Below are 106,585 nucleotides of genomic sequence, written 5' to 3' on the forward strand. Positions count from 1 at the left end.
GGAATAAACTCAAAATGAACTAAAGACTTAAATGTATGACTGAAACAATAAAACTCCTAGAGGAAAATATAAGGGAATTAAAGTCTAGGACATTACCATTAGTTATATATATATCTCCATCCATCCTTGGGCAAGAGAAACTAAAGAGAAAATAAATGAATGGAACTACACCAAACTAAAAGTTCTGTCACAGTGAAGAAACTATCAGCAAAATGAAAAGACAGCCCACTGATGGGAGAATATACACACCATATTCTGATAAGAGCTTAATATCCAAAATTTATAAAGAAATCATCCTACCCCCCCAAAAAAAAACTATCTAATTAAAAAATAGGTAAAGGACCTGAATAGATGCTTCTCCAAAGAGGACATATAGAGGGCCAATCAACATATGAAAAGATGCTCAATGGCACTAATCATCAGAGAGATTCAAATTAAAACCACAATGAAATATCACCTGACCAGTCAGAATGGCTGTCATAAATAAATCAGCAAACAATAAATGTTGGTGAGGACTTGGAGAAAAGGGAACCCTCATGCACTATTGGTGGGAATGCAGACTGGTGCAGCAAGTGTGGGAAACAGCATAGAGTTTCCTCAAAAAATGAAAAATGAAACCACTGTATGACCCAGCAACTTTACTTCTGGGTACATATTTGAAGAAACCCAAAACACTAATTCAAAAAATTGTAATTCAAAATTATAATTATAGTTCAAAAACTAATTCAAAATACACCCTTTTGTTCATTACAGCATTATTTAAAATAGCCAAGATTTGGAAGTAGCCCAAGTGTACATTAGTAGATAATTGGATAAAAAAGCTGTGGTACATATATACAATGGAGTATTACACAGCCATATGAAACCATTTGTGACAGCATGAATGAACCTAGAGCAGGGACGTGAAACTCATTTTAACCGGGGAGCCACATCAGTCTCACGGTTGCCTTCAAAGGGCCAAATGTAATTTTAAAGCTGTATAAATGTAACTACTCCTTAAGAGTTAAGTGAGAGCTCAGCGATGCCGCCAGGTAGAAACAAGGTGCCGGGCTGGATAAAGGAAGATGGAGGGCTGGATTTGGCCCGTGGGCCTTGTGTTTGCCACCTCTGACCTAGAGAGTCAAATACCATGTAATTTTACTTATATATGGACTGGAAAAAATATAAATAAACAAACAAAACAATAACAGACACACAGATACACAGAATAGACTGATGGTTGCCAGGAGGCAAGGGGTAGGAAACTGGGTGAAAAAGGTGAAAGTCTTAAGATGTACAATTGGCAGTTACAAAATAGTCATGGGTTATAAAGTACAGCCTAGGATATATAGTTGATAATATTGTAATGATTATGTATAATGCCAGGTTGCTACTGAAAGTATTGAAGGAAAGTATATGATTGTCTAACCACTAAGCTGTACATTTGAAACTAATACAAATAATATTGAATGTTAACTCCCATTGAAAAGATAAAAAATTGAAAAATAACAGCCCTGGCTGGTGTGGCTCAGTGGATTGAGAACCAGCCTGCGGACCAAAGGGTCATCAGTTTGATTTCCAATCTGGACACATGCAGACTTCCGGCAAGATGGAGGAATAGGTGGACGCAGCGTACCTCCTCGCACAACCAAGATTAGAACAACAATAATTTACAGACAGAATAACGCCCAGAACCGGCAGAGGATTTATCTGAATGGAAGTCAGGCAGCCAAGAAGTTGAAGTAGACGCATTCATCTGGACTGGTAGGAGAAGACGAGTCGGGCGGGCGTGGGGCTGGCGTGGGTCGGCGGCACGCGGAGGTTGGGGAAAGTTTGGCGCGAAATCGGTGTGACAGCAATCCGGGGCTCCAGAACTTAGCGGTGATCCCTGAGTACGCAAGCTGCGGCTGGCAGACCCAGAGGGGTAGCGATTGTGGACCAGGGCAGAACTCGCAGCCCGGGAGCCCAGAGAAGGGTCTGAGCCCAGGAGAATGGAACTACCACCATTGTTCCCTCCCATCCCTGCTCCCACCCCCGCCCCCACATATAATGTCACAATCTAGCCACTGGGGTGCCCAGCCCCAGTGAACACCTAAGGCTCCGCCCCCCACTGTAACAAGAGCAACCAGACCCGGGGGGAAAAAAAAAAGGAGACACAGGGAAAAATATGTTTTCAACAGAGCAGATCAGTCCCCCAGGAATCATCCTTTTGAGCGACTAAGAAATAGCCAATCTATCAGATGCGCAGTTCAAAACACTGGTGATCAGAAAGCTCACGGAATTGGTTGACTTTTGGGCACAATTTAGATGAAAGGATGCAGGTTACCATAAAAGAGATGCAGGAAGATATGCGGAGGAGAGCCAATAGTGAAAGGAAGGAATCTGAGTCTCAAAACAAAACAGTGGACCAGAAGGAAGATAGAATCAACCAAGCAGGAAAGCATGATGAAATAAGAATTCAAAAAATTGAGGAAAAGCTTAAGAGCATCCAAGACACCTTTAAACATTCCAATATCTGAATTATAGGGGTACCCAAATTGGAAGGGTAAAAGCAACAAATTGAGCACGTATTTGAACAAATAATAAAGGAGAACTTCCCCAATCTGGCAAAGGGAACAGTCTTCCAAGAAATCCAAGGAGCTCAGAGAGCCCCAAAGAAGTTGGACCCAAGAAGAAACACACCAAGGCACATCATAATTACATTAGCCAAGGTAAAAATGAAGGAGAGAATCCTAGAAGCAGCAAGAGATAAGGGGACAGTCACCTACAAAGGAGTTCCCATCAGACTGTCAGCTGATTTCTCCAAAGAGACCTTACAGGCAAGAAGGGGCTGGAAAGAAGTATTCCAAGTCATGAAAGACAAGGACCTACATCCCAGATTGCTCTATCCAGCAAAGCTCTCATTTAGAATGGAAGGGCAGATAAAGTGCTTCTCAGATAAGGTCAAGTTAAAGGAGTTCATCATCAACAAGCCCTTATTTTATGAAATGCTAAAGGGACTTATCTAAGAAAAGAAGATAAAGAAAAGACATGTATAGTAAAAGGAGAGCCAACTCACAAATATTAACAACCACACCTAAAGCAAAACCAAAAGAAACTAAGTAAATAACTAGAACAGGAACAGAACCACAGAAATGGAGGAATGGAGGACACATGGAGGGTTAGCAGCAGGGGGGTGGGAGGAGGAGAGAGGGGGAAAAGGTATAGAGAATAAGTAGCATAGAATGTAGGTTGAAAATAGATAGGGGGAGGGCAAGAATAGTATGGGAAATGTAGAAGCTAAAGAACTCATAAGTATGACACATGGACATGAACTAAAGGGGGGAAACGTGGGTGGGAGGGGGGTACAGGGTGGAGGGGAGAGAAGGGGGGGAAATGGGACAACTGTAATAGCATAATCAATAAAATGTATTTAAAAAAAAAAAGGACACATGCCTGGGCTACGGGCCAGGTCCCCTGTAGGGGGTACTCAAAAGGCAACCTCACATTGATGTTTCACTCTCTTTCTCTCCCCCTTCCCCTCTGTCTAAAAATAAACAAAATTTTTAAAAAATTAAAAATAACAATAAAAAGAATTTCTTAAAAAGAAGTTTTAGGACAAAACTTCCATGTTTTATTCTAAGAGTTTTATTGTTTTAGGTCTTACATTTATGTCTTTGGTCCATTTTAAGTAAATTTTTGTAAATAGTGCTAGAAAACATCCAACTTTTTGCATATGGATATTCATTTTTTTCAGTATCATTTGTTGAAAAGATTGTGTTTTCCCCTTTAAATGGTTTAGCACTCTGTCAAAATTCATTTGACCATATTTGTGAGGGTTTATTTGGGGGCTCTATTGTATTTTATTGGTCGATATATCTGCTTTATGCCAATACCACATTGTTTTGATTACTGTAGCTTTATAGTAAGTTTTGATATCAGGATGTGGGGCACTCCAATTTTATTCCTTTTTAAAAAAGAGATTGTGGCCCTGGCTGGCGTAGCTCAGTGGACTGAGCATGGGCTGAGAACCAAACTGTCGCAGGTTCAATTCCCAGTCAGGGCCACGGCCCCCAGCAACCGCACATTGATGTTTCTCTCGCTCTCTCTTTCTCTCTTCCTTCCCTCTCTATAAAATTAATAAATAAAATCTTGAAAAAAGAGATTGTTTTGGTTATGTGGAGTCCCTTGAGATTTCATGTGAAATTTTTTTATTGTTGTTCAAGTACAATTGTCTCCATTTTTATCTCACCATGTCACCTGCCTCAACCATCTCCTCTCTCACCCTTGAACCCACCCCACTTTGGCTTTGTCCATGTGTCCTTTATACATGCTCCTTGATGGCCCTCCTCATTATCTTTCTCCCCTTCCTCCTCTGGTAACTGTCAGTTTGTTCTTTATTTCAATGTCTCTGGTTGTATTTTTCTTGCCACAATGAGATACCACTTCACAGAAGTGAGAATTGCCATCATTAACAAATCAACAAACAAGTGTTGGAGAGGATGTGGAGAAAAGAGAACCTTAATGCACTGTTGGTGAGAATGCAGACTGGTGTAGCCACTGTGGAAAACAGTATGGAATTTCCTTAGAAAACTAAAAATGGAACTGACTTTTGACGTGGCAATTCCACTGCAGGGATTATATCCTAAGAACTCTGAAACACCAATCCAAAAGAATCTATGCACCCCAGTGTTCATAGCAGCACAATAGCCAAGTGCTGGAAGCAACCTCAGTGCCCATCAGTAAATGAATGGATCAAAAAACAATGGTGAATTTACACAATGGAATACTACACAGCAGAGAGAAAGGAAGGGCTCCTACCCTTTGAGACAGCATGGATGCAACTGGAAAGCATTATGGTAAGTGACACAAGCCAGGTGGTGAAAGACAAATACCATATGATGTCACCTATAAGTGGAACCTAATCAACAAAACAAACAAAGATTTCATGTGAATTTAAGGATGGATTCTTCCACTTCTGAGAAAAAGTCATTGGGATTTTGGTAGGGATTGCATGTGTTGATTCTGTGGGTAGCTTTGTGTAATGTTGCACTTTACCAATATTGTTTTCAATGCATGAACAGGGATGTGTTTTTATTTATATCTTTAATTTCTTTTAGGAATGTTTTATAGTTTTTATATTTTTAAGATTTTATTTACTTTTAGAGAGAGGGGAAGGGAAGGAGAAAGAGCGGGAGAAACATCAATGTCTGGTTGCCTCTCCCACACCCTCTCCTGGGCATCTGGGTTGCACATGTAACCCAGGCATGTGCCCTGACTGGGAACTGAACAGTGACGCTTTGGCTTGCAGGCTGGCACTCAAGCCACTGAGCCACACCAGCCAGGGCTGTTTTATAGCTTTTATTATGCAAGTCTTCACCTTCTTGACTAAATTAATTCTTCATTATTTTATTCTTTTTTAATGCTGTTGTGAATAGAATCATTTTTGTAATTCTTTTAAGATTGTGTTAGAAATGCAACTTTTTTTTGCCTGTTGACTTTGTATCCTACTAATTTGCTCAATCCACTTATTAGCTCTAAGAGATTTATTTTTTGTAGAGTCTTTATGACTTTCTATGTATAAGAGCATATTATCTGCAAACAAATAATTTTACTGTGCCTTTTCTCATTTGGATACCTTTTATTTCTTTTTCCTGCCTGACTGCTCTGATTAGAAGGTCCAATACTGTGTTGAATGGAAGGTGAGGTGGGCACCCTTGCCTTGTTTTTTTTAAGTCTCAAATGAAAAACTTTCAGTGTTTCACCGCTATTAGATTTGCTGTATTATGGCTCTTATGTGGATGTACTTGTCTTCTCTTCCTATTTTGTTGAGTATTTCTTTTTTTTTACCATGAAAAGGTATTGAATTTTGTCAAGTGCTTTTTCTGCATCAATTAAGATGGTCATGTGGGTTTTTTTCCTTCATTCTGTTGATGTGGCATATTACAATGATATATTTTGTATAGAATCACCTTGTATTCCAGAAATAAATCCCACTTAGTCATGGTGTACAGTTCTTTTAACATGCTACTGAATTCTGTTTGCTTGTATTTTGTTGAGAATTTTTGCATCAATGTTCAAAAGGGATATTAGCCTGTAGTTTTCTTTGCTTGTGGTATCTTTTCTGGCTTTAGTTGGGGTTATGCTGCCTCATAAAATGAATTAGGAAGTGTTCCCTCCTCTTCAGGTTTTGGGAAAAGTTTGGGAAGGATTGGCATTAGTTCTTTGTTTGGTAGAATTCACCAGTGAAGTCATCAACTCCAGGGCCTTTCTTTCTTGGAAGATACTTGATCACTGATTCCATCTCCTTACTACTTATAGGTCTATTTAGATTTTTTCATTTCTTCATGATTTAATCTTAGTAGGTTTTATGTATTTAGGAATTTGTTCCTTTCATCTAGGTTATCCAATTTGTTAGTGTGTAACTGTTCACAGTACTCTCTTATAATCCTCTTTAATTTCTGTAGAATAGGTAGTACTGTCCCCTCAACTTTAATTTGTGATTTTAGTAATTTTAGTCTTCTTTTGTTTAGTCCACCTAGCTAAAGGTTTTTCAATGTTGTTCATATTTTTGAAGAACCAACTTTGGGTTTGATTTTTGTTCTTTGTGTTTATATTCTGTATTTTGTTTATCTCTGCTCTAATAGTTTTAAATCTGTGGGCCTGAGCGAAGGAAAAATTACAGGGAAGAAATAGCTTGCTCTTTCCGTCACTCATGTTTCAGCTTCCCTGTGAGAGGAGTTGCCTTCCCTCACCCTCCAATCCAATATTGCACCGCTCTTGCTTACCACTCTGTCTTGGTTTATTCATAGTAAATATTTTCACTTAAGTTGTTTATTTTTTTCATTTCTTCATAAGATGGTAAGTTTCAAGAGGTCAGAGAACTGTATTTCTAACTACTAGAATAATACCTTACATACCATAGGCTCTTGATAATATTGTTGAGTGGAGAAATTAAATCATCAAGAAACAAGAAAGGAGAGAAGCAAGACATAAAGAGTGGTCCACAGAAGAAAACAGAGATACAGAATAAAGCATTGTTTCAATGTCACCCATGGTACCAACCCCTCTGCTGTCCCAGGAATTATTCCCTACCAGGAAGTTCAAAAAGAACATTTAGGAAGGATTATGCCACCACATATTGTACATATTGCAAAAGCATGACAGATTAAAAGCCAGACTATCTGTTGCATTTTACATGTATTGGTGTTTCAACTGAAAAGTAAAAAACAAAAAAAAATTCATGCATAATATTTATTGAGAGCTTATTCAAACAATGGCTTTCAACCTAAGATGTTAGTCTTTTCATCTGCTGTAATTTTTATTTTCTTTATTATGCTAGCTTTGAGTCTGCTTTGTTATTTGTTTTCTAGTTCCTTAGGTTGCAAAATTAGATTGTTGGTTTGAGATTTTTAATTTTAATATTTTATTTTTAGAGAGAGGAGAAGAGAGGGAGAAAGAGGGAAACATCAATGTATGGTTGCCTCTCGAGCACCGCCTGCTCTGACCTGGCCTGAAACCCAGGCATGTGCCCTGACTGGGAATAGAACTGGCGACCCTTCAGTTCACAGGCCGGCACTCAATCTGAGTTACACCAGCCAGGGCAAGATTTTTTTTTTGATGTAAGCATATATATATAAACTTCCCTTCAGCACTGCTTGCACTGTGTCCCATAGTTTTGGTTTGTTATGTTTTCATTCTCAGTTATCTCTTAAGTATTTTTTCATTTCCCTTATTTCTTTTTTTTTCCATAAAAAATAGCTATGTAATTTTTACAATTTTGTGAATTTTCCAACTTTTTGTCAGAGAAGGTACTTTGTGTATCTGTTTTTGAAGCTATTCAGATTTAGTTTGAGGCCTTAATACATGGTCTAACCTGAAGTGTCTCATGTGTACTTGTGAAGAATGTGTGTTCTGCTGCTGTTGGCTGGAGTGCTCTGTATCTGTTCAATCTGTTTCATTTGTGTTGAGCCCCCTATTTCCTTACTTAACTTCTCTCTGCCTGTTCTACCCTTTGTTGTGAGTGGAGCATTGGCGTCTTCAACTATTATTGTAGAACTATTTCTCCTTCAATTCTGTCAGTTTTTGCTTCATATATTATGATGGTCTGTCATTAGGTGCATACATGTTCATAACTGCTGTATCTTGTTGCTGTATTGGGTCCTTCTCCCTTGTAACCTTTTTTAATTTAAAGTCTATTTAATCTGATATTAGTACAGCCACTCCTGCCCTCTTTTGGTGACTATTCATACGGACCTTTGTCCATCATTTCACTTTCAACCTGCTTGTGCCTTTGGATACCAAGTCAGTCTCTCATAGATGACATCTTGTTGGATCTTGTGTTTTATCCATTATGCCAGTTCCTGTCTTTTGACTAAAGAGTTTAATCCATTTACATTTAAAGTAATTATTGATAAAGAGGGACTAACTTCTGTCATTGAGTTTTGATTTCTATATGCCATATAGCTTTTTGGTCACTCATTTTATGCACTTCTCTGTCCATTTTCTATAGTAAAATGTTTTAACTTCTTTCCTTTTGTCTATATTCTATAGCTACTTTATGATTACATAAAAATTACATTTAATGTCCTAAGTTTATAGTATCTAATTTCAATTTATAGCAGCTTAACTTCAGGAACAAGAACACTGCAGCTCCATCCCCACACTTTTTGGTTGATATCACCAAATTACATCTTCCTAGCATATAAACTAATTCTTCTAAATGCATTAGTCTCCTAAATTACATCGAAAACAAGATTTGTAGTTACAAATCAAAGTTATAGTAATACAAGCTTTTACATTATTTTTCTTTACATTTTTTTTAAATTATAAGAAACCAAAGGTAGTTACAAACTATTGTCACAATACTAGCTTACATAATGGCTCACACATTTACCTTTACTGAGATCTTTGTATGTCAGTGTGGCTTCGAGGCACTGTCTGGTGTCGTTTTATTTCATCTTGCAGAACCCCCTTGAGCATTTCTTGCAGGGCAGCTCTACCGGTCATGAACGGTATATCTAGCTTTTATCTGGCAATGTCTTAACTTCTCCCTCACTTTTAAGGATAGTTTTTCTGGATATAGATTCTTGGTTTACTTTTGTTGTTGTTGTTTTGTTTTTTAGCACTTTGAACTAGTCCAGTCTTCTGATTTCCAACGTTTCTGATGAGAAACCTGAAGATAATCTTATTGAGGATTCCTTGCATATGATGATTCACCTCTTGTTGCTTTCTCTTTTGAAAGTTTGATTATAATGTTCTTGGTGTTTTTAAATCTTACTTGGGAGTTTGTTGAGCCTCTTTTATGTTTATATTTACATCTTTCATCAAATTTTAGAAGCTTTCAGCCATTTCTTTAAATATTCCCTTCCCCTTTCCCTCTCCTCTTTCTGGGACTCTCATGATATTTATATTGGTCCATTTGATGGTGTTCCATAGGACTTTTAGCCTCTGTTCACTTTTCTTCAGTCTTTTTTCTTTCTGTTCCTTAGTCTCAAACATTTCTATTATGTTATCTTCGAGTTCTGTGATTCTTTCTTATGACTGCTCAAATATGCCTTTAACTCCCTATAGTAAGTTTTTTTTCATTTTAGTTTTCTGATTTGGAATTTCTTCTTGGTTTATTTTTAGGTTTCTGTCTTTTGATATTTTCATGTGGTGGACTCCAGCCAGCAGAGTCCACCTGTTGTGGCTGGAGATGAGAATAAATGCACGGATGACAGCAATCTTGTGGAGAAAAAAGGAAATGGCACAGCTACTCTCTCAAGGGGAGAGTGTCTATGAATGCCTCGGCCACGCTCTCAAAAGGAGAGTGCCCTGACCCTTGCCTAGACAGGCTTTTATTGTTTTTCTTGGGTCTTACATCAGAGAAAGATTTATTATCTATTACATAGGATATTATTGTCTACATTTTAGGTACAATCAAGGAAATAAAAATAACATGCAGAAGGGAATGGAGATGAACTGATTAGCTCTGTCCTTGGGAGAATTCACACAGGCTTTGGAAATTACCTTGAAGATAAACAATACACATTTGTTGTTTTAGACCAGGGTGATGGAGTTTTAGCAAAAGCAAGCCATAGCAGTCATAATGCATTTTCTAGGCCTGATTCCCATGGGAAAACTCGGTTTGAAGGTCTGGCTTCTGTCCACCACTTCACTTCTATAGGTTTTCTATACAGAGCTGAGTCACATTTGCCAGACTGAAACAAACCAGTTCCCTACAATTCCCCATTTTTTTTCTTTTTGTTAAGGCTGTTGTGGTGATGCATGCCCCAAGACTTGCTACTTGCTGGTCTCTTTTGCAACCCTGGGCAAATAATTTGTAAATGCATCATAATATATAAAGCATTATTAAAATCAGTAAACAAGTGGCTCCAATGAACCACTGTCTTAGGTTGAGTCCATCAAACCAGTGTTTTGGGTTTAACAAGTCAAGATTATCATTAAGGGTTTGAAGAATCTCCTACTTAGTTAAGTGTTGAATGTCCTGCAACTTTTGGTGTAATCCCAGTTGCAATTTATTAATTTGTCCCTTTAAATTAGTAGAAAAAGCTCCTCTTAGGTAATGTTGAATATCACTCCAGGAGTATTGGCTGGAGTTCCATTGTAGTGGGGTGACACACAGTTTGGAGAAACCAGGATCACAGGTCAGCTGTTGATGGGTCACTAGCATGTCCTGGCATTCACCGATCCAGCTGAGGACTGATTTGACTGCAGAAAGGTGAGTCAGGATTTCTTGATCAATCTGGGCCTGTTGAAGCATTTCTGTGTGTGACACCGTGGGTAGTTGTGTTCCTTCTGGCTGTTCAGTGTCAGCTGGGCCATCTGGTCTGTCAGCTGATTGGCTTTCATCTCCAGGAAGTGGAGCTTAATGTCTGTTTTGTTCATGATAAGGCTTCACCCTTTTAACTGGAAGGCAGGCAGGACCTGTAGGGATGGAAACACACACATACCCTCTTCCCCAAGTTAAGAGGTCCACAGGGCCCAGCTGAATGCCATCTCTAAGTGGATCTCTGTATAGAACCTGAGGATAAGATGACTTTGTTTCTTTCTTCTGAAAATGTTTCTTAATTGGAGTACAGAGTGATTCATCACAATTTAGAAAATCATAGGTGAACATAGTTAACATAATCAAATTTGGGGGGGGTAGACTCTTGACTCCCTGTTTTTTATTTTTTTTTAAGAAGGTTTTTAAGGGTATGGTGCACCCATTCAACAATTGCCCACCCGACCGGTCGGATTGTAAGGATATTCCAACACTGAAGGGAGGCTTGAGTAGAACGGGAAAGATATCCTGGGCCATTATCAGTTTTAATTTGCTCAGGCTGTCCTAAATAACTAAAGGCCTAAAGCCAATGGGCTTGTATATTCTTTAGCAGATTCTCCTGTCAAAGCAGATGCATGTAGGGCATCAGAATAAATATCAATAGAAATATGAATGTATTTGAGTTTTCCAAAGGGAGAGTAATGAGTGACATCTGTTTGCCAAATCATTTGGGAACTTAGTCCTTGAGGGTTAACTCCTGTGGATGGAGGTACCTTAGTAAGGGCTTGACAGTCATGGCATTCTTTAATAATTTGCTGAGCTTGGGAATGATAAAGAAACAGTCTTTTAACTTTTTCTATTATGTTTTTTGTTTAGCTTTGGGGGTCTGATTTTTGCCCTTCTGGAAGGGCTCTTTTAAGCCTTTAACTCTTGGCCTTCCAGTTTGCAACAGGTAGGGAGCAGTTTTTCAAAAATTAGATGCTTAATTTTCCTTCTTCTTCTTGTTTTTTTCTACTTCTACTTCCCTTCTTCAGTCACTCACTCTAATGTCTTTCCTTCCCATGCTACACAGGAATGTGGCACATATCCTTTTCCTTTATTTCTTCTTACCCTTCTCTTTCATAATCGTTCACTTTCTTAATCCCTTCTTTCTCTTTCTTTTCTTCACTTTCTTATCCTCCTTTTTTCTTTTTCCCTAATACAATCCTCCTTCAACTTACACAGACCATCTTCGACTTACACAATCCTTCTTCAACTTTTCTAGCCCATTTTAGTTTGCCCTTTTAACTCATTCAGACATAACCGACTTTAGAATAACCCACATTCAATCCTATTTTTTTCAAGACTAAATGTCATAATTTATACCTTTCATTACCAAAACCATATATTTTCCCAATTTAATTAAAATTCTCAACTTATAGTGACAACTAAAAGTAAGTAATTAGCATGCTTTAGATGGACAAATTTATGAGGACATTTCACAACTTTCAGAAACAGTTTTTTCTCCCACTGGCAAATACATTTATGTTTTTTTGGTTTTGGTGATTACTGAGTTGCTTGAGTGTGCTCAAAAGTGAGCTGTCTCATTACCTAGTGCCCCTGAAATTTTTAGGGAGACTTGAGAAGAGGCAGGGGAAATACTAAGTTTGGCACAGCTTGTTTCCAGGACCAAAGCAGTGTCTAGGTCTCCAGGAGGAAGATTTTGAGTATTTAAAAGACACACTTTCTCATTGTTTTTCTCCTTGAGCTTTTTACTGTCTGAGAGAAGTGAGATATTTTCCTTTTCTTTTTTTTTATTTTATTGATTATGCTATTACACTTGTCCCATTACCCCCCTTCATTCCCCTCCACCCTGCACACCCTCTCCCACCCACATTCTCCTACTTTAGTTCATGTCCATGTGTCATAAGTTCTTTAGTTTCTACATTTCCCATACTATTCTTGCCCCCCCCCGTCTATTTTCTACCTACCATCTATGCTACTTATTCTCTGATCTTTTCCCCCTCTCTCCTCCTCCCACTCCCCTGTTGCTAACCCTCCATGTGATCTGCATTTCTGTGGTTCTGTTCCTGTTCTACTTGTTTGCTTAGTTTGTTTTTTTGTTTTTGTTTTAGGTGTGGTTGTTAATAATTGTGTTTGCTGTCATTTTACTATATGTGTTTTTTATCTTCTTTTTCTTAGAAAGGTCCCTTTAATATTTCATAAAATAAGGGCTTGGTGATGATGAACTCCTTTAACTTGACCTTATCTGAGAAGCACTTTATCTGCCCTTCCATTCTAAATGAGAGCTTTGCTAGATAGAGCAATCTTGGATGTAGGTCTTTGCCTTTCATGACTTGGAATACTTCTTTCCAGCCCCTTCTTGCCTGTAAGGTCTCTTTTGAGGAATCAGTTGACAGTCTGATGGGCACTCCTTTGTAGGTTACTGTCCCCTTATCTCTTGCTGCTTCTAGGATTCTCTCCTTCATTTTTACCTTGGCTAATGTAATTATGATGCACCTTGGTGTGTTCCTCCTTGGGTCCAACTTCTTTGGGACTCTCTGAGCTTCCTGGACTTCCTGGAAGTCTATTTCCTTTGCCACATTGGGGAAGTTCTCCTCTATTATTTGTTCAAATAAGTTTTCTACTTGTTGCTCTTCCTCTTCTGGTACCCCTATAATTCGGATGTTGGAATGTTTAAAGATGTCCTGGAGGTTCCTAAGCCTCTCCTCATTGTTTTGAATTCTTATGTCTTCATTCTTTTCTGATTGTATGTTGTTTTCTTCCTTCTGGTCCACTCCATTGATGTGAGACCCAGCTTTCTTTCCATCACTATTGGTTCCCTGTGCATTTTCCTTCATTTCACTTATTCTAGCCTTCATTTGTTCATCTAATTTGCAACCAGAGTCAACCAATCCTGTGAGCATCCTGATCATCAGTGTTTTGAACTGTGCATCTGATAGGTTGGCTATCTCTCAGTCACTTAAAGGTATTGGTTCTGGGGCTTTCAGTTGTTCTTCTGTTTGAGCCACTTTTATTTTGTCTAGTCACGTCTGTTATGTTGAGGGGCGGAGCCTTAGGTGTTCACCAGTGTGGGTCAACGCAGTTGCTGAGTTGTGATGCTATATGTGGGGGTGGGGTCCGAGAGGGAACAATGGCACTTGCTCCGCTCTCCGTCGGACTTCAGTGCCTTTTGTCACTTCCCCTGAGCAAACTGGGCCTTTCTGGTGCTGATTCCCGTGTGGGTGGGCTTGTCCACCCTGTGGGTCTCTCCAACGAACTCTCCTGTGAGTCTGGGAGTCTCTCCCAGTGCCTCAACCCCCACAGGTGTTTTCAGTCAGTGCCCTGAGGCTATTTCCGAGCACTGGGACCCTGGGACTGCCAGGTCAACCAGCCACTTTGCATGCAGTGTCTCACTTCACAATCGCTGCCTCACTGGGTCTGCCGGTTGCTGCCCCTCAGTAGGGGTCTGCCGCTGCGGTCTTGCACTCCTGGAAGGCCTTACACACCCGATCCCAATGCTCTTTGTTCTGAGACCCCTCTCAGCCCTGCTGCCTGACACCGCCCCTCCTACTGGTCTGGATGAACGTGTCTATTTTAACTCCTTGGTTGTCCGACTTTCATACAGTTCAATTTTCTGTCAGTTCTGGTTGTTATTCTGTTTCTAAATTGTTGTTGTGCAAGGAGGCACAGTGTGTCTACCTATGCCTCCATCTTGGCCGGAAGTTTTTTTTAAATTATCAACTTAAATTCTTTCTGAGTAGAATTCTTATGATGTAACAACGTTAGAGATCTCATTCTATTTCCTAAAACATTTTGAGACTGAGACGTTACTTTTCAAACAGAAATAAAAATAAAATTCAAGCAAACCAGTATTTTCAAATTAAATCCTCTAAAGGAGGGAGTGAGACACTAGCCTTTATCTCACACCACCTGATGCTGTTTCAACTTCTGTCCAACTTTTTCTTAAATAACTAAGTCTACAGGTCCCTTATCAGAGAGATATTTAACAGCTTTAAAATATGGCTGAATTAGCATAAAACATTGCTTTTGTTCTTGAGAAAGCCCATTTGTGTTGTTAAAAGGTTTCTTTTTTACTTTCGATTTCTGCCCTCTCAGACTCCACAGCCTGTACTAAACCCTAGCTAATTAGCTATTGGGGAGTACAGTGTGGTAGGTCAAAAATGTACTGTTGGTGGGAGACAGTCGAGGAGGGCTGCTTGGTATGCAGGGTACCCTAACCCAGCTTATGGGTTTCAGGTTTTTCCCACGCATCTAAGACTGTGAGGGGGGCTCGAAGTGCCAGGTGACCAACCTTTATATCGCGCTCCCTGACCGAGCCAAGGTAAATTACTGACTGGCATTCCCTGTGAGGCCCCTGCATGTCTCGGGGATTGACCACAGACACCTCCGCAAGGCCCCTACTCACATAGGAACACTTGAGATCTCAAGCCAGAGGGAGGAATGCCTCTTATCTTCGGTGCTTCAACAAGAAGCTGAAACACTCATAAACAACCTTGTTAACTAACTCTTGAGTTCTCAAAGCAATCTTTGGAGTCTGGTTGAAACCGAAACACTCATTTATATCTGCTTTTCTGTTTACGGATGGGTGGAGGGAAAAGGCAGAATCAAAAGGGCTGCAAAAGGCAGCTTTTAAAGAAAGAATATGTAGAGGCGCTTGTAAGAAAAAAAAGCTAACTGAAAGGAAAATTCATTGCTCTCTCCCCAAGCCTAAAACCTGAATGGGGATTGTGCTGCGGGGATGAGCTTGTGTTTTTTACAGTGTGCCTCTCGTTGTGTGGGCATTTGCTTGCAGTTGGCAGAAAACCTACTATTCTTTCCAGGCCCACATCCAACTCATCCTGTCACAGGAGGCTTTGTTGCAGCGAGTGCCCTTGTGGCTTTTAAATGCTGGACCAGTGCCCGCGGGGTGTGGCAATTGCTGGATAGAGAGAGCAAAGCTTCTGCTTACTAATGAGAGTGCAGTCACAGGAGAGGGCAACCTTGGAAAAATATCCCTTTTTCCCTGAAATATAACACACCCTACGACCTTGCCAAAGAGCACTGGGGGCCATGGGCCCTTACTTGTGCTGTTGCGCGCGTTCCAACCACATTGGTGTTGGTCACAACAATGGCTGGTAGCCTTTACGATGGCTGATGGCCTCTGCGTCCCTGTTCCTCCTGGGCGCCAGGTGTGGCGGACTCCAGACAGCATTTTCATTTTGTTCACACATCATTTTCTTTTAGTACTCCACATTTTCCTTTAGTACTTGGAGCTTAAGACAGTTGCTTTAGTCTTTACTAATATATTTGCCATTAAAACCTCTTTAGGGACAGATCCTGTTGAATTATTTTTTTTCATATTTTTTTTAAATATTATTTATTTTTGAATTGACCATGTTCCTATTTCTTTGCATGCCTTGAGTTTTTTTTTAACATTGGATATTTAAATCTAATAATGTGTTAACTCCAAAAATCAGATACTGCTCCCCACCCCCCCAGCTTTGTTCTTATTTTTACTTATTTATTTTTATAGTTGTTGGCCACAGTCTTTGCCACAAACAAGCCTCAATGTGAACATGTTCCCTCAATGGGAACCTTTTCCTCAGGTCTTTTCTTAGCTTTTCCATGGGTGTGCAGCCACTTTCTAATTTTTCCCACACATGCAGTTGTTTTTGAATGTTGGTCTGTCATACCTGGCTCCTGAAAGGAGAAAACAAAACAATGAAATGGGTGGGAGAGAGCACCAGTCTGTTAAGGCTTCTGGCAACCACGTCAGCTAGAGGAGGGGCTTGCAGTAAGGGAAGAGGTGCCACATGGCTCCCAACCTCTTTGCATCTTTGTGATCACAAGTAGCATCAGTGATTGGTACAGACCCATAACAGTTAGGACAGGGTCCTTTTTACCCACCCTAACACTCATATGCTGTGTGCAAGCTGCTGCAGGAACAGGCGAACGTGGCTGGGGACTGGGTGGCTGTTGCTGTGCCATGGGCTGAAATTAACCAAAATTAACCAGTTTACCAGTCTTTATTTATATCATTACTGGTGTTATTTTATCCATATTTTCTGATTGGTCCCAAGAAAACTTTAGTTACCAAACCAATGAAATCCAGTAGTTAACATTTTATAAAAATACAGCTTTATTGTTTTGGTGTTCTTGCATGATACAGACACCGAGTCATATAAATTCAGTCTTCATGTTAACTATATATTAAACAAAAAACTAAAGAAATCAGCAAAACTGCTGCAACATCCCTCTAAACCATGAACTCTTATCAAAAATGCACACTGAGATGATAGAACTATTTTAAATCATTATGCTCTGAAAATTAACTGCTGGCAAGTGTGAATGTTTAAAAAAGCAACAAAGAAAAATGTGTTGTGGAACAAAACTATGGCGGGGGGGGGGGGGGTTCTAAACTGCATACACAGTGCGCCAGGCCAGCCAAACAGCCCCACTGAACATTTCAGCAAAGTATCATCTTTGTCTGACAAAGATGAGGGGCTTGTCCAACTGCAGTGTGATTTTTTATTTTTAAAAATAAAAATAAATTTTTATTTTTTATTTTTATTTTAATCGTTGTTCAATTACATTTTTTCTGTCCTTTATTCTCATCCCGGCTCACCCACCCATCCCTCCCCACCTCCCTCCCATTTCCACCATGCAGTGTGCAATTTTAAAGCAACCTCAGGAAAGCATGGCCAGAAGCCTTGGTGGTCACAAGACTTCAGAACACGCATTCCAGAGGGTGTAACTATAAGAAACACATCCATCCTCTTCACTCCAAAAGCCTTTCCCAGAGCCCTAACTCAACATCAGGTTAGTAAAGTGACTAAGATAAGGGTCAGCATGTGTCTTGGAAACCCACAACTGTAGCAATACATATATTCATGCATATAAAGCCTGGAAAACTCTTGCTGAATTTCAGAATAGAAAGTTTTGAATGTTAACCTCGAGACAGGGTATGATATTGTAACTAAAATTTTCCTTATAAATTTTGATATCTAAGTGCACAAGAGACTGGAGACACACAATTTCCTTCATCTTGTCTCACAGGGGTGCACCAATGCAGGGACTGGTCCCTTGCACAAGTCTCCCAGTGTCCTCTTCAGGCTGGGGCAATTGGAGCAGCTTGTGGGATGGCCCCAAGAACTACACCAGGCTCAAACACCCCCCACAGGCACAATTCAGCCCCAACAATTTCCATTCCTTGCTCAGAAACGGCTCCACACCAGCAGTTCGGAAATGGGAGCACAATGGTGAGGGTGGCCATCCCCATGTCCCAGAAGCACATCATGCTGATGTCCACAGCGGGGTCAATTCCGAGGCTCTGAGGTCATAGGGCTACGGACTGTGGACATGAGGTGTGACTTGTAGGTTTTGCTCAGGCCTGTCATCCAGAATTTGAGCAGCTTGACATTGTCCTCCTCGGATGCTCCAAGGATACTCAGGAGCTTCTGGGTGTCCTCTTTGGGTCGACTGTCCACCTTAGTGAATTTAAAAAGGACCTTCACTTTGCTGTGGAAAACCAAACACAACACTCAGACACCACAGCACGGTCACCAGAGTTCTGGTCCTGGGGCCCCAGTGGCTTCAAAGTCAACCTCAGCCCCACAAGTGGGACTGGAATGCAAGCACTGAGAAGAGACAGCGCATCAGGCAGTGGCCCACTCCTGCACACCTAGCAGTCTCTAATCATCAGCAGTTACTGCCCTGGGTAATGTGGCTGGTGCATCAAAACAGGGAAAATAGACAAAAGAAGAAAATTTTCCTTAAATTCATAAAAGGACTTGGTTGATCCTAAGCTTCTCTGTACTACTGGAAATCAGGACTATGTTTTGACTAATTAAACTACTAAAAATTACCCCCCAAAAAACTACTTAAGAAGGCAGGAGGAAATAAAGTAACTTGCTTTAGTAAAACAAGAACATCTATGATCTGACTTTCAAATTTTAAAGTTAATTAAGCAGCTTCCCTTGGAAACACATGTCACCCCCATCTCACAGGTGAGCAGCCTGAGGCTTGGGGGCACTAGGTCATTTGCTCAGAGGCACTCAGCTAATATATTAAGTGGTGGAGTGGGTATTTGAACTCACGCTCTTAACCTCTACTCTGGACTACCTCTCTTGGCAGCCATGACCTCACCTCTTTCCCTGGAAACAGCTCTGGTTTTCCTCAGCAGACCCACTGCCGGTGGTAGTCCAGCCCTCCCCAGGAACAGACATCAAAGACTCTAGGGACCCAGGTGGGGTGCACTTACTTCATCCACTCTTCCTTGAGGCAAATGAGGCACTGGTCAACCACATCCACAGACAGATTCTGGTTAGTCAAAGCAGCTTCTATCTTATTCAAAATGGTCGGGCCAACTAGGGACAGGGTGGGAGGAAGCGGGACGCTCAGCACAGGGGGAGTACCCTCCTTCCCACTCTCATTCTGGGGGAAGGCAGCCCACTCAGCAGCACCCACCTCTGTCTACAGCTACAGGACTCCCACTGGTCACTGAGAACTCGTACTTGCTGAGAGGCTGATCGTCCTCACAGCCGGCAGGGTGGAGGCTGGAGCGAGCGGCTGCGTGGACTTCCACCACAACAGCAAACTCTGCAGCAACACAAAGCACACCGCTCTGCAAATGCACCTCTCAGTTCTGTAACAGCCCCAACTCTGCTGCTCCCAGTTATCTCAGATTAACCAGGGAGTCACTCCGGTCTCCTGAGATTAGTGCTTTGCATTTCAAACTCTCTGTGGTGTATTTGTGAATAATTAAGGTTTAACTTTTGCCTTAGTTAAACTAGCAATATATTGTTTTATAATAATTACTATTTTATATACCTCAATTCGCTTAATACTAAACAGCCCTGTGACTGCTAGAGAAGCCCTGCTCTTACCCCCATTTTATAGACAGGGAAACAGACCCAGCGGCTCAGGGACTTGCCCGAAGTTACACAGCTGGAAGTGGTAAGAATTTCAAGCCTGTATCTGAAACCAGGGCCCATGTTCTGAACACCACCCAGAAAAAAGGAGCTGCCTCTCAGGCACCCGAGACCCAGTCTGGTGCTGAACAGAGAGGAAGCTAGGGGCTGCTAAGTGCCAAATGCTCTGCCAACAGACTTCCCAACTGCCTGGGAGCACAGTGACTGCCCCTGACAAGCACGCTCAGAGAAGCCCTGACTACTCTGGGAGGCTGGGGTGTGCACCCAGGTTGACTCCTGAACTTCCTAAACCAAAGGACAGCGATGCTGATTAGCTTCTTGGTTGTCTGCCTAGAGGAGAAAGCTTGTTAGCACTGAGGGTGCAGCCAGGCTGATCAAGCCCTACTCTACTCACGGATGTGAAGGATGTATTTAAGGCATAAAAATACATTTGAGATCATGCTCCCAGCATATGTCATCAGTTTTGCCTCAAATAAACTCTTATTTACAAAAGGTATATCAAAGGAAGAAAACACTTGGAGAGGGCCAGGAAGTAGGGCCAGACAGTGAAAGAGCAAGGGAAGACCACGAGACTTCTCAAAGGACAATGAAGGCACGCTGTCACTACCCAGCACACGACTCACTCCCACCAGGATAGCACTGCGACTGTCTGACATCCACTGGGGCTGTTCCCACTGCCAGGGTGGTGACAGTGGTCTGCCCTCAACAGAGAACCAGGCCCTGGGTTGGCTAGCCCCACCCTCAGCCGTATTAAAGACAGGAAACAGAGGCCCAATGGTGTTGGGAAAGCTGGTCCTACAACATGGGCCCTCTTGCTTCTGAGGCTGGCAGGCAACACCCTGGAATGCACGCGAAGATCCAGTCCCACCTCCAAGTCTGGAGGCGCAGGGACGAGACCAGACAGGACAGGCACGCACCTGAGGCAAGCACATGGGCAGGCACCTGCACATGTGGGCCGAGCCCCAGGAAGTTGCACCGGTAGGCCTCCTCGTACTGGCTGCTGTAAGGGACGGCACGGACACAGCCCACTGGTAGCATGGTCTAGAAAGGACAGAGTGACTCAGGACCGACACTGGTTAGGGCACCCCCCACCCTGCCTGTCTCCATCATTCACACGCCACAGACCCTGTACAGCTCAACCCAAATCCTCCCCCTTCCCAGAAAGCGTTCCTGGTCACTCTGCCCTCTAACGGTGTGTGCTGGCCACTAGTCATACGTGACTCGCACTGCCCTTCACTTTATGGTATTAATTCTTATGCAGTTCTTTTGTTTCTCAGATGTTTATGTGTTTCCTCATTTGACAAAGAGATTATAAGTTTTCTGAGAGACTGTGTCATAGCCATTTTGTGCCCTCAAAGTCCTAGGCAGGTGGAAGGTCCTCCCATGCCTTCTGATGACTTAAGTATGTCAGAGCCAAACTCAGGCCCTGGCACCTGGCACCCCTCTGGGACAGACAGCAGGCTATGTCCACACCCCACACAACCCATGCAGATTGCTCTCTGTTGAGGCAGACCTGCTTCTGGCAGCCATGAGCCACTCCTGTGGCTCTGAGAGGGGTTCAGGGATTGGGAGTGGGGGACAGGATAATTAGTTGTCAACCTGTCAGGACAGTACAGATTCTTCCACTGGAGATAAAACCCATAAAGCAGGGTGTCAAACTCTTTTTCACTGGGGGCCACATAAGCCACGAGGTTGCCTTCAAGGGGCCGAATGTAACTTCAACTCCTTAATAGTACAGGAGTAAGCGAGAGCTTGGTGCTGCCGCTGGGTAGAAACAAGGTGCTCGGCCGGATAACACAAGGTGGAGGGCCGGATTTGGCCTGCAGGCCTTGTGTTTGCCACCTGTGCCATAAAGGATTGTCACTGCTGATAGTGGGGAGGCACACAGACCTCAGATGCAGGAATGCCGCTCTCACTGAGCCATTGATGCCCCCAGGGCCACACCCCAAGTCAGGTTAGTTTTAAAGCCCACTATGGACAATAAGGCCCTGCGGTGCAGCACATGGGAACAGGGACCCTCCTACCTGAAGCACTTCAAAAGCTGACAGCACCAGGTCGGGGTCTCTGCTTTTCCAGATGACCTGGTTCCCCATCAGAACGTGCCAGGCCAGCATGCGGAAAGACTGGGCACCCAGGACCTGAGGGACAGAGTTCAGTGCTTTCTGCTCACCGGTGTTACCTGTGTGCTCATCAGAAACCGTCCCTTCGCAGTAAAGGGCAGCGGGTCAGGAGAAAACCACTCCTCATCTCAGGGAGTCTTGGTGGAGGGCTGGAGGTTGGAGGGAGGCAGGTAGAAACCCCGGATTCATACCTGAAAAACCTGATCTTGCACATTTTATAAGATCTTTTCCCAATTTTATTTTCAAAACCTTGAAGCAGAAAAAGTATTAGCTTTTTGCAACAGTGACCTTCCTTCTGCACACACAGCTCATTTTGCTGAACCACTTCAAAGTCAGTGGCAGGCATCATGAGACTTCAGGACCTATGCAGAGCAAGGGCTTCTACACAAGCCCAACACACACCCCACCCAGAAAGGCCACACTGACGTGCTCAACCCAACAGCCAGTGCCCTTTAGAGCTAGTACACTTTCAACCTGGGAGTCATCGAAGAGTCACAACCACCTCGTTTGCCTATCCTTACTCTGCTTCAACCTAGACCAGCCTCTGTCTGGAGCCCCCCTTTCACCGACCCCCCCGACATCAACATTTATGAGTCCAGTCATTGTCTCATGGCTCGTGAACATGACCACACACACATAAAGGGACTACGACACTGCCTTTCAATGTACCCCAAGCTCTTCGAAATGCTCCCACCTCCGGGGAAATTCAAGAGTCCTCCTGATTTTCATCCATGCAAGCACACAAGGGGGATTTCAGGCAAACCCATGACCTGGGTGGGTGACCATTTTTCATCCAGAAGTCCCACAGAGCACTGGCCATGAAATCAGTTCTTACTCCATTTGCCAAAACAGAAATAACTATCTTTTGACAAAATTCATGCTTATTGTAAAAATAAATACAGAAGAGGGTTACACAAACAGACAACCTGCTCTTGTATTCTAGCAATGCCTTCCTTCTGCTGTGGCTGAGACTTCTGTCTTTGGTGCACAGACAGTCCTGTACTGCCTACCGACTTTTTAGTCAATGACAGACCACTCACCCCATGGCAGTGGTCCCATAAAATTGTAACGGAGCTGAAAGCGTCTTACTACCTAGTGATGTCACAGCCATTGAGAAGTAACAGCATTACTCAGGTGTCAGCTGTGATGCTGGTAAACAAACCTACCGCACTGCTAGCTGCACAAAAGCGCAGCACGTACACCCACAGTAGCAGCCACACCACACCATCTAGGTCTGCGTAAGCATACTCTGTGATGTTCACACGACTATGAAGTCACCTGACAACCCATTTCTCAGAACGTATTCCCATTGCTAAGCAGTACTGTATGACTGTAAATATTTATGTACCACCCTACACAATGTATCGCATTTCTTTCTTGTGTTTAATGATAGTCCATTGTTTGAACGCATTTACTAGGGTTGAACATTCAAGTTGTTTCCAATTTCTTATAGCAGCCATCATTCTAGATTTGCAAAGCATCTAGGCTGCATGCAAAAAAAAAAAAAAAAAAAGCTATTCAGTTCCTTTAAAAGGTTCTAGAATGACAAGATTAGCAAACCATCAGAAGCCTACCCTCCAGGCCTTTCTTTTAAGAAAACACCTATGTCATCAAAGAAAAGGCAGCACCAACCCTGCAGCTAAGACACTCCAGATGCCTACTGGTGGCTTCATCCCCCACCAAGGAGGTTCCTGGTTACCCCTGGCCAGCCAATCCCTGCTGGGTCTTGAACACAATGGGCCCAAAGGACAAAGTGTGCTGGACACAGATGAGCTGGCAGGTGAGGACTGGACTCTCCTCCCAAGTTTCTGATCGGGGCTCTACCCCTCTACCACCTACCTGCCTCATGTGCCGAAGAGACTTAAAGACAGACAGCTTCCGGGGCTGCCAGCTATCACAGTCTGAGAGCAAGGAAGAGTCTGTGGGGCACTTGGTCAGCTCCGGCCCCTCTGCGCCCTCTGGCAAGACAGGGGCTCTTTCTTCTTCAGCCTCAGAGTTGTCCCAGCCTTCTGATTCCTCTTCCAAATCTGCAAGACAGACAATAAAATGGTTATAAAACATGCTGTCCCCTGGATTCCTTCATTTCCTGGATGCAACAGTCTCCTTACATGACCACTTCAGCACAAAACATCTCATGGTTCAACCACCAGATGTCACTGATTCCTGGTTTTGGCCAGTTGGCTATGCCACCTTGCTCTCGGAGCCCTCGGAAGGGCTGGACGGTCCAGTCACTGTGTGCCTAGCCTGGAGCCTTACCCTGCACTGTCAAGCACACCACTGCAAGACTGCTGGCTATGCGCTGTGGGTGGGAAACTCCAAGCAAATGGTAGGAACGGCAAAAGCTTGTATTTACCAAGCTTCTCCGCAGACAGGCACTATTCTAAGGGCTTCCACACACAAGGTCAATACTATTCTCCCCACTTCAAAGATAAGGAAATATCTATTATTTCAATTAATCTTCCTGACAATCTCCACAAATGGTAAGACCCACAAGGATGGGGCTATGCCCGTGCACACAGGATGCAGAGTAGCGGAGCAGGATCAAAAGGCAGGTGTGTCTGACTCCCAAGTATGTACTTGGAACCTCTCTGACCAGAACACAAACCAAGATGTGACAGTAAGCCCTGCATTTCCATCTCTGCTAAAAGTGTTTGTCCTGATATGCTTGGCTCTCTGTAGGAGAGAATCTCACCCACAGACTATGCTTACCATCTTCCCTACAATAATAAACTATTCTAGGGACAACCAATGCACAGTGACAAGGTTTTCTCTTCTCTGAACACATTCTGCTCTCACCGAAACTCGACTCCCTCTTCCCTGCTCAGGAGAGCATGTTTGAATGCAAGTGTGTGTAAGTCACCTGGCTACAGGAGTAACCTGGAAACAGCTCCAACTTATTAAGAAGGTCAGTTGCTTACAAACTGAAGCAGATCAGGCATTATTAGTAACAAAGTACACACAACACGCACCAGGAGTTGAGACTGAGAACCTGAATCAACAAACACTGAATCATCTCTAAAGGAGAAACACAGCAGGACCAGGACCAGAGGTTCCTGGCTGCTGGGCTCCACACCAGAAGCCCCTGCGGGGTGATGTAAACGCACAGGCCCCCGAGTCCAGACACGAAGGTCTGACCACATGCCTGTCAAGGCTGCCCAGGTCCCAGTGAGGTTTGGGAACCATTGCCCTTGATGGAAGCCTTGGGTCCAACTGAAAGAAGTAGAACATTTTATTGTTAAAGGGCAAAAAATAAGAGACTGTCTAGCACTTGGTTAATGATAAAATAGGGATAAGAAAACCTTCGCTAAGTCAATATTCTATACAGCCTGACAGCCCTAATGATGGATTTTCCCAACCGGCCTGGGATCAGAGACTCATGGGATTGTCCAGGAAAATGAGATAGGAAATCACAGTACAAACACCAAGACTAAAGGACAAGCTTTCTGCAGCTGCTGCTCCCAGGCCCCGCCATCAGCTCCCCTGGGCTGGCATGGAGCAGGCCACGGGGCTGGGACAACCCCAAGCAGCCACTGCAGACAGAGGGCTTCCAGCCCAGCCCCTCCCCTCTCACCCGCGAGCTTCTCCATCTGGACCAAGGTGTCCTCCGTGGGTGCACCCTCTAGGAGCTTCTCGGTCAGCCGGCTGCCGCACGCTTTCAGGAGCCTGAAGAACAAAGCTGTGATGTGTTCTTGCCAAAATGAAAACTACACCTAAAGCCCTTCAAGCCTCTTGATCTAACTACTAGTTTATAGAAAACAGGGTAAAGAAACGTGCGGAGCAACACCACAATATGATGGCTAAGTCCAAAACAAATGGCCCAGGTCTTCCCACAAAAGGTGCAGAAAACCAGGGCTTGGGGTGTGGGAGGAACTATCCCAGACTGAGAGCTTTAGAACAGCCTACGCACTGAGTTCTGATCCAATTCAAAAGTCAATTCTGAGGCAGAACAGGAAAAGTGAACTGGGACTGGGCTGGATGACACGTGTTGGATATGAGAATGGTTTTATGGTTGGAATGATACAATTAACATTTACTTTAAAAATTCCCTTGGAGAACGTGAGAGGGCAGAAGAAAAAACAGTGAAATGTTGGTAATGCTAAAGCTAGATGATGGGGGTGTATATTTCATTGTACTATTTATTCTACTTGGGGCTGTTTTAAAATTTCCCTAAGAAAATTGATTTTTAAAGGACAGCAGGAATGCGTATCAGATGGGTGGGGACACAGACCCTTCTCTTTAGTTTGCAGGTGCTGGGGAGCTGCCCTTGAGGATGCACCCCCGAGGACCCTCATTCACCAGAACCTTAAACGACAAGACACCAACTTTGGGCTAACACCGCTCAGGGTCGAGAATCCGCGGGAGCCTTTGGAAGGAGTCTCTCCAGCAACGGAGGAACAAAAACAGCTCTGGCCATAAGGCAAACTGTGGTCATTTCAAACATGCCCATAAGTTCGCTGACACTCCTCCCTCTAAAAGGTGAAGACTAACCCTTCCCTCCTATTGAGGCTGGTCCCAGGGACCAGCAAGCCTCTCACCAGCAGCAGGCACTGGAAATAATGTGTGCCTGTCCAGGCTGAGCAAGGAGACCTTGCAGGTCCCACCTCAGCCTTTCTTCCCTCAATCACTCCAAGGGAAGTCAGCTCAGACGCCTATATGGGGAGGAGCCTCTGCCCAGAGCCAGCACCAACTTGCCGGCCATAAGGGAGCTGAACCTTCAGGTAGCACAGCCCCAGCTGATGCAGAACTCCTCAGAAACAGAGCCAGGAGTGGCCAGCCACACCACCCTCAGCTTCCTGACCCATGGAAGCTGTGTGAGACAAATGTGTACAAAGAAGGGAGGGGGTCACTGGTTTCAGAATAGAGATGTCATTTTTAAAACATCGCCGGGGAGTGAGTTCTATATAAGAATGCCTGCCACCTACTTGGAGGACAACGGCACCCAGTTCAGTGCTCACTAAACAAGCACACACCATGGAGGTACTGATGGCTCTTCTCCCCAGTCTCGGGCACAATCCAAACAGCCTCCGGTAACTGCTCTCATTCTAACAGTTGCTGAAAGAGCTGAGAATCTCATTACCAAGCAAAGGAGGTGTGCAAGCACGCCCACAAGTTGTCATCGCTTGTCAAGGAGGTCAGTGAGCGGGCGGCATTACCGTTCCTCTGGTGCAGGAACGGTGTGAAAGCTGTGTTCATCCTCTGGGCTCGCTGTGGGCACCCAAACTGCTCGGCTTCAAACACCTGAAATGCACAGGACACGGTAGTCCTTGAACAAATCAGCCAAGCAGCCCAGCTTGTTCACAGCCACCTTCAAGATGCCACTCCTGAAGACTGCCCCGCTCTGCTTCCTTGATGCAGAGTACAAAAAATGCCACCAGTCTTGTACCTGCACACAGAATGGTTTGTTTCCCTAGCTGCCTTAGAAGATACCTGAGGAGAAGACCTGGATGAGAGGTTCTCCTGTATCCCCTACCACAGACTCACTGAGCACTTGATAGATGTTGAGGTAGTATATGTGTTCAAGGTAGCCATTACTGTTACTCTCCAAGTATTTCCAGTCCTCCCCCTTCTGCGCACATGGAGGCATTCACGACTCAGAGCTTGGGGGTGCAGGGGTATGTGACCAGCACCCCCTACTCCCTCTAGCAGGCGAATGAGCACCATTCAACATGGCTGGCGCTGCACTTACCGGGACCCTACAATGAGCAGATTCCCCACGTCCCAGCAACAAACAAGAAACATGAACAAGAAACAACTGGGGCTTGAGGGCACACGCTGTCTGTGGGAAGTGTGCTGGGTCACTAAGGCTAGCCTCTGTGGGACGTCTGCTGCCTGTCCTGAGATGCCACACAGAAGGTGGAGGGGGGAGCCCACAGCACGATCAGTAAGTGAGCTTTCAGAATGGAGGTCAGAGGAAGCAAAGACAGTGGGGATGAAACCATGGTGTCTGACTGCAGCAAAGACACGAGGGCTGAACAACACTCAAGAAAGACCAGTAAAGCAGCAGGATGGGCTGGCGGACCACTAGGTATATGGCCACTCCCCTGACCCTGAAGCCAGGAGTTGACAGCGTAGACAGAGCAGCAGCCACAGGGCCGCCGGCTTGCATGCTGCTCCAGCCCACTGCCACCCGCTGCCCCAGTCGTGGGCGTCACCTTGAGAGCCTTGCCCTGGAGCTCATCGATGATCCCTCGGATCTTCCCAAGCAGGAAGGGCCAGGAGTTGATGAGGTAGATCCGGTCCATCATGATGGCAATGATGCTGTACCAGCGCTGGAAGCCCCGGGCCAGGCTGTCTTTGATGAAGAAGGTGTGGCTGAACACGAACCCATGCTGCTCGTCCCCAAAGAAGATAGGGCCTTCGCGACCAGGGCAAACCTGGGACAGAAGCACAGCCCCTCCAGGACACTGTCCTCTCCTTGCTTTAATGGTACACAATCAAACCCTCCTGCTTGGAGCATCCTTTCTGCCCTTATGAGCCACTGTTAATTATAGGGTGAGTAGAAGGGCAGGGTTGAGAGGGGAAAATTTTGCTTTCATCAGCTCCTGGGATCGAACTTCTAAAGATAACATTTGTTATCATGAAATGCAAGGACCGTTAAAGTAGGTTCATTCCTTTTTTCTACCTTGAGCCACAGTAACTCCTACACATATGACCAGTCCATCCCAGACTCCAGTTTGGCGGCATCGCTCGCCTGCAGTACCCTGGAACACTGGCAGGTAAGAAGGGCCACTGCAGAGTCCATGTAACACGACCTTGCTCTTTATTTGCAGGAGAGAGTCCAGGGCTCTCTCAGGACAGTCACCTCCACTTGACACACAATTCTGTCAGACATGACTGCCTGCTGCTAGCAGATTAGTGGCAGGACATCGAGAGCAGGGGACAGCTGAAGATGAGTGCACAGCAACCATGTCAGCGAGACCCAGGAGTGAGGGAGCTCAGGATGTCTGACCAAGTGGGTGTGGTGAAAGAAGTTTCAGTAACTGGATTATGAATTCTTTGTGACAGATAAAAATACAGAAACTAAGTCTCAAACTCAACAACAGCAGCCATGTGGTATAGAAAGAAATGGATTCCCTCCTCAGTAGAGTCTGAGGACACATGACGACTGAGAAAATAAAAATGGTGATGTTTGATAGGGTAAACTACATATCCTAGAAATAGTTCATGTTTCAGAAATATATCCATGAAGAACCAACAAATAAAAGTTTCATGATTAAGATGATAAGCTAGCAACCATGTAGAACACCTGCATGCAGGATGACACCTTTTGGAGCTCTGAGGACAGAGGCTGCCCCATGCCCACCTCCCAGACCTGCCCATTCCCTGCCCGACAGGGCTGCCTTCTGCCTCCTCTCCGCAGCCAGCACCAAGACTGGTCAGGGAGCCCTGGCAAGTAGGAGGTCCCCAAGGAGACAGCTGCCTCCCTTCCCACATCACAGGTGCTCACCTCACAGCTCAGGCTCCGCACGCAAGCCTGGCGGACGATGCTGAAGAGCTGGGGGTGGCTGGGGTGCTGGTGACTGACATATTTAATCGAAGTCTCTTTATCATGGCTGATATACCCAGGGTGCCCCACAGCAAGTGATCGGCAGCCCTGCCCATGACGAGAAGAAAACCAGTTAGTCAGGAAGCAGGCAACATACTTTCTAACTTGCAAACCACCATCTGTTTTCCTATAATAACTGGCATATAGAGTTATACTTACCTGAGGGTTTCCTGACTAGGAGAAGCAGGAGGCAAAGGCCACATGTTTCCACAGGGTGTGAATAACAGACCTAAGCAACTGAGCACCTGTGTAGCAGGTGTTATAAAAAACTCTGCACACATTATCTCATTTAATCCAAAGCACAGCCTTGAGATAATTAGTGAGAATCCCCATCATACAGAAGGCAAAACTGAGGCTGAAAGCTGCCAAGGGGCCCACACAGAGCTCTGGGGTCTCAGGAGGAGGCCACAGACATCAGCGTGGTGTGAACACAGATCCAACACTACCTCTGACTTCAAGCTCCAACCCAGGTCCCTCACACAAGGAAGTGGCCTGGTAAGGGAACTCAGACCCCGTTTCCCCAGAGCTGACAAAGCAGCACAGGGGAATGCCCCTGGACCCCACAAGGAGGAAGCACCTGAGAACACCAGGTGGAGGGAAGCGAGCCTGGGATGGGCTGCTGCATGAACACGAGTGTGTACAGGGCAGGGCTGAAAGGTACCTGTCACAGTGGCAGCAGCAGTGTGCTGCTGGCACAGAGTGGCCTGGAAAAGCAAAAGCTGGGAAGAAGGGAAAGAACTAAGGGGATGTAGACAGAAGCAAAGTCACTCCATGAAGAATGGTCTGCACAGATGCCCTGAAAACCACACCTCTGTCAGGTCCCACCCCCTACACCCTGGGACCTGTTCACTGCCAGGAGGTCCCTCACACAGCACAAGTACAAGCCCCTGTAAAGAAATGACCGCAACACTCCGAGACACTTGCCTCGCACATGTCCGACTTTTTGGGTCCTGGGCTGCTGGACTCTGCGCCAGCCCCTTCAGCTGGGCTGTGAGTGCAGGTCCCACTGCTCATCTGAATGCCGCCCTCCTCTTCTTCCGCCTGTTCACCCTGGCCATGGCTGTCCCCCGCCCCTTTCGGAAGTGGGGCATGCAGAACCTCAGTGCAGAAGAGAGTGCGGGGGCCATGGAGCTCACAGAAGTGACAGAGAGCGACAATGGCATTCATGGTGCTGCAGAGACAACAGGAGCCTGTTTTGGGGGAGAAGGGGAAACACCATCAGCTGGCCTGTATGTGTCCCCACCCAGCACTGTGGCAGCTCTGGAGCACAGGGCCCGGGTGGCTACTCTGCCACACTGCAATGGGTGCAGGGGAACCCAGACAGACAGGCAGGTCCCTGCCCACGAGTTACAGCAAACAGAGCAAGAAACATGTCACTCCACGATCACAGAGAAAGCCCTTCAGTTCAAACAGTGGGCAGGCTCCAGGGTACACAGAGAACAACCCTCTCGGACGGCAGCACTGGGAATGGAAGGGCAGAATCCCTGGAGAGGAGGGGTGTGGTTTCAGACAGGTTTCTCAGACAGGAACTGAAGGGGCTGAGGGCAGGGAGCCTTGGGGGGCTGCAGAGCACAGCTCAGGGTCTGAATGTCAGCACAACTCGGGGAACAAGGGTAGAAAACTAGGAGGGAGGGGATGTCAGGGATCCTTCTAGGCCTTGTTAAGACCCTGAATTTTTTTTTTTCAGGGACTGGAGAGCCTTTGATGGGTTCTCATGAGAAACATAAATAGAATCTTATTTTAAAAGGGTTATTTTGGCTGCTGTGCAGAAAACAGACTTCTGGAGCCAGGGGGGATCCAAGAAAACCAGCTGCCACCTCCTACTCGTTCACAGAGAAGAGGTGGTGGCCCAGGCCAGGGTGAGCAGTGAGGCGGAAAGGAGCAGTCTGACCATGACTGTACCCCCACTGACAGCTCATGGGCGGGCTGCAGACCGTGAAGAAGGGAGCAAAGTCACCTAGACCAATAAAAAAGGAAGAGAGAGGACTGGAGGAGTGGGCAAGGAGGAGGCCCAGAGTTGACACCTGGTGAGCATTCGAGTGCAGAGCTGGAGGGACAGCGGGAACACGGGGGCAGAGCCCAGCAGGGCAGTCAGTGCTGGGTGAGGACAGGAGCGCCGCACTGGAGCAGGGGCCCTCCAGAGCTAAGAGGTGAAGGGGAGGAAGAGCTGCACAGGGTGACAGGTAATGGCAGGCAGTGAGGTGAACTCCAGAGTTACCCCAGAGACCAAGTGAGCAAAGTGGGGATGATGAGAGAAGTAGAGTCCTGGCGGCGGACATGGGGGTGGCACCCAGCACAGCAGCTGAGGGCAAGGGAGGGAGAGCAGTTGGTGCACGTACAGACACAAGTGCCCTCTGGCTGGGAAAAGTCAGGCAAAGCTTCGTCGGTCGGAGCACATCCAATGGGCGGACAGGCAGGAGGAGGCCTGGAAACAAGAACACAGGAGCAAAGAAATGGAGGAGGGGCAGTTCCAGCTCATCTTATGTGACATGTGTCACATGGGAGGGCCTGGAAGCCAGGCTACAGAGGGTACATACAATCCCCAGTCCCACACTGTCCAACACAGCAGCCATGAGCACATGTGGCAACTCATTTAAATTAATTAAATTGAAAAGCCCCATTCCTCAGTGTCACTGACCACATTTCAAGTGTGCACTAGCCATAGTGGGCTCATCCCATCATTTTAAAGGGACAGTGCAGATCATGGAACAGTCCCATCATCAGTTTTATTAGATAACATTGCTCAAAACAAACGAGGAGCCTTCTTCTCTTTAGGGGACCCCATCCCTCACAAGGCCAAGGAAGGTCGGACACCCTCTGTCCTCGTTTCCCAGCAGGCAGACAGGCACAGGTGTGGCCAGGCAGAGGTGCTGGCCTGGGACACTGAACCTAGAGGAAAGCGAAGCATCGGCGTGAACATGGAAGTCCCTGGGAAAGTGCGTCCTGGGGCACAGCCTGCTCAACAGCCCCACCGAGGGGTGTGCCTGCAGGTGGCCCTGCTCAGAGCCTGCTTTCTAGCCTGCCTGCTAACTCCACCACCTGCCATGGGCGGCCACAGCCATTGTTCTTGCCCTTGAGGCAGGGACTGGAGCTCAGATGGCTACCGTGGGAACATCAGCTGGTCTGACAGGAAGTCACGCCTGGAGACCAGACACAGGGACATGAGGGGTGGCCAGGAGAATGCAGAGCTCCCAGGGGAGTGGGCAGCGGCAGAAAGGTAGCAGGGAGGCCTCGAGTACTTCCCTGGTCTGTGCTACCAGAGAGGCTGGAGACAAAGGTCCTGAACACTCTCCATGGCCTTTCACTACTCACCATTCAGCTTCTCCTTGTGTGTCCCCTGCTAGGAGTGCCCCCACCAATTAGCCCACTCAGAAAAGCGGCTCACCTCTCACCTCCAGCCTTGTCACTCTCTCCCCTCCCCAGCTTTATTTTACTGCAATGAACATTCCCCAAGTGGAGCAGCTTTGTCTTGTCCGCAACAGTTGCCCAGCCCATGGCAGGCACCCACTTAATAGGTATTGGGTGAGTGCTTTAGAAGCTGCCCCAAAATAGCAGCTCTGGCCACAGAAAGTGGGGAGCTCACCAAGGGTATCCACGAGCACAACCACAGGGGACCCAGATAGACGAATTCAAATAAAGGGTTCACATAGTTCACTACAGTGAAGTCAAGGAAAATGGTTTAAAAATTCACTGTGGCCCTGACTGGTATACCTCAGTAGGTCAGGAGTGGCCCCGAAAAGTGAAGGGTCGTCAGTTTGATACCTGGTCAGGGCACTTGACTGGGATATAGTCCAGGTCCCCCAGTCAGGGTGCACAAAAGGCAATCAACTGATGCTTCTCTCCCTCTTTCTCCCCGACTCCCCTCTAAGAATAAATGGATGAATGAATAAAATCTTTTTAAAAATCCATTGAAAGGAAGGAATATGAGTCTCAAAACAATACAGTGGACCAGAAGGAAGGTAGAATCAACCAAACAGGAAAGCATGATGAAATAAGAATTCAAAAAATCGAGGAAAAGCTTAAGAGCATCCAGGACACCTTTAAACGTTCCAATATCCGAATTACAGGGGTACCAGAATCGGAAGGGGAAAAGCAACAAATTGAGCACGTATTTGAACAAATAATAAAGGAGAACTTCCCCAATCTGGCAAAGGGAACAGTCTTCCAAGAAATCCAAGAAGCTCAGAGAGCCCCAAAGAAGTTGGACCCAAGAAGAAACACACCAAGGCACATCATCATTACATTAGCCAAGGTAAAAATGAAGGAGAGAATCCTAGAAGCAGCAAGAGATAAGGGGACAGTCACCTACAAAGGAGTTCCCATCAGACTGTCAGCTGATTTCTCCAAAGAGACCTTACAGGCAAGAAGGGTCTGGAAAGAAGTATTCCCAGTCATGAAAGACAAGGACCTACATCCCAGATTGCTCTATCCAGCAAAGCTCTCATTTAGAATGGAAAGGCAGATAAAGTGCTTCTCAGATAAGGTCAAGTTAAAGGAGTTCATCATCAACAAGCCCTTATTTTATGAAATGCTAAAGGGACTTATCTAAGAAAAGAAGATAAAGAAAAGACATGTATAGTAAAAGGACAGCAAACTCACAAATATTAACAACCACACCTAAAGCAAAACAAAAACAAACTAAGCAAACAACTAGAACAGGAACAGAACCACAGAAATGGAGGGCACATGGAGGGTTAGCAGCAGGGGGGTGGGAGGAGGAGAGAGGGGGAAAAGGTATAGAGAATAAGTAGCATAGATGGTAGGTAGAAAATAAATAGGGGGAGGGCAAGAATAGTACGGGAAATGTAGAAGCTAAAGAACTCATAAGTATGACACGTGGACATGAACTAAAGGGGGGAATGTGGGTGGGAGGGGGGTACAGGGTGGAGGGGAGAGAAGGGGGAAATGGGATAACTGTAATAGCATAATCAATAAAATATATATTAAAAAAAAAAAGAAAAGCTATCCTGGCCAAAAAAAAAAAAAATCCATTGAGGAAGAAGTATAGGGATCCAAACTAAAGGCAGAAGTGTTGACCCTGGTAAAGGCCACATCTTCCCTTGAGAGGCACAGAAGAGAAATAAAGGTTCCTCTCACAGGACATCCACACAAAGCAGCACCCTCGGCCAAGGTTCATCTGAGGCACCGACACAAACTTTTATATTGGGTTGGCCAAAAAGTCCATAACACTTTTTTCTGTATGGTGGCTCTAGTAGCACTTTAACTTCTACTAGTCTTTAACTTCATTAGAAACAATTTTGTTAGATTGTATTGTGACAGTTATCATCTCAGCATGCATGTTAAAAAAACTTATCAAAACTGGTGAATTTTTGTGCAGCCATTTTAATATTGAAGATGGAAGAAGATATGCGACATTTTCAGTGTATTATACTTTATTATTTCAAGAAATGTAAAAATGCAACTGAAGCACAAAAAAAGATTTGTGCATTATATGGAAAAGGTGCTATGACTCATCGAACATTTCAAAAGTGGTTTTCGAAGTTTCTTGATACTAGTGGCATTTTGGCCAAATAATCCTTTGCTGTGGAGCCATCTTATGCATTGGAAGATGTTTAGCAGCACCCCTGGCCTCTACCCACTAGAAGCCAATAGTGAGAGATAGAAACATACTCAATCTAAATCAATAGTTACTGATGAAAATGAAAAATGTCTGTTTTATTTTACAGAAAAAACCATACAGACTTTTTGTCCAACCCAGTATTTGGCAGAATCACATGTCCACTGTCCCACCCAGACCAGACGTTCCAGGCCATTTCCAACTGAGTAGGTAGGACAATGGCAGTCCTACAGCAGCTAAGACCTGATGTTTTGTAGGTAAAGAAAAAAATCAGAGCTAATTCTAGAGCAATGGACTTCATGGCACAAAAACAGTTCAAGCAGCTTACAGTCAACCTCAAAGTGGAATACAAGCGTGGAACTGGGGATCCCAGGGGCTCTGAGTGGCTTCGGAGGCCTCTGCCTTTTGAGCACTAGCTGACAGCAAGCTGACAGCACAAAGTCTTTGCTGACACTTACATTTCTACTGCGGTATTCCATAAAGGGTCTCTTGAAATAAAAATATACTTAAATATCTTTGTAACATATGAAATGCTAAAGAACAGTCCTCATCCTAGTTCCTGCTTTTAGTAAGAAGGCCAGCAGCCGCTGGAAGGCAGTGAGATGCCCTAAATTACACTTAGCCTCCAGAGCCACACAGACATTCAGGGTTGGAAAAAAGCCTGTCTCCAGCCCCTATGGGCCATGCAACATGAAGTATGTTCCTTAGCCTCTCTAGGCACCACCAGAAAGCTGAGGAAAGAGGGCCCAACCCCCCTTTTCAGAGTTAACCACCACACGTGCACCAGAGTTCTAGAGAGTGGGAGGTCAGCTAACTCTTCATTCATTCCCCTACTCCAATCTCTGCCAGGTGTCTGCAGAGGGAAACAATTTGGTTGGAGTAGGCTTAACAGTTCTTCCTTTCCAACAAACCTTCCAGAACCAAGGCAGAGGAAGAAATCCCCCCCCTGCCCAAGAGGCTGGGTCCTTGTCCACGTCCCCTCCCACAGTGGTTGGGTGGACCCAGATGGTGACCTCCAAATGGACTTCCCACTGCTGTGGTGTGCCCTGAACCTGGGTCTACTTCGTCCCCACTCTGTGGTCTTCTCATAGGGCCACAGAGAATTGAAGATGCCACTAACCATGAACACTTTGCAAATAAATACTGCATTCAAACATCTGTTAACCAGTGGTTGGCATCAGAACCCCATGCAGCTTCTTGAACTGGTCTCCCACAGGAAAGCCTCAGTAAGTCAGCTGGTACCAAGTGGCAAGTTCCACAGACCGTTCCTTCTTGGTCAGACCCCACATGGTAGCTCTGCTGTTGTACCTCTACAGGTTTCACCTGCATTTCTGTTCACAGAGCTCCTTGGTGCTTGACACTGGAAGGGCAACACTGTCATGTGCCATTACTACTCAGTTACTTGATGACACAGACAGCCTTGTGGCTCTAGTACTTCCTCTGCTGTGATTGGGAGTCCCTCCTACCACCTGAGTAGACACCGTGGGTGTGCCAGGGGTCCAAGGGCCAGAGAACCAGTACCTCCTTTCAGCAAGTCCTTCCTTGCTCTCTGCCTTTGTGCCTGGGGAGGACCACCTGGGGTGTCACTCCACAAGGAACCAATCCCTGGGCTAGGGGAAAAGGGATGCGCCTGACCATGCCCACCCCACCAAAGGATGATCTTCTAGCCTCAGAAGACACGGATCCCGGCCAGCGAGGACCCTGGGTCATGTTTCTCACCCCTGTAGAGCTGCCACTTCCAACCTTTCTCATCTCCTGGCACACATACACTAATGGCCAAAACTCTGCAGCACACCAAAAATATGTATGTTGGCAATCTGATAAAAAAATATGTATAATTTTGATTAATTCCCACTGACGCTACTGCGTGTTGGCTGCTGTCACTTTTTTACTTGGCAATCTAAGGGAAAAGAGGTCAGCGGCCCTGCCTCAAGAGTCAGGCGTTGCGTGTGCACACGGTGGACAATCGCTGCTTTCCAGTCCCCAGATGTGCCCCACCCTGACACCCCTGCCCCATATCTCAGGTCCTGGCAACTCCTTTCCTCTCCGGCCCCCAACCACCCCCTCACTATCTAACCCACTTCCTACCAACCCAGACCTCTGCTGTGCCTCTCAGCTAACCCAAGGCTGTCGTCCTTTCCTCGTCCCGGCCTCACTCCCCTTCCTCGCCTCCCGAGACCACTCCCTTTCTCTGCTGTTCCCCGTAGCCAGGAGCGCTTCCCACCTCCACGGAGGCTCCCCACTGCCCCAGTCCGCCCCCCCGCGCCTCAGACTCACTGGACAAACCGCCGAGCCTTGCAAAGACCACGCAGGGCCGGTACTGTCCAATGGAGAAGCTAAACTCCGGCGGAGGAAGCTCTCAGCCCTGCGGCGCTCTAGGCAGCCGCGCACTTGATAGTGCGTCTTTCTGCCAAGGCTCGGTCTGGGCCCCACCTTCAGTTCCTAGGCCCGGAGCCCAGCCCCGCAGAAGCCCGCCGGCACCTGCGAGCCCCGGTTCCCGACTCCTGCCGGGGCAGCCCCAGCCACGCTTGCCAAGAACTCTGGGGGTCCGACCGCAGCCGTTGCGCCGAGTGCCGGCCGTGTGACGCGGCCCCGCAGTCCCCTGCACCCAGCCAACGGGGGCGCGCGGGCCGTCAGAGCCCTGCCCCGTCGACGGATCAGCGCGGCCCCGCAGGGTCCCACGCCCTCGACCTGACCGCGAGCTCGGGCTACGCCGAGGCCGGAAGGGAACCTGGAGCCAACGCCCCACACCGCCCCCTTCCGCCGTCCGCATTCCAAGTCCCCCACCAAAAATCTCGAAATGGTTCAATCCGTGCCGGGCTACTGGAGGAAACCATTTCAAGAATGGGGGGAAATGCTTAAATTTAAAAAAACTTTTTAAGCGATTTGAGGGGAAATGAAGCCTTCCTAAGACTTCTGAAAGAAACATAAGGTCTCAGCGTCATAATAAGCACTGTAATTTAAATTTGGTTTTTAAGCCATTGGTGATGACTAAATTGCCCAAGAAGCCATCGTCAGTGAAACCCGGGCGGGTGGGAGGCGGCCGCCGCGACAAGACCTGCAACGCCGGTGGGCGGTCCTGGGACCTCCATGTGGGGCGGGGCCAGAGTGCGCGGGACGTGAGTGCGTACGTTCGTATCTCAGTCCCCTCCCTAGTCTGCCTACGGCACCTGAATGGTTCGATGGTTCGGCGGAGTTGAAATTTACTAATCGGTTATTTAGTAATACTTCGTAAAAACCTCGGCGCATGTTAACCTGTCCGCTTAAAAATTAGTGTTACAGCCATACGTGTACGATGTACTGTAGGCTCTTGGAATTAGGAGATTCCGACCCGGGTTCAGCTGTGCGCCCTTCACCCGGAGTCAGTCGCCCTCGCTGGGCAGGGTGTCCAGAGCGTAGCTGTTCTGAAGCGTTGGGAAACAGAACATCACCCATCCTCAAGTAGAAACGGGTGTCACTTTCTCTTTGAATTTCCGTGTTATGCTGAAGAGAGGACATGAGAAAAGAATGAAATTGCAATTTGTTTTTCGTCTTTTACCGGTTAAGGAGTAGGAGTGGAATTAGGTTAGGCATTGCCTTTACAGGTTTAATTATTCTTACTAATCCAATTCCTCATGATATCGGACAGCACAAACTTCATACAGGGGTGGGCAAAAGTAGGTTAATAATAATAGAATAACTTACAATAATACAAGAATAAACTTGTTAAAAAGGTTTTATTTATTTTTAGAGAAGGGGGGAGAGAGAGGGAGAAACATCAATGTGTGGTTGCCTCTCACGTTACCCCTGCTGGGGGGACCTGGGCGGAAACCCAGGCATGTGCTCTGACTGGGAATCGAACCAGCAAACCTTTGGTTCACAGCCCACACTCAATCCTCTTAGCTATACCAGCCAGGGCAGAATAAACTCTGCTTTGCTACTCACAACTGTAAACCTCATTAACACAGCAGCAGGGTGATAACCAGAGGGGAAGGCGGGGGAAGGAGGTGGAAGATAAATGGGAGATGAATGGTGACAGAAGGAGACTGGACTTGGGGTGGTGAACACATGATACAGTGCACAGATGGATGTGTTACAGAGTTGTACACTTGAAACATACATAATTTTATTAACCAATGTCACCCCAATAAATTCAATAAAGAAGAAAAAAGTAATAAAAGACAAATATCATATAGTTTTATGTATAGCATGGGGGACCCAAAAGCCAGAATCATCTTTTGGAGGGCAGGCCCCTTGTAGCACAGGCCTCCCCCTCGCTAGGTGAGTGTTCTAGGAACCCATCTGCATCAGTGCACCAGCTGGCTTTGTGAGAGAATGCATTTCACTTCAGTGAATTTGTTTTGAAGACTCTTTCAACTCATTTGCTCATTTCCTGATGGGTGATTTACAAATGTACCTGCCCCCACCACACTCAATGTTCAGCAGTTTTTGAACAAAAACAGCATGACCCCTGTGCTCCACCCTCTCTATTCACCCCATCTCGCCCAGACACTTTTTTTGTTGTTGTTTCCCCAGGTGAGGAGTCCTCAAAGGGAAACATTTGCTGATGTGGAAGAGGTGAAACAGATGGCAGAAGCACCAAAAGGCATCAAAACCAATGTGCTCAAAGACTGTTTTGAGCAGTGGGGAAAAACATCTCAATAGATGTATTGCATTAAATGCAGTACTTTGAAGGTGACTGAAGTTTAAACACATAAGAATAAATACACAATTTCCGGCTGGCACAGCTCAGTGGACTGAGCGCGGGCTGGGAACCAAAGTGTCCCAGGTTCGATTCCCAGCCAGGGTACATTACTGGGTTGCAGGCCATAACGCCCAGCAACCGCACACTGATGTTTCTCCCTCTCTCTCTCTCTCTCTCTCCCTCCCTCCCTCCCTTCCTTCTCTAGAAATGAATAAATAAAATCTTTAAAAAAAAAGAATAAATACACAATTTCTTATAAATAAATTCCATTTGGGGGGGTGCGCCCTTATATATGTACTCTAAAAAACACAATAAACAAACACAGAAACAGTCATAGATACAGAGAACATTTTGATGGTTGCCAGATGGGAGGTGGTTTGGAGAAATGGGTGAAAAAAGGGTGGGATTAAGATGTGCAAATTGCCAGTTATAAAATCAGTCATGGAGATGTAAAATATAGCATAGAAAATATAGTCAATAATACAGGGTGGAGCAAAGTAGGTTTATAGTTGAGAGTACACAAATTTTTTTCTTGTATTTTATTTATTATTGTATTACTTTCCATATAAACTGTAAACTTAATTTTGCCCCACCCTGTATTGTAATAAGTATGTATGTTGGTTTCAGATGGGTACTAGACATATTGAGTGATCATTGTGTAAGTTATATAAATGTCTAATCACTATGTTACACACCTAAAATATAATATTGCATGTCAATTATAACTGGGAAAAATTTTTTAATTATTTTAAAACAGAATAAAAGATGTCTTGATGCTTTTCTGTCTTCCTACTACTAAACCAAGAGGCTTAATTGAATAGGTAATGATAGCTGTGCATCCAGGCTGACGAGAGCTTTAGGGGCACCTGTTGCCAAGACCACACTGTAACAAGGTGCAGCCAAGTGGGGGGCCCCAAATAGGGATTTGAATGGGGTCCAGAACTCAAGGTGTCCAGGAAATATTAGGATGTCCTCCCCCCTCCCCCCACACAGGTGTGGGTTGGGGGAAGGGACACATGGATCAGGACTATTGAGAGCTGTTTGCATAGCAAGAGCTTTGCAGCTAACCTCTGGTGTGGTCATTTAACACATCTATAATCTTTTACTGGTTGCACAGATATGTTAATTAGCTGTGGCCATGCTCTGAGACAGGGGAATGGAAGTAACTTCCTCACCAAGATGTAACTGGGGACGGGGGGCAGTTCCCCCAAGTTCTGGCAAGTGTAGCCAATTGTGGGAGGAGTTGGAAATGGGGCTGCAGAGGAAGATTGGCATGGGGATTTAAACCCAGACACGGCAGCCACTGCGGGGAGAACCACGCGGTTTTGCCAGAGTGGGGACTCCCACAGCCCTGTGAGAGAGAATCACCATTTGGCTTTAGCAGAGAATCTCCACTCAGCTTTGGCAGAGTGGCGACCCCTGCCTCTTTGCAGCCATTGGAGGGAGAGCCACGCAGCTTTGCCAGAGTGGAGACCCCATAGCTTTAGAAGGGGGAACCACTACCCGGCATTAGCAGAGATCCTGGCGACATAGCTGATGGTGCCAGGAACCGAGGGAGACCTACCAGTTGAGCACGGATTATTGGGAAGAACCCAGGACTGCCTGAGCCATGAACTTCCATTTCTTTTCCTAAGATATGGTACCCCAGACTGGGCAGAGGGGGAAGGAAGGACTGTGTGTGTTTGTGAGTGTTTTAAGGGACTTTGGGGTTTTGATGAAGACATTAGATCACTACTTTAAGTCTGCATGGCATTAAATAAATAAACATTTCCTTTCCTTTTCACAAATCTCTGGCATTGAGAGACATCTTTCCTCTGGCAGCGGATATAATGAACCTGGGGAGTTCCTTTCGGTAATAGTATATCACCCCAGGCCCCCATTTGTTGCTCTGTAACAATAGGTCAAAGTCATGTCAAGTCTCCTTGTGCAATTTCTTGTGGAGGTGTTTTAGATATGTCTTCACCAACCTATGGTCTCACGCAGCTACAGAATACAGTTTGGCTTTATCTTTGAGTCAAATCACCATGTTTTGCAGTTTCAGAAAAAGGAGGTATGTTTCATTTGTAAGCAACTGGATCTAATCTTTTTAATCACACATTATTTTAAGGGTGGACTCCTTGTTATAAAAAAAATTAACCTAGGCTTTCCTTTCTCCCAACAACCAAGACAACTCCATGTTTTCAGGCATGTTTGACAGTGTGGGAAGGGACAGTGTCTGGAAGGCAGCAGACAATGGATAGTAATCTCGGAAGATGAGACTCATGTACACTCTCTAAGTCAACTCTGCATAAAAAGTGTCCATCCAGTTGCAAGCAAGAGCTATTAGTGGTAGTCCAACATTTTCCCTTAAAAAACACACTATTGTTAATTCAGCATTGTTAACATAGCAATTTTAGAGAGATTTTAAAAATTAGCACCCTCACCCAATTAGAATTCAACTGATAGGATTTTTGTGTTTTAATGTAATACTCACTACTTTTAAGTTACCAAATGGTTTCTTGTTAGTCTAATAATAACTTTAACAGTTCATTAGGCAACAGTTCTCTGGTCTCAACTTTTGATTTTAGGAATCGGATAGGAAGGGAGGCAGATAGGATTTTCTTTGTTCACCATCATTAAGTAATTCAACTGCCCCCCAAAAGGTAGGCCACCTAGTTGTCCTACTCCAAAATATCGTATCTGATTTTCCTGGCTATTGACTTTCTCTGGGCCCCTTGCAAGTGCTCAGACTTCTGTGCAGATGTGTTCTACAGACTGGCTACCATTTCAAGTTACAACCCAATCAACTTAGAACTTACAAACCCCAGGGAAGGAGTGTGGGGAGGCACAGGGAGGAGGGCTCTCAGAGGAAACCACCACTCCCAACGGCTCCTGGCCTCACGGTCTTGGACTGGGAGGAGTCTCAAACAAGACCTGAGAGCTTTCATGCAGGGTGACCATGTGACACAGTCACAGGCTAATGGATGTAAGCACAGGTCTGCAGAGCACTCCTGGGGACCTTTCCAAATACAGACACTGACCTATCCTACTCCATGAGCCATCTTTTGGATTAGACTGTAGGTAAGACACCTGGAGGTGCAAAGGCCATCTTGAAACCATGAATGAGAAGTATGAACTGAAAGTGAACATTCTAGAAGCTGAAGTGGTCAAGTTAAATGAGCCAGGGTACCTGGAGGCTCTGGTCCTGCATGCCTCCCTCAACCACTTGTAATGAGAGATAAACAAACCAATTGTTTTGAAAAAAATTACAAACCCCACAGTGAATCTTTGAAAAGCAACTAATCAATACAACTTATAGATTGGCATAGGAAGAGGAGGGAATTGAACAAGGTAGGTCCACCTGAACACCAATAATAGTTCAGCATAACTAAAAACCTGTCTTCAATTGCCCTTCTGTAAAATTATTTGCTAAAAAAGTAAAAGTACTTGACCCTTAGTAAGAGAATAATTATTCTCTTAGTAAGGCTAGCTGGTATCTTTCACAGTGTAACAAAGTTATGTAAACAGCCACTTTAAATGGAGCCGGAGCTGCCATGCCAGAGGAGCTGCCTTACACAATATGCCTGAAACCTTGGAAGGTTAAAGCAGGGCAAAATAACCTTGGGACTGGGCCTAAGCAACTTGGGGTCCCAAAGAACTGTTTGCAAGGATAACAAGAAAGCAGATATTAGGACTATAGGACTGATGGCTATGAGACTGAAATTAAAAAGCTTTAGAACTAGCATTGCCGACGTTAGCTTATCTGCACCAGTAGAAATGTCTTCCTTCTATTGACATCAACCCCTTCCCTCCCTCATGAATAGCCCTTGTCTTTGGCTCCTAATGAAAACATTGGGATTCTGCCTGAATCAGTGCTTCCTGAGTAGCTATTCTTTTTTTATGTCAAATAAATGTGCTTGTTGCCTCTCACTTTGGCCTTCTACATTTAGCTTAACAGAAGTACAGTCATACCCCAGTACTCATCGGCTTCAGAATTCATCAAGCCATGTACTCATTGCATTTTGATGAGAAAAAAATGTTTCACCACTCTGGGCTTGCTCAGGACTCATCGCGCTTGCTAGAACCTGTATGAGTCACAATGCTGCCCTGTAAGAGAAAATGCTTCATTGTTCTGTACTCACGAGTTTCGGCACTCCTCAAGAGTTCTGGAATGAATTAATGACGAGTACCGAGGTACCACTCTAAAAAGTTCTATTACCTTGTTTAGTTTGTGACAGACGTAGGCGGGCCTAGGAGGAATGGAAAGTCACCAGGCAGGAAACTGCACTGTGGGAAACTGCCCTGTGGGAAACTGCCTGCCGACCCTACCCAGGACAAACAGATGCTCAGCTAAGATTGGGGTCTGGGGTCGGCCTATCCGGCATGACAAGATGCAGCTTTAACATGAGGCCGACAAGATGTATCAAGAACAATGGTCAGCAGATAACAGCACCCAGCAACCAGCTCTGGCCAGTCAGACTCTGACACCCCAACCAGTTACCCTTCGTGGGTTTTTGCACTTAAAAACCCTGCCCTAAGAACAACTGAGTGAGTCCCAACCTCCCTTGGTTGGTTCCACCTTCCCCTCTTATTCCCGGCTAATAAACCCTGCTCCTTGGCTCGCTGTGTCCATCTGGTTTCTTGAACGACTACAACCTAACAATTGGGGATTTGGTTTACTAACTAAAGTGTCATCCATACATGGCAGAAAAATCCCTCTACCTTACTGTCCATTATTTGGCTCAGAAAATACTGCCATTTCAAAAACATGCAACCAGATGTTTCTTTAAAGAATACCTTATACCAGTATATCCCAAACTGGAGTTATTTCAGACCAAGCATACACATTAAGAAAGTATATTAAAAGTTAAACATTGTCCCTTTCAGCATTTCACTCAGTACCAATTTGAATAGAAACACACAAAATTCAAGTTCTTTTCTGTCTAGTAGAATGCACTGGTGGGCCTTCCTGGGCCTGGTGCTTTGTTTTGGAAGGTTCTTAATTATTGATTCTATTTCTGTAATAGGTGCAGGCCTATTCAGATTGTATGTTAGATATTTTTTAAGTAAACACTTTATTGAAGTATAACCCACATAAAGAAAAGTACTGCAAAGTATGAGCTAATTACATTTCCTAAAGTGAAGACACCTGTGCCACTGACACCTCGCTCGTGGGTTAGAGCATCACCAGACCCCAGGACACCTTGTGCCAGCATAAGTGCGGACCCCTGCTGCGTAAGTACAGACATCCCCACTTTTTGAAAGTTTGGATCATGCCACTTGGCTTTTACAAAAGACCTACATTAGTATATTTTCATTAACTGAAAGAACTGAAGATTTTCACTTTTTTGAAAAAAGGTGGATAGCAAAAATAGTGCTCAGCATTTATTCTGCAGCAGTAAGGCATTGAAGAAGCTCACTGCACTTTTCACAGCCCGTGCATTTATCATCTCATTCCTACTTGCACTATATGTTGGTGTTATTTTGTGTTTGGCTTTTTAAAATATCTATCTATCTATCTATGTCAGTATTAAGTTTTATGTATTGTTTGGTTTAACTTGGTATGCTATTTTGGGGATCTGGAAAAACTAGAATCTTTTTCCATAAAAATTAATGGTAATTGCTTCTTTGCTTCATGTCATTTCAGTTTACGAAAGGTTTCACAGGAATGCTCTACTTTTGGATAGCAGAGGAAACCTGTATTGGATTCTGAGGACAATTATTCTCATTAATTCCGAGTACTTATTAACACCTGAGAGTCCCATGAAAAGACAAACTTGAAAAGTCCTCAGAGAACTGTTAGGTCCATTAATGAACATCATCCTTGGGCCTCAGAAACTGCCCTAATTCCCTCAGGCAAACTTACTTTCTTCTGGCACCACCGAAATGTTACAGGTATTCATAAGGAAATGTGTTCAGAGTAGTTTGCTGCTGAGAATTAAAGAAACAGCTAAGACTGTGTTAACTAGTAACAGAAACAGATTCAGCAAGCAGGCTGTGCAGCATACAGATTCTGATAACTATTCAAAAACAGGACACAGACATAGTCAGGCAACAGATTTTTCAGGGGCAGCATGTGTTAAGTCTTACATTCCCTTAATAACAAAAGAGGGCATGCATCTCCTTGACCCCATAAGATTTTCAAAAGTAACTCCTGTCAGAAGACAAACCACTCCAATTTCTTTTTTTTAAAGATCTTATTTATTTTTAGAGAGGGAAGGGAGGGAGGGAGGGGGAGAGAGAGAGAGAGAGAGAGAGAGAGAAACATCAATGTGTGGTTGCTGGGGGCCGTGGCCTGCAACCCAGGCATGTGCCCTGACTGGTAATCGAACCTGCGACATTTTGGTTCGCAGTCCGCGCTCAATACACTGAGCTATGCCAGCCAGGGCCACTCCAATTTCTTTTATAGAAATGATTTAGTAGATCCATTAACCAGGTATTGGAGAAGAAAAAAGTTGGGGAACAAAAGGAAGAGATAGAATTTAGAAAGTTGGAGGAGGTGCCCCAAGGAACTGGCCCCCAGACTGTGGGAACGTGGGTGTGCAAGGTCTCTAGGTGTGCAGGAAGCACCCAGGCCACTTGCTGCTGGGGCCATCTGTTGCACAGGAAGCCGACAGCACGGAGCCTGTCCCTTTTTCTCCCCTAGCTTTCTGCTCTGCCTCCAGCCGGCAAAAAAGAAAAGTTGTCTGCAGGGCTCTAGCCCCAGAGTCAGAAAGTAGAATGCAGGTGGGTGTAAAGCAGACAGGTTACAGCCAGCACTCCTCCCCGACTGACACAGGAGGGGCAGAGATGCCTGGTCTGCAGATAGCAGGAGGCCCTAACACCGTGCCCCCTTTGAGTGCAGTTTCAGAATAATGTGGTCTAATGAATCTGTTTTGAAAGAAAAACCTAAGTATCCACTTCATTAAGAGCCCACAAGAGAGTTACTTTTTTTTTCTGTTTAATTGCTTAGACTTTATTTTAAATATATTTTATTGATTATGCTATTAGTTGTCCCATTTCCCCCCTTCATTCCCCTCCACCCTGCACACCCTCTCCCACGCACATCCCCCCCTTTAATTTACATCTATGTGTTATACTTATAAGTCCTTTAGGTTCTACATTTCTCATACTATTCTTACCCTCCCCCTATTTTCTACCTACAATCTATGCTACTTATACTCTGTACCTTTTCCCCCTCTCTCCTCCTCCCACTCCCCTGTTGCTAACCCTCCATGTGATCTCCATTTCTGTGGTTCTGTTCCTGTTCTAATTGTTTGCTTAGTTTCTTTTGGTTTTGCTTTAGGTGTGATTGTTAATCATTGTGAGTTTGCTGTCCTTTTACTACACATGTTTTCTTTTATCTTCTTTTCTTAGATAAGTCCCTTTAACATTTCATAAAATAAGAGCTTGGTGATGATGAACTCCTTTAACTTGACCTTATCTGGAAAGCACTTTATCTGCCCTTCCATTCTCAATGAAAGCTTTGCTGGATAGAGTAATCTGGGATATAGGTCCTTGTCTTTCATGACTTGGAATACTTCTTTCCAGCCCCTTCTTGCCTGTAAGGTCTCTTTGGAGAAATCAGCTGACAGTCTGATGGGAACTCCTTTGTAGGTGACTGTCCCCTTATCTCTTACTGCTTCTAGGATTCTCTCCTTCATTTTTACCTTGGCTAATATAATTATGACGTGCCTTGGTGTGTTTCTTCTTGGGTCCAACTTCTTTGGAAGTCTCTGAGCTTCCTGGACTTCCTGGAAGTCTATTTCCTTTGCCAGATTGGGGAAGTTCTCCTTTATTATTTGTTCAAATAACTTTTCCACTTGTTGCTCTTCCTGTTCTCCTTCTGGTACCCCTATAATTTGGATGTTGGAATGTTTAAAGATGTCCTGGAGGTTCCTAAGCTTCTCCTTGTTTTTTTGAATTCTTATTTCTCCATTCTTTCCTGTTTGGTTGTTTCTTTCTTCCTTCTGGTCCACTCTATTGTTTTCAATGTCAGTTTCCTTCCCATCACTGTTGGTTCCCTGTGCATTTTCCTTCATTTCTTTTATGGTAACCTGCATTTGTTCATCTAATTTGCGATCAAAATCAACCAATTGTGTGAGCTTTCTGATCACCAGTGTTTTGAACTGTGCATCTGATAGGTTAGCTATTCCTTGGTCGCTCAAAAGGATGAGTTCTGGGGCACTGATTTGTTCTTCTGTTTGAGGCATCTCTCTCTCCTGTTTTTTGGGGTTTTTTTTTTGGTCTGGTTGCTCCTTTTACGGTGAGGGGCAGCGCCTTAGGTGTTCACCAGGGCTGCGCACCCCAGTCACTAGATTGTGATGTTGTATGTGGGGGTGGGGTCGAGAGGGAACAATGGCGGTAGCTCCGTTCTCTGTGTGACCTCAGTTCTTTCCCTGGGATCCTGGGTTGCGCACCCTGCCCTGCTCCACAATCACTGCCTCACTGGGTCTGCCAGCTGCTGCTTGTGTACTCAGGGTCCACCCGCTGCGATCTTGCACACCCCAGAAACCTTACGCGGTCTCAGTTGCCTTATGCGGCCAATTCTCCCTGTTCTCCACGCCCGGCTGTTCCTCTCTGCCCCTCCTAGTGGTCTGGATGAACGGGTCTATTTCAACTTCTTGGCTGTCCGACTTCCATTCAGATAAATTTTCTGTCAGTTCTGGGTGTTACTCTGCCTCTAAATTGTTGTTGTTCCAATCTTGGTTGTGCATGGAGGTACGGTGCGTCCACCTATGCCTCCATCTTGGCCGGACGAGAGTTACTCTTTACTTAAATAGTTTCAACTGGCAGGATTTTCAAACACATTTTAGGTGACTTTAATTCAGACCCAGGTAAATCAGTTATCCAATTTTGTTTTTAAAAAACAAATGTCTATAATTCTCTAGACTGATAAAAGAGTTCCATTAAACATTTTCTTTCCTAAGGACAGGAATGTGTAAGTGGAAATTATGCAGTCCATGGGTAGTACTAATTTGAGCTGGAGAACTTGAGAGTTTGGACGAGGGGTCAAACCCAGCCCTCTGTCCACTTTCGTATAAGTGTCATTGGAAGACGACACTGTCATTTGTATTGTGGCAGTAAAGTAGAATAGTTACCACATTAGAACCACATGACCCCCAATGCCTCTATCAGGGGCAACTTTTTATGTTGACTCATGGGGCTCGTTTCTTTTTGTAAATAATGAAAATGTGATTGACTATACAAGTTGACACATTTAAAAAGTGAATGTTTATAGTGAGAAAAATGTGGTTTTTTTTGTTTTTTTTTTTTAAATCCTCGCTCATGGACAATCTTAACGATTTTAGACAGAGAGGAAGGGAAGGAGGTAGAGAGGGAAAGACATATCAGTGTTAGACAGAAACATTGATTAGTTGCTCCCTCACACACCCTGACCAGAGACTGAACATGCGACACAGGCATGTGCCATGACTGGGGGTTGACTCCACCACCTTTTGGTTACGGGATGATACTCCAACTGAGCCACGCCAGCCAGGACAAGAGAAACATTTTTTAAGGAACAAATACTAGTTTAATCTGACCACACTTTTCAAAGGCTCCACCCCATTTGGGGGCTAAATCAGTAAACCCTAGTCGGAGGCATCAGAATTCTATGGCAGGGGGATCATGAACATAATCAAAATATAGCTGCGCAGCTGAAATGAAAATGCACCTAGGAGAGAGAGTTTGGGAAGTCTGGCACCTGCCACATAAGCAAGCCATTCTCAAGACTGTAAGCATGGAGAGTACATACTGAAGGTTAGAAAGAGTGCACCAGCATCTCTTTAATTCACAATTCATACTGTTACTAAAATGCATGTCAATTCGAATCATAAAGAATTAGCTTCTGCCTTATGGACTCTCCTAGTTTTCATTTTATTTTATTTTTAAGACAACTGATAACTTTAGATCCAAATTTTCTAAAAGTTTTAAAAATCTGAGCATTTCTGTTCAAAATGTTAAAAAAAAACTTTTCAGGTGGGGAAAAAGCAATACAAAGACACATCAATGTTCGAGTAATTTAAAACAAAAAGGTAGATTTAATGCAGTAACAACATTAATCTGGGGATAAATAAGTTCACAACAGACTTTAAAGTTTGATATTTTTTTTTCCTTCGCAGAGAGAATGGTTTTCTGAAAGCACACAGGACTGAAGAAGCCAACACAAACTGGAATTCCCTCCTGTCCAGGTGAAACAGGCTTGGTCCTTCCTGCTGCCCTCCTAACACCTGCTACTGGCCAAGGTGAGCGCTTCTCTTCCTTCAATCTGGATGGCCACTTGTTTCAAGAATAACTGGATGGTTTGTTACCAGAATCATCTTCTTGTGATCCCATGCTCTGCACAGGAAGAGAATGAGACATTGTATTTGTCTGCCCTTGTCTGATAAGCACACCCGGGCTTCCCTGGGGTCAGGCCCCTGTGTGTCTGTGTATAGACCTATCCTGCTGCACCCTGGAGAGGAGGCAATTCCAGGTTCCTCCCACATCTTCTCTAAGCAACTTCCAATCTGTAAATACCCCTCACCAGTCTCTGGGAACTTAGTGATAAAGGTTCTGAAGAACTCCTGGCAATTGAATGTTCACCCTGAAATTGAGTCCACATTCCTCTTCCTCTTCCACCCAGCCCACTTTTTGTTAAGGAGGAAAACCTGAATCAATCACCTTTTGCACAAACTGGGGGTTCACGGTGATCTCCTGGTCCATGGCCTTTAGCCGCTCGTCCAGCTCTATGCACTTCAGCATCTGTGTGACAGACACGTTTAGGGTGAGGGTAAGCAGGTTTAGGTTCATGGTCCCTTGACCCGATCCCCTGGGGCTACGCTCGTTTTGGAGTCAGAGTTTTTGAATTCAGAAATTTAATACAGTATGAGTACTGTGCCTTACCTAACATCCTAGTAGGATCTAGGGTAGCACCACATAATCAAACACATTATTATGTGCAGTGAAAACTAAAAACATTCACACTAAGTACAACAAAGACTATAAATCATTTCAGGTGACATTTACCATCAAATGAGTTACCAAAAAACACTTAGTTTTCAGGATTTTTCTTCCTTATTTTGAATTGCAAAAGGGATTGTAGAAGTATACTATGCATCTCCTCTGTGTTTTGTTCATTTCCCTAAGCAAGGCTAAAGAACAGAGACCACCCACACAACTCCAGCTCATGTCCAGAGCCCAGAGTGGCCCCCAGAGGAGCAGGGCCTCAGAAGCCACAGGGGCAGCAGCTCCAAGGCCCATGGCTGCCGCCCAATCACAGTGTTAGGATGGCTTTCCTCTTGTACCCTACTCTTCACAGCATTGTTTTCTGACCCCCTGGCCTGGAACTCCGAGCACATTTCACCATAAAGACAGACTCTACATTAGAGGTAGCAGTTGGATGTGGATGAAATTATACTAATTATAAGATGTTCCTAGAAGCTAGTTGAGAACTACCTGTATTTAAAACTAAAATTATCTGGGAGCAAAGGGGCAGTATTTCAAACACAACACCTCAAACATCAATCAAAACAAATGAACACCTGGCACTTGCACTTACCTCCTGGTCGATGTTGTGGAGCATGGCCGGGTTATTGTACTTCTCAGGGTTATCATGGAAGCTGACCATGCCATCCTTCTGGTTAATGCTGGCAAAAATTTCACCATCTTCTATCTACAACAACAACAACAACAACAACTACATCAGGAAAACAGATTAGACCTGAACATATCTGAATTCACAGTGCTTCAATACAAAGAGGGGAAAGCACAAAAAGCAATAAGTAAAAACATAAAATCTGTATGTATTTTTAAGCACTAACTGTTTATTCAACAGGTATTTACTGAATACCTAGTACAGTCTAGGCACCATTAGTGATGTTATGGAGTGCAAAACTGACACTCATAAAAATCCACACCTTTAATTTTTTAATTTCTATTTTATTTTACATGTGAGGTAAAAGTCACATAATGTAAATTAAGCATTTTGTAAAAAAAAATTATTGCTGTTAAATTACAGCTGTCCCCTAAATTAACCATTTTAAGTGAACAAGTCAGCGACATTCAGTACGTTTGCAGTGTGCAAGCACCACTACTCTCCAGTTCCAAAACATTGTCATCACCCTGAAGGAAACCCCACACGAGGGTGGTGGGGGTTCAGTTACTCCCTATTCTCCCATCCATCCTCTCGGCCCCTGGCAACCACAATGTACTTTCTCCTCTCTGAATTTGCCTCTTCTGGGCATTACTATAAATGAAATCATACAATACATGTCTTTCATGTCTTGTATCCCTTAGCACAATGCTTTCAAATTGTGCTTATTATCTTTAAACATTAATTTCATTATATATAATTTACATAGCCCTTGCATTAAAAAAACAAATGCTAACATATTTGTTTTTTAAATATATTTTATTGATTATGCTATTACAGTTGTCCCATTTCCCCTCTTCATTCCCCTCCACCCTGCACACCCTCTCCCACCCACATTCCCCCCCTTTAGTTCATGTCCATGTGTCATAAGTTCTTTAGCTTCTACATTTCCTATACTGTTCTTGCCCTCCCCTGTCTATTTTCTACCTACCACCTATGCTACTTATTCTCTGTACCTTTTCCCCCTCTCTCCTCCTCCCACTCCCCTGTTGCTAACCCTCCATGTGATCTCCATTTCTGTGGTTCTGTTCCTGTTCTAGTGGTTTGCTTAGTTTCTTTTTGTTTTTTGTTTTAAGTGTGCTTGTTAATAATTGTGAGTTTGCTGTCATTTTACTATACATGTTTTTTATCTCCTTTTTTCTTAGGTAAGTCCCTTTAACATTTCATAAAATAAGGGCTTGGTGATGATGAACTCCCTTAACTTGACCTTATCTGAGAAGCACTTTTATCTGCCCTTCCATTCTAAATGAGAGCTTTGCTGGATAGAGCAATCTGGGATGTAGGTCCTTGTCTTTCATGAGTTGGAATACTTCTTCCCAGCCCCTTCTTGCCTGTAAGGTCTCTTTTGAGGAATCAGTTGACAGTCTGATGGGAACTCCTTTGTAGGTGACTGTCTCCTTGTCTCTTGCTGCTTCTAGGATTCTCTCCTTCATTTTTACCTTGGCTAAATGTAATTATGACGTGCCTTGGTGTGTTCCTTTTTGGATCCAACTTCTTTGGGACTATCTGAGCTTCCTGGAAGTCTATTTCCTTAGCCAGAATGGGGAATTCCTCCTTTATTATTTGTTCAAATAAGTTTTCCACTTGTTGCTCTTCCTCTTCTCCTTCTGGTACCCCTGTAATTCGGATGTTGGAATGTTTAAAGATGTCCTGGAGGTTCCTAAGCCTCTCCTCATTGTTTTGAATTCTTATGTCTTCATTCTTTTCTGGTTGTATGTTGTTTTCTTGCTTCTGGTCCACTCCATTGATGGGAGACCCAGCTTTCTTTCCATCACTATTGGTTCCCTGTGCATTTTTCTTCATTTCACTTATTGTAGCCTTCATTTGTTTATCTAATTTGCAACCAAAATTAACCAATTCTGTGAGCATCCTGATCACCAGTGCTTTGAACTACGCATCTGATAGGTTGGCTATCTCTTGGTCACTTAAAAAAAAACTGTGGGGCTTTCAATTCTGTTTGAGCCATCCCCCCCTCCTTTGGTCTGGTCGCACCTGTTAAATATGAGGGGCAGGCCTTAGGTGTTCACCAGGGCGGGGTACCCCAATCACTGGGTTGTGATGTTTATGTGGGGGCGGGGTCCGAGAGAGAACAATGGCGCTTGCTCCACTCTCCGTGGGACCTCAGTCCCTTCTGCCGCTTCCCCCAAGCAAATTGGGCCCCTCTGGTGCTAATTCCTGTATGGGTGGGCTTGAACGCCCCGTGGGACTTTGCAAGGACCTCTCCTGTGAGGCTAGAGTCTCTCCCAGTGCCTCAATCCCCACAGGTGTTTTCAATTAGTTCCCCAAGGCTCTATTTCCCAGCACTGGGATCCTGGGTTGCACGCAGTGCCTCACTTCACAACCGCTGCCTCACTGGGTCTGCCGGTTGCCACCCCTTGGCCAGGGTCCGCCCGCTGTGGTCTTGCATGCCTGGGATGCCTTAACACGCCTACTCCCAATACTCTGTGCTCTCCACGCTGCAACCCGTGCACAGCTGCCCAACTCCGCCCCTCCTACGGGTCTGAATGAATGGGTCTATTTTAACGTCTTGGGTGTCCGCTTCCATTCAGATCAATTTTCTGCCAGTTCTGGTTGTTATTATGTTTCTAAATTGTTGTTGTCTCTATCTTGGTTGTGCGAGGAGGCACAGTGTGTCTACCTATGCCTCCATCTTGGCCAGAAGCCTGAAATACTAACATATTTTTGTTTTACCTCTGTAGAAATTAGTTTCTGGTCCTTCAAGAAAACTTTTCTGCCAATGCTGATTCCAAGGTAGTTTCAAGGTCTATGCTCTTTCTTTGCATCAGTGACTGCGGGCTTATTTGATTGGTCCAAATCCTGTCCGCGAAGTTAAAAAGTGAGAAGCCAAGAAAAGTGGCAGACATGTATTGTTATTCCTAACGAACTGCTCCACAGGGTGAGAACACCTAGTCTGTCTGTTACCGGGCTGCCTGCACTGGCCTCCTCTCTCCAGCCTTAGAAGGAAGAGATGCAATTTAATGGTACAGCAGCCAGCCCAACCATGTCGGACAGAGAGCTGCCTCTTCAAAAGGGGAACGGAATAGATCCAAATGAAATGCAAGCCCAGGTTCACTATAGCAGAGCCTTTTGTAATAACTAGAACTAGAAACAACCCCATGTTCATCTGATTAGAACGGAACCCTAAATGCATGAACTAAAACTACACATGACATTATGTATGAATCTCATAATGTTAAGCAGAGAGCCAGATCCCAGAAAGTGAATACTGTATGTTTCATTTTATAGTTTAAATAAAGCTCAAACACAAACACAACTAAGGCAGGATGCTAGGAGTCAAGATACTAACAGCCTTCCTAGTCAGGAGCAGGTGGGATGCTGGCACAAGGTGTCCTGGGGTCCGGTGACGCTCCAACCCATGAGCGAGGTGTCGGTGGCACAGGTGTCTTCACTTTAGGAAAATGTAATTAGCTCATACTTTGCAGTACTTTTCTTTATGTGGTTTATACTTCAATAAAGTGTTTACTTAAAAAATACCTAACATACAATCTGAATAGGCCTGTACCTATTACAGAAATCGAATCAATAATCAATAGCCTTCCAAAACAAAGCACCAGTCCCAGAAAGGCCCACCAGTGCACTCTACTAGTCAGGCAAGGAAGCAGTAAGGCCAATCTCTTTCGGAGAGCAGACACAGGGGGAGCATAGCCCCTCTTAGGCCATGAAGCCAGCGTCATCCTAATACCAACTCCAGAGACATTACAAGAAAACTGTACCATTTTCTCTCATGGACATAAACACAAAAACACTAACAAAATACAAGCAAATCCAACAATATATAAAAAGAATTATACACCAAAGCCAAGTGGGATTTATCCAGGTGAACAAAGCCAGTGAGACATGTGGGAATCAATTAAAGTCCGCAGGCTAAAAAGATCATGATCAAACCAACACATGCACAGAAAACATTTCATAAAATTCTATATTCATTCGTGACAAAAACTCCCAGGAAACCTGGGAGACAGGGAAACTTCCTTAACTTGATGAAGAATATCTACAAAAACCTGAGAGCTAGTATCCTAGGGTAAGAAAATTGAAGCTTCCCCACAAAGATCAGTAACTAGGCATCACACCACTCCTTCTCAACACTGTACTGCAGCTGATACAGTAAGACATGAAGATAAAATAAAAAGTATATGGATTGTAAAAGAAGAAATATAATTGTCTGTGTTCACAGTTGTATTTGTGAAAATCAGAAAATCTGGAAGTATCCCAACCATGAAACACTCCTGGAACTAGTAAGCAATTACAGCAAGGCTGCAGGGTACATGCTGAATCTACAAAAGCCACTTGCTTCTCTATATACCAGCGATGTACAAGTGTAACTTGAAATTTAAAACAGTACCATTTACATTAGCATCCCTCCCCCCCAAAATGAAATACTTAGGAATATACCCAACAAATATCTATAACATCTATCTGGGGAAAACTAGAAAAGTCTGATGAAGAAAATCAAAGAACTAAATATTAGGTTGGCCAAAAAGTTCGTTTAGTTTTTTCCATACGATGGCTTTAGTAGCGCTTAGTTGTCTTCATTTGAAACAATTTTGTTAGATTGTACTGTGACAGTTGTCATATCAGCACACATTTTGAAAAAAACTTATCAAAATTGGTGAATTTTTGTGCAGCCATTTTAATACTGAAAGTAGAAGAAGACATGCAACACTTTTGGCGTATTATACTTTATTATTTCAGGAAGGATAAAAACACAACTGAAATGCAAGAAAAGATTTGTGCAATGTGTGGAGAAGGTGCTGTGGCTGATTGAACATGTCAAAAGTGCTTTGCGAAGTTTCTTGGTACTAGTGACATTTTGGCCAAATAATCCTTTGCTGTGGGGCCATCTTGTGCATTGGAAGATGTTTGGCAGCACCCCTGGCCTCTACCCACTAGAAGCTAATAGTGGGAGATAGCTGACATACTCAATCCAAATCAATAAAGTTATTGGTGAAAATGAAAAATGTGTCTTTTATTTTACAGAAAAAATGCAATGAACTTGTTGGCCACCCCAATAAATTGAGAGCTATTTCATGTTCATGGATAGGAAGACGATGCTATCAAGATGTCAATTCTTCCCAATTTGATCTATAGATTCAACACAATCTGTCAAAATCCCACCAAGTTATTTTATAGATATTGACAAACTGATTCTAAGGTTTATGTGGAGAGACAAAAGGACACAGGAAAGTCAACACAAGATTGAAGAGAAGAACAAAGCTGAGAGACTGTGGCTGCCTGACTTTAACACTTATTATAAAGGAAAAACAACAAAAAAAGACTTATTATAAAGCCACAGTAATCAGGACAGTGTGGTAATGCCCACTGCTCACACCGCAAAAAGACAAATAGATCAATGGAACATAACCGAGAGTCTAGAAATAGAGCCACATAAATACAGTCAATGGATCTTTTTTTTTTTTTAATTTTATTTTAATTGTTGTTCAGTCAATAGATCTTTGACAAAGCATGGGCAATACAATGAAGCAAAGACAGTCTTTTCAACAAATGGGGTTGAAACAACTCTGCATACAGAAAATGAATCTAGATACAGACCTTACACTTTTCACAAAAATTACCACATGGATCACAAACCTACACATACAACCGAAAACTAGAGAACTCCTATAAGAGAACACAGGAGAAAACCTAGCTTTGCAGACACTCCAACCATAGGACCCAGCCACCACACTTCCTGGCACTTACTCACGTGAGTCAAGCACTTATGTCCACACAACAACCTGCACTTGGATATTTATAGCAGCTTTATTCACAACTGCCAAATTTTGAAAGCAACCAAGATGTCCTTCAACAGATGAGTGCATAAACTGTGATATATTTAGGCAATGGATATAAAAAGAAATGAGCTATCAAGCCATAAAAAGACACTGAGTAAACGTCAATGCATAACCTGAAGTAAAAATAGTCAATGTGAAAAGGCTACATATTGTATGATTCCAACTATATGACATTATGGAAAAAGCAAAACTATGGAGACAGTGAAAAGATCAGTGGTTGCTCGGGTTGGGATGAACAGGCAGAGCACAGAGAATTTTTTAGGGTGGTAAAAATATTCTGCATGAGACCATAACAATGTAGACATGTCATTACACGAGGTGGGCAAAAGGTTTACAGTCATTTGTATGGAAAAGACATGCAGGCTAAATAAACAACACAAAAATAAACTCTGTGTTTCACATGCTCACAACTGTGAACCTACCTACTTTTGCCCACCCCTGCACATTTGTCCAAACCCACTGAATGTACAAGAGTGTACCCTAATGTAAACTATGCACTTTGAGTGATGACGATATGTCGATGTAGGTTAATCAGCTGTCACTTACGTACGTACCACTTTAGTGAAGGATGACAATAATGGGGAAGGCTATGTATATGTGGGGACGGGGTAAATGGAAAATCTCTGTACCTTCCCCTCAATTTTGCTTTTGACCTCAAAATGCTCTAAAAAAATAAAGTCTTAGTGAAAAAAACTTCCTGCCCTCATGGATCTTACATGCTAGGGCAAGATTTTTCAAGCTTGGCAGCACTGACATTTTGGGCCAGATGCTTCCTTGCTGTGTGGGTGTTCCACACACAGTAAGATGTTTAGAAGCACCCTGGCCTCCTTGCCGCTGTGACAACCAAAAATGTCTCCAGACATGGCCAACATTCCATGGCGGACAAAACATCTAGCAGGCTCTGTCTAGGTTGGCTATGCAGTGTTCAGAATCCATCCCCCTGCCCTTTGACCCTTCAAAGCATCCTGTAAACTCCTGTGCCCTGGCTGGTGTCAGAACCACTCGTGTGTGTCTTCTCACTCACCACTGAGGAGTGGATCCCAGGGAGACCCTGTGGTTTACTCACGCCTTACAACCCCTGCAGGGTTAGCAAGGTGCCCTGAGCAGATGCTCTGAGGTTGTTGATTTAGTAGGACAAGGTGTTTGTTTGGGATATATGTGTGATTTGAGGGCTAGGCTAAATGTTTTGAAACCTCAAAACATTTGTAAACTGAATGATGGAAATAAAATACTCCACTATCACAATGGAAAACAGTTTTGTTACTCCCAATCCTGACGTGGCAGGGCATCTGAAATCACAGGGGAGACCACTAGCAGAACAATGTAGAATGCTGACTTCCCACACTTGGTATCTGCCTGCCCTAAGCTGAGGATATAGGTTTGTTTTGGTGGATCCGCTCAGAGCCATGTATGTACTGAACAGGTAGGTAGATTACAATATACCAACTTGGTGGGTTATCATGCAGTCAGCCAAAGGATGCTTATCTGAATCTGGGGAGTGGAGAGGTACGACTAGAAGCGATAAATGGGTGTGTCAGGTACACTGGTCACATCTGACTTCTGAGGCTGGGTGCTGAGCATCTGGGCTCCTGCTCTGGCAACCTTCCCCCAACACTGCTTGACATGTGGGAGGGCCCAGGTCTGGCTGCCACCTCGCTGAGCAGGCCTGTGCCAGGGACAGAAGCAGTGCCTGACCTGCACATGAGCACAAGCTTGGGACCTTTTCATGGACCAGCACAGCGAGTAGCACTGTTTTATGGCTCTCTGTATATCAAACGTTTCATGAGGGTTTTAAATGATGTTTACAGAAGCTGACAATGAGCACAAAGAGGAAACACCATGTAAATGATAGGATCACTATGACTGGAGAACCCATAGATCACGAGGGAAAAAACCAAAGTATCCACAGGAGTTTACTTTGGATGTTCCCCACCCCCTTTTCTTTTTTTATATTTTCCATAATGAACACCTGTTACTTTTACAAAGACAAAAATCCACCCGTAAGTTTATAAAAATGAAAACATACTTACCATATGTAGGACATATTTTTCTGCCTCCTGTGGTCCAGATAATTGTACCCGACTTGCCATATCTTGTAACGATAGTGTTAAAAAGGTCTGAAATTTCAGAGTAGAATTCATCACAGGTAGAAACAACTGACAAAAGACATTTTATTAAATGTGTACAGAATTCTAGTAAATCACCGAAAATTTGCTTTCCATTACTGTACAAAATAATTTTTTGTTGTGAGGATGACTTGAAATTGATGAACCCAGTGGTTTTAGTCATCAGTTTTCTAGAATGATGACTGCTAGAAATGTGTATCTTACACTCTCTGGCCTGCCTGAAATGACGTGTGCCAGGTTACTCACTTTGGCACTGTTTGTGAGAGCAGAAGGGGGGAACCACCTGCATGCCCACCAACAGAGGACTGATTCAGGACAGCGCATCGTCATTACATTAAGCGACTACTATGGACTTGCAAAAAAATTAAAAAGTGAGAACTATTTATGAACTGAAAAAGAATCCAAGATATGTACATCATTAAATATACAAGTGCATGCTAACATCAGAGTAGAAGGAAGGGACAACTGCGTATGAGGGCAAGAGACAGTGAGCACTGAGATGAGCACAGTCACTCTGGGAGCATGAACAAGGCACTTGTAGCACTGGGTTGCCTCTGGGTGAAGAAAAACAGTGGCTGGGATACATGAACTAGATAAGAATTTTGTATTTTTTAATGTTGTATTGTCAACCTATTACCAATGAAATAAAATATAGTAAGTTCTTCAAAATTCAAAGCTAAAATGTATAAACAAATGGAGACTTGAATCCGCTATGGGATTAGGCTCTTGTCACCAGCACGGACACACAGTCTACCTGATGAGACTTCTGAAAAAGCTTTTATTTTCCAAGGTTGAATAAGAGAGAGACATACATGGCTAGAAAATCCTTTGCTCCCCCTCACCCCCTTCTATTCTTCTTGAATAGGGACACAAAGACCAAAAGTCTAATGGCCACCATCAGCAAGTTCCCAGACATGCCCTTTGACGACACTGTCCCTGCCGCCAGCAGCCACAAAGGCCCTCCTCCCTGTCCCTAGGCAGTGCTCATCACTCAGGGGACCTCAATCCACCAGGAGTCAGAACACGTGAGACTGGCATTTCCTGTCTGTCTGGTCAAACTTATCCAGACCAGAAAACCCTACTTTCCTACACAGACTTCTCCAAGTATAAACATATTCCTAAGGGATGAACTGGTGGTTGCCTGCTTCACAAGATAGGTGACAGTTGCTTTTGGCAGTGATGCCTATTTATTATATTTCTTAAGGTCTAACTCTTTTTAACTTTTACTTGCTTTTTTGCAATTTAACATTGTGAGGTATACCATATTTTAACCTTGGCAATATTTTGATTCTTTTACTTGTACCTCAAGTACTAGACCCAAATGGGGTACAGCTCTTTCTCAATGGCTACCTCTTGATGGTGAACTTAGAGTGGTTATGCTGGCACTGGGACCAAAAAGAAAATTTTGTGGGAAGAATTAGGCTGCTTATTACCTTGAGTCCCTTGGACCCCAGTCTTTTTTTGCCTATGGGTCAAGTTGGTTTTTCTCTGACAGGTTACAGTCATTTTTAATCTTTCTTGAGTTGCTTTCTCTTTCACACTCTATTTTCATCTTACAAATTAACTTTTTATAAATTCCCCAACTTCCTTATGTTAGCCAGGAAGCTGTAGTTACTCTCTCTAGAGTCTTCATGAGTTTCCTTTCCTTGTTCAGCGACCACTTAACTCACCTTCTTTCCTCCGCCCTTGCGTGGTTTCCAGCCTGAACAACAGGTTCCCACTCACCACTGTTTTCTCTGGCCCCTCAGACTGTCAAACCCACCATCCCTCCCACACCCTGCACCTAGAGCCCAGCGTCCCTCCCAGTAACACTCACAGCTACTCTTGCTTCTCTGCTGCTTCCCCTCAACCTGCCACCACCACCAGGCAGAAGGAATGCATGGAGATAGCTTCCCCAAGGTCTCCCCAGTTTCGAACCGCTGCCTGGCCAGACTTCTCAGGAGAAAAACCAAACCTCTCTTTGATTACCCTGCTATCACTCCATTTCCGATTCCTTGCAGTATATGCCTTCCTAGCTCACATGGGATTTCATAGTTCCTTTACACTGTTCTATAGCCAAAAAACATCCGGTTATTTTAGAACTGACTTATCTTCTACAGTTCAACTGTACTTAGCTCATTCTCCTCTGGCTTCAACAGTCATGGATGTCAGAGCAGCACTGTATGCAAACAGAGGTGAGCACAGCCTGAGGCTCCCAGGCTGGCCACAGGGACCGCACCTGCCCTGTGAAGTTCATTGCCCACCTGCCCACAGAACTGTTAGCCTCCCTCAGGCTACCTTTCTCCTACCTGTCTTCCTCTTCACCTGTTGCTCTTCACAAAAACCCTGCTCTAGCCCTAAAAAGACCAAAAGGTATAAATCAAACTTTAAGACACTGGTTGCGAGAGCTCTGGCACAGAAGCCCTGCTGCACTTCATCACTGTGCCTGCTTCTTCACCACTGGGAAGGAAAAGAGAAGGGGGGAGTCCCAGGAGCCAGGAGATGGCACCTGAGGGCAGGCAGCACGTCCTCACCTTGGTTAGCCTTTGAATATTCTTCTTGTAGAGAGAGGACAGGCACTGCTTCACCAGTCCCATGTTGTTATCACGAGTGAAAGTTTCGCTGTGCTTATTCACCAGGTTGCGGAGTTCTGAGGGATTATTGGTTGAATAAACTTGTGCTAACTCATGGTAGGCATTGCTAAGTGGCTAAAAGTTTGGAGTGGGGTGGGAGGAGAAATCAAATTAAAATGTTAGAGGAGTAAAATTTGTATAGGAGGCAAAAGAAAACATAGTACTGTATTTTGAGCAAGTACACTCAGTATCTTGTCACCAAACAAATTATAACTTACCCAATGAATGCCAAATGTTTTTTTTTAATGATTTTTTTAGAGAAGAAAAACATCCATCTGTTGTTCCATTTATTTATGTATTCATTTGTTTATTCTTGTATGTGCCCTGACCAGGGATTGAGCTCACAACCTTGGCTTATTGGGACAATACTTCAACCAACTGAGCCACCTAGCCAGGGCTCCAAATGCCTACTTTTTAAGACCAAAGTCAGAAATTCACTAGAGTGTAATTTACTGTTGAAAAAAACTTTGTGGTACAGAACAAATAACAGCAGGTGAAAGTGCACTGCATTTGGTAAAGGCATGTACAGCTTTTCTTTTTCCTATCAGGGGCTTGTTTTGGTTTGTTTTTTTCCCCTGTTGCAAAGAAGGCAGAATTTCTACCCTTCTCAACTCTCTCTTGCACTCCTACACACACACACACACACACACACCTCCCCAAGTGCAATGGGTCAACCTGCTCCTTTTGCTGAGGAAGGAACAAGAGGACTAATGGTGGCTACGGGCCTAATAAGAGCCTGAGCTGCTCTAGGCATTTCATTTTATACACATTATCCTTTATTTTAAATATTAACCTGGCTGGTGTGGCTCAGTGGAATGAATGCTGGCCTGCAAACCAAAGGGTTGCCGGTTCATTTGATTTCCAGTCAGGGCACATGCCTGGGTTGCGGGCCAGGTCCCCAGTTGGAAGCACTTGAGACAACCAAACATTGATGTTTCTTTCACTCCTTTCTCCTTCCTTTCTCCTCTCTAAAAATAAATAAATTTTTTAAAACATTAAGAAATTAGGACAGTGGTCCAAAAGAATGGGGAGTGGTCATGAGCACAGGCATAAATTGGATTCAAACCTATATTTCTATTCTTGAAGTCTGTGCTCTTTTCACCCTTTATGATATCATCATAAATAAACTTCTCACACTTATGAATTATACCATTTTATAAAAGCATTTCTTCTAAAACAGGGAACCCTAAAGGAACTATGGGTGTTCTCCCAAGTGATCTGAGAATGGCTGCCCTGAACCTGGCCTGCCTCTCAGTCCTCCATGGGATCTCTGTTAACGGCCTTCTGCCCAGCCCCTGGTTTGTGACCAGGCAGCCTAGAGACCTGAGAACCACAACAGGGCTCTTAGGTGAGGGACATTTGGGTTTCTTCAACAAGACAACATAAAAATCTCATCAAGCCTAGCCGGTAAAAACCTAAGTCCAGTGAGCAGAACCTGTAAGTTCAAATGGGAGCTCTTGTAAGATTTTCCAACATTTGGGAAAGGGAGAGTTCAACAACAGGAGCAATGCTTTTTCAGTATTTTTACTAAATTATAGTAAGTTTTAAAAAAATCAAGCCTTATTGGAGATTAAATACCTAAGCTATCATTACCCAGAGAACAACTCTGAAAACATTTCTGAGAAACAGTTTGTCCCTATTAGGTGATCAGAAGGTGCATGAACTGGAGTGAAGCAGAGATTCTGCCAGAACTGCTGCTCCCAGCAGACAGCTAATAAATGCCAGGTAACCTGAAGCTGTTGGGAGAGCTGACAACAAGACGATGTAAATTTATAGACCCATGTCCATTACATTTTCCTTGTGGACTTAAGAAATCAGTTTTATTTTACAAACTCACCTTAATGAATCTACCCACAATTTGAGATGTATATTTTGGTAGCTGCTGTACTTTTCCAAGCAATATCAAAGAAACTAGTATATACTTTTTATATGATTCCAACATGATATGACTGACCGCCATGGCAGGGGTAGTTATAGCCTGAACAAGAGAAGAAGGTTTCATGTGAAGTTAGTACACCATAGCAGGAAGCAACTATCAACTGCATGTACTGTTTTTAATTAAAAAACAGTACTTATGTTAAGTGTCCTGTTTTTTTTTTAATAATATCTTTACTGAGATACAATTCACATACCATAAAATTCTCCCTTTTAAAGTATACAATTCAGTGGTGTTGGTATGTTCGGAGCTGTGTAACTATCACCACTATCTAATTTCAGAACCTTTCCATCCCCCTGACAAAAGAAACGCACACCCATCAGCATCACTCCCCATTCCCTCCTCCCTTCAGCCCCAGGCAACTGTTACTGTATACTTTATGTCTCCATGGATTTGCCTATTGTGGACATTTCATGTAAATGTCATCATAAGTACATGGCCATTTGTGGCTGACTTCTTTCACTTAACAAGTTTTGTAGGTTCATCTGTGTTGTAGCATCGGTGCCTTATTCCATCTCATGGTTGGATAATATTTCATTGTATGGATGTATTGTATTTTACTCATTCCTCAGTTGATAGGCATTTGGGTTATCTCAGTCTTTGGCCACTATGTGTGGACATTTATCTTTATTTCTCTTGGGTATATATTCCTAGGAGTGGAACTGCTGGGTTACATGGAAGCTCTATGTTTAACGGTTTGAGGAACTCCCAACTCTTTTGCAATGTGACCACACCATTTTATAATCCCACTGGCAATTATGAGGGTTCCAAATTCTCTACATCCTCACTAACACCTATTAGTATCAGCGATCTCTTTTTAATCTTAGCCCTCCTAGAGAGTGTGGACTGGTATCTCATAGTGGTTTTGATTTGCATTTCCTTGATGACTAATGATGATGAGTATCTTTTCATGTGCTTATTGGCCATTTGTGTATTTTTTTCTGGAGACATATCTATTCAAATCCATTGCTCATTTTTAAATTTTAGGGTTTTTTATTGTTGAGTTGTAAGAGGTCTGTGTATACCCTGGATATAAGTCTCTTATCAAAAATATAATCTGCAGATGTTTTTTTTCCCCGTTCTGTGGCTGCCTTTTCACTTTCCTTCACTTGGATTATGAAGGTTAAGAAGAACTGAAAACTATCATACCCAATCAGCCCAATATTTCATATCAAAACCAAAACTACCAAGTATCTATGGCACCTCTTTGAGATGACTCTACAGACCCAGTCCCATCAACACAGAAGGGTCCCCACTGTAGCACTGTTTTCACAGTGACATAACAAAGTCAACTGACAGTTCCACCAATCAAGAACTAGTAAACTAACTAGGTTGTGTAATATGAGAAAATTAAGATGCTTTCACCTTTGGCTTTATACAATGCTGTACTGAATTTTTTTCACTGAGTATGCCCTTCTTTTGGAATTTTTTTGAAGCAGTAAAAAAATGTTTCACCTGCCCTGGCTGGCGTAGCTCAGTGGATTGAGTGCGGGCTGGGAACCAAAGTGTCCCAGGTTCAATTCCCAGCCAGGGTACATTCCTGGGTTGCAGGCCATAACCCCCAGCAACCGCACATTAATGTCTCGGTCTCTCTGTCTCTCTCTCCCTCCCTCCCTTCCCTAAAAATAAATAAATAAAATATTTAATAAAAAATATAAAAAATAAATAAATAAAAGCAACAACAACAAAAAAAACTTTGTAAAAAATGTTTCACCTTCTGAAATTAGGGTGAAACATCAATATACCATCTACAACTACATGCATATCATTAAAAGACAGTGGCAGGAAGGAGACTAACACTAGACAATGATTGTCATTAGGGGAAAGTCAGTGACTACGTATATTTTCAGGTAAAAGGCTTCCATCTATAAATATAAAAATGTTTTTAATAGTTCAATTATGTGTGATAGAAATATTTTCCTAAGTACATTGCACATTTTCCTGCTTCAGTGTGCTGATCAGTTATTACAGTGGACTGCACAATGATAATGCATTCAGTGGTCATGAAGCATGTGCTTATCACTTCCTAAAGAACTGAAATTCCTGACTGTGTACTCTTGAAGATTTTACCTGACTACACCCATCCTTTAATGACACCAGCACCTTCTCACCTTCTGGTGACCTTTCTTGAGGTTCTCTTGGTAGTATTTGTCAACCTCCACTCACTGACGCAACACTCAGTCACAGATGTATGCCTGTGTATTTATGTGTTAGCATTTCAACTAAACTGTAAGCTCCTTGAAGGCCTGAAATATCCTTTATTACTTTAACATAAGCTACAACTAAAATAAGAACTAATTAACTTCTGACAAATTTATCTTAAAACCCTAGTATTAGCCAGTACAGGTAGTGTAAAAGTAGGTTTATAGCTGCTCATGTGAAAATTAATACAATAAAGTCCAGCCAACATGGAGGCATAGGTAAGATATGCTTTGCTTCCCTGCACAAACAAAAGAAAGAAACAACTAATTTAAAAACAAAAAACGACCAGAACTGCCAGAAAATCAAACAGTAAGAAAGTCGGACAACCAAGGAGTTACAGAAATATTCATCCAGACCAGTACAAAGGGTGAAGACAGGAAGCCAGGGTGGATAGGACACGGCACCAGGGCAGCTGGTGGAGCACTCGATCCCCCATTTGCATGTAGATAAACTGGGAGGAACAACTGTGGAGGGAGACAGGCCCTGCAAACCAGGGTTCCAGGGCAGGGAAATAAAGTCTCAGAACCACTGGCTGTAAAACTTGTGGGGGTTGTGGTGGCAGGGGAAATTCCCAGTCTCTTCAAAGCCGGGGAGAGTCGATCAAGCAGCACTGTTCCCTCTCGGACCCCTCCCCAACATACAGTGCCACAACGTAGCACAGTGGGTTGCCTCACCCTGGCAAACAGCTAGGGCTCAACCCCTTATAACAAAACAGGTGTGCCGAGACAAAGAAATATGGCTCAAATGAAAGAACACATCAACACTCCACAAAAAGCCCTGGCTGGTGTGGCTCAGTGAATCGAGAGCTGGCCTGCAAAGCAAAAGGTTGCAGGTTCGATTCCCAGTCAGTGCACATGCCTGGGTTGTGGCCAGGTCCCCAGTTGAGGGTGTGAGAGAGGCAGCCAACTGATGTATCTCTCACACATAGATGTTTCTCCCCCTCTCTCTAAAAGTAAGTAAATAAAATTTTGGGGGGGGAGGGAATCTCCACAAAAAGAAGTAAGCGACAAGGAGATAGCCAACCTATCAGATGCAGAGTTCTAAACACTGGTAATCAGGATGGCCACAGAAATGATTAAGTATGGCTGCAAAATGAAGGAAGAAATGAAGGCTACATACACAAAGTAAAATAAAGAAAAATATACAGGGAACCAACAGTGAAGGGAAGGAAAGCAGGTCTCAAATCAATGATTTAGAACAAAAGGAAGAAATAAACACCCACTGGAACAGAATGAAGAAACAAGACATAAAAAAAAAAAAATGAGGAGAGGCTCAGGAACTTCTGGGACAACTTCAAACACTCCAACATCTGAATCATAGGGGTGCCAGAAGAACAGGAAGAGCAAGAAACTGAAAACTTACTTGAACAAATAATGAAAGAAACTTCCCTGATCTGGTGAAGGAAATAGGCATACAATTTGAGGAAGCTCAGGGAGTCCCAAAGAAGTTGGACCCAAAGAGGAACGTGCTAAGACACATCATAATTACATCATCCAAGATTAAAAAGAAGAGAATCTTAAAAGCAGTAAGAGAAAAGGGGGCAGTTACCTACAAAGAAGTTCTCGTAAGACTATCATCTGATTTCTTAAAAGAAACCTTGCAGGCAAGAAGGGCCTGGAAAGAAGTATTCAAAGTCATGAAAGGCAAGGACCTACATCCAAGATTATTCTATCCAGCAAAGTTATCATTTAGAATGGAAAGGTAGATAAAGTGCTTCCCAGATAAGGTAAAATAAAAGGAGTTCATTATCACCAAGCCCTTATTTTATGAAATGTTCAAGGGATTTATCTAAGAAAAAGAAAAAGATCAAAACTATGAACAGTGAAATGACAACGAACTTACAACTATCAACAACTAAACCTAAAAACAACTAAAACAGGAACAGAATCACAGAAATGGAGATCACAAGGAGAATTATCAATAGGGAGGGGGTAGGGTGAGAATAGAGGAAGAGGTACAGGGAATAAGAAGCATAAATAGTAGGTACAAAATAGACAGGGGGAGGTTAAGAAAGTATGGGAAATGGACAAGCCAAAGAACTTACAACGTAAGACCCATGGACATGAACTAAGAGGAGAATGCTGGAGAGAGGGGAGGTACCAGGAGGAGGGGCAAAAGGAGAGAAAAAAGAATGGGACAACTGTAATAGCATAATCAATAAAATATACTTAAAAACTTTTAAAAAAGAAAATATAGTAATAAATAGATGATCAATGATGTTTTATGTACTCACAACAGCAAACCTACTTTTGCCCCACCCATGTTGTAGATCTCATTTTCAAACTCTAAGTAACTCAGAATGTTGTATCAAATTATGTAATATGTCCTATTACATACCAGAGGCCATTACACAGACACAGACAATGATGGGAGGGACTTTTCACTGTGTACTACTTGATATCCTTTGAATTTGATTGAACCATAAGAGTGTTTTACTTACTAAAATAAAATGTGTAACAGTTGAATCTCCTCCCTAAATGCAAAGAAAGCTATAAAGGTCAAGAGATGTACAGAACATAACCCAAATCAGAGAGGGTACAAGTGGCAGAGCCCAGGTTAGACCCCAGTCATAGTGCTCTTCCCTCCACTGCTCCTGCCCTTCAACTTCAGGAACAGACTACCACCATTCGCATGGCCACAGAGAAATAGTCTTTGAAAGGACCTGCACCTGAAACTCAGAGGCCTAGACTCCATCAGCTCCAGTTGTACATGACTTTGATCACAAAAGTTCAAAGCAATCTTAGGGGCATTTAGAGAGGTAAGATTACCTGTTCATAAAAGTAGAGTGCTCTTTCAAAGTTCTTCAGCCCAGTATAGATCATCCCTCCATAATAATAGTAACATAAGAAGTGCTTTGCATCGTAGGCGCCATTCTCTTTACAAATATCCATCATGTCCACATCAAGATATGGAAGGGCAGGCTTAAAGCATTTTGCCAGCAAACAAAGCTATAAAAAAATGCATTAAATTGTCATTTTAGTTGTGCTCTGGCAAGCTTTGGCAGGAGCAAATTCGTAGATTCCAAAAAGTTCCAGAAAATATTTTGTTTCACATTTTTACATTTAATTTATTGATTAAAATGGCCTACATGTCAACATAACTATTCCATTCTCTTAAGCATTCAAAATAAATTAGCATTTCTTTGTAAAAGACTGACTAACCATGAGAGCAAGTGCTCCACAGATGAACTCAAGTTCAGCTAACAATTTACCTACCACCCATTCTGTTTACAGATGCACAAACATGTGAGTCCTTTTTCTCTTTGCTGAACTAGTGGACTAGAAACAGATCAACATGATGTGATTAAAAATGGAAGTTTTTTCTTTGATTATACTTTTTCAATTTTTAAATCCTTTAGGTAAGTGTAGGGAACAGTATAACAAAAAAGCAAGCATAGCCCTGGCTGGGTAGCTCAGCTGGTTGGAGTGTTGTCCTGATAACATCAAGGTTGCAGGTTCAATCCTCAGTCAAGGCATGTATAAGAATCAACCAATTAATACATAGATAAGTGAAATGACAAATTGATGTTTTTCTCTTAAAAAAAAAAAGCAAGCACATGGCAACATTTGGTATATGGATGATGATAACATAGCTACAAACTCTCTAAACTGTACATTTACTATTAGAGCACTTATATATTTTATACTTCAATCACAAAAGTTTTTAAAAGGATGAAAAATAAAGAAAAAAGGAAAAAGGCATATCTTCATTGAAACTAGAATATGTGTTTGAAATCATTCACATATCTTGTTATTCTTTAAGGATACAACCCAAATGCCCTATAGGAACTAGTCAAACCCATATTATGGAATACTCAGTAGCTGTAAAGCACTGATATGGAATCATCTTCAAGATACATTAATTAGAAAAAAAACAAGATATATAAGGGTTCATATAGATTATTACTATTTGTATAAAGAGAGAGAAAATATAGACATATTTGCTTATACATCCACAAACTATCTTTGGAAGGCAAAACGAGAAGCTGCTGACACAGATTTCCTTTGAGAAGTGGCGAGTGAGGCAGGGCAGCAGGGATGCCTTCGTTAGATATCCACCTTTTGCCTGATTTTGAATCATGTACAATAAAATAAATTAATAACATTTTAAGATGTAAAAAGTTACATGTGTCTATTCTCAGATTCCAAGATTCCTAAAAAAGAAAGTAACCTGAGATTTTTTTAATGTCACAACCATCAATAACTCTGTTCTACTCACATCACAAGCTTACTGGGAGAGCACAGTTGGTATCCAGGAGCTGCTGAAAATTTCCTTATTATACAACAGATGTACTTTAATAATTCCAACTACTAGGACCTATCAATCTCCACTAAATTGTCTTCATTTATCTAATATGATGTCAAGCAAACCCACATTCAATCTCCCACTCACTGGCTGCTCACCTGGCAGAGGTCGGCGTGTATTGAGGTCAGCTGGTTTGTATTCATCTGCATCTTGTCTATGGCTTGCTTAAGGATGCCAATGCCTCGCAGGGGCTGTCAGAAATGACATCTCTTTCAGATAAGTTCTCAAAGATGGCAGCACATTGGATCTTATGTTGTCACTTACAAATAAAAATAACACTAATTGATAGGTTCCTTTAAATAACAACATGAGGTTTCCATACTCTTTCAGGACTGTCCCTATTCAGTCAGAAAAATGTTTTCTTAAGCCATTTCTTATGACATTTAGAGTAATTCAGCACCACCGTCTAAATCATAAGCTTTTTGCCCTGGGCCAGGTAGCTCAGTCTGTTAGAGAAGCATCCCGATATGCCAAGGTTGTGGGTTCGATCCCCGGTCAGTCAGGACACATACAAAAATCAACCAATGAATGCACCGATAAGTGGAACAACAAATCAATGTCTCTCTCAAATCAATTAAAAAAAAATTCTCAATTAAAAAATGTTTTCTTAAGTGAAGATAAATAATCAAAAGCAGTATTACTTTCCCAACAGTTTATTATATTTACATCTAAATATACAAAAAAAAATCCAAATTATTTACAACAGATGTGACCTGATCCGATGCTCAATAATCTTAACTGTGTTTAAGGGGGCTGGCATTTTCTCTTAGGGTAGTCTAGGTATCATCTGTAAATGCTCTCCAACAACATCGTCTCTTCCCTGACAATACATTACTATTGAAACAGATACCACAAGTTATAAATGGACCATTTCCTGCCCTGATTATTAATAACAAGGACCAAATGTCAAGTGACATACAGTCAGTTTCTAGACAGGAGATGTGACTATAAAACAGCTGAATAACCTGGATGTAAAGTATAGCACAGAAAATGGAGTAGCCAAAGAACTTATATGAATGACCCGTGGACTCAAACAAAGGTGTGGTGATACCTGAGGGATTGGGGGCGCTGGGTGGAGAGGGCAAATGGAGAAAAACGGGGACAACTGTAACAGCATAATCAATAAAATGTAATTCAAAAAGTAAACAAATAAATAGCTGAATAACTGTTTTTTTTTTCAGTAAAGATTTTTTTACTTTTTTTTTTCACCATCTCTTTCAAACCACAATTATTCAGTATTCTACAAAATACCAACTCATTCTTTTGGTTTTCAGTCTCCTTAGAACAACTAGTTTTAAAGTTCAATTTCAAATCAAAAAGAAACACCCAAATTATAACATGTTAGTATCATAAAAATTAAAGACAAAAAAACTGCTCCAGATTGAAGGAAAAAGTTGTGTGACCCATGAACTGAGATTTTTATTACAAAAAAATTAGCAAAACAACTGGCAAAATCTGAATAAGACCAGTAAATTGTTAAAGGATCATATCAACATTCATCTCCTGATGTTGAACTTTGTATATGTAAAAGAATGTCCTATTTTTTAGGAAATACTCACTGAAGTATTTAGAATAAGGGGGCACCATATCTGCAATTTACTTTCCATAGCTCAGGAACAAAAAGAGAGAAAAGGATAAGCAAGTGTGGTAAAATGTTAATTATCTGGAGAATCTAGGTGAAGGATATATGGGAATTGTTTATATTATTCTTACAACTCTTTGTAAACCTAAATTTATGTCATAATTAAAAGTTTGAAAAGTTTTAAAACAAACCCTAGCATATTACAATGTGAAGGACACCAGAATGGTAGTTCCAAGAACAGTCACAGCACTAGCAGCCTCCCTGAGGCACTCCTCTTCCCTGTCCCCAGTCCTCACCTGCAGCAGGGACTAGCTGCCCTTATAGCGAAGGGGGTGAGTACTCTGAAAGGACCATATATACCTAAGTGTTAGAATGTTTGGTACTAATCTGAAACCTTAACCAATTAGTTCATTGTATTTGGTAGATATTACAATAGAACTATAAATACTTGAATGACATCACTTACCTGTTTTCTTTCCATAAGGGCATTCGTTAGCTGATGGCAAAGCCCAGCAACTAGATACAATAACAAAATATTAAAAATATAAATGACAAGACAGACAAAATACATTTAATGGAAATAATGAAATGTGATTTAGCTTACAAGTGTCTGTTGCATATCGAATGTGCTCCCCATTACAAGTACTGATAAAAAGCTGAACCTGTGAGAATAATGTTTCGAAGTCAGGACACTGGGCATAGAAAACTTCACAAATCGAGAATAAAGAGAAAGAATCAATTTATCTTGATATTTCATGGGGTGAAAACACAGAAGCAACCAAAGCCAGGAGTCCATCCAACAATGAGTCCCAGTATTTTTTTAATTTTTATTTTAATCATTGTTCAAGTACAGTTTTCTGTCCTTTACTCCCATCCCAGTCATGAGTCCCAGTATTTTAAAATATAAAATTAAGAAACAGACTCTCTGAGATTCTCCTGACCGGTTTTCTGATCACAACACAAACACAAAAAAAAAAGTTAAGAAAATATGCTTAAAAAGAAACAGCTTTCAAAAAGAAAATTCCCTTAAATAGGCCAAGTATCATGTCATCCTAATATTGTAAAGGAACTGAATATAAACTTTTAAGCAAAAAATTTTAAAAATATTTTAGTTTGAGCTCCATGTGGTCAGGACTATGTAACTCAGTTAAAAAGCTAGTTGTTGCTTTTCCGGCGCTTAAGATAATAGGCTGACTGGGACATGGCACAAGAGCTCCAAACCACATAGCAGGATACTGTGGCCATTATTCACGTTAAAAATGCTGCTGCCAGGACTCCAGCGATGCTGTGGTCCAGCCGGGAGAAAAAATGATCTGATGAACGGACGGGAAAATTAGAGGTGCTGAGAAAAAAGAGCCTCATCCTGAGTCCTTGGCAGATGGTGCCTTTCAACTATCCACAGTGAATGCTGAGAGGGGGATAAAGACAGGTTTTGGGGAGAAACCACACCAAGCTACCACCACTCAGGCATTACTTACAAGTAAATTTAAAAGCTCTTTTCTTAAAAAACAACAACAACAAACACTGAAACTAATTTCAAAAAAATTAATGAAAGGGGTATTCTGCCTAATCACAATTTCTCCTACAATCTTTCAATGTGTACTTCGAGCTATATAGTAATATTCAACTAGTGTCACCATATACCTATCACTGCACTTTCCAGTTGTCAATGTGTCTGAACAATCTCATTTGGGCTTCAACAATAAGCGCATAAGGCATTGTGATTTCCATTTTATAAATAAAAATATGAAGCAAAGGGCCACATGCCTCAATAGGAAGAACATAATTAAAATCAGGTACTCTGAAATAAGTTCAGGGTTCTTTCTAGGTTTCCTTTTACTGATATACAATAGTAAAACCTTATAGATTCAAAAAATGCTTTCATGAATGTTACTATATATCTCACTTGAAATACATATATGAGCGGACAAAAAGTAGGTTAGTAATAATACAATAAATAAATAAATAAAAAATAATACAGGATAAACTTTGTGTTTTCATGTACTCACAACTGCAAAACTGCTTCTGCCCACCCATTTGTACATGCGAATTATGTGTAGAAAATATACATGCTATCTGTTCTTTTAATCAGCAAACACAGGCAGTAGAAATTGTTACCAGCCTTGCAACCCTCCAACAGAACTTTCTGCAAAGACAGAATGTTCTACATCTGCCCTAACACAGTAGTTCCTGAGTATTTGAAATGTAGCTAGTACAACTGAGGAAATGAATCTTTAACTCTTTAAAACTAATTTACATTTAAATAGCCTTATATAGCTAGTGGCTACAGTACTGCAGAGCAAAGCTCCAGGGGTGTCCAACATTTTGGCATCTTTGCACCTCACTGGGTAAAGAAGAGTTGTCTTGGGCCACACTTTAAATACATTGTGATGGGTAATCACAAAACATCTCATAATGTTTTAAGTAAATTTACGTGCTGGGCTGCATTCATAGCTGGGCTGCAGGTGGCCCATGGGCTGCAGGTTTGGACACCCCTGCCACCCTTTCATTTTGACAAAGTTCCTTGTCTAAAACTGTATTCTTGCTCTTTACCTTTGTCTCTGGAGTCCCAGTGCAAGTCAAGTCTGACCCTTGCTCTACAAATTCTCAGGTTTTTTTATATTATTGAAACTCTCATGAAATCATAACATCCCAATTTTAATACTAAAATATCAAGAGAAATATAATTCTACTGTCAGGTACACAGGAGTTACAAGGAACCCTACTGAAATAAGGTCTATTTAATTTGGTCTCAAACAGTGTAAACTTGTTAGAAGAGAAGAGAATTCAAAGCAATGCTGCTATTGATTACCGGTAATCTCACTCAATGTATTCCACCATGGCCTGTTTTGTCACTCTTCCCTATTTCCTTATTTATTTTTAGAGAGAGGGAAGGGAAGAAGCTCATATGCGCCGCAACCAGGGATTGAACCTGCAACCGAGGCATGTCCCCTGACCAGGAATCAAACCAGTGAACCTTCGTTTTGTGGGATAATATGCAACCAACTAAGCCACACTAGTCAGGGCTTCCCTATTTTATATTCAAGTCAGAAAATGTGGACAATCTGATGGACTATACAAATAAAAGTATTCACAAAAATACAAACTACAGTGCCCACAATTGAGATGGTCACTTGTTTTTAAAATAAATTTCAAATTTTGTATAAATATACACAGTTTAAAATGATAAACCAAGAAAACCTAATAAAACAATGATTAGCTTGGAATGACTAAAACATAATACTACGAGATGACTTTAGTTGTGCAAGAGTTCAATGTTGTTTACATGGTTTACTTCCTACACCAAAAAAAAAAAAAAAAATCAGAAAGTGTTGTTTCAGACAGAACAAAACTATAAAAGAAGATGCCCCTTACAAAACAGCAAGGACGGCCCAAGGAGTGCTCTTGTACATCCAGAGCCCCAAGCACAGTGTCCAGATGGGATAAGTTCTTTGCAAGGAGTTCCCCACTCTTGTTGATCAGTTCACAAAGCTGAGTCATTTGCCCTGGAAAACAGGAATAACACTATGTCATTCAGTTATAGCACTAACCAAGCTAAAGGAAGTATAACCAGATTTCATACCTCAGAACAAGAAATGCCTAAATATGATTTCTTCTATCTCCTTCATTTGAGATGAGGACTAGGAAGGGCCAGAAGTGAAATGACCCCACCCAGTCTCAAAACTCAATCTCCCATATCCCTCTGGCCTCTGAAAGTTTCTCCTTTTCCTACATTCCCTTTTCTGGCCCCCCACGCCAGAGACTATGCACACGCTATCACTACTACTCAGCTTCCCTCTCTGTATCCAGAATGTCCACCAAAGATGATTTCATTTTACTTTCTAAGTCTCTCAGCTCCATTCCTTTCTCTCTCCCCTGCCTTAGTTCATATCCTTATCATTTCTTATCTAACTACATCACAAATCTCCTCAATGTCCATTCTTTTCCTCCAGCCATAATCTACATCAGTACCTGTGTGATTCTTCTAAAATGCAAAATTCAATCAAAATTACTCCAATGGCTTTAGAAGTCCAAATGCGCCCTGGCGGGTAGCTTCAGTGGTTAGGGGCATCGTCCCAATACACCAAAGTTGTGGGTCCCAATCTCTGGTCAAGGCACATATAAGAAGGCAACCAATGAATGCATGAATAAGTGGAACAACAAATCAATGTTTCTCTCTTTCAAATGAAGAAGGAGGAGGGAACTGAAGAAAGGAGAAGGAGGGAGGAGGAAGGGGAGGTGGAGAACCAGGATGAGAAGGAGGAGGAAGAAGAAGAAATAAAAAGAAGTCTAAATGTCTTCAGCCCAGTAACTGGTTCCTGTGCCTTTGCCACCCCAGCCTCATCCTGCTACTTGCCTTCACACACCTCCTCTTTGGTCACATCAGCTCAAAATCCAATCAGCATTCCATATCCCTCTCACCTTTATGCTTCTATGCCTGTGATCCCCCCCTACATCCTTCCACTACCTGACTCGTATAATTTGCTCAGAAGTCTGCCTGGGTCTCCCTGGACCTTCACCTATCCCTCTTCTCATGGCTAACTTGGTTGGCTATCTGTCCTTTCTGTGTCATCTTTCCACCACCTGGGATGCGGTGATTAGGAAAGTCCACATAAACTCTGGTGCAGAGTGTCTCATTTCTCCAACTTCACATACATGGCTTACCTCAGCGCCCATCAATCAACACAGCAGAGTTTCCTGGGATCCACTCTTCTTTCCCTTACACCACAATGCCATGACAGCTAAAGCATAGAATCTAATTAGGCCTAAATTGGTTTCTCTGAAATAGACTTACCAATTTTATAGAATATTCTAATAATAAACACTATGGCCACACTCTGTTACTCTCATATCGCCACTAGCTGTGTTTCTGGTGGGAGTGGGAAAGTATATACAAGCCCTTGGGCATCAATCTCAAACTTCCTCCTTCAGTAGTCTCTTTTACACTTTGAACTTTCACAAACTACTCATACTAGCTATTTCTATTTGGCAGCTGGGTACTTTTTCCTTTTTCAAAGTGATTTATAGTAATATACCACTATTTTTAGAGCTATAAGATGCACTGGATCCTAAGATGCACTTTGGTTTTAGAGAACAGGAAAAAATTTTGATTTAGTGAAAAATGTGGTAAAAATATTTAATAACCTGTGACCCAGCTCCACCCCCCCCCCCCCAACGAGCTAGGTACACTACATTCGGACTGTAAGGTGCACCCCATTTCCTCCCAGATGGGGGGTGGCTTCTTATAGTCGAAATATACGGTAAAGCTTAAAATCCGAGTGATTGTGGCTAGGAACTTTAATAATTTAATTTCTGAGACTTCTATAATATCTATAAATTTGATAACTTTTACCAAAAATAAAGGAAATGTTTCATTATCACATGCACTGCAAAACAAGAAAAAAATCTGTGATCATATTAAATATTATTTTTCAAGACAATAATAATACAAGTTGAACTAGGAAAGAGCAACTCACTATCCATTTTATTAAAGATCTCACTGGTAGGTATGAATACGCAGCATCTTCCAGCTAAATGCCCCCCCCCTTTAAACCCCCTATTCTAAAATATGTTTACAATGATTTGAGGCACCCAGAAACAAGCATTTCAGTCCAGTTTTTCTCCCCAATTAAATAATCAATGCTGAGCTGAGACTTAAAAGCCAGGGTACCATGAATCCTAAGATTAACTACTGCAGGGCCAAGGGGAGAAGTCAAAAGTAAACTTAAGTGTCTCAGGGCATATCCTGCAATGAGTCCCACCAGGGCTATGGCCAGTGAAATTTCCTCTGATCAGTGAAGGCTGGAAATTATGATATTCCCTTCACGGAAGGTCCATGTTTATAAATTCTGAACAAGAATGGAGAAAACACTCACCAAACATGTACTATACTGTGAAGGTGAGGTGCAGAAACCGAGGGCAGTAAAAGTATATTTATCTCCACCTGGCAGACTGTTCCTAAAGTGGTATCTGGCCACAGAGCATATACACAGAGCTTTTACCCCAAGTGATCCCTCCTGTTGCTCAACAGCCCTAGTTCCATTTTGTAAATGAGAAAACTGGTCCTAGGAAATTAGTGGCTTGCCCATTAAGTACTGAGACAGGATTCCAACCCAATCTTTTAAGCATACTATATCCAGAAAATATAACTGTTTGTGTCACAAATGAATAAATGAACAGGTTCTCATTCATACAGAGTGAAAGTTCTGTACCTTACCCGTGAACCTAATTACTATCAAAATAAGAAAACGAGGGGCAGCAGTATTTCATTAGGCAGGTCTTCCTAACTAGATCCTTAAGTCTCACCAATAGCAGTGAGGTGGGGAAAAATGGAGACTGATGGTGACTGTCCAAGGTCACGCAGCTCCTAGGATTATAATTAATGGCCGTTGACAATTGCTAACTGTACTTATGTACTGCATATGATGAGCACTTTTCCAGGGCTTTTACATGGTTTCTCTCATTCAATCCTGCCAGCTCCACGAAGCACGGACTTATTTTTGTTTTACAGACGAAGAAAAAGGATGGATAAAGGGAACTTCACAGCCAGCAGCTAATGGACTTTAATTGTTGAGTCCAAAGCTCTATTGAGTCCTGAGATGAATGAACCAAACTGCATGAAAATTAGGAGCAAAGTAATAATGGTCAAAAACCGTACACCTAGAAACCGGCGTCCAACGAGCGAAGGCTCCTGAACGTCCTGCAGGACTAAACTAGGCGCAGGCGGCAGCCGAGAGGCCGCCAAGCAGAATCTCTGAGCCAAGGAGCCCAGAAAAGGTTCACCCTGACGCCCGCTGTCCTCGGCCTGGCACGGAGGCGCCGCGGGGACCGGCGTCCAGGGCACCAATCACCACGGGTGAGGGGAGCCCAAGGGACCGGGGGCGCTCGCGAAGGCGTCCGACGGAAGTCACCGCCCCCCCAAATGTCAAGCGAGGAGCCGGAGGGTGGGTAAGAGGGGCCCGGAGGCCCCTAGGGGAGGAGGAGGCTGCTTCGCCGAACGCAGGGCCTAGAGGGAAGGAGTCACAGAGCCAGAGAGCACGAAGGGGCTGCTCCAACTCCGCCACACCAGGCGCGCCCGATCCCGCCCCGGCCTAAGCGCCGCAGCGAGCCCGGCCCCGGAGACCAGGCTTGGCACTGCCAGCGCGGTCCCGCCGCTCCCACTGGCGGCTGGGGAGACAGGCCCGTCCCCGCGGCCCGGAGAGCCAGCCTAGGGCCTCACCTTGAGCCGAGAGCTGCCGGACACTGTTCACGAATTGCTCCAGGGCAGAGGCCATGTTTCCCCTGGGCGACCCGAGTACCAGAGCCAGCTCGCGCGGGAAAAGGTGTCCGCTCTGGGAGGTGGGGCGCCGGCGATCCACAGAGGCCTCACGAGCATCCAACGTCACTTCCGCTTGTCAAGCACCGCGAGATTTCACCCACCTGGGAACCAGTTGCTGTTCCCTTGGAAACAGTTCTGCCGCTCGCCACAGCCGGAAGTTAGCTTTCTCTTCCTTCTTTCATTTCGTGCACCTGGGAAAGCCTTCCCTCTATTTAATGGGGACGGTGGACAAAGGGAGAAAGTGAACTCATGATCTGGCACATATTTTCCGAATTTTGCTAGAAATGGACGCCCATTTTTTACCTGGCCAAATCATTCATGTCCGCTTAACGGCTACTGGCAAGAATCCTGCGAGGTAGTAGAACATAGACACTGGAGCCAGGCAGGCAACCTGTGTTCACATCACTTAGGAGTGCTGGGAAATCGTCTGGGGAAAAGTTATTTGGCAATCCTCTATCTGGTTTTCCCCACCTGTAAATTCTTACAATAACCTCAATCACCAAAAACACTTTTAGAACTATGTTTCCATTCAAGTTGTATGTTGACTGAATTGATTTCCCCGCGTGGATTTGATCTGTCTTTCTCACCCTGACCGTAAGCACTTGTTGTTCTCATATATCCACTTCTCTGCTGCAGACATTTGTCTCCATAATGCATACCACATTCATTGCTCTTAATTGGCATGGAATTCCCCTGGCATCAAGCTTCTGTCTTACACGCCTCTGCACCATGCTAAGGACCCAGCAGGTATCAACCAAGGCTGTGGGACCAATTCAGCACCAAAGGAGCCCCCTTTGGGGGGTTCAGTGAAGAAGGAAATTTTATCAGTGCAAATATCTCAATTGTGATACAGCATGGCTGTGAAAAACAGCCTGGGGCCAGGTCCTCTCCTTCTAGATAACTCTGGCTCTAGTGAGACATCTTAGTGTTTCATCTTCTGTGTTTCAGCTCCCACCCAAAGAATTAGCCCTCAGCCTCAGTGGAAAGAAAGGTGTAACCAAAAGACCTCAAGCCCTTACTCTTCATGGGAAAGGGAAACTACCTACTGTTCTGGGAGCTGACTTATATAAACAGAAGTTCCTGCTCCTGGTTTCTGATTGGTCATACTCATGCAAACCAGGACTCCAATCCTCCCAGTGTGGTCCAAAAGTCACTGTCCTGATGGGCAGGATGGAGTTGCTCTGATTGGTTGGTGAAGAAGCTGATGGGGGCGGGGCAGATATAGCTGTGGAGCTCTAGTTGGATGAGGAAAGCTTCAGTCTTATTGGTTGAAATAGGATTCTGGGAACTCCTTTATAAGGGCTGGCTCAACTAGCAGGAAACAGAGTGTAGGCAGGCAGTTCAGTTTAGCGCCAGGCCAATGGCTTACTGCAGGCTTCTCTGTGAAGTGCAGTTTGCAAAAGAAGCCCCTGTAGAAATGACTGCTAGGATCTGATTTTAAATTTTCGCCCATTTATCCACAGGAGCCCTTCTTAGTAGGTAATCTTTCTCGGGTCCACACCCAGGATTTGGTGCATAAAAAGGACTAAATAAGTAAATATACATTTTAAATTTCACCCAACATATGTTTATTGAGCATCTACAGTGTGTGTGTGCTAAGTAGTCATGGCCTTTTTTCCCTGCCAATAATACACAAATAAAGACCCCCCCAAAAGGGAGTAGTGCTCTGAAGGAGTGAAACAAGGTTTTATAAAATCTGCACTTGTTGCACAGCACCTAGCACAGCAGAGGAACTGGACCTTGCCCAGAAACAAGAGGGAAGGAATTCTTTTTAAAAATTTTAAAAAAGATTTTATTTATTTTTTAGAGAGGGAAGGGAGGGAGAAAGAGAGAGAGAGAGAGAGAGAAACATCAATGTGTGGTTGCTGGGGGTCATGGCCTGCAACCCAGGCATGTACCCTGACTGGGAATCAAACCTGTGACACTTTGGTTCGCAGCCCATGCTCAATCCACTGAGCTACACCAGCCAGGGCAAGAGGGAAGGCACTCTGGAGGAAAGGACACAAACTGAGCTCTGAAGAAAGAATAGAGGTTAATAAGGTAAGGGAGGAAGAAATTGTGAGAAGACAGTATGTGCTAAACTCTGGGCTGAGAGAAGCACACTATAGAGATTGAGGAACTGAAAGGAGGTGGTTGGAGGGACTGGTATGAGATGGAGCTGCAAGGTAAACAGCTGAACTCACTCAAGGTGAACTTACTTGAGTTCACATCAGGTAAGTTGTGTTAAAGATATGGTACACTTCCCCGAGAAATTTGAAAGGCCACTGACAGTTTTATGCAAGCAAGTGGGATGATTGGATTTGCTTTTAGAAAAGGTTTCACATACTCTATGTGTCCTGACTTCACATAGATAACTTCAGAGAACCATTTAGGAATCTATTGCAGTACCCAACAAGGAAATATAATAAAAACCCTGGCTGGTGTGGCTCAGTGGGCTGAGCACCAGACTGATAACCAAAGGGTTGATGGTTCGATTCCCAGTCAGGGCACATGCCTGATTTCAGGCCAGGTCCCCAGTAGGAGGGTGCTCAAGAAGCCACCACACATTGATGTTTCCCTTTCTCCTCCCTTCTCCTTTCCCCTCTCTAAAAATAAATAAAGCCTCTTTTAAAAAAAATAAAGAAATATAACTGTTATAATTGTACCTTGAAAGTAGAAATGGAAATAAAAGTTTAGATGGATGACTTGAACACGTACTCTAAGTTGAAAACTGCCCCTGAATGTCCTATGTCAGCATTTGGTTCTCAGTCTCTGATCTCTTGCAACATACCAGACAGAGATCTTCTTGACTTACAGGACACATTTCCATGGATTTGCATGGATTTAATGAAAACCAAATATGTGGCAGAGAAGTAAAACATTGCAATAATTTAAAAATAGCCACAGCTACTACTGTTACTTTAAAATTTCTTGCCTATTTAGACTGTGGCAGCTGTTCTCAAAGTGTGGTTTCCCCAACCAGCAGCATCAGCATCATCTGAGAAGTTCTTAGAAATGCAAATCCGTGGACTCCACTCTAAACTTAATGCATCAGAAACTCTGAGGGTGGAGCTCTACAATCCGAGTTTAACAATCCCTGCAATCTTTCTGATGCACACAAAAGTTTGAGAAAGTCTGGATTGCAGCACAGAGGAGCCAGGACACAAATGAAACTCACTTCAAAACAGCTAAATACCATTCCATCCTTCTTTCTTCCTTTCAAGAATGAAATAACTGGAATATATGGTTACAAGGACAACCTTGAATATATTCTAATTTGTATTTTTTAAAAGCTAGTCATTTGTAAAATCTGGCAATTACTTAAGACACACTTTAGGGGTGTCCAACCTGCAGCCTGTGAGCCATATGTGGCCCAGGATGACTATTGAATGTAGCCCAACACAAAATCATAAATTTACTTAAAACATTTTGAGTTTTGTGTGTGTGTGTGATTACATGTTGCAATGTATTTAATATGTAGCCCAAGATAACTCTTCGTCCAGTGTGGTGGAGAGACTCCAAAAGGTAGGACACCCCTGCCTTATAGCAAAGCACAGCAGTGGGTGGAGATGCTACATTTAATTATCTGTTATTTAATTATTTAAACACACATTTACCTTGTGTCTAATATGTTTCAAGCCCTGTGCTGGATGCTGCTATGTAGAATATTTGTGAACAAGACTGCAAGTACTTGCTGATATGAAATTCTGCTTTGCTGAGTAAGACAGTAAGCAAATAAATAAATAAATAATTTCAGACAGTAATACCTGTAATGAAGAAAATGAAACATTGTGATGGGGTTTAGGAAGGTCAGAAAATGCTTCTGAGAACTAAAGGATGAGAAGGAGCCACTTAAAGGTCTGGAGAAACGAAATCCAGAGAGAGAGGAATGAATGTAATATGCCAAGATTTGAAGACCAAACAAACTTGGTATATTTCTTGGTGAAGAAGGGAAAAGAAAAAATGCCAGATTGGCTAGGATATAGGAAGGAGAATACTGGTGTGTCTCAGTTGAGTACTGCTTGTCTATAACAGTAGCAATGGTCTCCTACATTTGTCCAACTTTTTCCATTTGTAAACCATTTTCAGATCTAGTAGAAGTTTTTTCGATTCATCACTGAAATATCTTCACCAAGTGCAGAGACTTGAAAGAAAGGAATATTAGATCATCTGGTGGGGAGGAACAATGTCAGATAGTGGTATAAACACTTTCTACACACTCCGCCTTCCCTTGGAAGACCCATGTGGTTGCAGAGAGCACAACCTGGTGGAGAGCTGAGCAGGTGACCAAGGGAGCCACCCTCCAGCACATCCTGTTACCACCCTTCTCCAGCTACCTTCAGTGTGGGACTTCGGCTGATCCAATCTGGGGTAAGTTTAGGACTCCTGGGAACTTTCTTCCCTGCTGGGTTGAAGAAGGGACTTTCATCCCTAAGGGTTTCTGGCAGCGACCTTGGGGCCTTAAAGGGGGTGAAGCTTAGGGTGAATCTAATATCTCAAAACACAGAGCAGAGAAGACAGAAACAGACCAGCCTCATCCATCCGTGAGTCACTAAATACCAGAAGCAATCCTGCCTGAAGAATTTTTAGCCAGAAAATATTTCCTTTACTCTCAAATTTCCTTTACTCTCTAAGCTTTTATTAAATTCACATGGTATTTTCTCTTACTTGTAGGTACAAGGGTGTCGATACAGCACATTAATGGCATTGTCCCTGCAACAATCTTTCAAGACCAATTTTATTGTGGGAGTCGTGGGGCTGTTCATAATTATTCTGTCTCTCTCCCTCCCATGCCCTTTAAGTGTAGGTATGACTGCATGACTTCATTTGGCCTAGGAAACACAGGCAGGATGGCATGTGTCACTTCGGAGCAGGACTTTGAGCGCCAGCGTATAGTGTCTCCCCGGTCAGAACCCTGATTAGACTTGTAGTTCTGTAACAAACCACCCCAACACTTAGGGACATGGCCTTCTGTATTTCAGAAACATTTACTGACTCACGGTTTCTGTGGATCAGGAATTCTGTCATGGCTTAGCTGGACATCTCTGCCTTAAGGACTCTCCCCCCAGAGCCTCAAGGTGTTTGTTGTTCAGGAATGTGGTCCCATCTGAAGGCTTGACTGTCAGCTTCTAGGATCATTCACATGGCTGTTGGAAGGATTCCAGCTGTGGAACCTCAGTTGCTGGCTGGTTGTTGGCTAGGATCTACCCCAGCTTTTTGCCATGTGGGCCTCTCCACAGCATGGCAGGTAGATGAGAGACACACACACACACACACACACACACACACACACAGAGGCAGAGAGAGAGGGACAGGAGAGAAGAAGGAGCAAAGCATACTGAAGTCACAGTCTTTTTGTAACCTAGGCTCAAGACTAGGGATTTTTGAAAAGCATGACTGCCAGGAGGCAGGGTTCACAGGGAATCATTTGAGAGGATGACTCCCACAATGAGTGAGAAACAAACTTTTGTTAAGCTACTGAGATTTGGGTGCTGGTTGTTACTGCTGCATAACCTAGCCTATCCTTATTTGCCACAATTTCCCTATTGTTCAGAAGAGGAAAGTGGTGCTCAGAGAGATTTAGGGGTTTAGCCAAAGACATGCTGCTAGTTACTGGCAGAATATTGGGCATGTGGGAAATGTGCAGATGGGGAAAGCATTCAGTGTCAGGCAGTGGGACAGTTGCAACCTTCCATAACAACTGGGGGCCACAGATCATAAGGGGTGAGAGGGTGAGGAAAAAGAACCCAGACAAAAACATACCCTATAGTCCTGTAATCTGATTCCCAATCATTCTTAATACAGCGATCTAAATTACTGGCTTCAAAGTGTCTCGTATTCTCAGATTCATGATCATTCTCTTATCAGCAGCTCCAAGTTTCTTCCCACAGCCATATGCAGAATTTGTCTTGTGGGAAGATGGACACAATCAAGGACAATTTGTCTGAGACCACTTTGTAGACCCCTTCCTATTATGGATGACTCAGTGAAGGCCAGAGAGGAGCTATGACTTACCCAAAGTCACACAGCACACGAGTGCCAGAGGCGGGATCATGATCTGAACTGACAGAATCCAGTCTAAGCTTCTTTTTGTGACAGCACGCGGCAACTCCCCAGAGCCCCCACCCAGCAGAGAGCAGTGTCCTTGGCGTGTGTGTCAGCAGTGCAGGTGTGTCAAACCAGCCATTCCCTGGTGGTGGCAAGGCCACCAGGAGCTTTCCCACCTTGCTCTCCTTTGCTTCCACTTCTACTTCTAAAATTCCAAAAGTATTTGATGCCTCTAACTCCTGGCACCCATGCCCTACTTCCATCCTGGGCTTCATGCCAATCATTCAGAGCTCAGAATTGTACTGCCCAGGATGCAGAGTTGTGAGGGACAGAAAGCACAATTTAAACCAGTTTAATTTAGAAAGGGGGTTACTGGCTTATGTTACTGGGAAGTTCAAGGGGTGAACTGATTGTTGACTCAGGAAAAGTTGGCCATGTAGCAATCTGAATATTCTCTCCATTTCATTTTATTTCTTTCCTTCCGTTTCTTGGATAAAACTTTTGTTTTAAAGCTGAGGTGTAATTGTCATACAATAAATTCCAAACATTTAAAGTATGATGAAATTTTGATGATTTTTTAAAAAATTTGAAACCGTCTAACTTATGCGCACACCTGCAAAACCATCACCTCAGTCACAGCAGCACATGTGCCCATCACCTGCAAGTGCCCTTTGCCGCCTTTGCAGTCTCTCTCCTCCCTGCGCTCCCCAGCTCCCTGGCAACCACAGACAGGCTCCAGTCACAATAGATTAGTGTGAATCTTCTATAATTTTATGTTAATGGAATCATACCATACATACACATGCATACACACACAAATCTGGTTTATTTCATTCACCAAAATTACTTCAAGATTCATCCATGTTCTGTACTTATCATTAGTTTGTACCTTTTTATGCTAAATGATATTCTATTATATGTGTACCACAGATCGTTTGTCTGTCATGTGTTGATAGATACATTTGGATTGTTTCCACCTTTTGGCTGTTACAAATAAATCTGCTATGAACATCCCTATACAACTCTTCATATGAACATATACTTTCTTTCCTCCTGGGTATATGAGGGGGAGCTCAAACAAAAACAAAAACAAAAACAAAAACTAAAACAGAATTATCTTCTGGAAGACATTATCTTGTAGCACAGGCTTCCCCAACTAGGTGAGTGTTCTAGGAACCAGTCTGTATCAGTGTACCAGCTGGCATTGTGTGAGAGGTTGTGTTCAGCTTCAGTGATTTTTTAAAATCACTGAAATACTCTTTCAATGTGTTTGCCCATTTCATGATGTGTGGTTTATGAGCACACCCTCCCACGTCGTGTTGAGTGTTCAGAAGTTTTTGACCAAAACCAACCCTACCCTGGTGCCCCACCCTCCCTATGCAGCTGATCTCACCCAGAGAGACATTTTTTTCGTTTGTTTCCCTGGGTGAAAAAAGTCCTCAAAGGCAAACGTTTTGCTGATGTGGAAGAGTTGAAACAAAAAACAGCAGAAGCACTAAAAGGTATCAAAATCGACAAGTTCAAAAACTGTTCTGAGAAGTGGAATAAAGTGTCTCAATAGGTGTATTGCATCAAATGGAGAGTACTTTGAAGGTGACTGATGATTAAACATATAAGAATAAATACAGAACTTTATAAATAAATTCCAGTTTTTGGCTTCCACCTCATATAGCCAAAAGTGGAATAGCAGGATAAACTGCCATAACACTTTTTAAAGTGTTGGTGCAATTTTTTGATTCCCACCTGCAGTTTCTGCCTCATGTGCTCTAGACAAGAATGTGTGTGCTGCTGTTGTATGTGGAGTATTATGTAATAGGGCAAGTTGGTTGACAGCATTGCTCAAGTCTTCAAGTAGACTGGTTTTCTGTCCACTTGTTCCATCAGTTTTTAAGACAGAGATGTTAAAATCTCTCATAATATTTGTGAATTTGTCCACTTCTCCTTTCAGCTTTATACATTTAAAAAGTTCTTTCTGCCCCGGCTGATGTGGCTCAGTGGATTGAGAGTTGGCCAGTAAGCTGAGGGGTTGCCTGTTTGACCCCCAGTCAGGACACAAGCCTGGGTTGCAGGCCAAGTCCACAGTAGGGGGTGTGCAGGAGGCAACAGATGGGTGTGTTCCTCACACATCGGTGTTTCTCTCCCTTTCTTTCTCCCTCCCTTCCCCTTCTCTGAAAGTAAATAAATAAAAATAAAATAAAAATTCTTTCCTCTTACTCTTCCTTAGTAGTCATTGTATATGTGATTCACACAAAAATTTACCATTTTCAAATGTATACTTCAGTGAGTCTTAGTATATTCACTCTGTTGCATAACCATCACCACTATCAAATTCCATGTCATTCCTATCACCCCCACCAAAATCCATGTCTCCTAGCAGTTTAAATTTCACTCACTCTATCACCCCTGACAACCAATAATCTACTTTCTTTTTTAATTTTTTAATTTTTAAAAATATATTTTATTGATTATGCTATTACAGTTGTCCCACTACCCGCTTCATTCCCCTTCACACTGCACACCCTTTCCCACCCACATTCCCCCCTTTAGTTCATGTCCATGTGTCATAAGTTTTTTAGCTTCTACATTTCCTATACTATTCTTGCCCTCCCCCTGTCTATGTTCTACCTACCATCTATGCTACTTATTCTCCATACCTTCCCCTCTCTCCCCCTCCCATTTCCCTGTTGCTAAACCTCCATGTGACCTCCATTTCTGTGGTTCTGTTCTTGTTCTGGTTGTTTGCTTAGTTTGTTTTGGTTTTAGGTGTGGTTGTTAATAATTGTGAGTTTGCTGTCATTTTACTATACATGTTTTTATCTTCTTTTCCTTATCTTCTTTTTCTTAGATAAGTCCCCTTAACATTTCATAAAATAAGGGCTTGGTGATGATGAACTTCTTTAACTTGACCTTACCTGAGACGCACTTTTTCTGCCCTTCCATTCTAAATGAAAGCTTTGCTGGATAGAGCAACCTTGGATGTAGGTCCTTGCCTTTCATGACTTGGAATACTTCTTTCCAGCCCCTTCTTGCCTGAAAAGTCTCTTTGGAGAAATCAGATGACAGTCTGATGGGAACTCCTTTGTAGGTTACTGTCTCCTTGTCTCTTGCTGCTTCTAGGATTCTCTCGTTCACTTTTACCTTGGGTAATGTAATTATGATGTGCTTTGGTGTGTTCCTCCTTGGGTCCAACTTCTTTGGGACTGTCTGAGCTTCCTGGACTTCCTGAAAGTCTATTTCCTTTGCCAGATTGGGGAAGCTCTTTTCTATTATTTGTTCAAATAAGTTTTCCACTTGTTGCTCTTCCTCTTCTCCTTCTGGTACCCCTATAATTCAGATGTTGGAATGTTTAATGATGTCCTGGAGGTTCCTAAGCCTCTCCTCATTATCTTGAATTCTTATGTCTTCATTCTTTTCTGATTGTATGTTGTTTTCTTCCTTCTGGTCCACTCCATTGATGGGAGACCCAGCTTTCTTTCCTTCACTATTGGTTCCCTGTGCATTTTCCTTCATTTCACTTATTGTAGCCTTCATTTTTTCATGTAATTTGCGACCAAAGTCAACCAGTTCTGTGAGCATCCTGATCACCAGTGCTTTGAACTGTGCACCTGATAGGTTGGTTATCTCTTAGTCATTTAAAAGTGTTGATTCTGGGGCTTTCATTTGTTCTTCTGTTTGAGCCATCTTTTTCTTTTTGTCTTGTCCTGCTTGTTATATAGTGAGAGGTGGAGCCTTAGGTGTTCACCAGGGCAGGGTACCCCAGTAGCTGGGCTGTGAAGCCGTATGTGGGGGCAGGGTCTGAGAGGGAACAATGGCGCTTGCCCTGCTCTCTGTTGGACTTCAGTCCCTTCCACCATTTCTCCTAAGCAAACTGGACCTTTCTGGTGCTAATTCCTGTGTGGGTGGGCTTATGTACCCTGTGGGTCTTTCCAACCACCTCTCCTGTAGGCTGGGAGTCTATCCCTGCACCTCAAACCCCAAGGTGTTTTCAATCAGTGCCTGAAGGTCTATTTCCCAGCGCTGGGACCCTGGAACCGCCAGGTCAGCCAGCTGCCTTGCTCACAGTGCCTCACTTCACAATCACTGCCTCTCTGGGTCTGCCAGTTGCCACCCCTTGCCTGGAGTCTGCTAGCCACCGCTTGTGCACCCAGGGTCTGCCTGCTGCAGTCTTGTGCACCCGGGATGCCTTATGCTGGCCCCAGTGCTCTTTGTTCTGTGACCTCTCTCTGCCCTGCTGCCTGACTCCACCCCTCCTACCAATCTGGATGAATGTGTCTATTTTAGCTCCTTGGTTGTCTGACCTCCGTACAGTTCAATTTTCTGTCAGTTCTGATTGTTATTCTGTTTCTAAATTGTCCCTATCTTGGTTGTGTGAGGAGGCACAGTGTGTCTACCTATGCCTCCATCTTGGCCAGAAGTGCACCCCAAATAGTCTACTTTCTGTCTCTACAGATTTACCTTTATTCTGGACATCTTGTGTAAACAGAATATCATGTCACATTTTGTGACTGGGTTATTTCACATGGCATAATGCATAATTCAAGGTTCATCAATGTTCAGTGTGTGTCAGAATATCTCTTCTTTTCAAGACTGAATAATATTTCAATGTATGTACATACCATATTTTGTGTATCCATGCTTCCAACTTTTGGCCAGTATAAGTAGTGCTGCCATGAACAAGGGTGTGCAAATGCTTGTTCAAGTCCTTGTTTTCAATTCTCCTGAGTGTACGCCTGAAGGTGCTGAATAACATAGTAGTTCTATTTTTGATTTCCTGAGGCACTGCCATACTGTTTTCCATAGCAGTTGCACCATTTTTCATTTGCACCAGCAATGTGGAAGGATTTTTATTTTTTTATGTATCATTGTTATTTTCTATTTATAATAGCTATTGTGGATGTAAAGGGGGCCACATACTAAACCTGACAAGCTCAGGGGAGGCCTATATGGTGGGTCTTACAAACTAAGAGACCAAACGTTACCACATAGGATGGTCTGAACAAAAAAAAAAGTCTAATTAAAAGCAAATCATGGTAGGTAGTCATGGCAGGTACTCATGTCCTAGGCTTGTAGCTTCCCTGACAAAGGTCAGTCTTCACCTTAACTGAGCCTGCCTATTGTCTTTTTGCATCAAGATAACAGACCTTTGAAACACAAGAGTAATTTCCTTTTCCAGACCTTTGGAGGCACAACCTCCCATCTGACCACACACCACAGAGCCCCTCACTGTTATTTTCTTTCCCTGCACATCATCTCTGTGTGCCATGAGTGTTAACTATCCTGCACTCATCACTGTTACTTTTTATCCAATCCCAGATTTCCCTACTTTGTTCTCTCCTGCCTCCCTTATCTATCACCAATACCTTTTTTTGTACCTCCCTTATGTCTCCTCCCTTGATTTTAATGTATAAAATAAGCTGTAAAACTGCCATTTTCCAGAGTGTTTTTTCAATCCATTGATATTTTGCTTCCCACCAATTGTCATCAATTTGGCTCAAAAATTCTTACAAGACTTTTTCCTAGGCTGATATCTCATTGTGGTTTTGACTTTTCATTTCCCTAATGCTTAGTAATATTGACCATCTTTTCATGTGCTTACTGGCCATGCATGTATCTTTTAAAAAAATATCTATTCGAGTTTGCAATATTGTGATTGTGAACAAGAAAAAGGGTTCTATGGAAAGTGACCTCACAGGGTGATCTGATCATGAATTCCTAACTGGACAGGTCATGGTCAGCAAGTGATAATATACCATTTTAGGAAAAGGTTTATGTCTGCTTTAAACCAGCCAGGTCCATTGTTTCCATGCACCTAGGTGAACACACCTTTGAAATGAGCCGTACCCAACCTCAAGGAAGCACATCAACTCATCAACTACCTTGTGATCCAGTTCCCACCTTGCTTCTCCTACCTCCATGTATTTTCCTTTAATTCCCTCCTTAACTCTGAAGTGTAAAAGAAGTTGCAAAATTGTTCTTCCCAAGAGCATTTGAGATCTCCCTCAATGATGGCACAGGTCATCAATTTGGCACAAATAAAATGTTACAAACATTCTCTACACAGGAGTTAAACACATGGTGACGAGGAGTGGTTTGACCCTGGGTGCTGGGTACACAGTGTGCTGGACGCAGATCACGGGTCGGAGAAATGTGCATGTGAAACCTGTGTGATACTATTAACCAATATGGCCCAATAAATTTCATTTTAAAATTCTCTACAGATTTGAACACTTCTCACATTGACATGATTTATAAGAAATAGCCCTGGCCAAGTAGCTCGGTTGGCTGGAGTGCTATTCTGCACACCAAAAATGTTGCAAGTTTGATTCTGAGTCAGGGTACATCCCTAAGTTGCAGCTTATATCCCCAGTCAGGGTGCATGCAGGAGGGAACTGATCAATGTCCCCCCATCACCCCTTGCCCCTGCCACCTTCCTCTCTCTCTAAAATCACTAAATATATCTTCAAGTGAGGATTAAAAATAAAACAATTTAAAATAAAAAGTAAAGAATTTATTTTTTCCCACTTTATTTTTTAAATTTTGTTTTAATTATTGTTCAAGTACAATTTTCTATCTTTTACTCTCATCCCAGCCCACCCACCCAGCCCACCCCACCCCCTCCCATTTGACCTGCCCTTAGTTTTTGTCCATGTGTCCTTTATACTTGTTCCTGTAAACCCTTCCCCTTTTCCCCTGAAATTCCCTCCCTTCTCCCCTCTGAACACTGTCAGCCTGTTCTCTATTTCAGTGTCTTTAGTTATATTTTGCTTGTTTCTTTGCTTTGTTGATTAGGTTCCCGTTAAAGGTGAGATCGTATGGTATTTGTCTTTCACTGCTTGGCTTATTTTGCTTAGCATAATGCTTTCTAGTTCTATACATGCTGTCACAAAGGGTAGGAGCTCCTTCTTTCTTTCTGCTGCGTAGAATTCCATTGTGTAAATGTACCATAGTTTTTTGATCCATTCATTTACTAATGGACACCTAGGTTGCTACCAACACTTGGCTATTGTAAATTGTGCTGCTATGAACATTGGGGTGCATATGTTCTTGTGGATTGGTGTTTCAGGGTTCTTAGGATATAATCCTAGCAGTGGAATTGCTGAGTCAAAAGGCAGATTCATTTTTAGTTTTCTGAGGAAATTCCATACTGTTTTCCATAGTGTGGTACCAGTCTGCAATCCCACCAACAGTGCACTAGGGTCCCCTTTTCTCTACAACCTCTCCAACACTTGTTGTTTGTTGCTTTATGATGGCCATTCTGACTGGTGTGAAGTGGTATCTCATTGTGGTTTTAATTTGCATCTCTCTGATAGCTAGCGATATTGAGCATCTTTTCATGTGTCTTTGGATTTTCTGTATGTCCTCCTTGGAGAAGTGTCTGTTCAAGTCCTTTGCCCATTTTTCAATTGGGTTGCTTGTCTTCTTAGAGTGGAGTCATGTAAGTTCTTCATATATTTTGGAGATTAAACCCTTGTCTGAGGTATCATTGACAAAGATGTTTTCCCATACAGTTGGTTCTCTTTTTATTTTAATACTCTTTTCTTTAGCTGTGTAGAAGCTTTTATTTTAATGAGATCCCATTTGTTTATTCTTTCCTTTATGTCCTTTGCTCTGGGGGACATATCAGTAAAAATGTTGCTGCATGAAATATCTGAGGTTTTCCTGTCTATGTTCTCCTCCAGGACTTTAATGGTGTCATGGCTTGTATTTAAATCTTTTATCCACCTTGAATTTATTTTTGTGTATGGTATAAGTTGGTGCTCGAGTTTCATTGTTTTGCATGTAGCTGTCCAGTTCTCCAAACACCATTTGTTGAAGAGGCTATTGTTGCCCCATTTTATGTTGCTGTCCCCTTTGTCAAATATTAATTGACCGTAGAGACTTGGGCTTATTTCTGGGTTCTCTGTTCTGTTCCATTGGTCCATGTGCCAGTTTTTATGTCAGTACCAGGCTGTTTTGATTACAGTGGCCTTGTAATACAGTTTGGTATCAGGTATTGTGATCCCTTTTACTTTGCTCTTCTTTCTCAAAATTGCAGCAGCTATTTGGGGTCATTTATGATTCCATATAAATTGTTGAAGTGTTTGTTCTATGTCTGTGAAATACGCCATTGGTACTTTAATAGGTATTGCATTGAATCTGTAAATTGCTTTGGGTAGTATGGACATTTTGATGATGTTAATTCTTCCAATCCATGAACACGGTATATGTTTCCATTTGTTTGTGTCTTTCTTGATTTCTTGCTTCAGTGTTGTGTAGTTTTCTGCATACAGGTCTTTTACCTCCTTGGTTAGGTTTATTGCTAGGTATTTTATTTTTCTTTTTGCTATATCGAATGGGATTCTTTTCTTGATTTCTGCTTCTGCTGTTTCATTGTTGGTGTACAAAAATGCCTTTGATTTCTGGATATTGACTTTGTATCCCACTGTTTTGCCAAATTTGTTTATTAGGTCAAGCAGTGTTTTGGCCAAGTCTATAGGATTTTCTATGTTCACTCTCATGTCATCTGCAAACAATGACACTTTTGTTTCCTCCTTTCAGATTTGGATGCCTTTTATTTCCTTTTCTTCTCTGATTGCTGTGGCTAAAACTTCCAATACTATATTGAATAGAATAATGTGGACAACCTTGTCTTGTTCCTGATCTTAGTGGGATAGCTCTAAGTTTTTGTCCATTGAGTATGATGTTGGCTGTAGGTCTCTCATATATGGCCTTTATTATGTTGAGGAATGCTCCCTCTATTCCCACTTTGCTGAATGTTTTAATCATAAATGGGTGCTGTACCTTATCAAATGCTTTTTCTGCATCTATTAATATGATCATGTCAGTAGATTTGATCATGTTATGTGATTTTTGTGTTTGCTTTTGTTTATGTGATGTATTACATTTACTGATTTGTGAATATTGAACCATCCTTGCATCCCTGGGATGAATCCCACTTGGTCGTGGCGTATGATCTTTTTAATGTATTGTTGGATGCGGTTTGCCACTATTTTGTTGAGGATTTTAGCATCCATGTTCATCAATGATATTGGCCTGAAGTTTTCTTTCTTTGTTGTGTCTTTGTCTGGTTTTGGAATTAGGATGATGCTGGCTTCATAAAAAAAGTTTGGGAGTCTATCATCATTCTGGATTTTTTGGAATAGTCTGTGAAGGATAGGGGTTAGCTCTTCCTTAAATGCTTTGTAGAATCCTCCTGTGAAATGATCCGGACCCGGACTTTTGTGTGTTGGGATTTTTTTTTATCACTGTTTCAATTTCATCTGCTGTTATTGGTCTGTTCGGGCTTTCTGGTTCTTCTTCATTGGGTTTTAGAAGATTATATTTTTCTACATATTTGTCCATTTCACCTAGGTTTTCAAATTTCTTGGCATACAGTTCTTCATAGTAATTTCTTACTATGTATCCTTTGCAATCCTTTGCATTTTTGTGGTGTCAGCTGTAATCTCTCCTCTTTCATTTCTGATTGTGTTTATTTGGATTCTTTCTCTTTTTTTTTCTTGATGAGCCTGCTTAAAGTCTTGTCTATTTTGTTTATCTTTTCAAAAAACCAGCTCCTGGATTCATTGTTCCTTAGAATTGTGCTTTTAGTCTTTATGCCATTTAGTTCTGCTCTCATCCTGGTTATTTCCTTCCTTCTACTTGCTCTGGACTGTCTTTGTTGTTGTTCCTAGAGTTCTTGTAGGTGTAGGGTTAGGCTGTTTGTTTGAAATGTTTCTATCTTTTTTAGGTAGGCATGTATCTCTATGAACTTCCCTCTCAGGACTGCCTTTGCTGTGTCCCATAAGATTTGGGTTGTTGTGATTTCATTTTTGTTTGTTTTCAGGAACTTTTTGACTTCTTCCCTAATTTCATTCTTGACCCATTCATTGTTTAATAGCATGCTATTCAATCTCCATGATTTTGAGTGTTTTGGGTTTTCCCCTTGGGGTTGGTTTCTAGTTTCAGTCCCTTGTGGCCAGAGAAAATGCTTGGTATGATTTCAATTTTCTTGAATTTGTTGAGGCTTGCTTTGTGTCCTATCATGTGGTCTATCTTTGAAAATATTCCATGTGCATTTGAAAAGAATGTGTATTTAGCTTCTTTGGGATGAAGGGCTCTATATATATCAGTTAAGCTCATTTCATCTAGGGCATTGTTCAATGCCACAATATCTTTGTTGATATTTTGTTTGAAAGATCTGTCCATTTTTGACAGTGGGATGTTAAAATCCCCTACTATAATTGTGTTGCTATTAATATCTTTCTTGAAGTCCTCTAAGATTTTCTTTATGTATTTGGGTGCTCCTATGTTGGGTGCATATATATTTACAATGTTTATGTCTTCTTGGTGCATTCTTCTTTTGAGTATTAGGTAGTGACCTTCTGCGTCTCTCTTTATGGCCCTTTTTTGGAAGTCTCTTTTGTCTGATATGAGTATTGCCACCCCAGCTTTTTTTCCTGTCCGTTTGCTTGGAAGATTTGTTTCCAGCCCTTCACTTTCAGCCTGCGTAGGTCTTTTGTTCTGAGATGGATCTCTTGAAGGCAGCATATGTGTGTTTCATGCTTTCTTATCCATTTAGCTATTCTATGTCTTTTGATTGGAGCATTTATTATGGAAACATAAATAATAACCATTTACGTTTCAGGTTATTATTGATAGGTACTTATTCATTGCCATTTATGTGCCTGTGTTTCTCTCTCTCTCTCTCTCTCTCTCTCTCTCTCTCTCTCTCTTCCTTTCCTTAAAGCAGTCCCTTTAGCATCTCTTGCAGAGCTGGTTTGGTAGAGTTGTATTATTTTAGGCTTCTTTTGTCTGGAAAGCTCCTTATTTGGCCTTCTATCTTGATTGAGAGCCTTGCTGGGTAAAGTAGCCTTGGTTGCAGACCTCTGGTTCTCATTACTTGGAATATTTCTTGCCATTCTCTTCTGGCTTGAGTGTTTCCATTGAGAAGTCAGCTGCTAACCTTATTGGGGCTCCCTTGTATGTTACTTCCTGTTTCTCCTTTGCTGCCTTTAAAATTCTCTCTTTGTCTTGGAATTTTGCCATTTTAATGATGATGTGTCTTGAAGTGGGCCTTTTTGTGTTCCTCTTGATTGGGACTCTTTGTTTCCTGGATTTGTGTGACTTTTTCTCTCATCAAATTAGGAAAGCCTTCCATCATTACTTTTTCAAATAGTGTTTCTATCCCATGCTCTTCTTCTTCTTCTCCTTCTGATATCCGTATTATATGGATATTATTACATTTCATATTGTCTTGCATTTCTCTTAATCCTTCTTCATTCTTTCTGAACCTCTTTTCCATTCTTTCTCTTTCTGGGTGTTTTTTTTTTTCTATTTTGTCCTCTAGCTTGCTGATCCAATCATCTGCTTCATAAACCCTGCTTTTGATTCCTTCTACTGTGTTCTTCAGTTCAGAAATTGTATTCTTCATTTCCTCTTGGCCCTTGTTGATAGTTTCTATTTCCTTTTTCATGTTGATATAGTTTGCAGTGACTTCATTGTAGCTTCCCTGTAGTTTCTGGTAGCTCATTCTGAGCTCATTAAGCTTCCTTATAACCATTGCTTTGAACTCAATATCTGGTAGTTGAGTTGCCTCTCTTTCATTTAGCATTCTTTCTGAGGCTTCCTCCTTTTCTTTCATTTGGGGATTGTTTCTTTGTCTTCCCATTGTTTGTGAGACTCTTGTTAGCCTCAGCTTCTTAAATTGATCTGTTCTGGCTCCCTGGGTTTATGGTGTAAATTTCTGTGGTATAATACCTGTGAGATTCAGCAGTTCATTCTCCTTGATCTCTCAAGCTCACTGGTCTTGGGCTGTCATTTAAGTTGACTCTGTGTTTGTCTTTGGATTTTGATTGTTGTTGGGTCTCTCTTTGGTGGGTCTTTCCCACCAGCTGGTTAAATGAAAGTCACTCTGTCCACCACCTCTTGTATTTTGTTGTGCTGGTGAGGGTAGGTTGTGTTGAGGGTAGTTCTTCCATGGGTATAAGGTTTTGAGGATTCTCTCTTGCTCTTGTTCAGTTTTTTTTTTTTTTTTTGTACTGGGTAGTGTCTCCACTGTTTAGTTGTATTTCCAGATAGGTCCTAGATTGAGGTGTGTGGTTTCCATTCCCTCCTTCACCTTCTTCTGTTGTTATGTGTTAGTGGTTCCTTTGTTGTTGGGTTTCCTCTTCCAGTGGATATCCTGGTGTTCAATGCTTCCACCTACTCTTTTTTGTGATCAGTTAGAGGGGGAAGGCAAAATGGTTTAAGACAGCAAAAGAGTATTCTATGATATTTACAGTAGCAGCCAGAAGAGAAGAGATAGGAGATCCTTTTGGTATGTATAGTGTTAACCATGATCTTCCACCCAACTAGCCAATTTTTAGAAAGGATGGAAAGGAGATAAGACTCTTGTTGGGGAAGGAAGGATTCACAATCACTCACAGTTGGATGTAGAAAGCAGTAAGGTTGTGGGAGGTCAGATTCTGAGGTAAGGTGAGAATAAAGGATAGTAAATAGGTGTAGTGTGTGAGAGAATAGAGTTAACCACTACAGTAATAGAGTTCAGGAAACTGTGAAGTGGGCTAAGATCTGGGAGGGGTGTTGTGAAGTATTTACAATTATATGGAACAGCTATTATAATATTAAAGCAATGATCATATGACAAAAATCTATGTGATCTAGTTAACAAGAATAAGGAGTATAGGAGCTTGAGTAGTGTGCTAATGGGACACAAGTGAAGTGAAAGACAGTAAATTAGCAGTACACTATGAAAAAGGTATCAGGGGAAACCTGTCAAATGATACAATACAACCAGCCTAGCAAAGCAGACTATACAGAACGAAGAGAAATACAAAAATACTATTGAAATAAAAGATGTAAGAAAATGGAAAAAATAATAATACAAATATGCAATAACTTGCAGGTTTTCTGTAATAGGAAAGACTGAAATTTGTCTCATTGTCACAGCTGTTGTGATGCCCCTTCTTTGGGTCCAACTCTGGTCTTTTCACAGTTCCAGGGTTTTGGGTTTTGTTTTGTTTTGTTTTGTTTTGGTCTTACTTGTGGGTATTAAAAAAAAAAAAGGCAGAGGAAGGAAGGAAAAAGAGATAAAATTGGAGGAAAGAAAGGAAGAAGGAACAAAGGAAGAAAGAAGGAAAGAGAGGGAAAAGGAATTGAAAAAGAAAAAAATAATGAAAATTTAAAAATTGAAAATTATTTAAAAAAATAAAAATAGAATAAAATTCTATTTTTCTAGATTTCAAAGTGGCCAAAATGGTTTTTCTGGTCTTGCTGGCTGTGGTAGGCTGAGGGGCAATTGGTATTGCTTTTCTTCCTTCCCAATATGCACTCAGTCAGTGCACACTGTCTTTGGAGCTATCCTGGTACCTCTCCCCTGCGCCTTGGGTGTGGGATCCAGGCCTTTCCCCAGGGTTACCGCTGTGGACTGGGGTTCAGGGGTGCGCTCACGCGTGTGTGCACATGAGCACTCAGCCAGGCTGCCTCACCCTTCCCAGTGCTATGGGGGTGCACAGGGTCCTCCACACAAGCACAACCTTCTGTGCAACCTCTGGATTGCTACCTGGCTGGGTTGCAGGAAGGTTGGAGCTATTGCTATAGGAGAATTCCCCAAACAGTGTCTGTCTTTTCACTTTTTCTTTTTGAGAAATTCCTCCTACTCAAGCCTGCAGCTCCATACAATGGCCTGGCCTCTCCCACAGCCCAATTCTCTACCCAGACTGGTGACTATGGGGGTCAGGGCCTGTCTCACAACTCTCAACTCTGTCAGTGTCCACAGACTCCAAGGGTGCTCACAGCCCCTGTGTGTTTGCTAGCAACCGGGTTTCTCCCTGTGCCGCTCCGACCTTGTTTGGCTGGGGAGGGAGCAGTTGCCCTGGATCTCTCCCAAGGACCCTGTGGCAAACCTGGCAGTGGGTGCTGGGATTGGGGCTGTAGTCCCCCTGGACCCCGCACTGGTCCCTGAGACCTTATTGTCCTGAAGCACTCTCCTTACCATCTGGTTTTTCAGTTCCGCCAGAATTTTGGGTCTCTTATTTTCATATGTTGAGGTACTGTTGGTTGTTTGCCCTTTTACTCTATAGATCAGCTAGGATTTTCTCCCACGTGTAGGAAAAAGTGGAATCTGCTCCCTCCTACCCCAGTGTCATCTTCTTCTGGAATCTATCTTCCATTTTAAATCTCCCTTGATCCAATAATTTATTTTTTAAGAAAGAAGCATATCATTCAGATGACTAAAATATAGTTCTCAGATATATTTTATTTTTGTCCACAATTTCTGGCTCAGAGCTCCCGAAACCCTTGGAACTTCCCAAGTGTTGAGAGTGATGAAGGTGTCTTTTGCTATTCTAATGGGGCAACTTGTAGAAGTACTAAAAATGGATGCTGGTTTTCAATGTGGCCAACCAAGTGATTAGAGGGGTGGAACTTTCAGTCCTCCCCACCACAACCTCCAGGGAACAGGGTGGGCTGGACATTGAATCAATTATCGGCACCAGTGATGTAGGAAATTGTGCTTATGTGGTAAAGCCTCCATAAAAAACCAAAGGCGAGGGTTCTGAGAGCTTTGGGTTGGTGAACATGTGGAAACAGAGAGTCATACTCCTGGACAGGGCGTGGAAGCTCTGTGCCCTTTCTCCATACTTTGCTCTATGCATCTCTTCCATCTGGTTATTTTTCTAGTTATACTCTTTTATAAGAAGTCAGTTTTCTAGTGAGTAATTGGGTTTCCCAAGTCCTGTGAGTCATTCTAGAAAATTAATCAAACCAAAGGAGGGTGCTGTGAAAACTTCTGATTTATAGACAATCAGAAGGAGAGGTAACAGCTTGGATTTGTGATGGCATTCCGAGTTGGTGGGGGTCACTGGACCTCCAACCCGTTGCCAGTCAGTCAGAAGTATAGGTAACAGTCTGGATTTGTAACTGGTGCCTTCAAGCGTGTGTGTGTGTGTGTGTGTGTGTGTGTGTGTGTGTTGGGGGAGACAATGTCTTATAGTGCTGAACTCTAATTTGTGGTATCCAATGCTATCTCTGGATACACAGTATCAAAATTTAGTTGAATTCTCAGTCCCTTGCTGGTGTCTGAGAATTGTTTGATGGTACAATGGACCTCACGCCCTCAACACACACACATTGCAAATGGGGCCAGGAACTATATTCTGATCCTTTACCCATTTAACAAAATTAATGCATTGTTTCTAACAAGAAGTCTACTGTTACCCTTATCTTTGTTTCTCTGTAGATAATTTGTCTTTATTTTTCTGAAGGCTTTTATGATTTTCTCTTTATCACTAGTTTTGAGCAATTTGATTATGATACATCTTATTTTTTCCAGTCATGGAGCTCCAATTATCAATAACATACAAGAAATAATAAAATTTACAGCATAGGGCTGGTGCCCACATAGTCATTGAAGAAGTAATGGCTGGAAATCTTTTAAATAATGGCTGGAAAATTCAAGAAGCTCAATAAACCCCAAAACCAGAATAGGTGACGAAAACTGCATTAAAGCATGCCTCCCTGAGACCGGAAAGTATTTTTTAAGTATCTTTTATTGATTATGCTATTACATTTGCCCCATTTTTTTCTCCCCTATATCCCCCTCCTCTCTGCACCCCTCTTACCCTTCAGAATTCCCCCCACCTTAGTTCATGTCCATGGGTTGTACATGTAAGTTCTTTGGCTTCTCCATTTTCTATACTATTCTTAACCTCCCTCTCTTCGGTGCCTACAAATTATGTTTCTTATTCCCTGTACCTTTTCTCCACATTCTCCCTCATCCCTTCCCACTGATAACCCTCCATGTGATCTCCATTTTTGTGATTCTGTTCCTGTTCTCATTGTTTGCTTAGTTTTTGTTTTTGTTTTTTAGGTTCAGTTGTTGACAGTTGTTCATTGTCATTTTATTGTTCATAGTTTTGATCTTCTTTTTCTTAGATAAGTCCCTTTAACATTTCATGTAATAAGGGCTTGGTGATTATGAACTCTAACTTTACTTTATCTGGGAAACACTTTGCCTGCCCTTCCATTCTAAATGATAGCTTTGCTGGATAGAGTAATCTTGGATGTAGGTCCTTGGCTTTCATGGACCTACATCTGGAATACTTCTTTCTAGTACCTTCTTGCCTGCAAGGTTTCGAGAAACCAGCTGATAGTCTTATGGGAATTCCTTTGTAGGCAACTATCTCCTTTGCTCTTGCTGCTTTTAAGATTCTCTCTTTATCTTTAATCTTGGGTAACTTCATCATGATATATCTTGGTGTGTTCCTTCTTGGGTCCAATTTCTTTGGGAATCTCTGGGCTTCCTGGACCTTTTGGAAATCTATTTCCTTCACCAGATTAGGGAAGTTTTCCTTCATTATTTGTTCAAATAAATGTTCAATCTTTTGCTCTCTCTCTTCTCCTTCTAGAACCCCTGTGATTCAGATGTTGGAACATTTAAAGTTGTCCCGGAGGTTCCTAAGCCTCTCCTCATTTTTTTGTATTCTTGTTTCTTCATTCTGTTTCAGTTGGGTGTTTATTTCTTCATTTTGTTCCAAATCGTTGATTTGAGTCCTGATTTCCTTCCCTTCACTGTTGGTTCCTAGTATGTTTTCCTTTATTTTACTTTGTGTAGCCTTCATTACTTTCTTCATTTTGTGACCAAGCTCAATCATTTCTATGAGCATCCTGATTACCAGTGTTTTGAACTCTGTATCAGATAGATTGTCTATGTCCTCATTGCTTAGTTCTTTTTCTGGAATTTTGATCTGTTCTTTCACTGTGGCATCCTTCATCTTGGTGCACCTGTTACATTTTAAGGAGCAGAGCCTTAGGTAATTTCCAGGGTGGGGCAAACCTCTTTGCTGCATTGGGGCACTGTCTTAGGGGAAGGAATCAGGAAAAATGCTGCTTGCTCAGCTCTCATCCTGCTTTCAGTCACTTCCCATGCTTCCCACAAGGGAATTGCACCATGCTAGGTGCTGCTCTGGTGTTGATTCCTGGGCGGGTGGACTTGTGCACATTCTAAGATCCCATGGGTCTCTCCAATGAACTCTGCTGTGAGACTAGAAGTTTTGCCTTGCACTGAAACCTCCACAGGTTTTTATAGCCAGAAATTTTGAGGCTTTATTTCCCCACACTGGAGCCCTGGGTTGCATGGCCTTTCTCCCTTCCCATTTGTTCCTCCTGATTTATTTGCACATGAATGTGGGACCATTTGGTCCACTAGCTGCTGCCTTGCTACTCATCCTCTCCACCCCTCTTACCAGTCTGGATGAATATTTTTTCTTTAACTCCTTGGTTGTTGGACTTCCATACAGTTCCATATTCTGGTAGTTCTGGTTGTTTTTTGTTTTGAAATTGGTTGTTGTCCTTCTTTTGGTGGTGTGAGTAAATAAAGCATATCTACCTATGCCTTGATCTTGGCCAAAGTCCCGTTGATTGTTTAGCAGTATGTTATTTAGCCTCCATGTATTTGCATGTTTTTCTTTTTATTTTTCTAATTGATTTCTACTTTCATACCATTGTGGTCATAGAAGATGCTTGCTATAATTTTGGTTTTATTTAATTAATTGAGACTTTTTATGTGACCTAACACATGGTCTATCCTGGGAAATGTTCCATGTGTGCTGTAAAAGAATGTATATTTTACTTCTGTGATGTGAAATGCCCCAAAATTCTTAATTAAGTCTATCTGGCCCAATGTATAATTTAATGCTGTTCTTTTCTTGTTCATTTTTTGTCTTGAAAATCTATTCATTGATGTCAAAGGGGTGTTGAAATCCCCTCCTATGACTGTATTACTGTCGATCTCTCCCTTTATGTCAATATTGGCTTTACATATTTAGGTGCTCCTATGTTGGGTGCATAAAAGTTTACAAGGGTCATATCCTCTTGTTAGTTTGATCCCTTTATCATTACATAGTGTCCTTCTTTGTCTCATTATACCCCTTTTTTAAAGACTATTTTGTCTGAATTAAGTATTGACACCCCAGCTTTTTTCTCCTTTCCATTTGCATGAAATACCTTTTTTCATCCCTTTATTTTGTCTATGTGTCTCTCAATTTGATATGGGTCTCTTGTAGACAGCATGTGTATGGATATTATCTTTATTTTTTATCCATTTAGTTACTCTATGTCTTTTCATTGTAGCATTTAATTCATTTACAGTTAAAGTGATTACTAATAGATATATAGTTATGGTCATTTTATTGTTTGTATTTATGTTTTTTTTTTCCTTCTTCCTATAGAAGTCCCTTTAAAATTTATTGTAATACTTGCTTGGTGCTGATGAACAGCTTTAGCTTTTTCTTGTCTGGGAAGCTCCTCATTGCTCCTTCAATGTTAAATGATAGCCTTGCTGGGTAGGGTAGTTTTGTTTGTAGGTCCTTGCTTTTCTTTACTTTGAATATTTTGTGCCAGTCTTTTGTGGTTTGCAAAGTTTCTGTTGAGTAATCAGCTGATGATCTATGGGAGCTCCCTTGTTAGTAACTAACTGCTTGTCTCTTGCTGCCTTTAAGATTTCCTTCTTATCTTTAACCTTTGCCACTTTAATTATTATGTGTCTTGGGGTGAGCCTTTTTGGATTCATTTTATTTGGAACTCTCTGTGCTTCCTGGACTTGTGTGTCTATTTCCTTCACTAAGTGAGGGAAATTTTCAGTCATTATTTTTTCAAATAGGTTCTCAATCTCTTGCTCTCTCTGCTCTTCTTCTGGTATTTCTATGATGCAAATATTGTTAAAACCAACGTTACCCCATAGGTTTCTTAAACTATCTTCATTAATTTTTTTTTCTGTTTGTTGTGACTGGTATTTTTTTCTACCTTGTATTCAAAATAGCTTATTAAATCCTCTGCTTTAACTAATCTGCTATTGATTTCTTCTAGTGTATTCTCATTTCAGTTATTATATTCTTTATTTCTGACTGCTTCTTTTTTATACTTATTATCTCTTTGTTGAAGTTCTCACTGAGTTCCTTGAGAATCCTTATAGCCAGTGTTTTTGAACTCTGTATCTGGTAGATTGCTTGCCTCTTTATTGTTCAGTTCTTTTTCTGGTGTTTTGTCTTGTCCTTTCATTTGGGACATGTTTCTTTGTCTCCTCGTTTTGGCTGTGTTTATTTTTTGAATTAAGTAGATCTGCTACATTATTCAGTCTTGGTAGGGTGGCCTTATGTACAGGGTGACCTGTGGGGCCCAGCGGCACAGTCATCCTCGTCACTTGAGCTGGGTGCTCCAGAAATGTCCCTTGTGTGAGTTGTGTGTGCCCTACTGTTGTAGTTGAGGTTTTTTTTTTTTTTTAAGATTTTATTTATTTATTTTTTAGAGAGGGAAGGGAGGGAGAAAAAGAGAGAGAGAGAGAGAAACATCAATGTGCGGTTGCTGGGGGCAATGGCCTGCAACCCAGGCATGTGCCCTGACTGGGAATCGAACCTGCAACACTTTGGTTTGCAGCCTGCACTCAATCCACTGAGCTACGCCAGCCAGGTGTAGTTGAGTTTTGATTTCTGTTGGCATGTCCGTGGGTGGGGTTGAACCTTAGGCTGACTGGCTGTGAAGACTGGCCATGACTACAACAGACAAGTTGTTGCAGGCGTGGCCAACCCCACAGAGCCAGATTCACTTTAGCAAGGCTTTGCTGCCTGCCAAATATACTCTTTGGATGTGTTGTTGTGAAGCTCTTTAGGTGGTACTCTGGTGTGGTCTGAAGCTGGCCACCAAGTGTGTTGGGCTTCGTGGGAGGGGTTTTGGGTCAGCTTCCATCTGTGCCTAGCTTGGGGCCTCCTGGTAGGACCTAGGGAGTGATCTGTGGTTGGTAGCAGCCTGTACTGGTCTTGGAGGTGCCTATGAGTGGTTATGCTGTGGAATGAGGCAAGCTGCCACTAGTGCCAGGCTTGAGGCCACTTAGAAAGATATACAGGGCATGCCATGGCCAGACACTGCTTGTTTTGGGTTTGTGGATCTTTGAGAGGTCTGGGGAAAGTCCACAGCAGGGACCAAGGCCAGCTGTTGTCATGAACAGCCTCTGAAAGAAGTTGGGGCCAGTGCACAAATTAGGCGGAGTGAGACCTGTGAGCATCACCAGGGTGGGGCAAGCAGGATAGCCAGGTTGACGGAAACTCAGATTTGGCTTCTGCTTGTGCGTACGAGCCATACGGGGGAGGGCTCAACAAAGGAACAATGAGCTCCGCCAGCACTTCTGTCTTGGAGAGAGCTGTTCCTCCAGCTCTTGCCTTGAAGCCAGGTACATCTGATCCTGCCCATAGATCTCTGACACTTTCCAAGCTGTTCTCCCTCTGTTGAAGCTTAAGATGAGTGTGAAGAACTGAGCCTGTGCTTGGGCTCTTTAGGAAGATACCTGGGTCTATAGTAGCCCTCCGTCTTACCCAGACAGAATCCCTACTGATTTTTCACAAGCACATGTTTTGGGGAATCCTCTTTCCAGCACTGGTGTCCCAGGCTGGGGAGCCCTCCATGGGGATAAGACCCCTCGCTCTTCAAGGAGACCTCCACAGCTAAATATCCCTCTTGATTCTTAACCATCACACATGGTTGTGGGTCAGCTTATTTTCCTTCTCTACCAGTCTTGATGTGGCTTCTTCTTTATATATAACTATAGGTGTTTTGTTCAGCTAGTTGTCAGGAGAGGGGTGGTTATATAATTCACTTGTATATTTGATGTGGTCATTGGAGGAGGCGAGCACAGCATTTACCCACTCTGCCATCTTGGCCAGAAGACTTTTTACTGTTGTGTTGTAAGAGGTCTTTATGTAATTTGGATACAAGCCCTTTTCCAGATATATGATTTGCAAATATTTTCTCACATTCTATAGTTTATCTTTTCACTTTCTTGGTAGTCCTTTGAAGCATGCATTTTAAAATTTTTGATGAAGTTTTTAATTTTTTCTTTGTTTGATTTCACACAGTATATTTCAAATATAGCCTGTCATACCCTTCCTTATCAACCAGCTGGCTTCTTTCTTTTTACTTCTTTGCTGAAAAAGCTTAAGTCATCAAGCTTGTTACCCTCCAGAAGGGGAAAGGCAGATAGCAGCAATTAGAACAAAAAGGTTATTTGATTCAAAGCCAGCTTTTTGGTAGCGATTTCTCAATTTCAAAACTCCTTCTGTATACCAAAGGCAAAGCATGGTGTTCTGTTTGAGGTTTGCTATAAGACTGACGTAGAGTGAGCTCTATGGAAATGGAATTTCTAGATACCTAGGGGGAAATGGGAAAGAGTTCTGGAACTGAGCACTTGAATAAAATTAAACAGGGAAGCAGTCAGATGCTGGCCCTGGCATCTTCTGACCCAGAGTTGAAAATCCCATGGGGCAGGCCAATCAGAAACAAACAATAGTCCCAGAGCTCCCCTGGCATCCTCAGGGAACTGGTCAAGTCTTCTTTGAGATGGCTCCTGCTAACTTGATGCTGGGTCAGCACAGCCTCTCATTGGCAGACCTGCCATATCTGAGTGAGGTGTCTAGTACTAAGCAGACCTGAGGGAGTGTCCTAGGTGCTGTGACCTGTGCAGGGCATACAGGTGACTCAG

General features: G+C 42.8%; 2 protein-coding genes and 1 long non-coding RNA gene across 12 annotated transcripts; 1 reads left to right on the forward strand and 2 right to left on the reverse strand.

The window, feature by feature from the left end:
• Positions 1-6,508: 6,508 nt before the first annotated feature.
• On the forward strand, positions 6,509-24,335 carry LOC118502063. The gene is made up of 3 exons (XR_004904738.1): positions 6,509-6,519; positions 13,780-13,785; positions 24,160-24,335. It is a non-coding gene; the product is annotated as an uncharacterized LOC118502063 (long non-coding RNA).
• On the reverse strand, positions 17,363-37,370 carry FLCN (folliculin). Of its 8 annotated transcripts, none has more exons than XM_036032844.1 (12): positions 37,160-37,370; positions 30,229-30,494; positions 29,206-29,352; positions 27,911-28,132; positions 26,836-26,996; positions 25,330-25,421; positions 23,598-23,785; positions 21,663-21,776; positions 20,556-20,679; positions 19,175-19,306; positions 18,969-19,074; positions 17,363-18,226 (listed from the first exon to the last, which is right to left on the reverse strand). In XM_036032844.1, exons 2-12 carry the CDS (start codon positions 30,469-30,471, stop codon positions 18,025-18,027), a joined length of 1,731 nt encoding a protein of 576 aa, XP_035888737.1. In that variant the 5' UTR covers positions 30,472-30,494; positions 37,160-37,370; the 3' UTR covers positions 17,363-18,024. The 8 variants fall into 8 exon arrangements, with proteins under 8 accessions (XP_035888737.1, XP_035888736.1, XP_035888732.1 ...); XM_036032843.1 differs by having other exon boundaries at positions 37,149-37,370; XM_036032839.1 differs by having other exon boundaries at positions 37,274-37,333.
• A 12,171-nt stretch (positions 37,371-49,541) lies between these two features.
• On the reverse strand, positions 49,542-79,109 carry COPS3 (COP9 signalosome subunit 3). 3 transcript variants are annotated; one of them, XM_028534413.2, is made up of 12 exons: positions 78,955-79,109; positions 75,111-75,241; positions 72,340-72,451; positions 72,202-72,251; positions 70,252-70,344; positions 68,617-68,796; positions 63,548-63,688; positions 61,612-61,785; positions 59,003-59,089; positions 51,067-51,180; positions 50,190-50,270; positions 49,542-49,865 (listed from the first exon to the last, which is right to left on the reverse strand). In XM_028534413.2, the coding sequence occupies exons 1-12, from the start codon at positions 79,007-79,009 to the stop codon at positions 49,812-49,814; spliced, it is 1,272 nt and encodes a 423-aa protein (XP_028390214.1). In that variant the 5' UTR covers positions 79,010-79,109; the 3' UTR covers positions 49,542-49,811. The 3 variants fall into 3 exon arrangements, with proteins under 3 accessions (XP_028390214.1, XP_035888740.1, XP_035888741.1); XM_036032847.1 differs by lacking the exons at positions 72,202-72,251; positions 72,340-72,451; XM_036032848.1 differs by lacking the exons at positions 72,340-72,451; positions 75,111-75,241; positions 78,955-79,109 and having other exon boundaries at positions 70,252-70,412.
• Between the last annotated feature and the right edge of the window lie 27,476 nt (positions 79,110-106,585).

Source organism: Phyllostomus discolor, chromosome 8, assembly GCF_004126475.2.
Source record: "Phyllostomus discolor isolate MPI-MPIP mPhyDis1 chromosome 8, mPhyDis1.pri.v3, whole genome shotgun sequence".
Lineage (NCBI taxonomy): Eukaryota > Metazoa > Chordata > Mammalia > Chiroptera > Phyllostomidae > Phyllostomus > Phyllostomus discolor.

Coding starts and splice junctions, on each gene's coding strand:
- FLCN (XM_036032841.1), bottom strand. CDS start 31,583: ATGTCCGCCGCCAGGACTCTACTTCTCTCATCATCCCCACTTTGCTCA. Junction 25,422..26,835: donor TTGCACACCTCCTTTGCTTG/GTAATGAGATTC, acceptor TTTGTTCTTCAG/GCTCCTGAAAGCGTGCGGCA. Junction 19,075..19,174: donor TCCTGTAGCTGTAGACAGAG/GTGGGTGCTGCT, acceptor CCCTGTCCCTAG/TTGGCCCGACCATTTTGAAT.
- COPS3 (XM_028534413.2), bottom strand. CDS start 79,009: ATGGCCTCTGCCCTGGAGCAATTCGTGAACAGTGTCCGGCAGCTCTCG. Junction 70,345..72,201: donor CCCTTATGGAAAGAAAACAG/GTAAGTGATGTC, acceptor CATTTCTGACAG/CCCCTGCGAGGCATTGGCAT. Junction 63,689..68,616: donor CACTCTACTTTTATGAACAG/GTAATCTTACCT, acceptor TCTCTTGTTCAG/GCTATAACTACCCCTGCCAT.